The following is a 144,179-nucleotide window of genomic DNA, read 5'->3' as shown; positions in this document are numbered from 1 at the left end:
ATATTGTAAAATGATTTGAGAATATTAAGATATTTTATTTGCTTGTAAGTTATGATAGTATATAAATTTTCATAGAGTGATAAAAAAAAATGGTTTATAATTATAATGAATTTTATGATGAGAAAAAATATTCTGAACAAGATTATGTTTTAGGACAGTGCAGAAAATCTCGAGTCTGTTAATTTAAGTTATCCTCAAGATTTTATTAGATCCTAAAATTTTTTAGATGTAATTTTTTAAGTATGATTATCATTTGGCTTATTTTCTGTGTGCTTTTCTTTTTCGTAGAAACCTATTTATGGCTTATTTTTTCTAGAACATTTTTTAGTTTGATCTAATACTTATTTTTTTTCTGTTTTTTCAGTCATAACTCTTCGGCTCCCAGTTTATTTCGACAAGTGTGGTTCCAACATTGCCGATCGATGTAACCGGGCCCAGCTTGAAGGCGGTGAAGGACCGCCATATTTTTTATGGCCTTGTCCCGCCTATTTTTGACCGCAGGAGGAGTCGCCTGTACACTTCTGGTTTTCTTGGTAAGTGTTCTTTTTGCTTCTATTTTGGTCCTTTTTGGGCCTATGGTGCTTCCATCCCTTTTCATAGGATTGTAAAGCTAATATTTTTGAAGAAAACCCCTTAATACTCCTTTAGTATTATTTTTTCGGGGAATAAGATACATGCATGCTTTTTCTTATTTTAGGTGAAGCAAAAAGATTAGGCTTTGTTTTTGTAAATAGAATATGTGACTGATATATTTATAGTTAAATAGTTATTTGCTTCATAGCAAATTACTTCTCCCCCTCTGCAAAAAAAATTTGCTTTATTGAAGGGGTGAATATAATTTAGGGTTAATGTTTAGATGTCGATTTTTATGAGCTGCTTTATTTTTCAGTTCAACTTGTTAGGGAGTTGGTGGTGTGGGTTATATGTTAAAAACTTAAATTTATTTTGTTAATATTATTTTGTATAAAACATATAAAACATTATTTTCTGTCTATCTATAGAGTAATTGAGACAAGAGACATTGATCATTTGACTTATAGATTTAAGATAAGAGTGAGAGAAAGTGATAAAGAGAAAGGTCGAGAGAAAGAGAGAAAGAATTAATAATGCTTCTTGTTCTATACTGATAGGTTTGTAAAGTTTTAGTTTATTAATGTAGAGTTTGTTTTTATGTTGTATGAACTGCGCATGTGCGATCCGGTGTGTTATATATTTTCTTTATTTTAATGTTTTTTAGAAGTGGTGTGTATTTCAGCTTTCTCTCTGCCTATATAGCTAGGCGAGCGAGTGTAGGGCTGTTATTCTGCTTTCTTTTACTTTTCATCAAGCTAAATTGGCAGGCGTGTGCGTGTTGCTGTTTAGTCCATGGTGTATATTGTCTGCTGTTATATAATGTACTTTAGGGCTATATGGCCTGAGTGTGCCTCCCGCCTAAGTGGCTTGGATACAGTTGAATTGTATTTGCATAGCTTGTTGCTTTGAAACATATGTGCGTATTTTTGTTTTTAAATGACTTTATAATTGTTATATCTTTTTTGTTTTCAGTTTAATTTTTATGGCCTAGCAATTATTATTTATTTTAATATAAAGTGATAAACTTTTTTGTCTGTAGCGAAAAATCTCGCTAACCACTGCACTGATATGGTTTTTCTTTACAGTAAAGTTACCTATAGGTATTGGGATGGTTTTAGGCTATTTTATTTTTTTAAAAGTGTGGGTAGGTATGGTTTTAGGCTATTTTCTGCCCTGCCAGATTCTTTTGAATATAGAGCCCCTAGATGCTAGGGCCACAGTGGCTAGTTTATTTAAAAAGACGATAAATTTGTTTAAGAGAAAATATTTTTTGACAAAGTTAACATTTTTATGCAAAAATTTACAAGAAAAAAGATTTTTAAGTGAAGTAAATATTTTAAATGTAATAAAACAAGGATGACAACATCCATTAGTAGCGAAGCATAAAAAAAAATCATTGGTGGTAATATGTACAAGTAGATTTGAAGTTTATTTATTAATTGATTTATTGGAGAAAATAAACATGGATGGAGTAGAATTATTCCAAACATGAAGAAAAAATATTTTAACAAAGAGCAAAGTGCTTCTATGGTTTATATTCTATTACACAAAATTTTTAGATTGTTTTTATGCGCACGAAAAACGAGTTTATCCTATATTTGTCTACTTATCAAAATTATTTTGCCAAAACTGACAAAACTTATTCGGGGGCAATTATTACTTATTTAAGGAAAAACTGGGATTGTTTAAGGGTAAAAATTATAAAAATCTAATTTTTGAAGGAGGGATTTTTTTGTATCTTCTCATTTTATGTGAAAATTATAATCGTGTTTAGTGGAGAAAAATAGATATATTGATAGTCTAATATTTAAGATGTCTTAACACACATATTGATTTAGCTTATAAAATTATAAAGGGAGGGATAGGTAAAGTGAATAAAATATGATATTTAGATATTATGATATTTGATTGTTTAAAAGGGAATAGATACATAGTTACTTCTCATCTGATCATCAAAACTTTTTAAATAACCTTTCATAATTCTAATCAACTGAGATTGTTTTATTAACTAAAAATTGGTAATTTTATGCCTTTTTTCCTGTTTGATAATTGAGGGGAAATTTGAACATTTCTTTTTATATTATGTTTCTAAGGATACTAGATTTGTTGTGTATACTTGAAATAATTTACTTACTTTTAAGGATTCATTTTATGACTTTAAATTGTGAATTTATATTTAATTAAGGTGGAAATTAAGTAGGAAAAAGTTCTATTTTTAAATTCGTATTATTGACAAAACTACCCTTCTATCTACAAAGGATGAATATCAGAGATAGTTTAGCATGCTAATATCCTATTTATCAAAACAAGGGTGATGTTAAAAATCGGTTTACATTGTGGGAAAAAAATAAATGTTAATCAGTTTACTTTTTGTTTGACAATAGAAACCCATTTTGCATATTTAAATTTGACTCTTTTTTGGACTGTTTTAAAAGAAATATTTCGCCTTTATTATTTAACAATTTTAACTATATATGGGAGAAAAATGGGCCAATTGAAGTTACTTGGATATTTTGTTGAAACCCTGTTTTATTTTGTTATTGTACTGGAAATTGAATAATAATATTGTTTATTTTATAAATTTCTAAATTACTTACATTTGTATAAAAAGACATTTTGTTGCAAAATCTTTACATCTAGAAAAAATTATCATATTTTGGGGTTATTAAAATTAAAACAGAAAATTTCGTTTTTTAGTGAAACAAGAAATCTTTTTTCCCTATATTTGATATTATAGTTGAGATGATTTTAAAGTTTGATAATCCGATGAGAAATCCTTTGTTTTAAGACTATAAAAGTTCTTCATTTTGCCACACATAACAAAAAGGCCTTTATTTAAACATTTTCAATTATATGCTACAAGAAAAATAACTTCCTGGAGGTCCAGGGATAACAGGATATGTAAAAATTGCTTTGAAACCAATTATTATCCGATGGATTAGAACCGGTTCTCAGTTATACTAAAATTCATGTATAGCATCGAATTATACATAATTTTCAACCAATACCAACTAAAAATTCATAATACTAGTTTAGTAATTTTTTTATTTTAGAGTTAGTGGGAAACTGTCTATAATACGATTTTCTACATAGTTTACTATATGAAGTTTGAGAATACATGAAATTATTTGCTTTGTAGCCTTAATCTAAAAATAAAATCTTTAAGCCAATGTGGAACTTAAATCAAGCTTCTATTAAATAGAGAACTTAATCAGTTCAGCCCTAAACTTTATAAAGTTGTATAATTAGTAATTTTAAGTATAAGTACAAGAAAATCAAATTTATTTTTGTGTATAAAAATTAGTAAAAAGTGCATATTGTTAAGCGATTATCAAAACATATGTTTAAAATCAAGTTTTCTCCTCATAAACACTGAATTTCTAAGTTTGTTTTCATAAAAAAATTAGACAACGTTTCACATACATACAGGGGTCTTAAGGGATAAGACAAAGGATGGTAGTATGTTGGAAAATCAAATTTACGACACATAGGCACATAATTAATGAAAATCAGATCTATTTAGACTTACTTACAGGGATCTAAAGGGATAAGACAATGGATGATAATCTGTTGGAAAATCAAATTTAAGACACCTAGACACATAAAAATTTGATCTAGTTAGACATACATACAGGGATCTAAGGGGATAGGACAATGGATGATAATCTGTTGGAAATTTACGTCACATAAGCATATAATTAATAAAAATTGGATTTAATTAACTTTGTCTATTTATTAAAACCCGATGTTTAGCAGAAGTTTTTATTTCTTTTGGGATCAAGTTCATGTTTATTTTCAAGGTCTTGCACTTTTGGATAACACATGTCTGTTCATAAATTTTGTTAACTATTAATTTATTTTTGTGTGGTGTTTTCTTATTACTGCAAAAAAAAAATCTTAATAGCTTTATCTATTTAATTGTTATTAATTCTTGTATTTTATTTTTAGGTATTGTGTCTGTAATTGTATTTGGTGAAACAAAATTTGTTGAGGAAGTTTGTAGAACTGAAAAGAAGATGACATTGGTGACAGCTGATAATTGCGGAATTCCTACCAGTTTTAGTATCCCTTTTGGGGCCTCCTGTAATACGCAGATGTACCGGATTTGTCTGCGGAAGGGCTTGTGGATACTAATGGAGGTATAGGAAGGTTTTTAAGCAAAATTATTCTATAACTAAATTGTATGTTTTATGCAGTTTTGTGGGGAGTTATTTTATAATTTTGATTGTATGTTCTTTTTTGCTACAAAACTAGATATGTCTGTATTTGTTACAGACTAGATAGCGTATCTGCTCTAGAACTAGAATTGTCGTCTGTTGAGCTTTTTAATATTCTATTGAATTTATTTATTTTATTAAGCACACATAATTGCCCTACTTTATAATTATAATGATGTCTATTCTTGTTCAAACTTTTTATTATTTTTTCTTGCCTTTTATAAATAAAGCATTAAAGTAATGTATATAGAGCAACAAATAGTATATGTAACAACCACCCCTTCTCAAGGACCTTTTACACGACTTTTGGTTGGGTCTTTGAAATAGGCTGAATCATTCAAAAATGTAAATACAGCCGGGTGCTGGCAAAAGAACCAAGAGCAAATTGCAAACTAATGCTAACGCAAGGACGCCCAAACTTTTTACTTAGCATGGGGGTAAAATGAGGATTTCTATATGTTCAAGGGGAGTAATAAAAGGTATTTAAAAAAACTTGAAGGGTGTAAGGGATAAATACACCATTACCCCTTTTCTTGGATATCTATGTTTCAGCTATAATGATTTCTGCATTTTGCCTAGTTAATTTCGTTTTTGCATTGTTTAAAATACTGTTCATTTGTTAAAAATTATTTTGAAAATTATCTATTGATCGCTTGAAACTGACAATAAGCCAATAATTGAAATAAGGACATAGTTAATTTGCTACCCCCACAAGGGAGAGCTCAACCATTTATGGAAAAATAATCGAAAACAATGTAAATATAGGCAAAATTTAATTTGGGAACATCTACAATATATTAGTTCTACATTTGTTGCTAGATGTCTCTAAAAACTTGATAATTTTGATTTGCTACAAAGTAATCACACCATTAGGAAAAATGTCTTATTAATCACAGATAACTAGGTTTAAAAATGCAGTATTGTAAATCAGAAAAGATGATTATGAATATAATGGCAGTTTTAGATACTTTACATAAGTTTAGACAGAGATGACAATTTTTTACTAAAATTGTCCCTTTCTTTTTCAAAAAGCAGTAATAAGCATAAAACAGCTAAACTTAGAAAGCAAAATTTATTTTTCGTCTGCAACGCTCTAGGTCTTTGCAATTGGAAATCAAATAATATGCTCTTTATACATTTATACTATTAATTTATTAATGAAACTCTGTGTCTCATTGTATGGTTCTAAGAATGGGATCTGGAGATTCTTAAAACGTTTGGATAATGACTATTTTATACCTTATCTTTTTTGCTAGATAAACCCTAATATAATTTAAGACATTAATTATTTTATTTAGGGTTTTTATTAGACTGTTGCTTACTTTAGAGTAAATCGATTTAATTGGCTTAAACTCCGGCTTTGTTTCAAGCTTATTCATATCAATCCTGTTAGTTCCGCGTTCAGTAAGTGCAATGAGTAATAGTCTCCCATTTGACATACTAATGTAAGCAATGATAAAAAATAATAAGCCAAATAGCGCAAGAGTACTACCAATTACTATACTTGTTAATAGAACTAACATGATTGTCATGAATTTATTTTGAGAAGGAAAGTCTTCAAGATATTGGAGCCATGATAAAGCCTTTGTGTTTCTGGCCCCATTTTTCATGCAGAATGCACTTCTAAAATCTGATTTTTCTTTAATTCTATTGTTTTCAGATATGTCAGTGTTGTAAGAGGACTGTACAGTTTTGCAGTAGTCAATTTTCTGCTCATCTAAATCCTCAGGGTAATTTTCTTTGCTTTTTATTTTACTGATGTTTATCTGTTCGTCTATTTCCTCTTTTTGCCCCAAACTATTTTCTAAATCGACTTTGCCTATTGTTTGATTTAAATGTTCCTCTATAGGTTTATTTCTATTATATTCGAAATTTTCAAAAATTTTCCTAGTCGAATTAACGGAAATTTTATTGGTAGATAATTTTTCAATATTTTGACTTATTTTTTGATTTGACGCGTAATTAGGGGATTTACTAATATTATCCAATTTTGTGTTAGACACATTTTCTTTTATATTGGTAATTATTGGCGGATTAATTTTATCTATTGGATTATTAACAATAGAGTTTTCTATTATTTTAAAATCATTGTTTATAGACGAACAGTTTGATGTTGAAGTATTAGATGTTTGACTTTCCATTAATATATTTTCTATTAGCTTATTAGTATTATTACTATTTACACTATTTTGGGTATTATTATTGACATTATTTTGGGTAGTCGAACATTCTAGTACTTCAACATTCTTAATTTTTATATTTTCATTATGATAATCAATATCCGAATTTTTCAGGTTTATCTGAATGGACAAAGAGATGTTGATTTTGGGACCAGTTTGATTTAATGGTGAGGTTTTCTCTAGAATAGGGGTGCCGGGTATGTCCCAAGAATCCGTAACTTGTGGTATTTTTGCCTGTAATTGTATGTTTTTGATTTCTTGAGAAATACTCGGCTGCCCTACTAGTTTTTTTCCATTGTTGGCGGGAGTTTGCACGCCGACAATGGATGGTATAGTCTTGATACACCATAATTTAAGCAGCGTGGGCATTGTTCTTTGGAGAGAGTGACATTAGGGAAAGTGAAACACTCCCCACTACCATGGGTGTCAGAATTACACAATAAACAAACTATACTGTTAGCTTTTTCTTTATTCTTTTTATACCACCATTCCATATTTGCTTTTTTAACTGCTTCATCTGGATGTTTTAAACAGTATCTAGAATAGTGAGGCTTTTGGCAATGCTCACAAGTTTTTTTCTTTTCTACTTGGTTTACATTTGCATCTTTTTGTCTGTCTAATTTTCTTTTTCTCTCAATTGCTGAGTTATAGAAGCTTCTATTATTACTAAACCAGCTTAAGATTGTCTCTTTAGAGAAGTTAGGAACATTTGTGGATGTCAAAAATGCAGATTGTAATAATGGTGGTACCAAATAGGTACATATTTTCTCCCTAAGTTTAGCCATTTGATTTTCATGACTATTGCCTGTTTTTTGCAACATGGCTGCCAAATATATTATTATTTTATTTGGTCTGTCTTCATCTTCAGCAGTGAATCTATAAGTGTAGAATTGTTTCTCATATTCATGTGGGTTGAGTAATTCTGCACCTATGGTAGTTAGGATCGATTTTACAAAATCCTGAGCACTAAGGGCATTAGGATCTATTTCTAGCATATCTAGTTTATTCCTTGATTCTGTATTAAAGTAGTGAATAAGAATATTGTTGTAGGAACTATGAGTAAAGGGGATCTCATATTCCTCCAAATATTTAAAAGTGCTAAAAAAAGTGTAAGGGTTAGTTTTTTCTCCATATTGGGGTGGGATTTTACCCAATATTTTGACTTGTCTGTGAATACGTTCGTGTTGACAACTGCCCCACACTAAATTATTTGGTATGAGATTAATTATTTTTGCTGTATTTAGGTCAGTGATAGATGTGTTTGCCTGTAACAGCTTCTGGAGGACGTGTATTTGTGACTGGGAGAACATATTTCCAAGTAAGTTATTGTCTTGAGATGTCTCTCTATGTCTATTATCTCTATTTGTCCTTGGAGTTCTTCTATCTGACTCTGTGTCTGAAGAACTTGTACTAGAACTAGGACCACTACTGTCGTCGTGTCTATTCATTCTCCTTGGCATAGAGAAATTCTGTCTGTCTTTATGCCTGTCTTCTCTGTCACTATCATCTCTTCTATGTTGTCTTTCTTTGTTAGACTTAGTTTTGTCTTTATCGTGTTTATAACGATTTTCATGTCTATCATGATGTTGTTCATGGCGTCTCTGGTCCTCATTGCCATGTGGGTTAAGTGGATCATACATTCTGTCAGGCCTTTTTTTAGAATGTTTTTTACTTTTTTGTCTGTCAAAATCCTCACTATAATAGCTAGATTCTGACTCATAACCCGAAAAATCTGAAGTTGGTTTAACTACTTTTTTATTTTGGGGTTTATTTCCATAATTTTCTTGTTTTATTACTTGAATATTTGGCTCATTTTCATGTATGGTAGAAATGTCTTGTACATGTATTTGAGGCCTATGTAATATGCGATTTTGTCGCCTATTGCCTAAGACAAGCATTGCTGTTGTTGAGTGAATCTCAGGCCTAACATGAACACTAGGTATTTCCTCCAGTCTTAGATAATGATTTACTGCATTATTTAATCCAGGTTCATATTCTGGATTATAAGGTGGAGGATTTAATATTTCATCTTCTAATTGATCAATAATAATATCATCCATTTTAGGTTATTGCTGTACTACACATGGAATGAGGCCTAAATCAAAGATAAATGGAGCACCATTGTGCGTGGCCTATGCTCTAGATAGAAGAGATAAATGGCAATAATGCTGGTGACATATGGAATGATTGTTTGTCAATGAAGAGCTGTGCTTTTATGGATGCTTTACTGGTAAGACTTATTTAGTGGCCTTGAGCCAATATCCCACCTAAAAGAAAAAAAGTTAAATCTTACCTGGGTTAATCCGTAGGTAACGGAACCAATTTTATGGGTCACCTCCGGGTTCCAGGGACAAATGTAATCCTTTATCACTACTTCACAGGACTACAATCTCTCACCAATGTCTCCTTTCCAGATCAGCGACGCATTAATCCCTGTTTGACAAGTATATCTAACCTTAGAATGGTGGTATTATTTCACACCGATCCTAAACCCAAATACACTTAAGAGATAGTCTTTTGTCTATAAGCCCTATTCCGAAAATAGTACTAAGACATTACTGATAACTTTATACTGTTATTTAGTCTAAGAATTTTTTATTCCTAGGTAACTAACTTTGCCAACACTTTTGGACTGAGAGTATCTACTGTGACTACGAGAATCATGCGAACATGATTACAATATTCCGTTCTTGCTGCCTGTATCCCTCGTGAGGCGTGAAGTTCTTTGTTAGGTACCTTTGACAGGTAAGAAAATCACTAGACTAGCTTCGAACCGATCTCCCAGAGTATTAGCAAAGTAAAACTACCTTTAAGACGTGAACTTATTCAGAGTTCTTATCCGAAAATGTTAAATTGTCCGAATAGATAACGATCTCCAACTTTCCTGGACTTCAGAAGCATGGGGAGGATCCGGTTGTTAGTATCGGCCGTCAGATAGCAAGCTATAATCAACCGTTGGTAGCAGAGCCACCACCGTATCTCCCTATGTTATCCCTATTTAGCCCCGTAGTGACTTGCGACTTATGGTGATACACGCGCTATAGGAGTTCTCTTCAGAACAAAACTTGGAGATAACTATCCGTCCGGATGCCTAAGCTTTTAGGCCCCAAGAAGGCCTTACCCTTAAATTTATCTCAATTGACCAACATCAAAATGATATTCTATAATTTATTTAACAAGGTATTATGAATTTTATCTAACAAAACTTTTTATTTTTTAGGTATGTTTTAAATGAAAAATCCTAAGTTTGAGCCGCCAGGACCCTCCAGAAAATTCCAAAGCAAGAGAAGGGAGTCTTCCCTTAAGTTTTAGAATTTTTGAAAAGAGTCAGTGTGATATAGTAATTCCGTATAACGACTGACTGTTTCTCTCTTCCAGGTTTACTTTTATAGGCCTGAAGCCTAAGGAGAAAAAGAGAGACAAAAAGGATGATTTTGATTTTTATGTTGATTTTTATGTTTTATCAGGAATTGGCGACCTAATTTTTAAGATTTTGCATTTAATAGTGTGTGTATATCTCAACTAAATTACAATATTCATTTCATAAATTAGTAAGATCACATTTTATTTTATTTTACATCAAGAATACATTAAACTATTGGTTTCAAATTAGTTTTTCTAGAAATGTTTTTTCAATGTCCTCTTTAATTTTTACAAATTTTCATTCTTTTAATTTAGTTTTTTTATCACGAAACCTCTAATTTTATGATTCTTGTGTTGTTTTACTAATGTTAATTTATACTGACAATATTTGCTAATAATTTTTTAGCTGTACTATGACCATTCTATTAAAAGGGTTATTGTCTCTAACATTACATTTTAGGGTCTTCGTTTTATAAGTCTTATTTCCCCATTTTAATAAGTAGGTCTTTATACATGCTTTTTTACTTAAAAATTATATTAAATTGTTTTAAATTTGTCTAATTTTGATAATATTTTTATAGTCTTTTATTTTCATTAGAATAAATACATAATTTAAAGTATGGGTTGGATTTTTCCCCAGTAAAGCTACTCTACAAGTTATTCATAGAATCGGTTTAAGGGAAAAAGACGATCCACTTTCTAAAAGATCATCTAGTAGTAAACCCTTATGTAAAATATAGCTGTTCAAGTCAATTTTAGGTTCCAGGTATGATCTTGAAGGTCATGGTCCTCCAGGTCTCTAGAAATCTTTAAAAGGTTGCTGAATAAAAGAGCGAAGTAAGCGAAAATTGACTTTGACTCACTTATCGTCGGAAATTCATTATCAATAGGGGACCTGCAAAAAGAACCCCCTCCCCCCGACCGATAAATGTGCAACAAGGGGCCAAACTGTTAAGGGTTAATTAACAAACAGGGATCTAAGGGAAAAAACATTGACCGATTAATATATGGATATTGTATATACCTACATAATATTGATACATCAAATTATATTACGAAATTGATTTCTGTAGATGACAATTAGTGATTAAAATATTTCAACACTCAACTTAATGAACCAAGCAATAAAAAATCAATAAAATCTCCTAAAGTTTTCAGGCCAACAAATATAAAAATGTTATTTTAAAACTTTGGGGACTAGTGTAATAAACAGCCCAATGTCCCCTCCCTTCCTAAATAAAACTGGAGATTTTAAAATGAAGACCATGTAACTACATAATTTAAAAAAAAAACATTACCAATAGACAGACACATAACACTTGCTAATTCCAATTTCAATTAATTATAAGAACACCATGTTATTTGGATATTAACTTAACCTTTGGGACATTTGGCTGTTTATAACACTAGTCGCCAAAGTTTTACAGTTGTGTGTTACAACGTTTTGACTACTAACTCTAATCTACACAAGGGATAATTTTGTGTTTTATAATTGGGAATGTACATCCATTTTATTGACCTTTGTCTTATCCCTTTAGATCATTGATAATGGTAATAATCCATAGAAACGATTATTTAGTTACATTAAAACTTCAAACATAAAGAGGTGTTGATTTAGGCTTAGCCCCTCCCCACCATTTAGTGCAATAGAACTTGAAAATATTCATTATTATCATTAATTCAAAGTCTGAATAAATAAAGTCTGTCACAATCAGATATCTATCCATCTATCTAGTGTGGTAAATTGCGAAATCCATCTATCTATCCATCTATCTATTCATTTATATATCCATCTATCTATCCATTTATTTATCCATCTATCAATCCATCTATCTATCTATCCATCTATCCATCATCCAACTATCTATTTATCTCAACCTCTAAGGAAAACAATAAGGGTAATACAATTCATAAGTAACAAAGCACAACAAAATCTAGTGTGGTAAATTGCGAATATGGACAATTAAAGAGCAAATGCTTAAATGTAATAGTAAATTACATACTGAACAGCTTTTATAGTGTTTCCAATTTATCTAAACACTCTAAAATAATAGACATAATATACGTGGATATTATAACTGGGTAAATTTTGTTGTCAATTTAGGTTGCTAATTTAGTCCTCATTTATTGGTCAGTTCTTACGTCCAGTAAGAGGGGAGGGGATATCGTTATATTAGCATGCTGGAAAGACCATTTCATTTTAGTTGGAGAAAATATGGTGCAACATGCAAGTAATTATATATCCCTTATTAAGATTCTAATTTCGGGTTGTTACAATATTGACAGGAAGAATTATCTAATAAATTAGCGCAGCAATATCAAACTTGAAAAAACCCATATATTTTAGAGGTAAAATAAAGCAGGGATTTAATGAAATAAAACAACTATGTTATTAAATTTTGACTTTAAAAGCGCCTTTAAAAGCATTTTCTTACAAGGTTTTTGTGCACCCACCTTCAGAAAACAGGCAAAAAACCCCTACGGGGGCGCGGGGGGGTAAATGAAACCAGTACTGGCGATTATAATATGTCTTTTGGTAATCAAATATCGCTTTTTTAGCCAGTGGCACCCGGTGAAAACATGTTTCCTGATACTGTCTACTTAAATGTTGATTTTAAAACAAACAAAAATAAACTAAAATCTTGACTATAACTAGAATTCTGTAGGACTAATATCTTTAATTTGTGCTTTTTTCTTTTATATTCTCAATATACATGTAATGCATGACTCAACAAAAGTTATTTTGTCTAATTACGTTAATTCTAAGAGATTTTATAATACTTTTAAAATTGTTGGTGAAACACACAAAATATGCCTTTTTCTGTAAGAAATTTTTTGCATTTCTTAACTTCCAGGCATTAGAAAGCTTACTTAAAAAGCGTAATTTTACGATTCCTTTAAATCTGATGTAATATAGATATAATAATACTCATAGAATGATTAAAACTTGATTTGGGGGTGGTGAATAAAATCCCCTGGTTGCCCGTATGTGCAATGTAACAATACACGATTTAAAGTTTTGCTTCATTTTTATAAATTTTTTTAAAGATTAAAATTCTAATATTTTTCATTTAAAATTTTCGTCCTGAAAGGGTTAAAATGATTAGTTTAATATCTGACCGCATTACGGGGAGTGTCGCATGAATCAATTCATTATAAAACTAAGTTTTCTTATTTACTAAGTATATTTGCAATTACTTTTATTTAATGAAATCTTCCAATTTTTAACATTTACAAAACAGCCTGCTTTATTGCATCAAGATCCATGACAGATCTTTATAGGAAATAAATGTCTATATATGAGCTCAAGTCTTCCAAGGGATAAATGTTTAAAACTCATAGTGCTCCAATAATCCATAATAAACTCTCATTGCCCAGAACGATAAGACCCAATATTTTACTTTATTAAGAATAAATTCATCTTTTTTATTTCATGTTGCTATTTACATAATGTTGAAGTATTTAATTACTATTCTTAAAACAGAAAATTTAAATTCATAATATAGTAAATTTAAGAAAACATAGTTTTAAAACAAATTGATTCTAGCGCCACTTTTAATGTGTTCAGATTTACAAACAAAAATTAAAAACATTTTAACCCTTTCGTGACGGTTATATAAAAAAAATATATATTGGAAAATAAATTCCATAATTCAAATTTCATTTTTGAAAGAATGAAAAAAGCATTATTATAAATACGTATCTGAAGATTAAATAAAGAAATCAAAAGAAAAATGGAAGAAAAAACAAGTGTGAGAGAGAGGTTTTAAAAAAAAGAAAACGCTAAGGCAGAATGTTATTACGTTCATAGTATCAAAGGCTTTTATTATAAAATAAATAACTGAAATCAGCCAGACAGAAATTCTAACGTAAGAAGTTGAACTTGAAGTAATCTTTATGTGCAAGTTAATATATTTATATTTATTTTCTAATATTTCCCCTGTAAATATACAGTGAACCCCTTGCCCCCCCCCCCCCAAAAAAAGAAAAACGGGCATAGAATTGTCAGGGAAATTTTAACAAAATCCATATTTCTAATTCTGAATAAAAGAATGCATACCTAGCGGATGCGTACCTAGCATCCAGGGGCTCTGTAATTAAAGGGGCAGAAACAGGCTTAAAACCATCTAAAAATGAAATAACCTAATGCCCCCATGGGACCTATTTGAAGCTTACCTAAAACTGAGAACCCAATTGCTTTAGTAGTTATTAAAATTTTTTTCGATTTTTTTGTCATTTCTCTTGGTGGTACCCTCCCCCAAAATAGTTATAAACCTTCCCAGGACACATGAGAATCTACCCTGTTAAGGAGAACCTGATCGGTTCAGCGGTTAGCAAGATCCTTCGGTACAGACACACAGACAGACAAACATCCTGTTACTTTAGTATTTTGATTGAGATTTTAACCTTCAGACAAAAAACTTTATATATTATTAACGTTTGCCCCATTATCATCTACGGACTAGAAAAAAAGCTTAAACCCATCCCAAGACTTAAATCTAAAAATTAAATAGCCTAAAACCATCACGGGACCGATGTTAAGTTTATATAAAATAGAGAACCCAATCAGTTAAGTAGATTAGATATTAAGAATGAGACATTGAAATCAAATTGACAATGTATTTACAAATAAAAATATTTTTATTAGTTATTTATTGTTGTATGTTGTAAATCATACAAAACTTGAATAGAAGATAAGATAAGATAATAAAGTCTTCCCTGGAAATACTAAAAGCTATACTGACAGACCGACGGCATATAAAGTGGAAAAATACATTTTTAATTTATAATTAAAGCCGTCTATCTTTAATAGCAGATGAAGAATTATGTTTTACCCTCAGACGGACATTTCTAATTATAGAGGTGCTTCGTGTAAAAAATATATTTAATAATAATTAAGCAAGTGATGTTTAGGGTGCTTTCCCATATCAAGTACATATCAAGCATTGAAAATACACTTCCATATTTTATAAACTAGCGGCTTCGCCCCAAGAGGTTTAATCAAACCAATTTTTCGCATTTTTTGTTTTTTTTTTGGGGGGGGGGGGTAGTTGACCCCACTATTTTAATTTTAGTTTTAAAAAGAAAAAAAAATATTTTTTTGGGGGGGGGTTATTTTACATTTGTTGGGGAGTTGGGGGTGTCCCACCCCCCAAGAAAATAGATATAAACCTTCCCGGGACCTATGAGAAGCTACCCTGTAAAGGAGAACCCGATCGGTTCAGCGGTTAGCAAGATCCTTTGCTACAAACAGACAGACATTGTTCTACTTTGTATTATAGACTTTGTATTATAGATAAACTAGCAGCGGCTATGCCCCTAGAGGCATCCAGGGACCCTTGGGTTAGGGGGGAGTCAAACCACCTCTTTCAAGTACAGTTTTTTAAAGAAAAAGTAAAAAAAAATTTTGAGAGGGGTTTATTATTTTCTAGGGGTGATTTCTCCTAGGGCGGTTGTGGTACTCTCCCCCAAAATAGTTATAAACCTTACCAGTTCCTATGAAAAGCTACAATGTAAAGGAGAACCATATCGTTTCAGTGGTCAGTGAGATCCCTTAGTACACACAGACACATGTAGAATGTATAATGTATATCCTGTTAATTTATTATAAAGATTGTAAATTAGAAGGGATAGGTTTTTCCCATAAGCCTAATTCTTGCAAGGGGCCCTAACCCATCGAGGTTTACACTTGATGTGCCTTTACTCTTGATAGGATAAGGATAAGAATTTCTAAGAAATTTTAAAGCTTAACAAGGATAACATTATTTATAAGTCTTTAGTAAAGCTAAAAAACATGGAAAGGTTTAAAATAGATTTATACAAAATCTTTGATAGTAGATGCATATCAAAGCTTTCCAACAGACAGACGGACAAAGTAAGTTATATACTGGATGTTCATCAGTATGGGGATGTTTTTTTAAATTCCAGTCATTTATCTTTAATAACTGAAGAGAAATTCACAATTACTCCTTTACGGTTTCTTACTGACAGACAGACATTTCAATTAGAGTACAAAGAAACATATGATAACATCCATAAACTTAGTGAACTTAATAAAAATCTAATAAGATAGACAATGTGGTTAAAACATTAGATTTCAATAGAAATATATACAGTAAACTTTAAACATACATCTCTAAAACCATAAAATCTAATTACTAAAACTTTAGCATAATGGACGGACTGACTGACAAAGATAATTGAATATATGATGCTTTTTAGTCAGCGAAATCCTCACAGACAAATTTGCTTTCTATTTTTATTTTAAAGTAAATCGTAATTCTGATTGTGTACCAGACAGACATATAAAGTTCATGTAAGATTTTCTGCTAAAATATTTTTTAGTAGAGAAGCTACTCTATAATTTGAAATGTCCCTCTGTTTTTTTCTAATAACTCGGACCCTAAGGCGGCCTAAGGCCGCTTTGTCACTAGTGTTTACTATATTATTAACTTAAGTTTTCTGTTTTATGAATACAAATCAAATACTTCAATGTTATTTAAATAGCAACATGAATATAAAAAATGCATTTATGATGCAAAAAGTAGAATAATGGGTATTATCGTTCTGGGCAATGAGAGTTTAATAGTGATCATTTAAGCACTATGAGTTTTGAACAATATATGCTTGGAAGATTCAAGCTCGTTTATAGACGTTTACTTCCTATATAGATCTGTCATGGATCTTGATGCAATACTGCAGGCCGTTTTGTACATGTTAAAAATTGAAAGATTTCATTAAAGAAAAGTTGTCACAAATATAGGTATTAAATAATGATTTACTACTAGAGGATATTTTAGTATTTTGGTAGGAAAAATGCTTTGTTTAAGTCAAAAATAATTAGCTCTTTACCTGGATGACCCTACCAGGTTTGCTGACATCCTGTGCCTGCCAGGATGGAGATATTCACAAAATTCCAACTCTCAGTTGTGTGTCATACCCATATTTAAAAAGTCACTCAATTATAGCCCTCTTTCTTTCACACACAGAAAATAAGATATAAAACACCGGAGGGAGGGGCCCCTTCCCTCCCCCCCCTCCCCCGATGTTAAGAGTTAGGGTCTGGAAGGGGGCTCGACTGTTAAGAGTTAATCAGTTTTATGTTACTCTTGTATTCTTACTCATGCGAAATATGTACACAATAGAACTCGAATGCTAGAGTTCCCACCAAAATAATGACTAACATAAACCACTCTGAGAGCTGGACACACCTTGAAATTTTGGCATGTACCATTCGAAAGTTAGACACAGTTAGTAAACCAATAACATTTAAAATCTATAATGCTTTGTGTCTATAGATAACGCATTTTAAGCATTAAATATTTTTATAATTTTCTAAAAGTGATAAAAAGTTATTTTAAAACATTATTTTGCATAAAATAAAGATAATACCTAATACAAATAAATTACATTTTATTTCTAAAATTAGAAATTCAAATTTTCCAAATGTGCAACTTTCTCTTTTTAAAAGCGAAGCTTTTCTATAATTAGGGTCGGTCCGTCCGTCCGTCCGTACGTCCGTCCGTCCGTACGTCCGTCCGTCACGGATAGCTTTTTTCGTTAATTTAGACATGTTAGAATTGTCCTATCGATTTCAAATTTTGCATGGTGATTCCTTTAGTAGTTAGGTACGATTTAGAAAGCGTAGTAACTCTATAATCATTACCAAAATGTCCGTACGTCCATTTTAAACATGTTGATTTTTTTACTTTTTTAAATAGCTTTTTTCGTTAATTTAGGCATGTTAGAATTGTCCTATTGATTTCAAATTTTGCATGGTGATTCCTGTAATAGTTAGGTACGAGTTAGAAAGCGTAGCTACTCTATAATCATTACCAGAATGTCCGTACGTCCATTTTAAACATGATGATTTTTTTTTACATTTTAACAACAAATTTGTTTGTGACCTAATTATCCGATTGGTCTGAATTTTGGTATACTGATTCCTGGGACAACAAAGTACAATATTATAAGCGAAGCAACTCTATAATCAAGTCCTAAAAATGTAAGTATGTCCATAATCATTATCCTGTATCAAGCAGTTTTTCAACAACTTTACTTACAATTTTGCTTTGACTCTTATACATTCGCATTCTGATTATTTAGTTCTGACATTATACAAGTGTTAATGTCCGTTTGTCCTACCGTTTCAGAGCTTCGCTTTTATGGATGTTGTCATCCTTGTTTTACTGTAATTTTTAGATGATCAATCATTTATATTTTTGCGAGACTTTACTAAGTATTTTTTCAAAATAAATTTCTAAATTTATACTATAAATTCATTTTTTTAGATAAACAATTTATAATATCAAATGAACATATGTAAAAACATTTACTTCCCATGGCTAACCCAGGGGTGGGTTATTAACCTTGCGGGGATTATATATACGTTGCTCTGAACCTGTGAGACAGCCCAGTCCCCAATATAATCTAACCTAACCCGACCTAAAGTAAAAATAGAACAAGGATGACAACATCCATAAAAGCGAAGCTCTGAAATGGTAAGACAACCGAACATTAATACTTGAAGAGTATCAGAACTGAATAATCAGAATAAAAATGTATGTATAAAAGTAGAAACAAAATTGTAAGTAAATTTATTGTTTAAAGACATACTTACATTTGAGGACTTGATTATATGTGGAGGTGCTTCGCTTATAACATAGTACTTTGTTGTCCTTGGAATCAGTATTCAAAAAATCATAATATTCGGATAATTTAATCTGATAAAAATTTGGTGTTAAAAAGTTAAAAATCAACATGTTTAAATGAACATACGGACATTCTGCTAATGGCTTTAGAGTTGCTACGCTTTCTAAATCGTACCTAACTACTACAGGAAACACCATGCAAAGTTTGGAATCGATAGACGGACGGACGGTCGGACGGACGTACGGACCAAGCTTTGCTTTTAAAAATAAACGGAAAACTAACCCCATTATATTCAATTTATTTTACAAAAGTATTTAATGTGAAAGCAACATAATGTTTTTTCATACAAATATGATTTATTATGTTTTAAAGCGAAGCTTTTCTATAATTAGGGTCGGTCTGTCCGTTAACTCTATTCGTTAATTTAGACATGTTATAATCATCCTAGCGATTTCAAACTTTGCATGCTGATTCCTATAACAATTTGGTACGATTTATGAAGTGTAGGAACTCTAGAATCTTTACCAGAAAGTCCATTTAAAACATGCTAATTTTTAAATTTTTGACAATTTTTTTTGTATGATATAATCATTCTATTCATATGATTTTTGGAATTATGATTCCTAGGACAACATCAAAAGCAAAACAATTCTATAATCATAAAAAATAAAAGCTTGAATTTTACTGTATCCTACGTATTTAAGAATTTTTGCTATAAATTTACTTACAATTTTGTTTAGACTTATGTATTAATATTCTGCTTATTGAGTTCTGACCCTGTACTACAAGAGCTATTGTTCGTTTGACCTACCGCTACAGAGCTTTGCTTTTATAGATGTTGTCATCCTTGTTTCCATACGAAGGGGGAGGTAGGTTGTGCTAAAATTCCGTAAAGGTGTGAGTTTTAAGGCTTAAAACAGTAATAGAACGATAAAATCTATGTTAACTTTAACAAAAAATTATGTCTATATTGCTTTTCAATAAGGAATACATATATTTAGTGAATATTATCGTTCTACTACTGTTTTCAAGCCTTAAAACTCACACCTTTAGAATTTTAGCACAACCTACCTCCCCTTTTTAATTGAATTTTTTAGATTTAAAAATGGAGTGCGCTGTTTGTGCTAGACCCATTGAAAGTTACAGATTACACTATGGAGGTGAGATTTTCTATAATTAGGGTCGGTCCGTACGTCCGTCCGTCCGTACGTAATGGATTGGTACGGTTTAGAAAGCTTAGCAACTCTATAATCGTTACGAGAATGTCCGTATGTCCTTTTTAAACATGTTAATTTTTTACTTTTTTAACAACAATTTTTTATGTGTTATAATCATCCGATTGATCTGATTTTTGGATTACTGATTCCTATTACAATAAGATACAATATAGTAAACGAAGCAACTCTATAATCAAGTCCTAAAAATGTCAGTATGTTCTTAAACAGTGTTCTGTATTTAAGAAGTTTTGCAACATATTTCCGTATGATTTTGTCAAAATTAATTTACATATTTACATTATGTATATTCCGTTCTGACACTCTACGAGAGTTAATGTTCGTTTGTCACACCGTTTTAGAGCTTCACTTTTATGTATGTTGTCATCCTTGTTTCTAATATGCCTTCGAAATCGATTAATATCCGCTGGATCAGAACCATTTATACTGAAAAATCATGTATAACAGCGTTTTACAGACACTATTCCGCGGATGATAAAAGGTTTATACCAGTTTTGTTAGACCCGAGGGGTTAACCTATCTAACTTATTTACTATCTCAGGAATTAATTTTTTTGTGTTACTTACTTTGAAAAGTGATTTTTATTTTTTATACATATAGAAATATTTAAGGAGGAAGGGGTCATTGCACTAGACCCCAAATTTTTATGACAATGTTTTCTTATTCGTTGACTTAATAACTTTGGGGCCTTTTAGTGAATTTCGATTGGTTGGCTTATGAAGTTGAGTGTCCAAACGCTTCACCCACTAATTGTAATCTACAGAAGGGGTAATTTTAGAAAGAAACCACTTATCCAAATTTCAATGAGGTGTGTTACACAAACACACACACACTCACACACACACGCACACACAAACTCATACACACACTCGCTCACAAACTCATACACACACTCACATATACACACACACACACACACACACCTAAACACATTTGTACACAAACACACTTTCAACACTTCCCCCCCCCCCCTAAACACACACACATTTCTGCACAAACACACTTAAAACACCTACCCCCCCCCCCTCCCCGACCCCCTACACACAAAAAGCTACACACATAAACTCGCACATTAACAAACACTAATACACACACAATTCCTAGATTTTTAAGTTTTCATGATTTTCTTTACTTTTATTTGAGATAGATGGCTGATATTTTTTGGATTTAAATAACTTCACAAATAACATATCCCCAAAAAGTTTCATTAAGATCTCTAAAGAATTATAAACCTTTTCTGGACCTATAAGAAGCTTCACTGTGTAAAGGAGAGCCTTGCTGTTTCAGCTGTTAGCGAGATCTTATATAACTATAGAGGATTGAATACCTGTTACAGAGCTTCGCCTCAAGCATTCAGGGAATTTTTAGAGTTTATAAAATAGCATAAAAATATAACAAGAAATTTATTATATGAGTTTTGCCTGCAATCCAACTGCTTTTGAGATCTTTAGTTTCATACATTTTTCCCGTTTCCCCTACGTTTTTTTTTTCTATTAAGGAGTGTGTTGCCAGTCATGCCGGACCTTTTTCCGGCGAGTTGTTATAACCGGAATGTTTCGGGTGTGTATGACCGATAAAACTTGCTACGATACTCCTAATCCTGGGTGAGTTTCTAGTTTAGTCATCAAGGACGTCCAAGATTTTTATTTGGGGGAGATGGGGGGGGGGGGGAGGGGTAAAATATTGAAAATCAAAATTTTTCGGGGGCTAATCATTTTATCATAGAAGCAACGGCGTCCAAGCTTTTTTATTTGGGGGGTAATCACACCTTTACCCCCCCCCCCTCTTTGACGTCCTTGTTAGTGATTCACAAGGATCTTAATGGATATGACAGGGGATGAAAATAAATGCAACTTGGCAAAGTGTCTCAAAAATCAGCCATGTGACGTCATAAAAATGAGGGATTATCCATCTATTTTTTGGGGATTTTCTTTCCCACCTCTACTCTCATCTTCCTCATTTGATGACGTCATATTGCTGATTTTTGAGACACTTTGTCTAGTTACAAATATATAAAATTACCACTTCTGTAGTTTAGAATGTCTGATGTGTCTGATATTTTTTCCAGGGGCGATTCTTTTGAGAGGGTGGAGGTACCCTCCTAAGAAATTATGAATCTTTCCTGGACCTATGAGAAGCCTAAATTTAAAGGAGAACCATATCGGTCCAGCGGTTGGCGAGTTACAAACACACAAATAGACATCCTGTTACTTATAATGTGTTATTGTTAAGAACTACCCAGTGCATCCCGTGTAGATATGAAAAATGCCTCAAAGTCGGAATGGATAAAAAGCTCGTCAAGTTCCAGGTAATAAAATCACGTCTTTTTTTCCGCAGATATTAAAATTTTAAGAATTATAAGAATAAAATCAGTATGTTGTCCTGAGGGACCGAAGGCCCAGGCTAACAAAACGGGCATTATCATTGTGATTTATATTTTAATATTCGTGGAAAATTGTCTTTAACACTATGCTATACATGATTTTTCAGTATGACTGAAAACCGGTTCTAATCCAGCGAATAAAATCGGTCGGTTATGCTTCAAAAGATTTCTATATTTTAAAAAGCGATGCTTTTCTAAAAGTAGATCCTTCCGTCCGTAAAGTTTAGCTCTTTCGTTCATTTAGACATGTTTTAGAATTGTTCTATCGATTTCAAACTTTGCAGGATGATTCCTATAACAGTAAGGTACTATTTAGGACTCGTAGCAACTCTATAATCGTTACCTTATAGTCAGTACGTCCATTAAAAACATGTTTATTTTTAACCTTCTTAACAACAATTTTTTATTTGTTATAATCATCCTATTCATCTGAATTTTGAAATACTGATCCCCATAACATCAAAGTATAATGTTATAAGCGAAGCATCTCCAAAATCATGTTCTAATTATGTAAATATGTCCTTAAACAGTATCCTGTATTTCCGTAGTTTTGCAACAATTTTGTTTAGAAATTTACATTTATATTCTGTTTATTCAGTTCTTACACTCTACAAGAGTTAATGCTCGTTTTTTTTAGTTTGAATTTAATGCTTCGCTTTATGGATGTTGTCATCCTTGTTTTTGTCTCGCTTCTTATGAATGCTGTCTTTTTTGTATTAAATTTGAAACATTATGAAAATGTCAAATCTTTAAGTGCAAAAATTATTTCGTTTGTGTTTTATGATTAAATTGTTTTTCTCTTCTTTCAAGTTTTTTTTATCAGTTTGTGAAAAGTTTTGAAATATTATAATATATAAAACTAGCGGCTTCGCCCCTAGCGTCAAGGGGCTTTGCCCCAAGATGTTAAACAACCTATTTTTGTGTTATTTTTTAAAAAAGAAAAGATTTTTTGGGAGGGGGGGGGGGGTTGGTTAGTCGAATTCCTCTTTTTGGATTTTAGTTTTAAAGATAATTTTTTTTGGAGGGGGTATTTTTCATTTTGGAGGGGTTTGGGATGTCCCACCCCCCAAGAAATTAGCTTAAAACCATCCCAGGACTAGAGTTGGGCCGGATATTTTTTTGGCCGGATACCGGATACCGGATATTCGGCTAATTCTAAATGCCGGATATCCGGCAAATATCCGGTTATCCGGCCAAATTACTGCATATCCGGCCGGATAACCGGCCAATTACTCCATATTAAAGTATCAAAAAAGGATATAGTCCCTTTCGTGGCAACGCACCTTAAGGGGCGATTCGTTTTATTTTTTAAATTGCTTTTAATAGGTTAGGTTAGGTTATATTTGGTAAGGTGATTTCCCCGCAGGGTAAGGCAATTGGCCCCGCAAGGTTAGAGTCCCCCGCGAGGGGCTAGAAATAGGAGATACGCTACTGTGAAAATATGAATAATTGCTCCTTAAGGGGCGTTGCCACGAAAGGGACTATTCCCGCAAAAAAAATTTCTTTATAAACTGGTGTTTTATATTATACTAGCGTCTGCGTCCCTAGTATCTAGGGATATATATTAGAAGGGACATGAAAGTGCAGAAAAATAACTTAAAACCTTACAACGACTTTTTTATAAAAATTAAACAGCCTAAAACCACCCTGGGACTTATAAGAAGCTTCACTCTTAAGGAGAACCATATCAGTTCAGCAGTTAGCAAGATCCTTTGCTACAGACAAAAAAAGCTTAGTAAATAAATCTAATTAACTATTACTACTCTCAATCTGTAATATCAATCTCTGGAGGATTGGCGGGGAGGTGGCGTTGAATGCCTCCCCCCCCCCCCCTCTGATTTTTTTCTATCCCATTTTCTGTGTATAAAAGGTAGAGGGCTATAACTGAGTGACTTTCGAAATATGGGTATGACAATAAAGTTAGAGTATAGAGGGGTCGATGGTATATGGCTACATAGAACTATGGCAAAGACCTACTAACATATTCATATTGGTCAAGAAATTTGACAGCTTGGACCCTAAAATGACCGAGTTTTATACAGGATTTTTCATTATTAGAAACAATGCCCTAACTATAAAATTTAACATATATTTGTGTTTTTCCTTAATAAATAATGGATATATCTTAAAATTAATGAAGGAAACAAATCAATTTTAACATTGTCAAAAAATTATAAAAAACTGTAAAAATTTGGACTTCCAGTAAAATATTTTCACTTCAAGCTGCTAACAATACAATCATTTCGGAAAGTAGATATCAATGCCAATTTTTAAAAATAGCAATATTAAGGTTCAAATTAAAATCAATATAGGTTTAATTTGTTTTTAAAATATTTTCCTTTTGAGGGGGCTTTTAAATGTTTTTCCCAGTAATAGATAGATAACTTTCTTCCTTTCCCCTTTCCGAAATATTAGAACTGTCCGTAGCTCCTACGTAGCTTCTGCGCATGTCTATTTATATGTTATATTTAGTAGAGAAGCTACTCTATAATTCACTTTGTCTATCAATAAGTCCGGATTTTTTTCCAATGAATTTGCAAATAAAAATTTATCTGTATTTGACTTTGATAAAAGGATTTTACATCCTATTAAATATATGTAAATCATTGCAGCTCTTTTATGACTTTATACATGCCCTTCTCTTCTTTTTACATCAGCAACCAAATGAATGTAATTATTTTCAATTCCTGAAAATCATAAAAATCTGTACATTGCTATATTTTCAATATTTTATTCATTAAATCAATTGATTTTAGAAAGACATATTTTTTTAAATGGTGCTACACTTTATATTATCATCCTTGTTATAATGTTCTATAGTATTTAAATAAAAGGATTATTATTTTTTGTCAACACTTTTTTAGCTAGCTTTGTAATAATTACGTTTAAATTCTATTGAATTTACTGATAATTATCATCTAATAATTTATCGCTTATTTTCAAGGTCTTACTATTCTAATTATATATACATTATTATGTTTAATATGAAAATTCCGACATTTATCTCAGTTTATTTTTTTTTTAAATTAGCTATCTTTGAAATATATATTCAAATAAAATAACACAGTACAAATAATAATAAAACAGGGTTTGCTTACAAAACACAAACAAATTAATGGAAACACTTTTGAAAAGATAGCATTGATTTTAAATGATAAATATGCTCAAAATTTTTTACAAAAACTAGGCAAAACATTTTTTTGTCGTTGATAACAATATCTTATTCTTATACTCTTATTTACAAATAGTTTTACACTAAAATCTTTTGATTTAATTGTTTTAACTCTTGTACAATTGGGCAGATGACTTTAATTTATAATAAAGGTCCCCCAAATCCTTATACTAACAAGTTGGTGATTTTGATTATTTCTTCAAACCTTATTCCAATGACAGCATATGAGCTTTCTAGCAGCTAAGTGAGAAAGCAAAATTTCTATCGATAAACAACCTTCTGCAGAGCTTTAGGTCTTTGCTTAAGGAATGTTTGTAGCTATCTGTTTATACATCTATACTCTAAATTTATTGGTATGACACATAACTGAGAGTTGAAATTTTTTTAATACCTCCTTCCTGGCGGGCACAGGATACCAGCAAATCTGGTAAGGTCATTTAGGTAAAAAGTAAAAATATTTTTTTACTTAAACAAAGCATTTCAAGTTATCTAATACTAAAATATCCTATAGTCGTACATCCTCATATGTAATATAGGTGTTCAAGTCGATTTCAGGTTCCAGGTATAATCCTGCAAGTCCTGAACCTCCAGGTCTCCAGATATCTTTAAACGTTTCCTGTGACCGCAAATTTTTACTTGAAGATTTCAAATTTTACATAAACATAAACATATTCAGAAAAAATTGTTCTTCTAGCTTCAATAATAAGAAAATTAAAGCCATTGAAGATTAAAAAAAACAGAGATTTTTGTTGTAAAATATAAAAGATTATATTGCCGGATATCCGGCCGGATAGTTTCAATATCCGGTATCCGGCCGGATATTGAAAATGGCCGGATATCCGGCCACACCGGATATCCGGCCCAACCCTACCCAGGACCAGTAGGCATATTCACTGTGGTTACTGAGATCTTAAGCTTCAGACAGACAGACATCATACTACTATAATAAAAAAAGCAAAAGTCTTTAACCCTTAAAAGTCTCCAACAACAATTGTTTTTAAGTCCATTTGTTGCTTAAAAGTTGCTTAAAACGACTGAAATATTTAATTTTTTAAGGTATAGGAACAATTTCTTAAGAAAATGTTTATTTCTATGTAAATTTTAGAATTCCTAATAAAATTCTTAAGGGCCGATTGAAAACTTGGTTTAAATATTATGATTTTTTAAAATTTTCGTGGAAAATTGTCTGTAATACGATGCTATACACGATTTTTCCGTAAGGCTTAGAACCTGTTAATATCCAGTGGATAATCAAATATGTATAATAATTTTAAATCTTAGAATGGACAAGGACCAAATTGTGCCAAATGATCCATGTGACGTCATAAAAATGGGATTTTCTTTCCCACTTCTCCTCGCATCTCCCTCATTTTTATGACGTCACATGGATCCTTTTTGACACAACTTGGTCTTTGTCTTAGAATGGGAAGCCGATAAATAGTAATGGTTCTACACAAAGACCAACAGAAGAACAAAATAATGAGCTAACTTCACAACAAAATGGTTTAAAACCTGTCAACATATCTAAACTCCAACATGAGAATGTCAGGTATTAACTAAATGGATTTATTATTACTTGGATCTTACACCAGATTATCATTATCACTCCAATAAAGTGAAACTTGTAGCTGGCTAAAATAACGACCCCCTCTATCAACCCCCTTGCCCAATCCACTCTCCTCCCATTGGATGAAGGAACTGACAAATTAATGTCGATGTTAGAATCCTAAATTGACATTTTTCTCCTGTATATCCACTTACATTCTACAAATAATGTAATTTAGAAAAAATTGTGAAAGCGCAAAATGGCATAAAAAAATGACAATAAAGTTGTTCATTGAGAGGCCAGTATATATTGTAATTTACCAATGGTAAAATATTTACTCAAATTTAAAATTGAAAAAAAATTCTAAGAGGATATTACCAGATGATCATTACAGAATTTATAAATTTTAGTTCAGAAGACATGGATGAGGACATACTTGTTATTGCTGTAGACAATGATCCACCAAGAAATCCTCCAACAAACATTATTTTTAATATTGACCCTGTAGCCAATCAAAATTCTTCCTTCAACGTATCCAATCACAACTCAGCTTTCGGAAACTCAGGAGCCAATGAGAAAACTGGATTTATATCTTTTGACCCACAAGGTAAGATTATTGGATATTGAACTTTATTTGTCTACTATTGTTAAATTCTTTAGTCTGTTTGGAGAGTAACTTTTTAACGGCATTCCTAAAGTATTTTAAATTAGTCAAAATAAGAAAAGTTCCCAAAATTTAAGACAGCCAAACAGGGACGTCAAAGGGGGTGGGGGGTTAAAGGATTGATTAACCCCCGCCGCCCAACCCCCCAAAAAATTAATTTTGTCCTACCCAATATTTTAATTTAAAGGGGGAGTTCAAATTCCCATAACACCCCAATAAGCTCTAGCATCTAGGGGCTCTGTATTTGAAGAGGCATGAAGAGACTTGTTGAGACCAAACAAGTGAAGCTCTAAAATTAGACTGTAGAACAAACACACGCAGAGTAATTTATAAGTCTAGTCAAAATTGTATAGAAACAAGGATGACAATAACCATAAAACCGAATCTCTCAAACGGTGGGACAAACCAACTTATTGAACTGAATAAACAGAATGAAAATTTATAATTCTAAACAAAATTGTAAGTAAATTTGTACTGAACTGCTTAAATACAGGTTACTGTTTAAGGACATGTTGAGATTTTTAGGACTTGATCATAGAGATGACTTGCTTATAACATTATACCTTGTTGTAATAGGAATCAATATTCCCAAAATTAAATGATTAGGATAAATATATAACATAAAAAGTTTTTTGTCATATTTAAAATGGACGTACGAACATTCTTATAGCGATTAAAAAGTTGTTACGCTTTATAAATCATACCTAACTTCTACAGAAATCGCCATGCAAAGTTAGATCGTTAGGACAATTCTAAAACGCTCAAATTAACGATAAGACCAATCCATTACGGATGGACGGACGGACGGACGGATCAGCCCTAATTATAGAAAAGCTTCGCTTTTAAACAGTACAAAAACTCAAGGAGTAAGGGAGGGGACAATGGATCGAATATTCAATTTTTAGGAGTCTCAGACTTTGGGTACTGGCTTAAAGGGAATGTGCAAGAATTTAGCAGTTTCTGACTGAGTTTGGGTACTTGCGCATGAAATGCCGCTACCCATATGTATGTTTTGAATATTGCAGACGGGGAGAAGGGATAAGGGAAGTGGGGGCAAGGGAAATAAACACTCGTTGTGTTATATAGTTTGGAATGTAGCAGACGGGGAGAAGGGAGGTGGGGGCAAGGGGCAAGGGAAATAAACAGAATAAAAGGGGCAGTACTCATATTCTTGCTAGCAGCTGTTTCTATTATTCAATTAACAATCCCTTTATAATTTCCTACAAATTTATTGGATTTCATGCCCTTTCTTTGATAACTCTTATATTGAATTAATTGCTCATTGTCCCCTCCCTTACTCCCTGACAAAAACTATACACAAGAATGTCTCTATAGTAATTTAAAAAGAAAAATTGCAAAACTGTCTGAAACAAAAAATGTTGAATCATTGTGCGATTAATGTCTAGTCCATAAAACCAGACAATAAAACCATGCTATGCTATACTATAAGATAGTTTGGAATTTCACGTGGTGCCTCCGCTTTGTTGTCGGGAAGGTGTGAGGTTTGAATCTCGGCCCGACACCGCGTCATGACTAAAGCCGTTAAGATTATATGTCAGGTGTGCAACATACATAGTTAGAGTAGGGGACAAGCCTTGGCCCAAAACAGGTGCAACTCATTACAATGCACAGTTAGGACATCAAGACAAAGGTCATGCAATCAAAGAGTTCGTTTTCTTATGGGTGTTACCTTACTTTACCTGTGTGATTAAGCGCGTTGTATTGCAATTCAAGCGCAGAGTATGTTCAAGGTGGCGTGAGGAGGACTTGTACCCGAAGCGTCAAAAGAGTTCATCCAGGCAGTATGAAAGTTTATGTGTAATCAGAACCTCGGGCTTTCATTCATAGTGACAATCGTGCACTGTAACCCATGCCCAAGGAGACATGAGATTTACTCAGTTGCTAGTAAAGCTAAACCTCTGATTGTTCTTGAAAGCATTCTCATTATTACATAGCATATCATTTCACATCCATAGCAGTCCGACTGCTTTGAACATATCCTTGGATGTTGTCATGCTTGTTGTATATTTTAGGAAGCAGAGTTGTGTGCGAGTTGGAACCAATGACTTTACAAAGTATGGTGTCGGGACGCCCTAGTCCTTTGAATTTACCAAGTATGATTTCGGGCCGTCCTAATGCTATTGTCGGCGGCAGACCATCAGTTATCAAGATCAATCCAACAGTTCAGCATTAAATTCAGGTATCTATCTATCTATCTATCTATTTCTATCTATTTCTATCTATCTCTCTGTCTGTCTGTCTGTCTATCTATCTATCTATCTATCTATCTTTCTATCTATCTATCTATCTAGTATCTATCTATCTATCTATCTATCTATCTATCTATCTATCTATCTATCTATCTATCTATCTATCTATCTATCTATCTATCTATCTATCTATCTATCTATCTATCTATCTATCTATCTATCTATCTATCTATCTATCTATCTATCTATCTATCTATCTATCTATCTATCTATCTATCTATCTATCTATCTATCTATCTATCTATCTATCTATCTATCTATCTATCTATCTATCTATCTATCTATCTATCTATCTATCTATCTATCTATCTATCTATCTATCTATCTATCTATCTATCTATCTATCTATCTATCTATCTATCTATCTATCTATCTGTTATTTGAGGTTATCGTTATAATTTTAATTCTAAATATTGTCTGAAGTTGCGGTACAATAAAAGAAGTAAAAATGCATTTGATATTTAATTTTATTAAAGTAATGTTGTTATGGTATAATTTATAATCAGAGGAGGGTAAAGGGGAACACCATTCTACACCCCTTTAAAACAGCAAATGGGGGTTGTGACGTTAAAAGTTTGATGCTTCGCGTTTTGTTTTTAGCATTGTTGTCTCCCCCCCCCCCCTCATCACCTTCCAATATTTTAAGAATTTTAAAGCTAGTCCTAATGGTAACTATTCAAGCTTTAAAAATATGAAAGCTTTGCTTTAAAGATAATAATTAAATTTGTTTTAGATTTTAAAGTTTAAACAGGCAAAAAGGAGAAAATTACAAACATTAAATGCAATTAAACCTAAAAAAATTTAAATTTAAAGATTTTGTAAATAGATTGAAAAATTGTGATTATATTTAAAAATATGATAAACAGAATTATCCCTCATTTTTATAACGTCACATGGCTGATTTTAATCATTTTGAATATTACCATAAAAAAAAATTAATTTGACATGTAATACTTATAGCATCGTATTATAGACATCTTATCTGCGGATAGTAAAATGAAAATTTGTAAGATTAAAACCTTTTTTGTTGGCCCCGAGGGAACTCAGACCATATGATCATGTCGTTGAACCGGTTCTAATCCAGCGGATATTAATCGGTTTTAAACAAATTTCACCAATGTTACCAATCATTCAACCGTTTACAAATAAGTACCTAATTATGTTTGATAAAATATTAATGTTATATTATGACTTGTATTGATAATTTGTTTAAAGCTTTTGTATTATGAAATATAAATAAATTCAGTTGTATTATAATGGTATTATCTCGAATAAATATATACTTGTAAATTTTTGTTTTATTTAAAATTTTCTTGTTTTAACAAGGAAAATCATGCTCACAGGTCTCAGAGTATATTTTTGATACCCTTTCAAAACTGCTTCAAAAACAGTTCAATCATAATCATATGATTTTTGTTTAGCTCTTGAACAACACCTTGCAAAAGGAAGCGATTTGCATACCAGTGAATGTTACAAAACAGCGAAATCACAAAACGGCGAATGTTACAAAACGGCGAAAAATAATATAATATAAATACGACCTGTTTTTAAAAATCTACAATCAAAAATGTGCAATTTCGCCGTTTTGTAACATTTGCCGTTTTGTAATTTCGCCGCTTTGAAAATCGCCGTTTTGTATCCACTCCCCTTTGCAAAAGTAGGTATATACTAGTTTAAATGTACTAGGAACAAGTCTCTGGGAACAAGGATGGCAATATGCATAAAAATGAAAAATTATGAAACGGTGGGACAAAAGAACTTTAATACTTGTAGAGTGTCAGAACTGAATAATCAGAATACAAATGTATAAAATCTTAACAAAATGTAAGTTTATTTGTTTAAAAACTACTTAAATACAGGATAATGTTTAAGGACATAATTACATTTTTAGGACTTGATTATAGAAAGACTTCGATTATAACATTGTACTTTGTTCCCCTAACAATTGGTTTTCCAAAAATCAGATCAAATGGATTATTATAACACATAAAAAATTGTTGTCAAAAAGGTTAAAAAACAACATGTTTTAATTCTGGTAACGATTATAGAGTTGCTATGCTTTCTAAATCATAGAAATTATCGTGCAAAGTTTAGAATCAATAGGACAATTCTAACGTTTTAAAATTAACGAAAAAAGCTAACTGTCCGTGACGGACGTACGGATAGACCGACCCTAATTATAGAAAAGCTTCACTTCTAAAAATATCTGTATCCACACCCAATTATCAATCATAATCATTCACTTTGCAAAAGTATGTATTCATGGATTTAAAGGGATAAGTCAATGGCCGATAAATTGATGTACATCACTAAGGATGATATACAAAATTATTTCTTCAGTAGATTAAGATTAGTGGTTATAACGTTTGGACACTCAACTAAATGAACCAACCAATCAAATTGAATAAAAGCACTCAAGGTTGTTAAGCAAACAAATAAGAAAACGTTATTATAAGTTTTGGGGACTATTTATTTAAATAAACAACCCAATGTCCACTCCATCCCTGAAGTACTAGCTTGTACAATTTATGCACAAAATCAAAAATTTACAGACTGTCGACCAGATCCCCTACTATAAAAAAAAATCACCTTGAACAAACTCTGCGTATGATTTGCCGTTCTTAATCGCCCATGTTATCAAGTGAGGTAACCCCCCCCCCCCCCCAACAACAGACAATAATAAGTTTAATAATAGTAATAAGTTTGCGCCAGTTTTGGGCCAAGACATTCCCCGTACTTTAACACTTAATATCGTGCAGCTGACAAAGCAACGTTAGGAACCATTTTTGAGATCTTTAGTTTTGACGAGGTTTTGAGCCGAGACTCAATCCCATCACCTTCTCGACGACGATTTGATGCTTTTCCAGCAGGGATAAGACAATGGCCGACTTATTCATGTACATCCCCAATATTAATACACATAAATTACCCCTTCTGTAGATTACAATTAGCGGTTGAAACGTATGTACATTCAATTAAATCAAAATTCATTAAAAGTCCCCAAAGCTGTTGAGGTAACGAATATAAAGCCTTATTATAAAACTTTTGGGACTTGTGTAATAAACAGCCCATTGTCCCCTCTCTCTCTTATACTCTTGTCATATATAAATTAAACCGATTTTTTTGGATGATTTAAAATTAAAATTAAAAACTCACAACCGTGGCTTCAGAACGTATTTTAATTTGTTAAAACACATTATGAGTATTACAAGATTTTCCTTATGAATTATAATCATATAATTTTTACCCATTGTCTTGCTTTTGAACCCCTTGCAAAAGTATGTAGAGACATATTGTCTACATCGGCCAATAGGAGAATCAGAATAGTGATGGTACATCCCGGACCTGAGGTGGATTCTTAAAAAATTCTTGGCTCACTGTTTCACTAAAGTTAGTGAGCCTCGTTAAATAATTGTTGTGAAAAATCCTCCAAAATCGAATTAAAAATCTACAAAAATTAAACAAAATTTTATGTTAAAACCCTTTTTTGATTTTATTTGATTTATGTAGATTTTTTTATGCGATTTTGGAGGATTTTTCACAAGAGATATTTAGCGAGCCTCACTAATTTTAGTGGGGCAGTGAGCCAAAGTGGTTTTTAAGAATCCACCTCTGTTATGGTTTAAACATTTTCAGTATGTAGGGGCTTAATTTTTTCATTTCTTAGGATAAAGCTTTTCTTGGGTAAATTCAGGAAAAAGGTAATGTGATTCTTACATAAAATTCTAAAGGAAAATTTACCCACAACCCCCTTTTTCAAAAAAGCAAATTTTACTCCAACTTTACTTCAACAAAATATTAAATTTTGCGGCATTTTCAATTGGAATTCTTTGGCTGAATAGCAGCCCCTGGGTAAAATACATCATTAAAATACAAATTTCTTCTCTTGTATAAGCACATGACAAACCACATAATAAGTTAGATATAAATAGTTGACTTTCTTAAGACAAAACTAGCTTTCTTAAAATTATATTGTCAAGAAATCACGCCATTTCTTGAATGGATCTCGTATATAACAAAAAATAAACAATGGCTTTTTTTTCTGCAAAATATCCTTTTTTAAGATTGACGAAAAATGGAGTCAGAGTCAGATTGCTTATCTAGATATACTATATCTATTGTACAACTGTACTTGGAGGCTTTGCTCATAACATTATACGGATCTACTGCAGTTCACGGTAAAATATTGCTGGTAACGAATATTGCTAAAAATCTATGAATTTTTAAAGGCTGCTAGCTGCCAAACGGCTTAACTTACAGATCATACCCGCACACCAATTTAAGCGGTATAAGAAGGCCTACAAATAATCTGGAATAGCCAAGATCCAATGATGCACAGGAAAAGCTTCACTAAAGAAAAAACACGTAAAATAGGCCTTATTCGCGCATTTCTCTGCACTGCGAGATAATTATGCATTATTGATTTATGGCTATTCCAGATTAGTTGTAGACCTTATTATACCGCTTAAAATGGTGTGCGGGTATGATCTGTACGTTCAGCCGTTTGGCAGCTAGCAGCATTAAACATTCATATATTTTTGGCAATTTTCGTTACCAGCAATATTTTACCGTGAACTGCAGTAGATCCCATTATACTTTGTTGTCCTAGAAATCAGTATTCCAAAAATCAGATCAATTGGATAATTATATCACATACAAACTTGTTGTTAAAAAAGTTGATTATCAACATGTCTTAAATAGAAGTATGGAAATTCTGGTAATGATTATAGAGTTGTTATGCTTTCTAAATCGTATTTAACTACTACAGGAATCACCATGCAAAGTTTAAAATCGATAGGACAATTATAAACTGTTCAAATTAACGAAAAGAGCTAACTGTCCGTGATGACCCTAATTATAAAAATGCTTCGCTTTAAAAGATATTTAATTGTATCCCCAACCTACCTTATCAATCACAATCATTCAAATTGCAAAAATAAGTACTAGCTTGCAATTTACATGCAAAAACAAAAATACACAGAATGTACGGAGCAATGTTTAGGGACGTGCAACAGGGGGGTTTAGACATCCCGACAAGCTAAATATTCCAGTGGTGAAAGGGGGGGGGGGGTAAAACACTATACAACATTAAATTTTGGTTAAGAATAAATCTACAACCCATTAAAATATCCTTGATAATTTTTCATTTTGGTGCGCTGCTACGTGCACCAATTGGCAATATTTATGCACGTGTCAGTAATTTTTAAAAGCAAAGTCCGTACGTCCGTAACGATTAGCTCTTTTCGTTAATTTAAATTGGTTAGAATTGTCCAATCGATTTTAAACTTTCAATGACGATTCCTAAAACAGTTAGGTAGGACTTAGAACTTTATAATCGTTACCAGAAAGTACGTACGTCCATTTAAAAGATGCTTATTTTTTCACTTTTTTTGACAACAAATTTTTGTATAATTAAGTCCTAAAAATGTAAGTATGTACTTTCATCTCAGAGCTTTGCTTTAATGGAAGTTGTCATCCTTGTTATTTGATAAATAGAAATTGTGCAAAAATTATGCATGCACTCCCTTTATAGGTTTATACGGATTTTATGTTCAGACGTCTTAATGGCCGGCAATATATCATGTGTTCTTACTTTATACATGTTACTAGCGGCTACGCCAGAGGCCTCTAATTTTCTAGGGGCGATTTTTCCTGAGAGAGTGGTGGTAGTACCCTGTAAAGGAGAAGCATATCGGTTCAGCGGTTAACGATATCCTTCGGTACAGACAGATAGACAGACAAACATCCTATTACTTTATTGTAAGGATTCTACGATATCCTTATACTAAAGTAAAAGGATGTTTGTCTGTTTGTGTGTCTGTACCGAAGGATCTCGCTAACCGCTGAACCGATCGGGTTCTCCTTAACAGAGTAGCTTCTCATAGGTCCCGGGAAGGTTTATAACTATTTTCTTAGGGGTTGGGACACCCCCGGGCCCAACCCCCCCAAAAAATTAAAAAATACCCCCTCAAGAAAATTTTTAATTTTTTAACTAAAATTAAAAATGATGGGGTGGGGCAAAAAAAAATTACACCCCCAAAATATTTTTTTTAAAATTTTTCTTTTAAAATCTAAAATAAGAAATTGGGTTATCAAATTCGACTCCCCTATCCTCAAGTGCCCCTAGAGGCCTCTAGGGGCGTAGCCGCTAGTTGTAAATATGTCAACATAATGGATATAGAATATACGTGGATATATTGTCATTTGTTGTCAGTATAGCTTGCTAATATAAACTTCATTTTTCATTCAGGAGGGGAGGGTAGATATACCACACTTTTCTGGGATCTTGCCAGATCAAGTATCAACTGTGGGGAATATCAAAGGATGACTCCATGCAAAATTTGAGCCGGATCCGGCCAAAACCGGCCGGGATTTTAATAAAAAACCGTTTTTTTCCGGTTTTTAGGGGGTATCTGTAAATCAAGCCCCCTCCTGGGTACGCCCCAATGATGATTTTTGCTTTAAGGTCTGATCTTAATTCCTCAACACTGGATATGACCCCTAGAGTTGAAAAAATGGTTAAAATCCGGTCTTTTGACCGGTTTCCGGCCATTTCCGGCCCAAAAAATAATTTTAAAAATCAAAATTTCAACTAAAATTAAAAAAAATATGCTTTAAATTACATTTTTCATTAATAATTTTTCAAAAACCAAAAACCTTAGGTAATGAAGATAATTTTAGCAACTTAAAATGTGAAAAAAGGTTGAAAATTGACAAACTTGTGTCAATTTGAAAAATGTTGGTAAATCCTAAAAATTTGACGGATTTATACATACGTTAGAATTTAGGTTGACTATGGTCTTTAAGACACGCCATATCCAACAAAATTGCAATGAGAGAGTCTAAATGTTTTTCTGAACCAAAATTCTACATACCCTGGTGGTTCCAGGGATATATCATTAAGGCTGTACGGCTGGCCAGAAAGCTTTTAACAGGTGGCTGACTAAAAGCCGGATTTGATAGTTATCAACCGTAAAAAGTAGCGATTTTCGTTTTTTGGCCAAAACTCATGCAGGGAGTTGTTTTTTTGGGATTGACACACAAAAGCAAGTTTGTACAACTTTTTGGGGTGGACTTATCTTTACTCTCGCATTATCTGCCATGGGTGAACCGTTTGGCCGATACGCGCCGCCAAAGGCACGATTTTTGATGATTTTTCAAAAAATCTTGTTTTTTTGCTCCTTTAGGGGATGACGGAGCCGATTTAGCGACTTAGGACACTTCTTCATTAATGTTCAACTTTTCGAGGCGGACATTTCTTTGCTTATGTATCATTCACCTCTGGTGGACCGTTTGGCCGTTATTCATCGCCAAAATCACGATTTTCAGCGATTTTACAATTCGCGAGGTTTTAACGACCATTTTTGAGGGGAAGGAGTCATGGCCAGAAAGCTTTTAATAGGTGGCCGACTAAAAGCCGGATTTGATAGTTATCAACCATAGAAAGTACTGATTTTCGTTTTTTGGCCAAAACTCATGCAGGGAGTTGTTTTTTGGGATTGACATACAAAAGCAAGTTTGTACAACTTTTTGGGACTGACATTTTTTTACTTACGCATTATCCGCCACAGGTGAACCGTTTGGCCGTTATTTGCCGCCAAAAGGAAGGAGTCATCCAATCAATATAACTCTAAAATACTTTTCATTTGCCAATTAAATTGGCTACATTTCATGTGAAGTAAATTTTTTTGTGCGTCCAACTGTTTTTGTTCCAATTGAAATTTAAAAATTATTACTTTTTAATTATAATTATTTTTTTCTTGTAATTTTAAAACTAATTAAACACTAATTGTTAGTACATCATAATTTTGATAATTAATTCCACATTTCAATCACTGATATTTACTACTTGGTAATTTTTAATTTATCTTTTGTTTATCTGATTAATCTCTAATGATTATTACTTTGTAAATCTGAATACTTATTATTCATCTCTAGCAATTATTTATAAACTAAAAAGTAATAAAAATTACTATAAGATATGTATTAGGTTAGGTAGTTCAATTGATAATCAAATAAAGTAATTTAGAAATGGTGATAGTTACTACATTATAAAAAAAAATTATAACAATATGAATAAGTATTGATCAATTAGTAATAGGATATTTTATATGATTAATAATGATAAAATCATAAATAATAAGTAATAAAAAGATAATGATAATTAATATGAGTTATTATTGATAGATTTAAAATAGGTTATGTAATATAATTTATTGATTGATTTGTAATAGGATATATATGATAATTAATACTTATAATACTATAACTGAATAATAATAATAAGATAATCATAATTATTATACATAAATATGGTAAGATAATATAATTCATAATTATAGTGTTATAATCAATAATGTTATAATCATGGGGTTGGTGTAATTAGTAATTGTTTTCCTTTTTTAAAAATTTTAACTGGAACAAAAACGGTTGGACGCACAAAAAAATTTACTTCACATGAAATGTAGCCAATTTAATTTGCAAATGAAAAGTATTTCAGAGCTATCTTGATTGGATGACTCCTTCCCCTCAAAAATGGTAGTTAAAACCTCGCGAACGGTAAAATCGCCGAAAATCGCGATTTCGGCGACGAATAACGGCCAAATGGTCCGCCAGAGGTGAATGATACATTAGTAAAGAAGTGTCCTAAGTCGCTAAATCGGCTCCGTCATCCCCTAAAGTGGCAAAAAAACAAGATTTTTTGAAAAATCGTCAAAAATCGTGCCTTTGGCGGCGCGTATCGGCCAAACGGTTCACCCGTGGCAGATAATGCTAGAGTAAAGAAAAGTCCGCCCCAAAAAGTTGTACAAACTTGCTTTTGTGTGTCAATCCCAAAAAAACAACTCCCTGCATGAGTTTTTGCCAAAAAACCGAAGATCGCTACTTTTTACGGTTGATAACTATCAAATCCGGCTTTTAGTCGGCCACCTGTTAAAAGCTTTCTGGCCAGCCGTACAGCCTTAATGATATATCCCTGGAACCACCAGGGTATGTAGAATTTTGGTTCAGAAAAACATTTAGACTCTCTCATTGCAATTTTGTTGGATATGGCGTGTCTTAAAGACCATAGTCAACCTAAATTCTAACGTATGTATAAATCCGTCAAATTTTTAGGATTTACCAACATTTTTCAAATTGACACAAGTTTGTCAATTTTCAACCTTTTTTCACATTTTAAGTTGCTAAAATTATCTTCATTACCTAAGGTTTTTGGTTTTTGAAAAATTATTAATGAAAAATGTAATTTAAAGCATATTTTTTAAAATTTTAGTTGAAATTTTGATTTTTAAAATTATTTTTTTTGGGCCGGAAATGGCCGGAAACCGGTCAAAAGACCGGATTTTAACCATTTTTTCAACTCTAGGGGTCATATCCAGTGTTGAGGAATTCAGATCAGACCTTAAAGCAAAAATCATCATTGGGGCGTACCCAGGAGGGGGCTTGATTTACAGATACCCCCTAAAAACCGGAAAAAAACAGTTTTTTTAATAAAAATCCCGGCCGGTTTTGGCCGGATCCGGCTCAAATTTTGCATGGAGTCATCCTTTGGTATTCCCCACAGTTGATACTTGATCTGGCAAGATCCCAGAAAAGTGTGGTATATCTAGGGGAGGGGGTGGGGTAAAGGGGCTGTATAGAGTAGAAAAGTGAAGATTATTGATAAAAATCTGCAGATCATCACAATTTTATCATTCATTATCAAAATTTCAAATCATCCGGCACGTTTTGGGTTTGTACGCTAAGCAAAAGGAATGAGACAATTGCCGGTAAATTGATATACATCCCCGATGTTGATATTGATATACATAATTACCCCTTTTGCAGATTAATATTAATGATTGAAACGATTGGACACTCAACATAATGAACCAAACAATCAAAGTTTAATAAAAGTCCCCAAAGTTGTAAAGTCATCAAATAATAAAAGAGTGGGGACTAGTGTAAAAATAGCCCAATGTTCCCTCCAACCCTGCTTTTTAACAGTGCTTGGCAACTTAAGCTATATCAATTCTTATAACAGTGAGTTACGATTTTAAAAGTGTAGCTACTCTATAATCGCTACCATAAAGTCCTTGCGTCCATTTAAAACATTCTGATATTTTTTACTTTTTGAACTACAACTTTTTATGATATAATTATCCTAGTCTTCTTATTTTTTATTAATCCTAGGACAACAAGGTACAATGTTATCTATAATACAAAGTAGCTTGATGTCTGTCCGTCCCTTAAGATCTCGGTAACCACTGAACCGATCGGATTCCACTCTTCATGGTATATACCTATTGGTCCTGTGGTGGTTTTAAGCTATTTTCTTGGGGGGACACCCCCCAAAAAAAAAACAAAAAAATCCCATCAACTTTTTAAAAAAGTTTTTTGATGATGCAGATGATACCAACTATTTGGTGCTCCACCACATTTTTTTAAAATTACATCTTGGGGCAAAGCCCCTAGAGGCTAGAAGCGTAGCCGCTAGTAATTAATATAATATAATTTAATAATTGGGGCATCTCTGTAGTTAAATCCTAATATAAAAGGTATGCTCCTTTACTGTATATTGTTATTACGCAATTTTACAACACATTTATGTACATTTTGTTTAAACTTAAAAGTTGATTTGCTTATTAAGTTCTGACACTCTACAAGTGTTATTGTTCAATTGTCCTTCCTTCTGATTTTAGAGCTTCGCTTTTATGGATTTGTCATCCTTGTTTAAAAATCATTCGATAAGTTTTTAAAATTGATTTAATTACTAAATATTACTTCTTTGATAAGTTACTAGCGGCTTCGCCCCTAGCCTCCAGGGGTTTTAGACCAAGAGGTAATTAGAAAAAAAAATTTAAAAATTTTAAAAAATTGTTGCTGCAACGACTAATTTGAAACTGATTTTTAAAAAATTGAGCGGGATTTTTTGTTTTTTTGAGGGGGTTGGAGGTGTCCCACAGTCCCACCCCCCCAAGAAAATAGCCTAAAACCACCACAGGACCAGTAGGTATATTCCTTGAAGAGTGAAATCCAATCGGTTCAGTGGTTACCGAGATCTCAAGGGACAGACGGACGGAAAGACAGATGAACAGACATCATTCTAGTTTGTATTATAGATATTTACTACCTTAAAAACTAATTTTTATTTTGCAAAATAAATATTTCTATTTTATGAATTCAGGAAAAAAATTTGTAGAAAAACTATTTGGAGTTCAACTTTTCCATTTCCATTGGGAAAAGAATAAATATCATCATAATACTTTGTGACAGAAAATTAGGTTTTATTCAGATAAAAAATCGTTAAAGAAAATAAAATTTTCATAACAAGGATGACAACATCCATAAAAGCGAATCTCTGAAACTGGAGGACAAATGAACATTAATTCTTGAGTATGGTGTCAGATTTGAATAATTAAAATATAAATGTATTAAATTCGTACGAATCAAAATTTTAAGTAGATCAGTTGAAAAACTGCTTAAATATAGGATATTGTTTAAGGACTTTTTAAGACTTGATTACAGAGATGCTTCGTTTATAACAATGTACTTTGTTGTCCTAGGAATCAGTATTCCAATAATCTTATCACATAAAAATTCATTGTTAAAAAAGTTAAAAACAACATCTTTAAAATGGACATACGGACTTTCTGGTAACGATTATAGAGTTACTTCGCTTTCTTACTCGTTTCTAACTCCTATAGGAATCATCATGCAAAGTTTGAAATTCATAGGACAATTCTAAAATTCCTAAATTAACAAAAAGAGCTATCCGTTACGGACGTACGGATGGACGGACGGACCGACCCAACTTATAGAAAAGCCTCGCTTTTAATAAAAATCGCCGCTTATATTCAACTGTTATTATGCAGCCTACTTTCAATTTTTAAGAATTTGAGGGCTATTAAATTAAGCGTAAATACTAAAAAAATTACAAGAAGGTAAACTTGTCATGTTAGGTTTAATTTTAAAGTAAAAGCATAGAGGGGGCATGAGCTATATATACCTTTGTTCCAATTTTTTATTGGGTTTTTGGAATCAGCTAATAGCGTCGGAAATATAAATACATCAGAGAAGATAAAGCAATTTTTTTGCAGACGAAAAGTGACTCCACCACTTGGGAGAGGTAGTTGTGATGATTTATACATCTAAACTTATACATTTATTGGTTCAACATGTTTTCCAAACCGACATTGTCATGTTTCTAAATATTAAGTTTTGGGGTGAAATTCCCTTTACAGCTTGTTTGGGTAAAGGAAAAGTCATATTTGTTAACAACCTCCCGATGCTGCGCAAAATGGTACAAAAAAATGACTTCATACTATAAAATTGTCCAATGAGAGGGCAGTATACATTGTAATTGACAATGGTAAAATATATACTCGCCTCTCATTGGTTATTTTATCATATGACGTCATTTTTTTTGTACCATTTTGCGCAGCATCCAACCTCCCCTGTTAGATATAACAGAGCTGGATCTTTAAATCATTTCAATGGTGCGTTAAATCGGGGCGAGCCAACTTTCCACCAATAAGCGCACAGCATTTTACGAAATGCCGCGCTGTGATTGGCTGAAATTCGGCGCACCATTGAAATAATTTAAAGATCCAGCTCTGATCTATATGTATGAACATACAACTACCTCCATTCCTTTTTCAAAGACCACTTTCGTCTGCTTCTAAATTATTTTCTGCTACTTGCCTGTGTTAATATAAGCGACACCATTGGTTGATTTTCAATGACCCAATAGAAAGGTTGCACAAGGGCCAAGGCGGTTGCGATGGGGAGTTACAGTTATTTAGCCCTTTCTTCCTCTAGTGTTTTACTCTAATTTATATATTTGTAATAGTTATATACCGCATGGTTTTATCAACAGCTTTCTGTGGATATTAAAATTATAATGCCATAACCAGTTTTGTTATAGGGCTGAATGCTTGAACTAGCAAAACTGGTATTAATCTTATGATTTTTATTTTGATATTCATGGAAAATTGTCTGTAATACAATGTTAAACATGATTTTTCAGTTGAGAATCGGTTCTTATCCATCTGATTTTAATCGGTTTCGATGATGTACTGGAAAAGCTTCTTTGCAATTTGGGTTGGCTGTCCATTTAAAACGTATAGCTCTTATTGTTAATTTAAGCCTGTTAGCATTGTCCTATCGAATTCAAACTTGGAATTAAGATTCCGTTACCATTGTAGTTTATTTCTATACTAGCGGCTACACCCCCTAGAGGCCTCTAGTGGCACTTTAAATGTTTGGGTTTTTTTGTTCAAGTCTCTATGATATCTATCTATTTTGCGACAAGTCTCTACGATACCTCTTTGAGTTGCGTAGAAGTCTCTAGGTTAGAAAAAAAATATTTCAATTTTTTTGTGATTTATCTTGGGAGGGTGGTGGTACCCTCCCCCCAAATAGTTATAAACCTTACAAGGACCTATGAGAAGCTAACCTGTGAAGGAGAACCCGATCGGTTCAGCAGTTAGCGAGATCCTTCTGTACACACAGACAGACAAACAAACAGACATCGTTAGACATCCTGTTACTTTATTATAAGGATAATTCCTCGAAAGTCCATAAATCAATTTTATTTCAAAATTAATGGGGGTAATCGTCAGTATTTTCTCCAAATAGTTTGTACTAAAAAACAGCTAATGGATTTTCATTTTCAATTTTATGAAAATCTACCAATCCTTTTATTCTTTGACGATAGCCTAGCCTGTGTGTTATGAAGAATTAACGTAAAACTTTTCAAAAGTTATGGCCATTAAGTATTTATTTATCATATATATGGGAGTGCGTGCACATAAGCCCCCTCCCCCCATCACAAAAAAAACAAGAACCTTTTTTGTGGGGGGGGGGCAGTCACCACATTAAACTCCAATAATAACTTTGGGTCTTGGAACATATTAAAGGGGCGGTGGGGTAGAAAGTAAAACCATCATATGAATATTTTTTTCAGGTTGGGGGGGAGCTTGCACGCGAAGATTCAAGTCCCTCCACAGATTATGACGTCATACGATAAAATAGCCAATGAGGGGCCAGTATAAAGTGTAATTGACCAATGGTAAAATTTATGCTGGCCTCTCATTGGCTATTCTATCGTACGACGTCATAATCTGTGGAGGGACTTTATCTTCCTTGCGCACGCCCCTCATTTTTACTATCTTATCAGCTTTTCATAAAATCCGCTTGCTTTGGGTTTGTGGTGATGATATGCAACTTTTATATTGTTGTAAGATAATGGATATAGAATACGTGGATATTGTGTTAGATTCTCGCATACCCTAATAAAATGTATCTCACAGTTGGCTAATTTAACAACCCCATTCGTGTATGGCTTTACCTCCATCCCCTCCCCTGACTAATACTATGGAGAAGAGTATTGACCAATAACTAAGGACTGTATTAGCAACCTATAACTACGACAAATATTCACAATATCCACGTATACTAAATCCATTTGTAAGATGCAATTGCACAGAAAAGAATTCGGAAAAGCAAATGTTAGAACAATTTTTTTTTTAAATAGTACAAATATCAATTAATCCCCTAGAGACCTTTAGGGGCACTTCAGGTGAAGGTTTTTTTTTTTTTTTGGGGGGGGGCTTTATAAGCCGACCCATCCCCCTACATTTAATATTAGTTTAAAAAGAAAAAGGAAAATAAAATTGGGGAGGGTGTTTATTTTTTTCTCATGGCGATTTCTCTTGGGAGGGTGTTGATAGCCTCCCACAAAAATATAAAACTACACTGCTACACTGTAAAGGAGAACCATATCGGCTCAACGGCTAGCAAGATCCTTCGAAACACGGCAGACATACATACATCATATCACCATACAAGGGGAAAATGATTTTCCCATTATATAAAATATAACGCTTGTTTTTTGTCTAAAGCTTAAGATCCCAGAATTTCTTGTGCAAATCGGTTGCACTCTTCAGGGGTGCTTTGTAAATGTCTTGGTGTGGTTTTAAGCCATTATACTAACCTCTCCTAGAGGCTAGGGGCGAAAAAACAAGACTGAATAATAATTTAATAAAGTTTTTCATAGCTTAAGATTTCAATAACCACTTAACCGATTGAGTTCTCCATTTTAGAAGCTTCACACGTATCGCAGGATAGTTTTAGGCTATTTTATTCTTAGATTCACATAGGTTCCGGTATGGTTTTAGGCTCTTATTTTGCTATACCCTACCCTTAGAGCCACTTGATAATTTTTCATAATGTTTATTACTATCCGAATATGATAATATGGTCAATGGCCCATTCTTCGTTTCTTATAGAAACTTTTTAAATAGAAAACATTTTAGAGAAATTTTGGTATATGTTAAAGTTATCAGAAAAGTGCTTTTACATAATAATCGATATATTATTACTTGGATGTTGCACTAGATTTTAATGTACTCTGATAAGATAATAATCGCAGCTGACAAAACTAACGCATACCCTCTCCCCTTCTACTGGATGAATAAACTATGACCAATAAATGAGGTCTATATTAGCAATTGACAAAAAAATTTCCCCTGACAATATATCAACGGAATAATAAAATCATATATCCATTTTTCCTCTTTCCCCCGACCCTACAATGATAAGAAAAACATTAATCTTTTTGATAGACATATATCACGTAGGGTTTGTGATGCCATACAAAATGGCATAAAACTGCCCTTTTTTCAATGATAATAATAGAACTGTTGTCCAGGCTGTTTTCTAGATCTGTATGATATATGACAAGGCTATCAAGTGGTCCATCGTGTTCTTATCTTTATATAAAAGTAATATGATGTCTGTTTGTTTGTCTGTACCAAAGGATCTCGCTAATCGCTAAACCGATCGGGTTCTCCTTAACAGACTAGTTTCTTGTAGGTCTCGGGAAGGTTTATAACTATTTTGGGGTAGGGTACCACCACCCTACCAAAAGAAATCACAAAAAAATCTAAATGTTTTTTTAGACTTGAACGTTACATAGACTTATTACGTATTATTTTTTTTTTAAACAAAACATTTAAAGTTCTACTACAGGCCTCTAGAGGCATAGCCGCTAGTCTTTATATAAAAGTAACAGGATGTCAATGTGTAAGAGAAATCGTCACTAGAAAAAAATTCTTTTGAAAATTAAAATCATAACTGGAGTGTCAAGTGTCTAAAGATGCCTCTTAGCGCACTAGTAAGGATATAGCCAAATACTAAACTCTTTGTATTGACACAATTTTAAAGTGTACTCTTTACAATCTTAAATTTTAATTTTTTTTCTCTAAAAATATGCAAATCACTACCTTATACACTAAGTATAAATAAACTAAAAACAAATAATTTTAAATAATTTTATTATATAAAAATATTATGATTTTTAAATATTGTCCGGCCAAATAAACAGCTGACGAATTTTGTTTTTTAGTATCAATTGAACAGCTGATTGTTGAACATTATTGCTAAGTTTTTCTGAAAAATGGTTTTAAATTTTGTGAAATATTACATCAAGTTATGAATGTCTGTCGTATTTATAGTTATTTTTTTCTGTTTGTTGCATATTATCTCTGTTACTTTTTCGACCGCTATGTTCATAGACTAACTAACAATGTGATTTATTTCGAATCGTCGTGCATTGGTCAGCAAAAGTCAGACGTTTATCTTTAATAGCAGAAGAGTATAATTATTCGATGTCTAAGAGAGCCATACAGACAGACCGACGGACCAAGAGAGATATCAGCCGGCAGTCTATCCGATATAACATCCTAGAAAATCAAGTTTTCAATGTAAATGATAAGACCGTCACACAGCTTTATCGACAGAAAGATTCTAAATGCATAGTATATAAAGGGAATATTTAGAAACAAGGATGACAACATCCATAAAAGCGAAGCTCTGAAATGGTAGGACAAACGGACATTAACACTTGTGTAATGTCAGAACTGAATAATCAGAATGCGAATGTATAAGAGTCAAAGCAAAATTGTAAGTAAATTTGTTGAAAAACTGCTTGATACAGGATAATGATTATGGACATACTTACATTTTTAGGACTTGATTATAGAGTTGCTTTGTACTATATTGTACTTTGTTGTCCCAGGAATCAGTATACCAAAAATCAGACCAATCGGATAATTAGGTCACATACAAATTTGTTGTTAAAAATGTAAAAAAAATCAACATGTTTAAAATGGACGTACGGACATTCTGGTAATGATTATAGAGTTGCTACGCTTTCTAACTCGTACCTAACTATTACAGGAATCACCATGCAAAATTTGAAATCGATAGGACAATTCTAACATGCCTAAATTAACGAAAAAAACTATTTTAAAAAGTAAAAAAATCAACATGTTTAAAATGGACGTACGGACATTTTGGTAATGATTATAGAGTTGCTACGCTTTCTAAATCGTACCTAACTACTATAGGAATCACCATGCAAACTTTGAAATCGATAGGACAATTCTAACATGTCTAAATTAACGAAGAAAGCTATCCGTTACGGACGGACGTACGGACGGACCGACCCTAATTATAGAAAAGCTTCGCTTTTAAAAATCCTGAAAAGCAGCTGAAAAGTTAACGTTTTCCTCTAAAAGTTACTGACTTACGGATATTACATTACGACTTATAAGAGTAGCTTCGCTACTAAAAAGCTGAGTTATTTATATGTTCAATCATGTTAAAATTTATAAGATTACAATCCCTCTTTTAACTTTTTTAACGTCTGAAACGGATAGCTTTTTTCTTCAATTTAGGCATGTTAGAATTGACCTATCGATTTCAAACTTTGCATGGTGATTCCTTTAGTAGTTAGGTACGATTTAGAAAGCGTAGCAACTCTATAATTATAACAAGATTGTCCGTATGTCCAATTTAAACATGTGGATTTTCAACTTTTTTAACAACAAACTTTTATCAGATAAAATTATCCGATTGATCTGATTTTTTTAATCTGATTCCAAGGACAACAAAGTACAATGTTATAAGCTAAGCATCTCTGTAATAAAGTCCTAAAAACGTAAGTATGTCCTTAACCATTATCCTGTTTTTAAGGAGTTTTTCAACAAATTCACTTACAATTTTGCTTCGACTCTTATACATTTATATTATGAATTTTCTTTTTCTGACACTACAAGTGCTGAAGTTCGTTTGTCCTACCTTGTTTTAGAGCTTCGCTTTTATGGATGTTTTCACCCTTGTTTCTTGATGAAAATGTGCTAATAATTTAATTTTTAGATTTTAGACAAGATGAAAACGCCAGTTTCGTTGGCTGGGGTTTTGTTTGTGCTTGTTCTAGCTCAAATTACGTTGGTAAGAAGCTTATTTGTCTTTTAGTACATAGCTTCGCTACTCTTCAATTATTTCGTGTAGTATGTTTGTCTTTTGTAACTAAATATTAATCTATACTTTCTAAACGTTCATACAATGTTTGAATTCGAATCTAACTTGACTAAGCGGACGCACTGTAACTAGTCGTTTCGTCCTTAGCCTCTAGGGGAGAACGGAGGAGGCCGTGAAAAATAGTGTAAAACCACCCGAAGACATTCATAATGCTTCCCTGAAAAGTACAACCTATTCGGGAAAACAATTTCCGAGATCTTTAGCTTCAGACAAAAATACCTTACTATATATTATAATCTGTATTATAGAGGATAGAAAATCACTGCTTTCATATTTTTAAATCTGAAATTTCAACAGTTTAAACTTAGCTGAAAAATGCCTTATTAGGCCATCAATGATTTTCCAGCATGGTTTCGAAACCAATATACATCCGCTGGATTAGAATCGATTCTCAGCTATACTGAAAAACCATGAATATCATCGTATTACTGACAATTTTTTAGGAATTTTCAAATGTAAATCATTAAAGGGGGGGGGGGGTTAATGCAACCATCTCGTAATCAGTGAGCAAATGGCACTTAGAATTCGAATTTTGATCTCACTTTTTGCATGAGTAATCCTTGGTAAGTATTTTTTCTAAATTGAACAAAAAGTTTGAAAAGTAACGGCTGGCGGCTTAGCCGATTAGCCGTTTTTGCCTATTTTCAGGGTAAATCCATCATCAGTTACGTAGGAATCAACTTTTTAAAACATATTTTTGGTTTTATTCATGTTAAATGATAGCAATAACCATTTTTAACAACAGCTACCGTCTAGAACCGTTTGATAGCGTTTTGGAGTGGCAAAGAGTATTATGTGGAGATAGGTTTCGTGACTAATTTCCACTATAGAAGATATTAAAAAATGGTAAAACGGCTGAGCCGCCAGCCGTTAGCCGATACTTTTTCAACTTTTTGTTCGATTTAGGAAAAATAGACCTACCAAGGATTACTCATGCAAAATTTCAGATGGAAATTCGAATTCTAAGTGCCATTTGCTCACTGATTACGAGATGGTTGCATTAACCCCCCCCCCTTAATAACAGTTTTGTTGACCCAAACATTGGATTTAATCTTAGGTATACTTTTTCATTTAAATATCAGTGGAAAGCTGTCTATACTACGATACGATAAATAACTAACTATTATATAAATGTTGTCATCCTTGTTGAATATTTTCAGGGCACATTCTTGGGGGGTGGCCTGGAGGAGAATCTTATGGGGAAACTAAAGAAGGATGTGGAGTCGAGTGCCAAAAAGTTCAAGGAATATTTCATTACAAGTTTTTAACATCAAGGATTTAATATTGATGGCTATTGAGATGGGAAGGGGGGGGGGGGCTGTGGCAATACCAAAATACTACTTAATTAAGGGGGAGGTGTTTGTGCTAAAATTCTGTAAAGGTGTGAGTTTCAAGGCTTAAAAACAGTAGTAGAACGCAGGGAGTAAGGGAGGGGACAATGGATCGAATATTCAATTTTTAGGAGTCTCAGACTTTGGGTACTGGCTGAAAGGGAACATGCAAGAATTTAGCAGTTTCTGACTGAGTTTGGGTACTTGCGCATGAAATGCTGTACTCGTTATGTATGGTTTGAATATTGCAGACGGGGAGAAGGGATAAGGGAAGTGGGGGCAAGGGAAATAAACACTCGTTGTGTTAGTTTGGAATGTAGCAGACGGGGAGAAGGGAGAAGGGAGGTGGGGGCAAGGGGCATAGGAAATAAACAGAATAAAAAGGTGCAGTCATATTCTTTCTAGCAGCTTGCTGGGTCCAATAATCTTGTAATATAAAAATCACACCAAAAACCTCAATATATTTCATCAAAAACAAGTTGTGATTTCACTTTACATGACGCTATGGAAATCTATTATTCAATTAACAATCCCTTTAAAATTTCCTACAAAGAGGGAGGTCATTTTCTAGTAAATCCCGTAAAGGTGTGTGTTATAAGGCCTAAAAATAGTAGTAGAACGATAAGGTGCTCTATATATTTGTATTCCCTATTGAATAGAACAATAGGGAAGAATTTTTTTATTTTTTTTATGATAACCTTTCCTGGAATATCTTTAAAAAATAAGAAATTTCTATGAAACGCTTTGTTTGGCTCAAACTGACTCAAATAAAAAAAAATATAATTATAATAAATCAACCTGTAAAGAATGACTTCTTCCTTTGTTTAATGGTATAGATTGTTCTTAACCTTTACCTTGTACTTATAGAAAACATTATTATTATAATTATATTTTTTTTTAATTTTTGTCAGTTTGAGCCAAACAAAGCGTTTGATAGAAATTTCGTATTTTTTAAAGATATTCCAGGTACGGTTATAAAAAAAAAAAAAAAAAATTTCTTATTGTTCTATTCAATAGGGAATACAAATATATAGAGCACCTTATCGTTCTACTACTATTTTTAGGCCTTATAACACACACCTTTGCGGGATTTACTAGAAAATGACCTCCCTCTTTATTGGATTAAACTGGATTTCATGCCCTTTCTTTGATAACTCTTATATTGAATTAATTGCCCATTGTCCCCTCCCTTACTCCCTGAGTAGAACGATAATATTTACTAAATAAAAATATATAAAAATTTTTGTCTATGGTTCTATTCAATAAGGAATATTTAGTGAATATTATCGTTGAATTGACCAATCAATCAATCCTTTATAATATAGCTTCCCAATTTTTTCTTTTATGAACCAAATTGGATATGGGGAAGATCAACTGCCCCCCCCCCCCCCCAACCCTCCCTTTTATTTAATTATCCTTGGCTTAAAGGCCTCTAGTGGCGTTGATGTTAGTTTTTAGAAAGTAATGAAAATACAATATGATTTTAGGACAAGTTTGAAGATTTGGGTAAAAGCTTGAAGGATGAGACAGATAAATTAAAGGGAAAACTTCATGATAAAGCCTTGGGGGTAAGTTCTACTTTTTAATTTCTAGATGCGTAGCATCTGTAATTGTGTATGTCCACTTCCCTCATTCTTTTATTCAATATTTTAAGTTGTTTCATGATTTCTATCTTTAAAAAGTTGATACACCATTTGAGATAGGTTATCATTTTAAAGTTTGAAGTCTAACTACTCTAAAAACTATGGTATGTCCGAATGTTTGTCTTTCATGGTTACATAGTTAAAGGGATAGTTGCATGAAGTGCTCTATAATCAATGCTAGAATGTCGGTACTTCCATTATAAACATGTTGTTTTTTTTTGCTTTTTTAACTACTAATTTTTATGTGATCTAATCATCCGATTGATCTGAATTTTGGTATGTTGATTCCTGGGACAACAAAGTATAATGTTATAAGCGAAGCAACTCTATAAGCAAGTCCTAAAAATGTAAGTATGTCTATAAACTTTATCCTGTATCAAGCAGTTTTTCAACAAATTTACTTACAATTTTGCTTCGACTCTTATACATTTATATTTTGATTATTCAGTTCTGACACTCTACAAGTGTTAATGTCCGTTTGTCCAACCGTTTCAGTGCCTCGCTTTTATAAATGTTGTCATCCTTGTTATTATACAGGTTGCCAAGAAGTTGGATAAAGCCATTGAGAAGAAAAACAGGTTTGCACTGGACAAGGCAGAGAAGAAAGCAAGATGGTTCATGGGCCTACCTAGTAAGGTTAGCCTGTGTGGTGTGTGTGTGGGTGTGTGTGTGTGTCTTATAGCCTGGATAAGGCAGAGAAAAAAGCAAGATGGTTCATGGGCCTACCTAGTAAGGTTAGCCTGTGCGTGTAGCCTAGACAAGGCAGAGAAGAAAGCAAGATGGTTCATGGGCCTACCTAGTAAGGTTAGCCTGTTTGTGTGTGTGTAGCCTAGACAAGGCAGAGAAGAAAGCAAGATGGTTCATGGGCCTACCTAGTAAGGTTAGCCTATGTGTGTGTGTGTGTTTGTGTGTGTAGGTGGTCTAGACAAGGCAGAGAAGAAAGCAAGATGGTTCATGGGCCTAACGCCGAGGATAACGTTGAAACTTTTTCTTGCTTTTGAATGACACGAGTTTTTGTGGCAAAAAAAAGGCGTCTAGGTTTTTCCGTTCAACCTTAAAATAAAGTACCAGGATGTCTGTTTGTTTTTAAGTTTTTACCGAAGGATCTCGCTAACCGCTGAACCGATAAGGTTCTCCTTTACATTGTAGCTTTTCATAGGTCCTGGGAAGGTTTATAACTATTTTAAGGGAAGGGTATCACCACCCTCCTAAGAGAAATCGCCTCTTTAAAAAAATCTTCACATATTTTTCTATTTTATTTTTTTTTAACTAAAGTTAAAATTAGTATGAGTAATTCCACCTCCCTGAATCGCCATTCTTGAAAAAATATTCAGCTATAGACATAAACACATACACTTCCTACTACTGAATGAACACATATACTTCCTACTACTACATGACTTGATAAATTCACGAATATCACTTTAAACGCTCCCCCCTAACCTCCACCTCTCTTAAACCCACTCATAATGTGTAATTTACCAAAGAACTTTTACAAATTTTGAAGTAGTTTAGGATCGTGATTTAAGAAAAATATTTGAAATACTAAGTAGCCTGATGTCTGTCCGTCTGTCTGTCTGAAGCTTAAGATCTCGGTAACCGCTTAACCGATCGGGCTCTTCTCTCAAAAAAAATATACCAATACTGGCCCTCTGGTGGTTTTGAGCTATTTTTTTGTGGGTTGGTGGACACCCCCAACTCTCACAGAAAAAGAAAAATCCCCATCATCCTTATACTAAAGTAACAGGATGTTTGTCTGTCTGTACCGAAGGATCTCGCTAACCGCTGAACCGATCGGGTTCTCTTTAACAGGGTAGATTCTCATGTGTCCTGGGAAGGTTTATAACTATTTTGGGGGAGGGTACCACCACCCTCATAAGAGAAATGACAAAAAAATCGAAAAAAATTTTAATATTGTAGGTATCGTAACATAAATTAGGAGACTTCAACGTAACATATGGTAGGTATCGTAACATAAATAATTAACATAGACTTTAACAAACAAAAACATTTAAAGTGCCACTAGATGCCTCTATGGGCGTAGCCGCTAGTAAATAATAAAGTAGGCATATTTCCGAGAAAAAAAAATTTCCCAAAAAGAAAAATTGTACATATTTTTTGGCGGGGCTTGATTTTCAAAACTGAATTAAAAGATTAGAATGAATTAAAATTGTTGAATGCTAGTTCCCTCTCCCTGACGCTCTACAAATATTATTGAATGACAATGCTAAATTTTGTCATGAATCATAACGTACTATCTGTACGTATAGGCGAGTTTAGTGGGGAAGGCGTAGGGGCTCACCCTCCCCCCCTCCCCTTAAAATATTTTTGAAGAGGGTGTATAACAGAGAGGGTTAGGACACTGGGCTGTTTATTAAATATTTTATTATAACCTTTTCATATTCTTTGAATTAACATCTTTGGGGACTTTTATTTCATTGAGTGTCCAGTCCAAACATTTAAACCAGTAATTATAATCTAAAGATGGTATAATTTTGTGTATCAACATTGGGGATGTACATTTATCGGCCATTGTCTTATCCTTATTAAACCCTTGTTGAATCACTTTAACAGAATTTATTGGTTACTGTATTTACTGCAATAATCGTGTGTACGCCCTGGTACGTTTTGTTTATTCTACGCTGTGTGTCCAAAAATTTGGTATCAATAGAGATTATATGAAAAAAATACATATTCCATATCCATATAATCCATATTTTAAAGCTTCTTATAGGTCCTGGAAAGGTTAACAAGCATTTTGGGGGAGGTTACAACAACGCTCCAAAGAGAATTCGCCCCTAAAAACTAAAGGGGCAGTTTCACGAAATGCATTTGAACTTAATTTAGTGAACCGCATGTTTTTTCCTAGTTAATGGGTTAAACTACATTTATAAAGCATATATTTGAAATAAATTAAATTTTCTACCACATAGTTTTTAAAATATCAAGACTTGAAAATTGTCTTTTTGTGATATATGCAATTTTAAAAGACGATTTTCAAGTCTTGATATTTTACAAAACTACGTGGTAAAAAATTGAAATTCTTTCAAATATATGCCATAAAATGTAGTTTAACCAATTAACCAGGAAAAAATATGCGGTTCACTAAATTAAGTTTAAATGCATTTCGTAAAACTACCCCTTTGAATGAGGGGTGGTCGACTTCTTCCACCCCCTTCCCCTCACTTAAACGGCCCCTAGAGGATTCTAATATAAAATAAAATACTAATTTAACTTTGGACACTCTGTAGAGAATATTGTTTATTTAGTGGCTCTCACCAAATAGGGAGAATGACTAGGAACGTTCTTGTATGAATGGTACTTAAATGGATATACTATTACATGGATCTTGCAACAGATTTCTATATTCTCTAAAAAAGTAAAACACGCGGCGGGCTAAATTAATGATTCTTTCCTTTACCCCAATATCTCCTCCTGCCGGATGAACGAACTGGACAATAAATGAATTCCATGTTAGCAAGCTAAATTGACGTGAAATTTTCCCCTGTCGTAGAATCCATGTATATTCTATATCCATTAGTACTTATATTTGATTTCCTTTTTAACCAGTAAAAGCTAATGAGGGGAATTGAGGAGGAATGGGAGGGGGTATTCTCAAGCAACTTTGTCAATTTTGGTAAATATTATTTAGAATTAAAAATTTCACTTTTTTAAATAAATATCTTTTGAACCTCTTTAACTTAGTTTGTCCGTTCGTCTGTCACGATCCGTCCGTAACGCTATGGTTGAACTACACTTCTGTCATTTAAGATAGTATATTTATATTTTTTTAAATATTTTTTCTGTGAATGTATTAAATATATTGTATATTGACCAATCCTGCCCTTAACGAGATCTTACATAATATATATACAGCTAGATAGACTTCCATATTCTTTAGATATAAAATCCTTTTATAAAAGTAACAGGATGTTTGTGTGTGTATGTGAACAGTTAAACCAATATGGTTCTTCTTTACAGTGAAGCTTTTTATAGGTCTAGTGAATTTCTATCATTTAAATAAGGATAATTATATTCTAGAAATGGATGTAGAATTTTATGACAGGGGAAATTTTTTGTCAATTAATCTTGCTAACATGTTTATTGGTCAGTTCGTTCATCCAGTAAAAGGGGATAGGGTAAAGGGAGTGGAGGGAGGGAATCGTTACCTTAGCCTGCAACAAATTTCACTATTGGAGAACATGAAAATCTGGTGCAAGATCCAAGTATAGTTTTTTCTCGTATCGTATTATAAACGGCTTTCCGCGGATATGGAAGGTACAATTATAAGATTAAAACTAGTTTTTTCAGTCCGGAGGTGCCGAAGGCACCGGCTAAAAAAACTGGTTTTTATCTTATAATTGAACATTTCTATATTCGTAGAAAACTGGATATAATACGATGCTAGACATAGTTTTTTCGCATGGATAAGAACCGGTTCCTGTCCACCGGATTCGTATGAATACCAGAAATAATATATCCCTTATTTTAGATGACATCAGATTGTCCCGTGGAATGGGAGGTCATCAAACAACCACATTGTCAACTCAAATATGAACAGGTATTTAGTTCTAGTCAGAGAGGGAGGGGACATTAGCCTATAAATAATACATGTATGTACCCTTTATTAACTTCTGTGTAGTCCCTGTAATCTTAAATCTACTGTAGATAAAGTAAAATATGGTATTGGTCTGTACAGGTGATTGTGTGTGTGCAATTATCAAATCTATAGTATAGATGTATATGCAGACTACTATCTTCCTTCATTTTTCAAAGACCTCTTTTGTTTGCTTCTAAAATATTTTCTAATACTTGGCTAAATTGTTAATATAAGCGATACCATTGGTTGATTTTCAATGACACAATAGAAAGGTTGCGTTGGGGAGAAACAGTTATTTAACCCTTTCTCCCTCTAGTGTTTTACTCTAATGTGCAATTGCGTGACTATATGAATTGTTAACATTGAGCCTTAGTAGTAGACAGATTTTCATATTGACAGATCATATCAATAAAGTACAATAAAAAAAAAATTAGGGGGGGGGGTCTTTTTCTAGAGATGATTTATCTAGGGAGGGTGGCGGGACCCTCCCCCCAAAATAGTTTTAAACCTTCTTGGGTCTATGAGATATATATCGGTTCAGTGGTTAGCGAGATTCTTGGTACAGATATACAGACACATAGACAGACAAACGTCCTGTTACTTTTCTATAAGGATTTATCCCAACGACAATTTTAAAATCATAAGTGGAGCTTCCATGAAAGGTTAAAACATTTTTTTGAAGATAAAAATATAGGGCTGAGAAGTTTTAACTGTTCATTGGTTGGTTCTAGTAATTCTATAGGTATAAAGAAAGCTATTCTATAACTGATTTTGTCAGACCGTCTGATTGTTCTTCTTGCAAGAGAAAGGTTTAAACGGCTGAAAGATCATAAGGCATCTACATTTTATGCCAATAAGCATCTTTTTTATAACCAACTACGGTCTGTCTGTAAAGCTCTGAAAGACATGACATTTGATTTTCTCAGCTGCTTTTAAAGAAATACAGATCATAAAACTATCTACCCAATAACTCTATTTGTCAGTCTATTTGCCCATTTTTTCGTTCTATACTGCTTATGAATGTAGCCATCCTCTTTTTAAAAGCGAAGCTTTTCTATAATTAGGGTCGGTCGGTCTGTCCATATGTCCGTAACGGATAGCTTTTTTCGTTAATTTAGGCATGTTAGAATTGTCCTATCGATTTCAAACTTTGCATGGTAATTCCTTTAGTAGTTAGGTACGATTTAGAAAGATTAGCAACTCTATAATCATTACCAAAATATCCGTACTTCAATTTTAAACATTTGATTTTTTTTTTTACTTTTTTAACAACAAATTTTTTTGTGATCTTATCCGATTGATCTGAAATTTGGCATATGAATTCCTGTGACAACAAAGTATAATGTTATAAGCAAAGCAACTCTATAAGTCCTAAAAATGTAAGTATGTCCATTAACTTTATCCAGTATCAAGCAGTTTTCCAACAAATTTACTTACAATTTTACTTCTACTCTTGTACAATTTTATTCTGATTATTCAGTTCTGACACTATAAAAGTGTTAATGTCGGTTTGTCATACCGTTTCAGTGCTTCGCTCTTATGGAAGTTGTGATCCTTATTAATTAAGGAATGCGCAAATACAATTGAGACCCAGTGTAGTACAGAGTACACCAAGGATTGTAGTACAAAGTACAAGGATGAGTGTACAACCGAGTACACGAAGCAATGCTCTACAGAAAAACAAGAAGTTTGCAGCATGAGAAAGGTTTGTGGCTAACAAGGATATGGTTCCTGAGGAAACTATAATAATGAAAGTAAAAAAATTGGATAAAGTCCCTTTCGTGACAATGCCTATTAAGGGGCGTTTCGTCGTATTTTCACATTAGCTCTTTCCCTATTTCTTGCCCCTGCGGGGCCATTTCCCTAAACCTGCGGGGCCATCACCTAACCCAAAAGTTCTTAATATGTTAAATGATATCATACAGTATTGTAATTATGTTATTATGTACATCCAAAAACAGAAAGGGACAGGAGGGAGGGTAAAGGGTAACCGGTTTATCCCCCCCCCCCCTCAAAAAAAAGCTTAAACGTCGTTGCAGAAGGGTAAACAGTCTTCTTAACAAAAACAAATTATGAATGTGTAAGTCACCATACTTTGTTGTTTTTCATAATATTCATTTGGAGGACTGCCATTTACATATCCAGCAAATTTACAGTGGATGTGTTTTCGCCAGTGCAATGGATGTATTTATGACAAACTGAATTTTTACTGTATATATGGCAGTAAAATCGATTCTCATGCCATAAATACATTCAACACTGGCAAAAATACATCCAATATTTTTATATATGTGTCAAAAATACATCTGACACTGGCATTTACACATCCATACTTTTTCAATTAAATGTCATAAATACATCCAACACTGGTCGACCAAAATCATCAACCAATAAGTCGACATATCCCCACTTCCATATTGATTGTGGGGTCTTAGAGGTCCTGTCCCTTGAATCCCTGTACTGGGTCCTGATATCATATCCATAAAACTTCTTTCTACTTTCCACATTCTTTTCACAACAGGTTTTGTGATTTTTAATTTTTAATTTACCAGGTTGGGGCGGGTTTCTTATTTGATTTTAAGTGATCATCCAGAGCATCACTCGCTTGTAATTGGATGCAATACTTTAATGCCCACTTGAATTTTAAGTTAAGTAACATCCTAATAGACAACCAACCCTTTAATTGTACAACCTTAGTCTAGAAGTCCTAACTGTGTATAGTAATGAGTTGCTTCTGTTTATGGGCAAAGGCATTCTTCCTACTCTAACTTTTAGTGTCACATGCCAGACAGAGCAGTTGTAGGTATGGATGGACTTGATTGAGGCAAATGAATAGTTATTTCTCGCATTGTATTATAAACAGCTTTCCGCAGATATGAAATATACAATTATAAGATTAAAACCTTTTTTTTAACCCCGAGATGCCGAAGGCACGGGCAACAAAAACTGGAATAAATCTTATGATTGTAGATTTTTATATTCGTAGAAAGCTGGATATAATACGTTGCTAGACATAGTTTTTTTTTTGTATGGATGAGAACCGGTTCCTATCCATATTTTACTATTTCAAGGAAAAAGAATGTGGTGTGCATGATGAGAAGCAGTGTGCTCTGACCTACAAAGAGCAGTGTATAACAGAGAATGAGCTGCAGTGTGCCATGGAGTATGAGACCAAGTGTCATCAGGTCAAGGAACAGAAATGTGCTCAAGTCCAGGTAGGATTATTAACATTTTTTATAAAGAGAGGATTCAGAGGCTTGCAGAAGAGGATTTATCCACCCCCCTGATTAAAATAGTGGGGTGGATAACCTCCTTTGTGTTTAACCCTATACGCCCCTCCACCCCCACTATGACAAGGGGCGTGTCGCCCCTAATACAGCCAAGAGGGGCGTCGAGGAAATTTTTAAAAATGTGTGCTTTGTGTGTAAATTTAAGTAAAGGACTCTTTCTGGGAGATCACCTGGGAAAGGGGGTGTATCCACCCCACTGATGCTATAAATATCTACACCACTCTTGTTTTCTATATTACTTCTCCACAGACTAAAGCTGACACCCCCCTCCCCCTTAATATTGTTTTAGGGTGGTTTAATAATTTTGGGTTGCTTTTTTCATGCCACTGGATAATCTGTATTCATATTTCCACAATTTACATAATGTATAAAGGGAAAAGTAGTTTGCGGGTAAAATCCGTAAAAGTGTGTGTTTTAAGGCTTAAAAATAGTAGTAGAACGATGATATTCACTAAATATGGGTATTTCTTATTGAAAAGAACTACCTATAGACAACATTTTTTTTAAAAAGTAACAGAGATTTTTATCGTTCTACTACTGTTTTTAACTTAAAACACACAACCTTTACGGATTATACTCGCAACCTACTTTTCCCTTTTTGGTAGATACTATGATTATTAGGCGATTTCCCTCTATTATACATATGAACCAAATAGCAATTTTTTTTTTATAAAAAACCCAAATGAAAGTAGGCTCTCTAAAGGATCATTATTTACATAATTAGGAGGATCTTTGTTGGGTAGAGAATCATGAAGAGTGCAAGGAGTGGAAGGAAGAGAAGTGCTGGGAGGAACAGGAGGAGCAATGTAGACATGAAAATGTTTGTACCACTGATTACAAGGTAAATAAAAATCTGGCAATTTCACATTAAGTACCTAGGTTCTTGTTTAGTATGGTAATCTCCTCCCCATTGTTTTGAAAATAAGGGGAGGGGTTTAAAATTTTGTTTGTTTGTTTTTGCTGTATGTCAGGTAAGGTAAAAAAAGGTTTTTTATTTAGTTAAAAACAAAGGAGGGAGGAGGGTATAAGTGCTCTGATCAATGGGCACCTTGTGTGTAATAGAACCAAAAATCCTGTTCTTTTTAATCTAGAGTTCATTTGTATATGTGTGTATATTGTGTTTCATTAGACTAAAACATTTCCATGTTCTATTTGGATGGATCATGGATCAATTTTATAGATATGTAGTCTTGATTACCCAAAACTTTTGTAAACACAAAAAATATTTTTGTTAGGAAATGTGCCAGACAATTACGAAGACAGTGTGTCCTAAGCCAGACAACCAACCCAAACCTAAGCCTATGCCAGAACCTGAGCCTGAGCCAGAGCCAGAACCCACATACAGACACAGGAGAAGTTCAGATGAACCAGGTGGTAATAATTTTAGTGTTTCTTGATGTTATTCGTGGGAAGAATAACCAGTAGGTATATTCCTTGAAAAGCAGAGTCCAATTGGTCCAGTGGTTAGCAAGATTTTTAGCTTCATGCAAACATTATTATACCTTATAGCATATAGCTGAATCTATGTACTCGTGAAAGTGAAAGGGGACTATGCATGAATGAAAGCAAGTGATTTTAAGCCCCTCCCAGCATAGAACCTGAGTAGTTTTTTCGGGTATAGTCCTTTCCACGACATCCCTCCATAAGGAGCGATTCTTCGTATTTTTAAAATGGCTTTTTATAGGTTATTTTAGGTTAGGTTAGGTTATATTGTGTTAGGTGATTGCCCCACAGGGTTAGGTAATTGGCCCCGCAGGGTTAGAGCCCCTGGCAGGGGCTAGAAATAGGAGAAAAGCTACTGTGAAAAATACGAAGAATCGTTCCTAATGGAGATATGTCGTGGAAAGGACTATACCCGTTTTTTCATGAATATTCTAAATAGGTTCATGCTAAATATAGTTAAATGAAAAACACTTATAAGTTTTAATAATTTTTTAAAGAAATATCATCAAATGTTTTGTTGAGTTCAAACTGTTGTTTCAAACGTTTTGACACTAATTTAGATAAAAAATATATGTATTATTAGAAAAAGGGGTGGTAGCTTGTAATATCTTAAACATGTTTGGTGTAATGACTTTTACAATTTACAGCATTTAATGATTTTTGCCATTTTATTTTGTCTTTAACTCAACAAAACATTTGATGATATTGTGCCAAAAAATGCTTAGCATTAAATGCTGGAAGGTGCCTAAATTCAATTTCTCTCGTTTATGCATAGTCCCCTTTCATCACAAATTTAATAATGGCACCATAAGTAAGAAGAATACTCCTTACATTAGTATTTGATTAGATTAGGTACTGGGCACCTAGGCATAGGAAAGATATAGCCCCCTCCCCCCTTTATTTTCAATTTATTGTAAAAAATAATGGAGGTTGGGTGAGTTCTGTTTTTGACGGGCACTTTGAGGCAAAACACTGATCTTATATTTCTAGAGCAAGTATCTTTGGTAGCTCAGCTGAAGGCTGGCAGGATGTCTTCTGTGGATGTTAAGGATATGGATTCCCTTCAAGATTATATTCACCAACAGGAACATTAGTGATGCATCAATTATTTGTGTTTAATCAAATATTGACCTGGACTTATTTATCTACGTCTTAAATTATCATTGCGGCTCTTTTTATTGTTATTGTTAATCATGGCATTTTATGATCTAAATACTTCAGGGAGGAGCAATATGTAAGACAAAATAAACCCCACTTTTTTCTACTTTTGATTTGGGTAAGTATTATTTACTTTATTGAAGACTAGCGGCTACGCCCCTTGAGGCCTCTAGTGGCACTTGAAATGCTTTTTAAAATAAATTACTAAACTTTTCTATGTTGCGTTCAAGTCTCAACGTAAAAAAAAATTTCTTCTGGTTTCTCTTGGGAGGGTGGTGGTACCCTCCACCAAAATAGTCTTAAAACTTCCCGGAACCATTGAGTAGCTACCCTGTTAAGGAGAACCCTATCGGTTCAGTGGTTAGCGAGAACCTTCGGTACAAACAAACAGACAGAAAAGCACACATCCTGTTACTTTAAGGTATTTGTCTACAGCTTAAGATTTCAATTACTGCTGAACCAATTAAGTTCCCTTTAAGAGCTTCAATAAGGTCCTGGTATATTTTTAGGCTATTTTTCTGTCCTTCCCTTCAAAAAGCTCATAAAAATGATTGCTAATGTATTTCCAGGAGTCTGAGCAAGAAGCTGAAGAAGGTCTGCTAGCCAGAGCTAAGAGAGGAATTCTTGGCAACTTTGAACTTATCAATAAGATTGTTGAAAAGTTTGTAAGTTTTAATTTCATTGTTAATAGTGGCTACGCCTGGAGAGGCCTCAAAGGGTACTAAACTGGGGGGTGGGGGGAGTCCTGGTGGAGTTGAACCCGAATTTTTAATTTTAGTTTTAAAAAGCAAAAGTAAAAATAAATACATTGGGGATAAAATATTTTTTCCCAAACATAAATAAACCTTTACAGGACCTATAAATATTGTAAAAGATTGTTCTTTGGTACAGTACAGAAAACAGATACATACATATTACATACATCAGTAACTAATATATAAGGGTCATCAGAGCTGGATCTTTAAATCGTTTTTATGGTGCGCTGAATCGGGGCAATTCAAAGGTGAACCGTAGGTGCGCTGATGGTGAGCCACAGCGCACCTATAAAACATTGATTTTTAAAAGATTTTCGGCGCGGTGTTGTTAAATCGCTTGCGCACTCACTAAAATATCGATCCGCGCCAGTACAACTTTATTACTTAAGCAGTGTCAGTAAGGTATTTTATATAAAATGCCGTGTCAGTATGGCATTTTATATAAAACATTAATATATAATTTATTTTAAAAATAACTATAAAAATGTTTTCACGATAGTTTTGCAATAAAATATTAAAGTAATTAAAAAAAATATTTATTTATTAAATAAATCACCCCGATTTGGTACCGCCAACTGGGCGCGCCAAATCGCCCATGCAAATTCGATTTAAAGATAGTATTTAATAATTTGATGGCGCGCTGAATGAATCGCCCCGGTTTAGATCACCTATAAACGATTTAAAGATCAAGCTCAGGGCTAAAATAGAATATTTTACAAGTAGCATAGCATTAAGATAGGACAATATATAAAGAAAAAAATATTTGTTTTCTCAATAGATAGAGCTAAAAGGTTGGGGAAGGATTAATGTTTTGATCTATCAAACTAAGAATATCTAACTTTTAAATATTGTTAAGCTTTGTAATTTAAAACGAGTATCAGTTGAAGAGATTTTTTATGTCAAGATATTACATATCAACTTTTATAATTTTGTTCAGGGTGGAAATTTTGGGTGCCATCAGGTTCCAGATACGGAGTGTATCCAGGTTCCTTTCCAGAATTGCCATGAGGTAAAACATAATAATGAGTTAGCTAAGTGTCACTTCCGCCCCTCCCTTTAGTTTAAAAAATTGCATTGGGGTAACATTTTATTTGCAGACTATTTCTCTTGGGAGGATGATATTTTCTTTCCCCCAAATAAGCTTTCTGTTTCTGTTATAAACCTACCCAGGACTTTACTAAAAAGGAGAACCATACCAATTCCTTTGTTACTCATATACAGACAGACAGACACAGATCCTGTTTCTTCTATAAAGGATTAATTTTGCATGATGTCACTTATCATAACAATGTAATGGTCTATTTCAAGCATTTGTCTAATGTCTAGTAGTTTCAAAAGGAGGCATTGGGGATGGAAACTTTTTGAAACCAGCGCTGCTCCATAAAAGTATTAAACTACTATTGGGATTTAGCCATCAAAGAAATGGCAACAAATGACCTGCAAAGTAACCTTTAACACTTTAAGTTGACTTTCTTATAATGGTTTCTGAATAGATGCCCTTTAGTGTCAGATATTACCATTTACAATAGGTATTTTGTTTCAGCTTACACCAACAATCAAATCAATTCGGAATAAATCACAAAATACGTGTTTTTCAGCTGTCGTAAAATTGACGACCTCTCCATTTGCCCCCCAAATATTATTTTCTCGTATTCATTCGAATCCGGTGGATAGGAACCAGTTCTCATCCAAACGAAAAAACTATGTCTAGCATCGTATTATATCCAGCTTTCTACGAATACAAAAATGTACAATCACAGGTGCCGAAGGCACGGGCTAAAAAAAACTGGTTTTAATCTTATAATTGTACATTCTATATCCGCGGAAAGCGGTTTATAATACGATGAAAGAAATAAATATTCTTCTTAGATAAACAAGTGTTCCTACACGCCGAAGCAGAAATGTGTCCCTGTACCAAGAAAAGAATGCAAGAATATTCCCATGCAGAAATGTGCCCATGTTCCGAGGGAGAAATGCTGGGATGAACCCAGGCAGGAGTGTAAACAGGTTCGTGTTTGTGTGTGTGTAGCTATAGTTTCTTGGTGTTTCGACCTAAGTAGTCATGGAGTAGGACAGGTTCGTAACCACTAATAGGGTCATTTTTTCTTGTAATTCCCCAAAGTTTTGTGTTGGGTTGTAGTCAGGGGTACCTAGCCAGTCTAACAATCAATTCTACAAAAAATCATGAAACCTTTTAAAGTACTGTGGAAGAATATTTTGTTTTTCATATAACTGAAGATGGGTGGGTCAGGAGGGGGGGGGAAAGGGGAAGGGGGTTGAGGGGAAATTTTCCAATAGTATTGTTTGTCAGAATATCATTCCTTTGTCCCTGGGTTGTAGTCAAATGCTTTTATTAAGTCCAACTTTTCTCAATTACGGACCAATTCATATACATTTGGTCACAATTAAAAACACTTTGACCTAATAAGACCATTGGACTACATCCCAACCTCCAACTCCTACAGAATTATGCGATTAAAATGACCCTAGTGTACAAAAAAAGTTTATAAGTCATACACTAGAACATAGTAAATGGGAACCATATAGGTCCAATGGTTACCAAGATCCATCAGTACAGATAGACAGACAGACAAAGATCCTGTTACTTAATGATAAGGTTAAATTTTGCGGATTTTTTGGGTCAAGTTTTAAATCATATGGAAAGTTTTTTTTAGGTTCCTAAGCAGAACTGTTGGGAGGAGCCAGTTGAGAAATGTCACCAGGTATTTTATCTTTTTTGTATGTATAAAATTGTCTGGTTAAAGACTACCTAATTAATTATAAAAAGGCGCTAAATTGTTTAAGAGACCACTGTTTTTGGGGTCCCAAATGTCGAGAAAGCATTTGATTTCTGCCAAGAGCATTCTTATTTACATCCGATTTAACATTTCTTTTATTTATCAACATTTAATATATACTATTTATTATTTTACTAAGATTCCCCATGAAGAATGTTGGAATGTTCCAAAGGAGAATTGCTGGGATGTTCCTAAACAACATTGTATTAATGTACCAACAGAACAGTGTAAAGAAATACCTAACCAGATATGTACCCAGGTATGTAGATAGATAGATAGTTCCTAAGCAACATTGTATTAATGTGCCAACAGAACAGTGTAAAGAAATACCTAAACAGATATGTACACAGGTAGATAGATAGATAGATAGTTCTTAAGCAACATTGTATTAATGTGCCAACAGAACAGTGTAAAGAAATACCTAAACAGATATGTACACAGGTAGATAGATAGATAGATAGTTCCTAAGCAACATTGTATTAATGTACCAACAGAACAGTGTAAAGAAATACCTAACCAGATATGTACCCAGGTATATAGATAGATAGATAGTTCCTAAGCAACATTGTATTAATGTGCCAACAGAACAGTGTAAAGAAATACCTAATCAGATATGTACCCAGGTAGATAGATAGATAGATAGTTCCTATGCAACATTGTATTAATGTGCCAACAGAACAGTGTAAAGAAATACCTAAACAGATATGTACACAGGTAGATAGATAGTTCTTAAGCAACATTGTATTAATGTGCCAACAGAACAGTGTAAAGAAATACCTAAGCAGATATGTACACAGGTATATAGATAGATAGATAGTTCCTAAGCAACATTGTATTAATGTACCAACAGAACAGTGTAAAGAAATACCTAAACAGATATGTACCCAGGTAGATAGATAGATAGATCCTATGCAACATTGTATAAATGTGCCAACAGAACAGTGTAAAGAAATACCTAACCAGATATGTACCCAGGTAGATAGATAGATAGATAGTTCTTAAGCAACATTGTATTAATGTGCCAACAGAACAGTGTAAAGAAATACCTAAACAGATATGTACCCAGGTAGATAGATAGATAGTTCCTAAGCAACATTGTATTAATGTGCCAACAGAACAGTGTAAAGAAATACCTAAACAGATATGTACACAGGTATATAGATAGATAGATAGTTCCTAAGCAACATTGTATTAATGTGCCAACAGAACAGTGTAAAGAAATACCTAAACAGATATGTACCCAGGTAGATAGATAGATAGATAGTTCCTATGCAACATTGTATTAATGTGCCAACAGAACAGTGTAAAGAAATACCTAAACAGATATGTACCCAGGTAGATAGATAGATAGATCCTGTGCAACATTGTATTAATGTACCAACAGAACAGTGTAAAGAAATACCTAAACAGATATGTACCCAGGTAGATAGATAGATAGATCCTGTGCAACATTGTATAAATGTGCCAACAGAACAGTGTAAAGAAATACCTAAACAGATATGTACACAGGTAGATAGATAGATAGATAGTTCCTAAGCAACATTGTATTAATGTACCAACAGAGCAGTGTAAAGAAATACCTAACCAGATATGTACACAGGTATATAGATAGATAGATCCTATGCAACATTGTATTTATGTACCAACAGAACAGTGTAAAGAAATACCTAAACAGATATGTACCCAGGTAGATAGATAGATAGATCCTGTGCAACATTGTATAAATGTGCCAACAGAACAGTGTAAAGAAATACCTAAACAGATATGTACCCAGGTAGATAGATAGATAGATCCTATGCAACATTGTATTAATGTACCAACAGAACAGTGTAAAGAAATACCTAAACAGATATGTACACAGGTAGATAGATAGATAGATAGTTCCTATGCAACATTGTATTAATGTACCAAAAGAACAGTGTAAAGAAATACCTAAACAGATATGTACCCAGGTAGATAGATAGTTCTTAAGCAACATTGTATTAATGTGCCAACAGAACAGTGTAAAGAAATACCTAAACAGATATGTACACAGGTAGATAGATAGTTCCTAAGCAACATTGTATTAATGTACCAACAGAACAGTGTAAAGAAATACCTAAACAGATATGTACCCAGGTAGATAGATAGATAGATAGTTCCTAAGCAACATTGTATTAATGTACCAACAGAGCAGTGTAAAGAAATACCTAACCAGATATGTACACAGGTATATAGATAGATAGATCCTATGCAACATTGTATAAATGTGCCAACAGAACAGTGTAAAGAAATACCTAAACAGATATGTACCCAGGTAGATAGATAGATAGATAGTTCCTATGCAACATTGTATTAATGTACCAAAAGAACAGTGTAAAGAAATACCTAAACAGATATGTACCCAGGTAGATAGATAGTTCTTAAGCAACATTGTATTAATGTGCCAACAGAACAGTGTAAAGAAATACCTAAACAGATATGTACACAGGTAGATAGATAGATAGATAGTTCCTAAGCAACATTGTATTAATGTACCAACAGAACAGTGTAAAGAAATACCTAAACAGATATGTACCCAGGTAGATAGATAGATAGATAGTTCCTAAGCAACATTGTATTAATGTACCAACAGAGCAGTGTAAAGAAATACCTAACCAGATATGTACACAGGTATATAGATAGATAGATCCTATGCAACATTGTATAAATGTGCCAACAGAACAGTGTAAAGAAATACCTAAACAGATATGTACCCAGGTAGATAGATAGATAGATAGTTCCTATGCAACATTGTATTAATGTACCAAAAGAACAGTGTAAAGAAATACCTAAACAGATATGTACACAGGTAGATAGATAGATAGATCCTATGCAACATTGTATTAATGTGCCAACAGAACAGTGTAAAGAAATACCTAAACAGATATGTACACAGGTAGATAGATAGATAGATAGTTCCTAAGCAACATTGTATTAATGTGCCAACAGAACAGTGTAAAGAAATACCTAAACAGATATGTACCCAGGTAGATAGATAGATAGATAGTTCCTATGCAACATTGTATTAATGTGCCAACAGAACAGTGTAAAGAAATACCTAAACAGATATGTACCCAGGTAGATAGATAGATAGATCCTATGCAACATTGTATTAATGTACCAACAGAACAGTGTAAAGAAATACCAAAACAGATATGAACCCAGGTAAATAGATAGATGGACAGATATCTCCTAGATTCTAGGGCATTTTTTATTAAACTCTTTTTGAAATAAAAGTATTATGCCTGATAAATTACTTCGAATTTTTTAAACTGCCCTTATGGAGGTAAACTTTATTGCATCAAAACAATTGCTTCGTGACTAAAGTCCGTTTCAAAACATCTTTCTCATAGCCTTGGAAGTGTCTTAAAAATCGCTAAGTTTAGAGTTTTTGTGGGGAATTGACCAATTTTAGAGTTTTTTTTTGGTTTCCTAAGGCTATAGATTGATATATTTTGAAACTAAATTTAGTTCCTGATTCTACTCAGTAACTACTAAATTTAACATTTAGGATTTAAACTTCTATAAAAAAAAACAAGGATGACAACATTCATAATAAGGGAAGCACCAAAAAAAGGATGTTAATACGGACAATGTGATTTAAAGAACAAATGTTGCCATCAGATTATTATTTTTAACATCACGAAACCTTTACCTACACATATATTTTATATTTTTTAATATTTGTATTTTGAAGTATTTCTGACGGATTAACAGACCAAGAGAAATACATACTGGGTGAAAATCTTCACAAAAAATCAGCTGTCTATTTCAAATAGCATCCGAGAAGATCATATTTTCCCCATAACGTTTTAGACTTTTGGACGGACGCACATACAAAGTGAATTATAGGGTGGCTATTAGGGTTGGGCATATATCCTGATATCAGGCTGGATAACCGGATACCCGGCATTATAAATCAGCCGGATATCCGGTATCCGGACAATTTCAATATCTAGTATCCGGCCGGATATTTAAAATGGCCGGATAACCGGCCCAACCCTAGTAGCTATGCTACTAAAATTAATCTTTTCAAAGGTTCCAGTAGAAGAGTGTAAAGAAATGCCCCATGAGACATGCTGGGAAGAGCCTGCCTACAAATGTGTTGATATTCCAAAGAAGGAATGCGGATACTTGAATGTAAAGGTAGGTGGGATAGGTATAGATAGACTTAGTGAGTTATAGAGTAGCTTCTCATATCAGTAACATAATTCTTTAAGTCCCTTTTAAGTTAAAAAAGTTATATGTTCACAAATTTTGTTTAAACTTTTATATTTATATTTTGCTGCTTCAGGAATCCGTTCCGACACAAGTGTTAATGTTCGTTTGTCCTGCCATTTCAGAGCTTCACTTTTATGGATGTTGTTATCCTTGTTGAATTATAATCGTTATATAATTTTTTTTGGGTATAGTCCCTTTCGTGGCAACGCCTATTAAGGGGCATTTTGTCGTATTTTCACAGTAGCTTTTCCCCTATTTCTAGCCCTTGCTGGGTGCTCTAACCCTGCGGGGCCATAACCTAACCTAACCTAAATGCCTGAAGAGGCGTTGTCACAAAAAGGACTATACCCAATTTTTTTTTGTCTAGGTTGGTAAGAAAGTGTGTCATAAGCCTGGACATTTTGATCTGGACTGGAAATTTGGCAAAAAATAAAAATAATTTTATTTATGTATTATTTTATTACGCTTAACATATTTTTATAAATTATAATAAAGTTTTAAATACTTGAATTTAGTTTTTTGTTAAATGAAGAAAAACGTCTTTTCACTTTTACGTAGCGACGCTACTCTATAATTCACTTTGTCTGTTCGTCAATCGTCCATAACGGATTTTTCTGGCTGATACTTAAGATAGAGGAAAATCTTAGTGATTCCTTGTTAGTAGCAAAGCTACTCTATAATTCCGAATATCAGTCTGTCCGTAAATAATGAATTGGGACAAACGTGATTTTCTCGGCTCTATTCAAGATAGACCGCTGAAATTTTCAGGGATTCTTTGATTTTAGATTCTACATATGCTCACCAAGTTTTATCAAGATTTGTAAATCAATTGGGGTGCTAGATCGATTCCTAGATTTTTAGGTTTTCAAGATTTTCTCGATTCCTATTCAGGATTGATGGCTGAAATTATAAAGAAATGAATATAACCATATATTAATCATATTTCCATCAAGTTTCATTAAGATTTGTCCATTAATTGCGGTGCTAGATCGATTCCAAGAGGACTTGATTATAGAGATGCTTCGCCTTAAACAATGTACTTTGTTGTCAATGCAAGATCAGTATTTCAAAAATCAGATCAATCGGATAATTTATCAAATAAAAATTTGCTTTTAAAAACAAGTAAAAAATCATGTTTAAAATGGACGCACGGACATTCTAGTAACGATTATAAATTTGCTACCCTTTCTAAATCGTACATTACTATACTAGGAATCACAATGAGAAGTTTGGAATCGATTGGATAATTATAACCTATTTAAATTAATGAAAAGAAAAGAGCTAACTGTCCGTGACGTACGGACGGGCAATAATTATAGAAAAGCTTCGCTTTTAAATGCTTGTTTGAAAGATAGAATCATAATATGTGGGTTGATGTGGTATAAAATCCTTCTTCCAACTAAGACGACATTTTTTGTCTGCTAGTAAATAGGAATTTTACAGCGATGCCGGATTATAGACCAAAGTTACGCTTATTTCAATATTTCTTGTTTCAATTTGTTTTTTCCAATAAAAATAACAAAAAGACAAAATAATGATGTTTTTTTCTAATAAAAAGTTACTTTTAACTAAATTCTTGATTGAAAATAATTAAAATTTTGCATTACTGCGGCTTTACTTTGTTGAGTTGAGAATTTAAGAAAATGCGTCAAAATATTTGAAAAATGCGGGAGCCATGTTATGCTGAGGAAAACAAAGTCAGCTGATCAAAAAATAGACAGACAGACAGACAAGCCTTAAAATCACAACAAATATACCTAATAATTAAGCTTGCAATTTTTTAATTTAAATTAAAATTATTCTTATGAAGTTATAAAAAAGTGATAATGTATATTATATCAAAATGTTGCTTTTAAATTGATTTTTGAGTTTTTTGTGACTAATATATCTTCATTTTAACATATGTCATTTTTACTTAAATTAAAAACCGGGTCAATTTCAATAAGAATGGTTTGAATTAAATTAAAGTTTTTAAAAGTAAGGTTATAATAACAAATTTTCTAAAAAGCGCTGCTGATACAATCTAATATTATTGATAAAACTGCTTAAAATTTTAGTTTTAATTTATGTTTAATTAAGCTGAAGGAAAATTACGATCGTTTTTATTTAAAATTAATGGATCTCTAAATTAATGCATTTTAGTTTTTTTAATAAATATAGGAATCGTCGATATGCAAAGTTTGAAAATTATAGAACAATACTTACATATATGGCTTAAGTCAAGATCAGAGCTATAAGTTAAATTGGACGGACGTCCCTGCCCTATATATAAATAGGCTAATAGTTATAAAGAATACTTTTTCATAAATGATGATTATATCTGTAAAAATATGTGTTTTCAGTAAGATTCTTTTTTTGTGTGTAATAGGAAATCTCAATAATCGATCCATCAATTAATTATGAGTTATTAGACATTTATTATAGGAGATTATATTATTGCTATTTCTTTATACATATTACTTTTAAATACAATAAGTATGGTTTATTTGATTAAGGTTCTAGCAATACCAATATTTTTCTAAGTAGCGCAGCTTATCTATGATTAGGGCCTAGACGTTCGTACGTCTGTAAATTAACAAAAATGTGTGTATTGCTTTGAAATTGTTTATGCTTGTTTGGGATAGTTCCATGAAGAAGATAGAAAAAAATGTTTATATTTCTATCATGTACTTTTTAATAGCGAATTTTTTCTATAATTAATGTCGGTCACTCCATCTGTATCGGTTAGCTTTTTCCCTTAATATAGACATGTTAGCATTTTTCCATCGATTTCAAACTTTGCATAATGGTTAATATAACAGTTAAGTACAACTTCGAAAACGCAGCAACTCTATAATAATTACAAGGTCCGTACGTCCATTTAAACCATGCTGAATTTTTACTTTTTTAACAATATTTTTTTTATTTTAAAATTACCTAGGGTGAGGCGGGGTTAAATCGTATTTTTTTCGGTGTTTTGAAAAAAAATGGGGTAAATATTAATATTTTCAAAAGAAACCAAGACCATTAGAAAGCTTACGAAAAAGACTATCAGGTCCTAAAGGACGTTATCCTAGGACTTTTAGAAGTTTGTCACAATTGGACTCAAATAAATTACCGACTTTTACCCCACGGTGGGTCTAATCCGGTAACGTATTTCAACCTTAAAAAAAACGATGAAAAACGGCCAAACAGCCAGTCAAACATAAATGATTATAATAAGTATAGGTTATAGGGAATATCCACAAAAATTTTCATAAGGATCGGACTATTCTTACTATGTCAAAAATCATTTTTTTTTTCAAAGACGAGAAATTTCGATTTTTTTTCTAACAAAAATTTTCTTTAAAAATAGAATTTAAAATTTTTTATAAAAAATACTTGTTCTATTCACTTTTGGCCTTATTCTCAAAAAGCCCATCAAAAGGTCTATATTTACACACCTAGTTGAAAAATTTTTTGAAACAAAATTTTTTTGTCCGGCTTTGAGTCCCAAAAAGTACCCTTAAAATTCATCTCACAAAATTTTCATTTTTTTTCGTTTTTGTAGGCAATTTATTAAGGAACAAATTTGCTTTTATGTTTTTTTTCTGTAATTTGAAAGGAACATGGAGATAAAGGTCATTTTATGAAGGTGGGTAAAAAATTACCGGTTTAGCCCCTTACCGATCTATGCCCCGCTTGACCCTATTCAATTTATCTGATTTTGGTACACTGATTATTGTTACATTAAGGTACAATGTTATAAGCGAAGCATCTCTATAATCAAGTATTAAAAATGTATTTAAGCATGTTTGCAACAAATTTACTTACAATTTTGTTGGGATTCATACATTTATTCAGTTTCTGACACCTTAAAGTGTTAATGTTCGTTTGTCCTTCAATTTCAGAGCTTCGCTTTTATTGATATTGTCATTCTTGTTGAATATGTTCATCACCCATTATCCTTTTAATATTTAATGCTTTTCTTTTCAGAATTTTAAAAATGTCAGACTTATACTTGGATAATCATTTGATACAATCTTCAGCAGTTAGCAGCATTCACATTTAGACTACAACTCACATATTAGACACATTTTAGGTTTGTATTTAGAGATTTTTTGTTTAGTAGCGAACCTAAACTTTACTTTAGGAGTTTCCGACTGTCTTTGAGTACAGTACTAGGAAAATGTGTTCAAATCCGTTAACATTCTCATAAAATGGCCAGTACATGAACATTATTTGCTGTTCAAATAGGTATAAAAGGATTTAAATTTATACGTCATAAGATTTTTACAATTGTTCCAGGCTGAAAAATATTTTACTGAAAACAGGCAAAAAAAATGACATTGTTCTACTTTATACAATTTAATTTAGAAATAAATTACCTAGACAAAATACATTTAAATTTCCAAAGAAACAGTTAGAATCTTTGGCAATCTGTTCTGTACTGATCTACTAAGACAAAATGTTTTTAAAAGCGAAGCTTTTCTATAATTAGGGTCGGTCCGTCCGTACGTCCGTCCGTCCGTAACGGATAGCTTTTTCCACTAATTTAGGTTGTTAGAATTGTCCTATTGATTTCAAACTTTGCATGGTGATTTCTGTAGTAGTTAGGTACGATTTAGAAAGCGTAGCAACTCTATAATCATTACCAGAATGTCCGTACGTCCATTTTAAACATGTTGATTTTTTTTCTTTTTTAACAACTAATTTTTATGTGATCTAATAATCCGATTGATCTGATTTTTGGTATAATGATTTCTGGGACAACAAAGTACAATATTATAAGCGAAGCAACTCTATAATCAAGTGCTAAAAATGTAAGTATGTCCATAAACATTATTCTGTATCAAGCAGTTTTTCAAAAATTTTACTTACAATTTTGCTTCGACATTTATACATTTATATTCTGATTATTCAGTTCTGACACTATACAAGTGTTAGTGTCCGCTTGTCCTACCGTTTCAGTGCTTCGCTTTTATGGATGTTGTCATCCTTGTTTATTTTTTCTAATATTTCTTTTCTAAAAAATTGTAAAATTTTTACCTACCTAAATATATTGAAAGATATTATTTTTTATTTCTTCTACGACTTTTTACTGTTATATTCCATTAATTAGGGTAGAATAAAAAAAATACCTGCTAAACTTATGTCGTTAAAGTAGGTTATAATCAATAAGCTTTAGAACGGGGTTAAAAACATAGAATTTATTCCTCTGATGTTAGGACACATGGTTCTAATACAAAAAAGGGATAGTTTCACGAAATGCATTTGAACTTAATTTAGTGAATCGCATATTTTATCCTGGTTAAATGGTTAAACTACATTTATATAGCATATATTTGAAGGAATTTCTATTTTCTACCACGTAGTTTTTAAAATATGAAGACTTTAAAATCGTCCTTTTAAATTGCATATATCACAAAAAGACAATTTTCAAGTCTTAATATTTTAAAAACTACGTGGTAGAAAATTGAATTTATTTCAAATATATGCTATATAAATGTAGTTTAACCCATTAACTAGGAAAAAGTATGCGATTCACTAAATAAAGTTCAAATGCACTTCGTGAAACTACCCCTTTTATTACGATTGTCTTATAGAACAACAACATGTTTTTGCAGGATGGACGACAGCCCCTGTTCAGATGTGATGGACCAGGGGAAGGAGAGGGAGCTGGAGGCTCTTTACAAGGGAATACAGCAGTTTGACGATATCAGGTATGAAGGCTACAATTTAGAGGAACAGCTTGTAAGACAATCGTTTAGATTTTTATACCTTTCAATGCATCAATATCTTCTGAGAAAAAGGCCTTTGTTTTGTATTAGGATTAAAGTATAACCAACGAGCGAAATATATCTAAAATATTGTTTGGTGGGCAAATGGAGAGGTCGTCAATTTTATGATGTGTTGCCCCACAACGACAGCTGAAAGACACACGGTATAGGTTTCGAGATTTTTTCCCAAAATTAATTTCATTTGGTATGAGTTGGGTTTGTAGGCCTTTGTCGCTCCTCAGGTGTCCACGCAAAACAAATTAAATAAGCATCCTCTTATTCTCATACAAATGTTATTTGATAGGTAATCTAACATCTAAACATAAAGCAACCCTTTGATTAAATAATTCCTGTCAGTCTTGTAAAAAGTTATAAATGCAAGATGCAGAGCGGCGTTTGTTTCACCTACCCTCTTACCATAAACAACACGCGCCTGGCGTGGCAAATAGCTGTAGTCACTTTTTTACGTCTCCTGTATTATGTGTTGGGGTCCAGACTCAAAGCAGAAAGAAAGAATAGTTATTTCTCGCATAGTATTAAAAACAGCTTTCCGCGTATATAAAATGTACAATTATAAGATTAAAACCAGTTTTTTTTAGCCCCGAGATGTCGAAGGCACTAGCTATAAAAACTGAATTCAATCTTATGATTGTACATTTTTATATTTGTAGAAAAATTGATATAATTCGATGCTATACATAGTTTTTTTCGTATGGATGAGAACCGGTACTAATCCACCGGATATTAATCGGTTTCGGATGAATACGTAAATATTGTATCAATAGTTTTAGGCTACTATTGACATCCTGTTTTGTTTAAGGTTTGCCAGCTACCGTACAGCCGCCAAGATACGATACCTCCAGTGTAAAGGCAGTCTCAACCAACTTGATATCTGGAATATCATCGAAGCATTTAGGTATGTAATCTGGGATGTATATTCTGCACAAGATTCTTTTTTTACCTGCTGCAATTTTTTTTATTTTTTCCCCTCCTGGTTAAGGAAGTGAAAAAATGGAAAAATATTTACAGAACTCATAATTGTATTCATATTATCGAATAGGGGAGAAAAAAGGAAAAAAATGTTTTCAGTTCTCTTAATTTTTACATTTTTTTCCCCAACCACATATTTTTTTTTTATACCTCCCCTTTAGCAGGATCAATTTTGCAGAATATACACCCCTGTACGCAATAGAAACCTACAAGATGGGTAGGTAAAATAATAAATGTATAAGTATAGATATTTATATAATCCAGATATCTAACTGGATCCAGTGTTGGGACCTTTTTCGTCTTCTTGCTCCTTTATAGTGTATTGGCTGTGTTTATATATCCGACGCTATTGACTGATATTCAAAGACCTAATTGAAATGAGGCACAGTGCAGTGTCCCCGGGGGGTGGGGACATACAGTTATTTAACCACTTCCCCCTTCATTATTTTTCATTAATGGGAAAATTAATAAAGGGTGCTCACTTGCAAGGACGTCCAAGCTTCTTCATTTAGGGGCGGGGGGGGGGGGTAATAATTCAAATTTGGGAAGAGGGGCGGTAATCACCCCTTTACTACCCCCCATTGGACGTCCTTGCTCACTTTAAAGATCTGTAAGTCTATGGATCGAGTGTACAATCTTTTCAAAAAATTCTCCTATATATGTCCTAAGGTTCTATTTAATACTTAGGTATGATCAAAGTAAGACAGCTGTCATAATCAATACTTAGACCATGAATACAAAATGCTGCTAAAATCAATATCCACCTGATATACCCAAGAACTTTGTCATATCCAAAACATTCCATGTAATGATATATTTGTATTTTATTTATATACATTAGAGTAAAACACAAGAGGGGGAAAGGGCTAAATAGATGTATCTCACCATCGCAGTGTCCTTGTGCCTACTCTTAATTGGGTGATTGAAAATCATCCAATGGTGTTGGTTATATTAATACTGCCAAGTAGCAAAAAACAATTTGATAGCAGACGATAAAGGTCATTGAAAAAGGGAGGGAGGATGGACGGATATGTCTATACTATCTATAGATCTGTTCTTTATACTTCAGATCACTATTAAAAATAAAACAACAACGATAATATATTTATGATTCTAGGGAGACTGGTCTGAACACTGTGGACGGTACGACCCTGGTCAACCAAGGACGAATTCTTGCATTGTTGAACAGCCTTTACTCAAACCTAAACAAAAGACTTCCCCCTGGACAAAATATTAATTCAGACGAGGTGAGAGTTCTATTTTTGGTGCGTAGCTTCTTTATAAGCCGTTAAGATACGTTTTACGTGTGTTAATCTAATCACTTATGGGTGCTTTAAAAAGAAGCTTTTGAGCTACATCGTCTTTAATAATTCCTTTTAGAATCTTCGTTAAAGTAGGGTCATTGCCCACCTGAATTTAAACAAACTTTAAATCATTTCCATAACTCTTAGGAAGAAAATCCACCTACATTTAATTTGCTCTAGACATTTCAGTGGTGTAACATTTTTTTGCAAATTGAAAAATAGATTATTTTTATGTTGTGCTATCACTTCCGCCTATTTCTCATAAGCGTAAACTGTCCCATTTTCTCAAAATGAGATAGTATATTAATCAAATGGATGTATTTTGTAATAATGAAGTTAGCGAACGGGGGGGGGGGGGGTGCAATTCCTTCAACTGTAGATATAGTTTGCGATTTCTAGGTATCTAATAATATATGTAATTGTAAAAATTAATACCTACCTAAGGTTTTATATTTTTCTCTCTCGCTATCCACTGATTCATTTGAGATATTATCTGATCCAAGAAAGCTTTATATAGGTCATGAGATGGTTTAGGATATTTTGCTGTTCCTTCTCCTCCTTCGGGTACTTACAGAGCCACTAGAATTAGCTGCTATTTAAATTTAGAAGTGATAGGTACATTTGTTGGTTGTGAAAACACACCTGAAGATACAAATCTTTGTTGGATTTCAAATTAACAAACAACAGAACTATAGGATTAGTAACCAAAGTGGAAAATATATTACCTACCTAGGTATAATTTTCCTATATTTGGAAATTAAGACTTTTTCTCTTTGTTTTAAAGTTTATCAGCTGATTTGAAAATTAATAGTTCTCTTTCTTTTGATATGTGTAAAGTTATTAGGTATTAACTCCAAATTCTTTCTAAACACAATATACAGCACATTTACTGAATATTTAAAAAGAATTTTGGAACATCTCTAGCTCTAAGGTTTTGGTATTTTTAAGATCTTAATTAAGTTGATATCAGCCTTGAAAAAAAATTGATAGACATTTCTTTTTCCCTGAATTACCACACATTATATTTTTATATTACAGAATGACAACTATACCTGTCTATAACATATTTTCTATTATTGAACCTACAGGATTAAGGATTGATATTAATCTTTGTTTGGTTCAGTAGTTAGGGATTACCAGCTGCAGACCTTTAAGATTTGTTTTATTTAGCAATGTGCAGCCATTTAATACAATAAAGCCGTGTTTTTAGGCCAGACCCTGATGACTGCATGTGAATATTATAATTTCAACTTATCCGCAGATTTTAATTTTCTATCAGCCAAAGTTTTAGTTGATAATTGTCAGCTACGAGCCTTCTGCCCTTTTCCAGACGCAACTCACTTAAAAAATTGGCTGTGATTTTTTAACTTTTTTTCTAACAAAAAATCATTTGTTGCTGCTGTATAAAAATAGTTAAAATCATTCCAGGGGAGTCAAGCTGTCCCTAAAAAATAGAGATTTCATTCGGTGCAGTGCTGAACTAGATCTTAAAGGACAAACAAAAATCTTATGTCTTTGTAACATAGAATTATTTTTCAAAATAAAATTGTTGATTTTTTATTTCAGATTGCTTCCTTAATTTCCATGTGGATCCTCCTTGCTCTCTGCAGTGATAAAACAAATAGAATCAAGGTACCAGAATCCAGGGATCTAAAGGGATAAGACAATGGACGATGATAGATATATTGATGTACATCCCCAATGATGATATACATAATAACTTCTTATGTAGAATAAAATTTGTGGTTGAAACGTTTGGACACTCAATTTAATGAACCAACCAACTAAAATTCAGGAAAAGTGCCCAAACTTGATAAGCTAATGAATAATAAAACTTTGGGGACTAGTAAAATAAACAACCCGATGTCCCCTCCCTGCATATAATCACAAAATAAAGCTCATCTTCCTCCTAACCAAGTTATGAGGGTTATTTTATTACTGCCAGAGAGTTTTATAAACTTTATTCTATCCTTGCTTATAAATGAAACTTAACCTTTAGATCACGTGATACACCATTAGTATTACTTGGCACCTCTATACAAAATTTATTTAATGCTTGATTAAAGGGCCTACACTAGTCTATTGCAACCAACTCTTAGATTTTATGACCTTTGGCTATAAGTCTTAACTGTTCATGGTAATGAGCGGCGCCTGTTTTGGCCAACCTAGGTAATCCTCCTACTTTGTCATAGCATCAGTAGAAACAATTTTTATAATTTGATAAGTTTTAGAGATTCAAACTCATTGCCTTCTCTACAACATCTCTTTTCCTTTAGAGCTCTAAACTAAACATTACAATATTTTAGGTGTTTTCAGTGAAGACTGCCCTTGCCTTGCTATGCTGTGGTAAACTTATGGACAAACTCAGATATATTTTCTCTTTGCTAGCAGACTCTGATGGCCTGCTCATTCATGATAGGTAGGGGTCATCCGTGCTGTATTATTTTCATATTTGGTTGCTGCTTCATGCCAATACAGCAGAACCTGGATGGAGACCTTAGTTCAAAATCTTAAAAACTGGTTCACTGACTTGTCATGAGCTATGTTAAAATAAAGATGCTGTAGTTTTGAAGAAATCCGCGATCGCATATGCATATCTTAATGGAAAATAGGGCAGAATGTGTTTGTGTAACTGTCTTTGTGTACCAAAATATTTGGGTCAATATGGCTCTGCTTTACAGTAAAGTCCCTGATAGGCCATAAACTATTTTTAAACTCCATTCCCCTACCCCCTCCACTCATCTTTTCGATTGTCCCCAAAGACATTTAGGGGGTGTAACCATAGACGTCCAAGCTTTTTTTTTTGGGGGGGGGGTAAAATATTTTTAGGGGGGGGGGTAATTCGTCTTTTGGGGGGGGGGTAAAATGGAAGTTCGCCGCAAATTTTTTTTTACCCCCCCAAAATTTTTACCCCGGGGGTAAAATTTGCTTGGGGGGGTAATTACCGCCCCTAAAATCTGTTGGCAGGGGTAACTTATGTTTACCCCCCCCCCCCCAAAATTTACCCCTGGGGTAAAATGTTTTTGGGGGGGTATTTACCCCCCCAAAATTGTTTGGGGGGGGGGGATAAATACCCCCTCCTAAATGGTTGGGGGTGCCTACGCACCCCCAGGGTAGGGCTAAATTTTAAATGGGGGGGGCAAAATGAAAAAAAATTTTGGGGGGTAATCGCCCCATTACCCTTCCCCCCTTGGACGTCTATAGGTGTAACTGCTTGTAAGAATACGTGAGTTTATTATGTGTCGTCTTTATTTTCTGTATAATGCAATTCAGTAAAAAAATCTCATAACAAACAATAGAGATTATGCTTTACATATATTTATTATATTAAGGTTTTCTGAACTTGTAATAGAGATGAATAAACTGCCCATAGCCGTGGGTGAGGGTAGAGTTTATGGATTCAACGATGCTGCACAACCACACACTATTTTTAATCAAGAAGCCAAGGTGAGACTGAGTATAGATCCAAGAAAAAAGGAATTCATCATGGTCTACATAAGGGGGGGGGAGTTTGTACACTTAAATTTTGGGACTTCCCTTACAGGGGCTAGTGGGGCAAAAGACCCCCCCCCCCCAACACTAAAAATATGAGTTCTGAGATTTTTTTATCAACCTGTTTTTAAAAAAAAACTTTTTTACATGACCGAACTAAGTAATCATTACAGATTTTATTTCAAGCCCAAACGGCCAGGGCAAAATTGGTACCTACTGAATTTCATTTCCTTTAAGTGTAGAACTTTCCCCCTTCCCCTTCCTTGTTCTTCTTGTTAAAGGGGGGGTGGGAAATGCAACCATCTCGTAATCAATGCGCAAATGGCACTCAGAATCCTAATTTCGCTATGAAACTTTGCATGTGTAATCCTTGGTATTAGTTCTATTTTCCCTAAATTGAACAAAAAGTTGGAAAAGTAACGGCTAACGGCTCAGTCGTTTGGCCGTTTTTCAGTTTTTTTCCCATTAAAATTTCACAAGTCCTATCTACACATGAATCTCTTGTTCTCTCCCAGCTGCTTACAACCGGTTCTAGCCGGTAGCGGCTTGTACTAGAAATTGAAAAAATTTTATTGGTAGGTATCATTTAGCATAAAATAAAGCAAAAATATGTAATAAAAAGTTGATTTCTATGTTATAAACGTTGTTTTTGCCCTGAAAATAGCCAAAAAATGGCTAAGCTGTCAGCCATTACTTTTCAATCTTTTTGTTCAATTTAGGGAAAATAGACCTACCAAGGATTACTCATGCCAAGTTTCATAACGGAATTCGGATTCTAAGTGCCATTTGCACTTTGATTACGAGAGGGTCCCATAAAAAAAATCTTTGTAGTTTTGATTGGCACATTGTGCAGAATCATTATCCTTGCAAAAACTTTATTCTAACTTTTTCTTTTGATATAAAAATAATTACAATTTCTTAGTTATTCAAGGTTTTAAAATCTAATAGAGGAAATATATCGTCAGTATTTCTACAAATAAATATGAACATTTTTTTATTAATCTACATTAAGGTACCTTGCCATCTCTTCAGGGATCTAAAGGGATAAGACAATGGCCAATAAATTGATGTACATCTCCCCAATAATGATACACAAAATTACCCCTTCTGTAGAATACAATTAGTTTTTGATACGTTTAAGGACACTCAACTTAATGAACAAACCAATCAAAATTCATTGAAGTACTTACCTAACCAAAGTTGTTAAGACAACTAATAAGAAAAAGTTATTTTAAAACTTTGGGGACCAGCTAGTGTAATTAACAGCCTATTTTTCCCTATCTCTTTGTCATCTCTCACATTCTGTGATTCATTGAATAAGTAATTTTAGTCAAGGATTTGTTTGTTGGATTAAAAACAGAGAGTTGAAATCATGTAAATTGACAAATTTTCTTTATTATTTTTAAACTTATAAAAGCATCCTTGATTTTTTTAGATAAATGTGAATGATTTTCTGGAACGAATGATGTCAGATCCAGGACCTCATTGTGTCTCTTGGCTTCTAGTATTACACAGGTATCTATAATACAAAGTAGAATGATGTCAGATCCAGGGCCTCATTGTGTCTCTTGGCTTCTAGTATTACACAGGTATCTATAATACAAAGTAGAATAATGTCAGATCCAGGACCTCATTGTGTCTCTTGGCTTCTAGTATTACACACTACACAGGTATCTATAATACAAAGTAGAATGATGCTAGATCCAGGACCTCATTGTGTCTCTTGGCTTCTAGTATTACACAGGTATCTATAATACAAAGTAGAATGATGTCAGATCCAGGACCTCATTGTGTCTCTTGGCTTCTAGTATTACACAGGTATCTATAATACAAAGTAGAATGATGCTAGATCCAGGACCTCATTGTGTCTCTTGGCTTCTAGTATTACACAGGTATCTATAATACAAAGTAGAATGATGTCAGATCCAGGGCCTCATTGTGTCTCTTGGCTTCTAGTATTACACAGGTATCTATAATACAAAGTAGAATAATGTCAGATCCAGGACCTCATTGTGTCTCTTGGCTTCTAGTATTACACACTACACAGGTATCTATAATACAAAGTAGAATGATGCTAGATCCAGGACCTCATTGTGTCTCTTGGCTTCTAGTATTACACAGGTATCTATAATACAAAGTAGAATGATGTCAGATCCAGGGCCTCATTGTGTCTCTTGGCTTCTAGTATTACACAGGTATCTATAATACAAAGTAGAATGATGTCAGATCCAGGACCTCATTGTGTCTCTTGGCTTCTAGTATTACACAGGTATCTATAATACAAAGTAGAATGATGCTAGATCCAGGACCTCATTGTGTCTCTTAGCTTCTAGTATTACACAGGTATCTATAATACAAAGTAGAATGATGCTAGATCCAGGACCTCATTGTGTCTCTTGGCTTCTAGTATTACACAGGTATCTATAATACAAAGTAGAATGATGTCAGATCCAGGGCCTCATTGTGTCTCTTGGCTTCTAGTATTACACAGGTATCTATAATACAAAGTAGAATGATGCTAGATCCAGAACCTCATTGTGTCTCTTGGCTTCTAGTATTACACAGGTATCTATAATACAAAGTAGAATAATGCTAGATCCAGGACCTCATTGTGTCTCTTGGCTTCTGGTATTACACAGAGCTGGATCTTTAAATCGTTTTAGGGGTGTGCTGAATCGGGGCGATTCAGAGGTGAACCGGAGGTGCGCTGAACTGGATCGCCCAAATTCAGCATACCTCTAAATGATTCAAAGATCCAGCTCAGGTAAATGTCATATAATCTTCTAGTATAATTTTTTCTTACTTCTAAGACCTTATTGAACATTTTGAGAATTAGTGAATTAGTCGAGACATCAACTTTAATTATAACACCATCTTTTTTTATAAGAGAAACTAATTTGCTAAAGTCAAAACATTGCTTACCCAGTTCTTGTAATGTTTTTATTGATGCTTTGTTGCACCAATAGATATTTTATTCAGATTGAAATCAGTGTAGGCTGTAGATCGCATCTAACTTCACGTTTGTTATTGGTTGTAATCATTCTTTTTTCTACTAGCACAGCAACTACATGTCCTTGTATTTAGGATATCTGGAGCAGAGAATAATTATCATCCTGTGAAATGTTCTGGCTGTCAGAGTGATGGTTTCCAGGGACTCAGATACAAGTCAGACACGTAAGTTTTTTCTTGAGGTTACCGCTATTAAAAATGTATTCTTGTGGTATAGGTATGCAATTGATATAGCTGGCTTATTTTCACAAAAACTGTATAATGACTATTTTGGTGGTGCCTAATTGATTGCCATCTATTGTAATACAAAATTATATATTTTAGATAGAATTCTTGTACCTTATGCTTGCAATCAAACTCTTTAAATGACCTTCATGCAATTATCCCTTTATTTTATTTTTATTCTAGAGCAAACTACCACCTATGTCAGTTGTGTTTTTGGCGGGGAAATTTATCTCAGATGCACAAAGACGACGTTTTTAAAGAGTACAGCGCTTGGAAGACACCAGGACGCCATTCAGGTTTGTTTCTGGGAGGGAGGGGACATTGGGCCATTACACTAGTCCCCAAAAGTTCTATAACAACCTTTTCTTACTCGTTGGCTTAACAACTTTGGGGACTTATATTGAATTTTTATTGGTTGGTTCATTAAGTTTAGCGTCCAAACGTTTCAACCACTAATTGTAATCTATAAAAAAGGTAAATATGTATATCATCATTGAGGATGTACATCAATTTATCGGCCATTGCCCTATTCCTTATGACCCCTAGGTTTGTTTTGCATGGTATTGAAGCTGTACTTTAATTCGGGTCTGTGAGTCCGTTGGACCGGCGGCTAATCCGTCACAAAAAGAATAGGATACGCTGCTATTCACTACTCAGAGGACTTTCAAGATAATATAACACATAACAACAACGTCTAAAGCAAACACTTGCAATAACTATTTTACCAATTTGTGTCATGAAAAACAGAATTACTTAATTCATTTTTAAACTATGTTTAGCTCTTTGTTACTGCGCTACTTATGGGCATAATTTGTTTTAGGACTGCGGCGTAGTATCCGCTGTGTGCCGCAGCCACCCGCACAAGAATTAGCACAATCCAGAAATATTCCTAGGTAAGAAATTCTTTTATTTTTGACCAGGGCTTTCAAATCCAGGGATGCATTATAATTTGGGTTGGGGGGGGGGGGGGTCATTCTCCACTTTTTATTTTTAGTTTTAGAAGTAAAAAGAAAATTAATTTTTATGAGGGAGTAAGAGAAGGTTTTTTTTCTATCTGGGTTTTCCTAGAAGCTATTTGATCCAAAACAGATAAATACTTGATAAAAAATTTATTCTTTGAAGGTTTGGCCGTTTTAAAGGTTTTAAAGGACACATAGTCATTAGACACCAACATCAGATTGTGAAATTACTTATTAGAATTTCGTTGTCTTCTAAAAGTTAAGGTTTAAGATCAATGAAAAATCCGAAAACACAATAATTATTAGGATTAAACTTAGCTTAATAAAATTTCTACTCATTAATTCTACAATTTATATAATTTTGATTATATCTACCTATTCTGTTAATTGCATGTATTGATATCTTTATTAAACTTAAAGTTATTTGCTATATTTTGCATTTTGTTTGTTGATATTTCATGTTTACCTTAGTTAACTAAATAAAAGCCAGGGAGGAATAATTCAAAAAAAAAACTATTTTGCCATCAAAGTATATGGAATCTAATACAAGAAATAAATAAATATCGCTTATTTTAATTTGATAAAAAGTTAATGACAAATTGGAGTAAAACACTAGACGGAGAAAGGGTTTAATTTAATAACTGTATCTCCTCATCGCAACCACCTTGTGCAGTGCAACCTTTCTATTGGGTCAATGAAAATCAACCAATGGTGTTGCTTATATTAACACAACCAAGTAGCAGAAAATAAGTTAGAAGCAGACGAATGAGGTCTTTAAAAAAGGAAGGGAGGTAGTTGTTTGTGTATACATCTATGCTATAGATCTGTTGTGGACAAAATGGTTTTATTTCAGATTAACTATCCTTCTACACCAGACGTACTGTGCATTGGCTCTTGAAAAGTTAAAGCATTCAAACTTCTCTAAACTTTGAGCTATAGTTTTATTATAAAGAGGAGAATACACAGGGAGTAAGGGAGTGGACAATGGGCAATAAATTCAATTTAGGAGTTTTCGCTGAAATGCCATGTAATCTAGATTTATCCAGAAAATTTGAAGAAAATTTAAATGGTGTGTTAATCAAATTTAGAAAACTAAAAAATAAGAAAAAGTTCTAAGAAAAAAAACATTTATTTGAAAATTTGATTACCAGAACATCAGACTGACGTAACCATTCTGTTATTAATTACTAGAAAAATCTCCCTGGAACTCGTTCACTCCATATCCATAATTTTCATAAATATTCATGTCACCTTATACAAGAATTAAATGTAAGAGTTCTTAGATTACTTATTACACAAATATCACAATAAAGTTTTTTTTTATGAAATGATAATTTTTTGAGAAAAAAATTGTTAAAACCAGCCATCAATAACAAATTTTTCTGTCTGCTATATTCAAAACTAACTCAACGATGCGCTAGTACTTAAAGTCAGTCAGAACCTGCTAAATTCTTGCACATTCCCTTTAAGCCAGTACCCAAAGTCTAAGACTCCTAAAAATTGAATATTTGATCCATTATCCCCTCCCTTACTCCCTGAGAATACAATAAGGAAAATTTAAGGTTTTGACAATTTTAAACAATGCAATTATTTTTAGTAGGTAAATAATTTGAAATGTGAGTTTGTCAGTTTTTGAAAAGGGATAGTTGCACGAAGTGTATTTAAACTTGAATTTAGTGAACTGCAATTTTTTTCTGTTAAATAGTTTATACTACAAAGGTATATAGGACATTTATTTGAACGAATTTCAATTTTCTGCCAGGTAGTTTTAAAAATAACAAGACTTGAAAATCATATTTTGAGGTGCCTTATTGATTGCTATTTGTTGTAATACAAAATTATATATTTGTAACTTATGCTTGCAATTAAACTTGTTAAATATGCTTTTTGCAACTATCCATTTTGTTTAAAGCTGATTTTCTCGGCTACTATTTAAGATAGAAGACTGATTTTTTACATAGATTCAAAAAAACAAATTAATCGAGAATCCAGCATGTTATTTACTTAATGCATTTGTCTTGTCAGTAATGCCTTCATGATTTAATAAAAACCTTAAACATAGATTCCCCGACAAGCCTGAGCCACCGCTGGACCTTTCTAACATAGTACCCGCCTCCCCCTTGCCATCCCACAATGGATTTAACACAGCGCCCCCGGGATCCGGGGGACCCAGGAGGATGTCACCAGCAACCATGTCGGGCATGGATAGGTTGACATTGACTAGGTAACAGTATTTCATTCATAGAGTATTTTTCAGGATACCCTAAAAGTCGACCCTCTAATAACAATTTTAGTTTTTAAAAAAAAGTTAAAAAATTCTCTCAGGAGGGTGGTGTTACCCTGCCCAATAGTAGTTAAATAAAACGTTCACTGAAAAGGAGATCTATATTAGTTCAGCGGTTAGCGATATCATTTGTTACAAACAGACAGAGATGTCGTTACTTTTATACAAGTATTTATATTAATGAAAAAACAATGCTCATATTTTATTGACATTCAGGTTGCAAGGAACAAGTGGATCTTCCCCCCTGCCCACCCGCCGTCTTGGAGGGCCCCCCGGCAGTATGGGGGGAGGACCAGGACACCCCCAACTTAATATGGGAGCTCAACCTCAGTTTAACACACTTCCTCAGGCAATTTTTACTAATGAATTTTAAAAAATGATGGAAAGATAAACTCATATTTTGGTTTTGATTATTCATTGATAACATAGCTGTTATCCATTTTTATAACAGATTGTTGTAATTTTTATACAAAATGTAAAAAAATTGGCGGTTGCTGCTTGCTAAAATATATAAATATTGATTCATTGATGAAGTGTTTCCATTGAAGCCTTTTTCTTTACCTGCATTTCCTTAAAGTTCTTAAGTAAAAAATATTCGCATTCAGTCAACGCGAGTTGGCGGAAACGCCGCTGCACATCACCTCTACATGGAGAAACAAAATGAGAGGTAAGTTTCCCCCTTCATTTTTATTATCTTTCTTGTTTTTTAACAACCAAAAATATACAACTTTTATCGACTTTTTAAGTTTGCTTTTTGGTATTTTGTTACATTTAACACACAAACTAATTTATTTGTAACATATCTAAGCTAATATTACTTATAGAAATAATTGTATGATCACTTGGTAAATACCTATGGAATTTTTTTAATGTTTTTAAAGGAACCAACTTCACTTGCTATAAAATATTTTTAACGACACCAGTTCTCGTCTGGTCACAACTCCAACATATTTAGATATGGAAAGGGAGACGAACACGAGTTGATAGCAAGCTATGCTAACCATCTTGCCTCACATAATAATCTGGAATACCTTGGCCTAGCAACAGGTAATTATTAGGGTTGGGCCGAATATCCGGCCATGATACCGGATATCAGGCTGATTTCTAATTCCGGGTATCCGGTAATTTGCCAGATAGAGGCCAATTTCAATATCCGGCCCATCCCTAGTGTTGTGTAATCTAATTCAAAGAAAATAAACATCACAGAAATCAGATTTTTATTTCGTACCTTTTGGTTTTTAAACATAACAGAAATTTAAATAAACCTTTTTTGCTCCCTTTAGATAGATATTGTAAGGCTTACATATCTACTACTGAGTCTACTATTGGCTACTATTGGGGGGGGGGGGGGGGGGGGGGAGTCGACCCCATTATTTTCAATTTTAGTTTTAATAAGAACAAAATAAAAAAAATTTGGTTGGGGATTACTTTTACCTATGGGCTATTTCACTTGTGAGGGTGGTGGTAACTTCCGCCAAAATAGTTATAAACCTTCCCAGGACCTATGACAAGCAACATTGTAAAGGAGAGGTTCAGCAGTTAGCGAGATCCTTTGTTACAGACGTACAACCTGTTATTTTTATATAAGGATTGTCCGCGTGTACCTCAGGAATGCGGTTCTAGCATCTAGGGGCTCTATATACACGAATGTATATATAGAAAAGCAGAAATAATAGCCTAAAACCATACCGAGACTTATTTATAAAAATATAATAGCTTAAAACCATATCTGGACCTATTAGAACACTCACTGTAAAGGCGAACCATATCGGTTCAGCGGTTAGCGAGGTCTTTCGATACAGGCAAATAAGCTTACTACTTTATATAATAGGATAATATTTCCTTAGGTCCTAGAGGAACAATGGAAGACGACATACATTATGTACCACCAGCTAGAGACAAGGGAGTGGAGAAGGTAACTAAGATTATGTTGTACTTTTGTATTACTTATTACCTAATTGGGGAAGGATTCTTCTTTGATTTCAAGCCATCATCTAGAGAACCCAAGGGCACCATCTGCTTGTAATGGGATGCATGACTCTGTTGCCCGCTAGATGATATTCAGGCTGGCCACAAACATACTATTTCCACTATTTCCACTATTTCCACTATTTTTGCATACTATGCAAACTATTCCAAAAAAATATGCTATTTCCACTATTGTCCAAAATTGCATACTATTTCCACTATTTCTTTGGATTTCAGATAAATCTTCAATTTTTAGGTAACTAAAACAAACTGATTTTTTTGATCATGAAAAGAAAGCCAAGTAGCAGGTTTCATCGCATTTTCACAGTATCTTTTCTCCTATTTCTAGTCCCTGCGGGGGGCTCTAACCCTGCGGGGCAATCATTAACACTTACCTAACCTAAATGCCTATCTATGCTACTGTGAAAATGCGGCAAACTCGCTACTTTGTTTTCAATTTTTTTTTAGAAATGTTTCCAGAAGAAAGTAGTCTTTCAGTTCAGATTGTTGTACCTTTATTGAAAGTTATTGGTATTTCTACATTCAATGTAAAGATTTCTCCTTTTAAATTTTAATATCATTGAGGAGTACTTTTATTATTAAATGATCCTACAGGTTACTGAGGTTTATGATTAACTCCTAACAAACTAATATAAATATAATGTGTTTCTCTATGTCATTAGAAAGATCCTCTCATTTTGTTGTAAAATATTTATTATTTGAACTTTTATTATTATTATTTATTAAACCATTTAGGAGGGGATATTTACCCCCCCCCCAAAATAAAAAATCTCTAATAAAAAAAATTTTTGCGCGAAATTTTTAATACTATATATTTAACAAAATTTAAATTACCCCCCCCAAAAAATTTTACCCCGGGGGTAAATTTTGGGAGGGGTAAACTAAATTTACCCCTGCCAACAGATTTCAGAGGGGGTAATTACCCCCCCCCCCCCCAAGCAAATTTTACCCCGGGGTAAAAATTTTGGGGGGGGTAAAAAAAATTTGCGGCGCGCTTCGCGCGCCATTTTACCCCCCCCAAAAACGAATTACCCCCCCCTTAAAAAATTTGTAACCCCCCCAAAATAAAAAGCTTGGACGCCCCTGTCAGAAACTTTACCTTTATTTATTATTATTTATTATTATATTTGAACTTTCAATTTTTTTATATAATATTTCTTTTTAAAATCACGATATGAATTATGACACTGTGCACTAAGATATATAAGTTTTCCGGAATTTCAATGTTAGGGGGAGATTTGAAATCTGCATCAAATTTTAAGGATTTTTTATAAAATTCGTTTTTTGTATAATTCTTTATCTAAAAGCGGAAATGCATTTTAAGTTAATTAATTTTGACCAATAGGATAGGTGGATTTTAAACTACCTGCGCTCTAATTGGTTGAATGATGTACGCCATCCAATCAGAGCGCAGATTTTTTAAATCCACCAATCACGGATGCCAAAATTAATTAACCTAAATTGCATTTCCGCTTTTAGATAAAGAATTATAGAAAAAACGAATTTTATAAAAAATCCTCAAAATTTGATGCAGATTTCAAATCTCCCCCTAACTTTAAAATTCCGGAAAACTTATATATCTTACTGTGCACAACAAAATTATTTTACTAGTCCAAAATTTTTTATAGTCAATAAACAACTTATTTTTTTACTAATTCTTAGCTCATTTTTTTAAATTTTTTTTCAGAATAGAATGTTGGTGTTTGTTACTATGTTTTTCAATCTAATAAGACAAGAAAGTAATGATTTCCTGATAGCTAACCAACATTTTAAGGCCCTATAGTGTTTTAAATGCTTGCTATTTCATACTATTTTGTTTAAAATGCATACTATTTCATACTATTTTTAAAAAATTTACATACTATTGCATACTATTTTTTAAAATTTTACATACTATTGCATACTATTTACTTTTTTTTTGCATACTATTTTATACTATTTTGAAAAAAAGTCTGTGGCCACCCTGGATATTAGATCAAGTAACATTCAACAGACAACCAACCCTTTGATTGCATGACCTTTGTCTGAGAAGACCTAACAGTGCATGGCCGAGGCATTCCCTCTGCTCTAACTATTTAAGTCGCTCACCTAACATATCAACAAGGAACCATTTTTAACGTCTTTAGTTATGACGCGGTGTCGGGCCGAGATTCGAACCCATCACCTCCCCGACAACGAGCGGATTCGCTACGTGTTAAGCCACGGTCTGGTTGTGTACTCTTTGATAAATGACAGCAAAGATTGATACCTAAGAGCAATGCATAGCGGGAATTTACAGTAAAAAAAAATATGAGAACTAGCTTAATGATTTATCGTGCATTGGATATGAGCAATGAGCATGTATTAGTACTTACCCAACCCAACTACAGTTAATGTACAATCTGTACTCATATTATTAGGATTCGCGACGGTTAGTGTATGAATTGGAGAAGAAAAATGCTGAAATAATGCGGGAAATTGCCAGACTGCGTCAGAACAGGGCTACTGTTCAGGTATTGTAATTCATTCATCATATCATCTTACAGCCAGGTCTAAGTACTGAATGAAATTGCCAGACTACAACAGAACAGAGAGGCCTCTAGGAGCACTTAAAGTAAGAGTAAGGAAAGTGGACCCTGCCTCCCATTTTCAATTTTAAAAAGGAAATTTTAAAGTAAAAATTTTTTTTTGTGTGGGTAAATTTTTTTCTAGGGGTGATTTCACTTTGGAGAGTAGAGGTTTCCTCCCTAGAAATAGTTGAAAACCTTCCCTGAAACTATAAGTAGCTTCAATATAAAGGAGACTCATATCAGTTCAGTAGTTAGCGAGATCCTTTGCTACAGACAAAAAAAGCTTACTACTTTTTATTATAGGAATACTGTATGTTTACATTTTTATGATGTCAATTTCTTTTTAAATGCTGACTCTTTGATTAGTAAGCAAGTTATAAATATCTCTCAACAATACGAAAGTTTAGTGGCGTAGCTGTTTATTATGATTGGATGATGTCTGTACGTCGTTTGTCTGTCCGAATAATAACTGGAGTTATAGATTAAGATTGACTATAATTGCCTTTTTTACTTGAACTGCATATACTGTCGCTTTAACTTGACCAAAAACTAAGTACCTTCCCCGATGTGTTAAAGTGGACTTAACTATTTTTGTTATATTTCTAAAAATATAATTAAATTTTCTCTCAGACAAGTTAAAAGGTGGCATAGAAAAAAAATATTTAATGTATCAGAACATGTTAAGATATATTCATAAGGCTCGGGTTTTTTTCTGTCAGCTCAGCCTAGAAATGTTTACTTTCTAGGCGGCTGCCACCTTCAGCTTATTTTAGCGGTCAAGGCGGTATTTTTGTCTATAGGCATTTTCTCTTTTATCTCATACGGACTCTTTGAGATGAAAACACTTATTTTAGGTTAGGTTAATTAACGGTTAATTAGAAGAACCCCGCAGGAATAGTACCACATGGAGATAGTTGCAGGGTTTCTCCCCCCCCCCCCTGCCCTCAGAAATGGGTTTTTGAAAGATGAATGCCGCGTTTTTTCAATTCGCGAAACTTAAACAGAGTATACAACTATTTATTTAATCATTTTAAAATTTTGAATTCTTAAGTTGTTTAGTAGTTTACTCTGTTGAAAACCTATCGTCTTCGTTCAATCAATCAATGCCTAAAAAATGTCGAAAAAACGCGGCTTTCATCTTTCAAAAACCCATCTCAGGTGCTAGAAAAATTCTTCAAACATTTAGGGTGGGAAGTGGTTTTCTTTGGTTTAAATCTTTTTTAGAAACGTGAATAACTTTGGTATTAGATAGAATTACAATACGCATTGTATGTATACCTAGGATATGGAGAAAGACCCAAGTGTAGCTACAGAACTGGTTCTACTCCTACAGAGAAATATCTATCTATCTATCTAATACCTAGGATATGGAGAAAGACCCAAGTGTAGCTACAGAACTGGTTCTACTCCTACAGAGAAATATCTATCTATCTATCTAATACCTAGGATATGGAGAAAGACCCAAGTGTAGCTACAGAACTGGTTCTACTCCTACAGAGAAATATCTATCTATCTATCTAATACCTAGGATATGGAGAAAGACCCAAGTGTAGCTACAGAACTGGTTCTACTCCGACAGAGAAATATCTATCTATCTATCTAATACCTAGGATATGGAGAAAGACCCAAGTGTAGCTACAGAACTGGTTCTACTCCGACAGAGAAGGTCGGAACTTGAGGGAAGGTTATCCGAATTGCAGGTCAGTAATCTAATTTTGAACTAGGTATTCTCGTTACAATTCACTTTATTAGAGAACATGAAAATCTGGTAAAAGATCCAAGTAATAATAAATTCATTACCATAACTTTACTGAATGAAAGCAATAGGTAAAGTGTCTTGTTCTTTTTATGAAAATACTTGATGTATTCTTTGCATCTTAGTACCAATATTTCAATTGCCAGCTTTTATGTTTCATTTTTTATATAGTTACAATACTAATTTTTTTTATTAGAGCTAGAGGCAAAATAGTTTTTCTTCCTTGCATTTGTTTGTATTCATTAATGATTGTTTTTCTGTTCTGTGTGTGTGTGTGTGTGTGCGTGTTCTGAAATTACTGTCTAATTATAATCTATAAAAACAAGGGGGGGGGGGGGTTAATGCAACCATCTTGTAATCAGTGAGCAAATGACACTCAGAATTCGAATTTTGATCTGGAATTTTGCATGAGTAATCCTTAGTAGGTCTAATTTCCCTAAATTGAACAAAAAGTTGGAAAAGTAACAGCTAACGGCTGGCGGCTCAGCAGTTTAGCCATTTTTAAAACTATTTTCAAGGGAAATCATCACGAAACCTATCTCCACACAATACTCTATGTTGCTCCAAAACGTTTTCAAACGGATCTAGCCGCTAGATGCTGGTACTAGAAATCTAAATATGTTTTTTTGTATCATTTCACTTGATTAAAAGCAAAAATATGTTTCAAAAAGTTGATTCCTACATAATTTATGGCAGATTTGCCCTACAAATAGCCAAAAAACGGCGAAACGGCTGAGCCGTTAGCCGTTACTTTTTCAACTTTTTGTTCGATTTAGGGAAAATAGACCTACCAAGGATTAATCATGCAAAATTTTAGATCGAAATTCGAATTGTAAGTGCCATTTGCTCACTGATTACGAGATGGTTGCTTTAAACCCCCCCCTAGATATACCACACTTTTCTGGGATCTTGCTGAGTCAAGTATCAACTGTTGGGAATATCAAAGGATGACTCCATGCAAAATTTGAGCCGGATCCGGCCAAAACCGGCCGTGAATTTTATGAAAAACCGGTTTTTTCCGGTTTTTAGGGGGTATCTGTAAATCGATTCAGCTGGAGCAAAACCGGTTAGAGGTACAAAAAATTTTACTTCACATGAAATTTAGCCAATGCAATTGCCTACAAAAATGTACTTCATCATCAACTTGATTGGACAACTCTTTCCCCTCCTAAATGTCCATTAAAACCTCGGAAACGGCAAAAATCGCCAAAAATCACGCCTTCGGCGGCAAATAACGGCTAAACGGTAAGCCGGAGGCGAATGAAACATAAATAAAGAAATGTCTGCCTCAAAAAGTTGTTCAACATCAAAGAGATGCTTGAAGTCTCTAAAATGACTCCTTCCCCTCCTTTAAGGGGAAAAACTGAAAAAACGTGATTTTCAAAAGTATGCCCACTTCGTGGGTGTGGGGGGCACTGAACCCGTCACCCCAGGGTCACCAAATATAAAGTTTAGGCGGCCCACAATGCTGAATTTTCACCAAGTGAAAGTCTTGTGTCATTATCTCTAATAAGAAAAAAGTTATTAATTAATTAAAATTTCAAATTGTGATTTTTTGATGGATTTCTTTGATGAAATGACAGGCCGGTCAATTTTTAGGCCATTTTTTGCGGTTTTTGGGCCGTCACGCCCAAACGGTTTGAGATAATCTCACGGGACCTTTTGCCCAACCTAAGTCTGGTTATTTGTAAGGTCTAAGAAAAAAAAAATCCCGGATTGGATGAAGCACGACGTCGCTGCGTGCCGTCAAAAATCGCTGGTCGGCTCATTTTGCCCCCTCAAACCCTCAGCTCGTGCCATTTTTCTGTGTAAAGATTATAATTATAATCTTTTGCATAAGTCTGTTTTTTTTCCCTAGACCTCACAAATAACCAGACTTAGGTTGGGCAAAAGGTCCCGTGAGATTATCTCAAACTGTTTGGGCGTGACGGCCCAAAAACCGCAAAAAATGGCCTAAAAATTGACCGGCCTGTCATTTCATCAAAGAAATCCATCAAAATATCACAATTTGAAATTTTAATTAATTAATAACTTTTTTCTTATTAGAGATAATGACACAAGACTTTCACTTGGTGAAAATTCAGCATTGTGGGCCGCCTAAACTTTATATTTGGTGACCCTGGGGTGACGGGTTCAGTGCCCCCCACACCCACGAAGTGGGCATACTTTTGAAAATCACGTTTTTTCAGTTTTTCCCCTTAAAGGAGGGGAAGGAGTCATTTTAGAGACTTCAAGCATCTCTTTGATGTTGAACAACTTTTTGAGGCAGACATTTCTTTATTTATGTTTCATTCGCCTCCGGCTTACCGTTTAGCCGTTATTTGCCGCCGAAGGCGTGATTTTTGGCGATTTTTGCCGTTTCCGAGGTTTTAATGGACATTTAGGAGGGGAAAGAGTTGTCCAATCAAGTTGACGATGAAGTACATTTTTGTAGGCAATTGCATTGGCTAAATTTCATGTGAAGTAAAATTTTTTGTACCTCTAACCGGTTTTGCTCCAGCTGAATCGATTTACAGATACCCCCTAAAAACCGGAAAAAACCGGTTTTTCATAAAATTCACGGCCGGTTTTGGCCGGATCCGGCTCAAATTTTGCATGGAGTCATCCTTTGATATTCCCAACAGTTGATACTTGACTCAGCAAGATCCCAGAAAAGTGTGGTATATCTACCCCCCCCCCCCTTTAATAAACAAAAAAACCTCCTCTCTATATTTGCCAGTTGTAGAAACGGCATTGTCTCTTTTTTTAGCCAATAGGATAACGTGGTTCAGTGTAATTTAAAATCTAAATGTCTGATCTTTCCTTGTCCTTTCCTAAATAGGACAATAGACTATCTCGGGCCTTCACTCATACAACACTCCCCCCCCCCTTCCCCCTCAAAATTGACTACTTTTGGTATCTTTTTTGTACAATCCATTATATTTTTCCTTGTTTAGGAGACACGCAAAGACTTGATGACAGAACTGGAAGAATTAATGAAGCTACTGCGAGTTCAGGGTGGCGGCAACCTACCCGCCGGCGGCATTCACCGATATCCAGGCGCTGAACCGCCTGGCCGGCCGCCAAACCGACCCGCCTCACGTGGACGCGACTATAGCGGCTCACGATTGACGGGAAATGGAGGTGGAATGCAGCAGGGGTATGATTACGGTGGCGGCGGGGCGTACAACGCTCCGCCTCCTCTAGTCAGGGGCGGGGGCGGGTTAGGTCCCCCCGGCAGGGTTATGGTCCCTGGCATGCCGGGGCCGGGAACTCAAGGGGGTAGCCAGCAACATCACAGACAAGAATTTAAGGTAAATGATTATATTTTTTAATTTTTCTTTTCAAAAAGTTCATATTAAAGTTGATTAAAATTTGTATTTTTGTCCTTAAAATCTATAAAGCAACTGTTCTGACCAGGGAAGCTTTGTATTATTCTTGTGCTAGGTTTTAGTAGTAAGCTTTTGTCTGTAGCGAGAGATCTCGCTAATCACTGAACCGATACGGTTTTTTCTTTTCTGTGAAGTTTCTTCAAGGTCCTTAGATAGCTTTAGTCGATTCTTTCTTTTGTTGTTGATAAGGTTTTAGGCTGTTTTATGCTAATCCGTATCTCTTCTAATATATAGCCCCCAGATGATAGGGGTGCAGCTGCTATCCTATTACATTTTATTGTCTCTAGCTTAAGATATCGATAACCACTGAACCACTTAGTTCTCCATTTCATGGAAGCTTCATTGATTGATTAGCCATAGTCTCTTAGGGTTTGGACCTAAGTAGTCATGGAGTAGGCTGAGACACTTTTTGTATAGCCACTAGGGCAATCAAGCTCCACGTTCAAGTACATTATGTCTTGACCCGCTATTTCATGAGAGCTACTCATTATTACCTCACCCTTGCCGAATATTGCAGGTGTCCCAAATTAAGTCACCGTAATGAATGACGCTCTCCGCAGAGGAGCTTGGGATAAGGGTAGTACTGATATTATGTACTTGACTATTGAGTATCCAAACTTACTCAATAATCCCCTTCTTACACAACCAGGGGAAGTTGCGTGAATGTATTCAACTGAGAAATTCAAGTTGCCACATGGAGACTAGAACTCGAACTCTTATCACCGTAACTCAGTGCGTTACCACTGAGCTACGAAGCTTCATAAAGGTCCCTGGGTGGTTTTAAGCAATTTAATTTTTATATCTAAGTTTGGTTTAAGGCTATTTTCCTACTTTCCTTACTCCTTACAGATATCCTAGATGCTAGGGGCGCAGCCGCTAGTTTATACATCCAAATACCAAGGTTTTTTGCCTGAAGCTTAAGATTTCAAAAACACTACTGAACCGATTAAGTGCTCCTTTTAATGGAAGCTTCACATTTATGACCCATAATGGTTTTAGGCTATTATATTTATATAAATTCTTGTAGGAGGAGATAATGCGAGGGAAATCATTCCAGGCGTGTCAGTTCAGTCAAGCAACCAAACATCAAAATGTTGGGTAAGTGCTTTATTAGTCCTTGCGCAGGGGTGTATATTAAGATATATAAGTTTTCCGGAATTTTAAAGTTAGGGGGAGATTTGAAATCTGCATCAAATTTTGAGGATTTTTTATAAAATTCGATTTTTCTATAATTCTTTATCTAAAAGCGGCAATGCAATTTAAGTTAATTAATTTTGGCATCTGTGATTGGTGGATTTAAAAAATCTGTGCTCTGATTGGATAAGGTACACCATTTAACCAATTAGAGCGCAGGTAGTTTAAAATCCACCTATCCTATTGGTCAAAATTAATTAACTTAATGCATTTCCGCTTTTAGATAAAGAATTATACAAAAAACGAATTTTACAAAAAAAAATCCTTAAAATTTGATGCAGATTTCAAATCTCCCCCTAACATTAAAATTCCGGAAAACTTATATATCTTAGTGTATATTCTGCACAATATTCGTTTTTTTCACCTGCAGCAAAATTCTTCACCCCTTCCCCCTCCCTAGTTTTTCCCCCACAAGTGAAAAAATGTTTTCAGTACCTACTCTTTAATATTTATTCATTTTAAACCTCTCCCACATATTTTTCTATTTTTTTTCTCCCCCCTTAAGCAGGGTATCCCATGCAGAATATATACCCCTGTCCGTGTGGCACATAGTGCTGCTATGTCAGGCGCAACACATCATCAAAAGTCAGATCCTACAGTCAAAGGTAGTACAATCATTAGAGTTAAACACTAGAGGAAGAAAGGGTTAAATAACTGAATCTCCCTATCGAAACCACCTTGTTCAACCTTTCTATTGGGTCATTGGAAAACAACCAATGGTGTCGCTTATATTAACACAGTCAAGTAGCAGAAAATAATTTAAAAGCAGACGAAAGGGGTCTTTGAAAAAGGAAGGGAGGTAGTTGTCTGTATATACATCTATACTATAGATCTGTTGTGCAGCCATAAAATGCATTAATTAACCAGTTGTTATTTTGTACCATTAAAAACAAATGTATGTAATAAAAACGGTCAATAGTTATAAAAAAAGAAAAAAACCTCTAAACCTTTCCTTTAGTAAGTTATATAAAAGTCATTTAAAAGAAATTCTTATACTAAACTTTAGATAATCTACACAATAGGTGAATTTGTCATTTTTAGTAACGAAGCTACTCTTTATTTCGAAATGTCCGTCCGTCTGTTAGAGACAAAGTGGGGATAATGTGATTTTCTCGGCTCCTATTAAAGATAGACAGCTGAAATTCCTATGACATATGTGCATCTAATCTATACATTGTTTTGTCCATCTGTTTGTTAATTTGGGTGCTAGATCGATTCCAAGCTTTATTGGTTTTCGTAATTTTAAAAGGTTTAGTGATTTATTCCATTTATGTCTTTTTCACATACTCAAAAGATTATTTTTTCCCCAGTTGTCGTATCAATAAATTTTTAGCTTCGCTACTTATGGATGTTGTCGTCCTTGTTTTCTGCTCTAGAATTTAAAGAACAGCTTTATTAACCAATTATTTTTTTGCCCTGGATTTTTAGGCTTGTTTTTATAGTTATCAGACTAATTCTTTTTGTAAACTCTCACGATTGGATCTACCTGTAAAACTTTGAAAATTGAATTTTGGGACCTCTAGGGGCTAGTGGGGCAAAAGACCCCCCCAAACACTAAAAAAGCCGCTAATCATCATCATCATCATTGCCTTTTAGTTCTCGGCAGAACGTAGGCCATGCACAATGGTTCTCCAATCTTCCTTTGTTTCGGCACGTTTTGAGGCATTGCTGAAAGATGGAATTTCCTTAGCTTTCAGCTTATGGTAATATGTAACAGTAACACAATAAAATAGTATGAAATTAAGTTGTTTTGCAGACTTGATTAAAACCACCAAAAACAATATGTCATTAATTATAGATCATTAGTTCAAAAGACAGTCATATACACAATTTTTATTAGAAATCAAAATAGAAATCCTTATATATCTCACAAGTCCTGGGAAGGTTTGTAACTATTTTGAGGATGGTACCTCATCCCTCCCAAGGGAATTGCAAAAAAACATAACTAACCCCACCTAGCGGACGAGATTTTTTTGGTAAACAGCGGTTCTTAATGTAAAAAAAATACATTCCGCTAAATGCCTCTATGGGCGTATTCGTTAGTTTTTAATTATGTAGATAGAAGATACTATTACCCCTTTTTAATATTTACTAGCTATGTAACAGGAACATATTTAAAGGCGAAGCTTTTCTATAATTAGGGTCGGTCCGTCCGTCCGAGATAGATAGCTTTTATTCGTTAATTTAGGCATGTTAGAATTGTCCTATCGATTTCAAACTTTGCATGATGATTCCTGTAGTAGTTAAGTACGATTTAGAAAGCGTAGCAACTCTATAATCATTACCAGAATGTCCGTACGTCCATTTTAAACATGTTGATTTTTCTACTTTTTTAACAACAAATTTTTATGTGATCTAATTATCCGTTTGATCTGATTTTTGGTATATAGATTCCTGGGACAACAAAGAACAATATTATAAGCGAAGCAACTCTATAATCAAGTCCTAAAATGTAAGTATGTCCATAAACATTATCCTGTATCAAACAGTTTTTCAATAAATTTACTTACAATTTTGCGTCGACTATTATACTTTTATATTCTGATAATTCAGTTCAGACACTATACAAGTGTTAATGTCCATTTGTACTACCGTTTCAGTGCTTCGCTTTTATGGATGTTGTCATCCTTGTTTGTGTTTTTTCCTCAAAATTTGAACTTTAACCTCTGCTATTCGAAAATTATGCTTAAAATACTCTATTCTCTTTTTATAACTTGTTCTGTAAAATATCCCCAACTTAAATTTATATGTACATTATCAAACAACTTAGAGACAACCAACCATTGAATAATTGCTGGAGTTTTAAAAACTGTCAACTTTATTGTGGTTTTATAATTACTAGCGGCTACGCCCCTAGAGTCCTCTAGGGACGCGTAAAATTGTTTCTTTTCAATCTATTTTAAATTCAGCTAATTACCAAAAATATTTTTCCGCCGATAGATGGTGTTAGTCATGTTTTTAGCTAATTGCAAAAAATGCCCGCAGGTCGGCGTTTTTTTATTTTTGTCGATTTCTCTGGGGAGGGTGGTGGTACTCTCCCCAAAAATAGTTATTAACCTTCCCGGGGCCTATGAGAAGCTACCCTGTTTATGGAGAACCGGATCTATTCAGCAGTTAACGAGATCCTTCGTTACATACAAACAAACAAACAAACAGACAGACAGACAGACAGACATCGTTCCATTTGTATTATTGATTGTGTAGAGATAATTTCTAAGTGCAGGAATGTCCTTTTCAAAATATAAGACGCACATTCTAATTGCAGATGTTACTGCAAATATAAAAGAAGGTTCACTGGGCTTTTGTGAGCAAAGCTGCTCTACAATGCATTGTCTTAGTAATGTTCGCAATATCTTCTTCGGGTTAATTTGTCGGGTAAACTAGTTTATGGATGTAACTAAATTGAAGTAGAAAGGAAGTTGGTTGAAATATGATTTACATATAATTGTTTGTCAGAATTTTGGTCCTTTAAATTAGTGTAGTAGATTACCATATACCCTGAAACCATACCCAGACTTTTCATAAAAACAAAATAGTCTTAGACTATCCCCCTGGATATATAAGATCACTGTGAAGAAGGACCATATAGATTTTTAAAAGCTTAATCCTTATACTAAAGTAACAGGATGTTTGTCTGTGTGTCTGTACCGAAGGATCTCGCTAACCGCTGAATCAATCAGGTTCTTCTTAACAGGGTATATTCTCATAGGTCCCGCGAAGGTTTTTAACTATTTAAGGGGAGGGTACCACCACCCTCCAAAGAGAAATCACAAAAAATCGAAATTTTTTACGTTTCTTGATTTTAGAAAGAGAGTTCAACGCAAACATAAACGTCAAACGCAACATAGACATATCTTAAATATAAAAAAAACATTTAAAGTTCCACTGGAGGCCTCTAATATTATTTAATATATAAGCATAAAGCTTCATATCTTTATATTTTTAGGCATTTGTTAGTTACTGTTGCATTGATTTTATCATCCTTGTTAAATGTTGATTTATTTTCATTTAATTGGCACTATTAATCCAAACTATTTTAGAACATAACTGCTTCGTACTTAACTAGCGTCTTCGCCCCTAGCCTCTAGGGGCTTTGCCCCAAGAGGTTTCAGCAAACCAATTTTTCATATTTTAGATTAAGAAAAAATTTTGAAAAAAATTTGGGGGGGGGGGGAGGTAGTCGACACCACTATTTTAATTTTATTTTTAAAAAGAAATTTTTTTTAGGGGGGGGGTGTTGGGGGTGTTCCACACCCCAAGAAAATAGTTATAAACCTTCCCGGGACCTATGAGAAGCTACCCTGTAAAGGAGAACCCGATCGGTTCAGCAGTTAGCGAGATCCTTCGCTACAAACAAACAGACAGACAGACAGAGATCCTTCGCTACAAACAAACAGACAGACAGACAGACAGACAAACAGACAGACACCGTTCTACTTTGTATTATAGATAGTAGCGTGGCCACTCTATAGCCACAATCATCAGTGCGTCGGTACTTACCTTCGTATTACTAGCGGCTGCAACCCTAGCTTATAGGGGCTCTGTATTTGAAGGGGAAGCAATGTAAAGAAAAATTATATAGCTTAAAATCAACTCAAAACTTAAATCTGAATAATGAAATAGCCTAAAACAATCCAAGGACCTATCATAAGTTCCCGAAAAGTGAAAACTAAATCGGTAGGTATTGAAATCTTATGCTTCAGACAAAAAACCTTACTACTTCTTATAATAGGATGAACTTGCTGTTTCATGCACTCGTAGTACTCTGGCGAATAAAATCACAAACCTAAGGTCAACAAAATATTACGAAAAATAAGATTTTAGGCTTGAATAATTGAAGTTACTTTCTTTTCTAATATTGGTATCTTGTTTTGGCTTCCCTAATTATGGGCACAATGTCCTTGTTCTCAGTAGTAAGTAAAGTCAGGGATATTTAGTATATTAGTCCCCAAAGTTTTATAATAACCATTTCTTATTCGTTGGCTTAACAGCTTTGGGGACTTTTATTGAATTTTAATTGGTTAGTTCATCAAGTTGAGTGTCCAAATTATTCAACCACTTATTGTAATCCACAGAAGGGGTAATTTTGTGTGTAATCATTAGGTATGTAGATAAATTTATCGACCATTATCTTATCCCTTTTGGTCCTTGAAGTTAAGTAACTTAATTCCAAAAATAATATCTTTAATTTTTTCAAAATTTTCTTCATTGTTCTTGATTTTCTTTGTTGTTTAATTATAGGAAAAGATGTTATGGATTAATGAACAAATGTTTCAATCTTCTCTCTAACTCTGCTTGTCCACTTAATGTCCCTTGTTTTTAAGGGGACTATCCACAAACAAGAGCAAGTGATTCTAAGCACCTTCCAGCAGTGCATCTAAATGTTTTTTGTGTGAATATACTAGAGGTTATGTTTAATATTGTTATATCGATTTAAAAATTTTAGTTTCACCATGGTTTCATATAAATAAACTTTGAAATATTAGACATTTTGTGACTAAATATCATCAAATGTTTTGTTGAGTTAAAACTACTATGGCACAAAAGTAAACTTTTTTTGATGAAAACTGTTAATTTAGAAAAAAGGGATTGTAACAGTTTTATTAGTGTACTTTCATAATTTATTGCATTTGATTATGTTTTGGCATATTATTTTTTTTGAACTTTTGAACTCAACAAAAATTTGATGATATTTTGTGAACAAATGCTTAACATGTCAAAGTTTTGTTTGTAGGAAACCATGATGAAACTAAATTTTTTTAGTCGATATAACGATATTAAACATAACCCTAGTATATTCACAAAAAAAAACATTTAGAATCACTGCTGAAAGGTGCTTAGAATCACTTGCTCTTGTTCGTGGATAGTCCCCATTAGAAGCATAATGATATAATATGAGATATTCAATGAATTGAGTGATTTGTTACAGAAAGGGAGGGGACAATGGGCTGTTTGTTACGCTGGTCCCCAAAGTTTTGTGCTAAAGTTTTCTTATTCGCTAGCTCACAACTTTGGGGACCTTTGTTTCATTAATTTGAGTGTCGAAACGTTTCAACCACTAATTTTAATCTACAGAAGGAGTAATTTTGTGCTTTATTATTTAGGATGTATACCAATTTATCGGCCATTGTCTTATCCCTTTAGATCCCTGGATTTGTTAAGATTTGTTTATTTTCTCTAGAATATTGGAACAAGGTTGTTATTGCTGCGCTTCTTATGGATTTAATTGTCTTTGTTAATATAAAAAATAATAATATTTAATTTGTACTGCTTTTGTAAGCTATCATTTCTAAATATAAATTTAGCAAGAACAAATAAGCCCTACAATAGCGTAACAACAATAAATGAAACAATTATGACAACATCCATTAAAGCGAAGCTCTGATCGGTATGACAAACGAGCATTAAAACTTTTAGTGTCAGAACTGAATAATACTTACATTTTTAGGATTTGATTATAGAGATGTTTCGCTTATAATATTGTACCTTATTGTAATAGGAATAAGTACTCCAAAAATCAAATCAATCGGATGATTAAAAATCAATATGTTTAAAATGGACGTATGGACATTCTAGTAACGATTATAGAGTTGCTAGGCTTTTTAAATCCTACTTAACTACTACAGGAATCAACATGCAAAGTTTAAAATACTCAGGACAATTCGAAAATGCCTAAATTAACGAAAAAAGCTATCCGTTACGGAAGAACGGACTTACGGACGGACCGACTCTAATTTTAGAAAAGCTTCGCTTTTAAGAATTAATCGCAATAGTAAGATAAATTGATGTTTATTATGATTTGAGATAACACAAGGACGATTCAATACAAAAATGTTAGTTTCAGTGAAACTAAATTTTCCAGGGATCTAAAGGGATAGGCCGATAAATTTATGTACATCCCCCATGATTACACACATAAGGGGGGGGGGGGGAAGTTTGTACAGTTATAGGAAATGAAATTCAGTACCAAATTTTGCCCTGGCCGTTTGGGCTCGTTTTTATAGTTATCAACCTAATTCTTTTTGTAAGCGCTCTTATATGATTGGATCTACCTGTAAAACTTTAAAAATTGAAATTTGGGACTTTCCCTTAAAGGGGCTAGTGGAGCAAAAGACCCCCAAACACTAAAATTTTAAGTTCTGAGTCTATTTTCTGAGATATTGAGACGATTTTTTTAATGAAAACACTTTTTAACAAAACCGAACTAAGTAGCTACTACAAATTTCATTTTGGGACTTTCCTTCTAGGGGCTAGTGGAGCAAAAGGCCCCCAAACACTAAAATTTTAAGTTCTGAGCCTATTTTCAGAGATATTGAGATGATTTTTTTTATGAAAATTTTTTTACAAAACCGAACTAAGTAGCCATTACAAATTTCATTTTGGGACTTTCCCTTAAAGAAGCTAGTGGAGCAAAAGATCCCCAAACACTAAAATTTTAAGTTCTGAGTCTATTTTCAGAGATATTGTGACGATTTTTTTATTGAAAACATTTTTAACAAAACCGAACTAAGTAGCCATTACAAATTTCATTTTAGGACTTTCCTTCTATGGGCTAGTGGAGCAAAAGGCCCCAAAACACTAAAATTTTAAGTTCTGAGCCTATTTTCAGAGATATTGAGATGATTTTTTTTATGAAAATTTTTTTACAAAACCGAACTAAGTAGCCATTACAAATTTCATTTTGGGACTTTCCCTTAAAGAAGCTAGTGGAGCAAAAGATCCCCAAACACTAAAATTTTAAGTTCTGAGCCTACTTTCAGAGATATTGAGATGATTTTTTTAATGAAAACATTTTTAACAAAACCGAACTAAGTAGCCAATACAAATTTCATTTTGGGTACAAAATTGAAAAAAATTGAAAAATATTTCGAAGAGGATAACGCCCGATTTTTTTAATAAAAATTTTTTTTAACAAAACCGAACTAAGTAGCCATTACAAATTTCATTTTGGGACTTTCCTTCTAGGGAATAGTGGAGCAAAAGACCCCAAAACACTAAAATTTTAAGTTCTGAGCCTACTTTCAGAGATATTGAGATGATTTTTTTAATGAAAACATTTTTAACAAAACCGAACTAAGTAGCCAATACAAATTTCATTTTGGAACTTTCCTTCCAGGGGCTAGTGGAGCAAAAGACCCCCAAACACTAAAATTTTATCTTCTGATTATTTATTTCAGTTATTTGAAAAAAAATTTCATTAAAAAAATCAGCCAAAATATCTTTAAAAATAAGCTCAGAACTTAAAATTCTAGTGTTTGGGGGTCTTTTGCTCCACTAGTCCCTAGAAGGAAAGTCCCAAAATGAAATTTGGTTTTGTTAAAAATATTTTCATTAAAAAAAATCATCTCAATATCTCTAAAAATAGGCTCAGAACTTAAAATTTTATTGTTTGGGGGTCTTTTGCTCCACTAGCCCCTAGAAGGAAAGTCCCAAAATGAAATTTGTAGTGGCTACTTAGTTTGGATTTGTTAAAAATATTTTCATTAACAAAATCGTCTCAATATCTCTAAAAATAGGCTAAGAACTTAAAATTTCAGTGTTTGGGGGCCTTTAGCTCCACTATTCCCTAGAAGGAAAGTCCCAAAATAAAATCTGTAATGGTTCCTTAATTCGGTTTTGTTAAAATGTTTTCCTTAAAAAAATCATCTCATATCTCAAAAAATAGGCTCAGAACTTAAAATTTTAGTGTTTGGGCGGTCTTTTGCTTAACTATCCCCTAGAAGGAAAGACCCAAAATGAAATTTGTATTGGCTACTTAGTTCGGTTTTGTTAAAAAGTGTTTTCATTAAAAAAATCGTCTCAATATCTCTGAAAATAGGCTCAGAATTTAAAATTTTAGTGTTTGGGGGTCTTTTGCTCCACTAGACCCTTTAAGGGAAAGTCCCAAAATGAAATTTGTAATGGCTACTTAGTTCGGTTTCGTGAAAAAAGTTTTCATAAAAAAAATCATCTCAATATCTCTGAAAATAGGCTCAGAACTTAAAATTTTAGTGTTTGGGGGGTCTTTTGCTCCACTAGCCCCTAGAAGGAAAGTCCCAAAATGAAATTTGTATTGGCTACTTAGTTCGGTTTTGTTAAAAAGTGTTTTCATTAAAAAAATCGTCTCAATATCTCTGAAAATAGGCTCAGAACTTAAAATTTTAGTGTTTGGGGGTCTTTTGCTCCACTAGCCCCTTTAAGGGAAAGTCCCAAATTTCAATTTTTAAAGTTTTACAGGTAGATCCAATCATATAAGAGCGCTTACAAAAAGAATTAGGTTGATAACTATAAAAACAAGCCCAAACGGCCAGGGCAAAATTTGGTACTGAATTTCATTTCCTATAACTGTACAAACTTCCCCCCCCCTTATCCCATCTGTAGATTACAATTAGTTGTTGAAACGTTTGGACATTCAACTTATTAGGTTTTCTATTTTAGGTCGGCTTCTCATAGGACCTATGATGGTTTTAGGCTATTTTATTTCCAGATTTTATTCTTAGGATGGTTTTAAGCTAATTTACTAGCCCTTCTCTGTCCCTTTGTGTACAGAGCCCCTAAATGCTACTAGGGGTATACCTATGCTAGTAATATTTGATAAACAATCAGTCTCGAAGTTAAGAAGCAGCTTTGCTGTTGTATTTTTATGATTATCAAGATTGAATGTTTTCTTAATTGTCCTGTAATGGCCATATTTATCATAAAAACAAGGATGACAACATCCATAAAAGCGAATCACTGAAACGGTAGGACAACACTTATATAGTGTCAGAACTGAATAATCAGAATATAAATGTATAAGAGTCAAAGCAAAACTGTGCGTAAATTTGTTGAAAAACTGCTTTAGACAGGATAATGTTTATGGACATACTTACATTTTTAGGACTTGATAATAGAGTTGCTTCGCTTATAACAATATACATTGTTGTCCAAGGAATCAACATATCAAAAATCAGATTAATATGATGATTAGATCACATAAAAATTTGTTGTTAAAAAAGTAAAAAAAATCAACATTTAGAATGGACGTACGGACATTCTTGTAATGATTATAGAGTTGCTACGCTTTCTAAATTGTACCTAATTACTAAAGGAATCACCATGCAAAGTTTGAAATCGATAGGACAATTCTAACTTTCCTAAATTAACGAAAAAAGCCATCCGTGTTGGACGGGTCATGACGTACGGACCGACCCTAATTATAGAAAAGCTTCGCTTTTAAAAATATTCTATACATTGCATGTCAGCTAAAGAACAATAGAAAATTAAGCCAAAGGAAATGAAGGACATTTTGCTGTAGTTTCAGGTTCTTGTGGCTTTTAGATTTTGTCAAGTGATATATTTTTTCAATGTAGCTCATAGAATAATCGGGTATGGTCCCCTTTGTGGCAACCTCTCTTAAGGGGCGTTTCGTCGTATTTTCACAGTAGCTTTTGATAGGTTATTTTAGGTTAGGTGATTACCCCGCAGGGTTATGCCACTTCACAGAATTATCTCTTTTTAGCGACGGAGACATGAAAAATTATTTGATTACCCTTTTAATTCTTGATACAGCTAAAAATATCACAGAAAACATACAGTCATTAATCATGTAATGGTTCATTAATTGCAGCGAAGCTATTCTATAATGATGACTTGTCAGTACGTCCACTATAATCAACATATAGAATAGTATCTTGTTAAGAAAGCGTGAATTAAAAAACTTATTAATATTTTTTGCCTTAATCATAAATACTTAACAATTATTGGGTATAGTCCCTTTCGTGGCAACGCACCTTAAGGCGCGATTCTTTGTATTTTTCACAGTAGGTTTTCTCCTATTTCTAGCCCCTGCGGGGCCAATTGCCTAACCCTGTGGGGTAATCACCTAACCCAATATAACCTAACCTAACCTAACATAAATAACCTATAAAAAGCTATTTTAAAAATAAAACGAATCGCCCCTTAAGGTGCGTTGCCACGAAAGGGACTATTCCCCAATTATTTTATATAAATTAACAAATATTAATCATTAATTCCTGTGATACTTATAGTTATTGTTTAATTAAAAGTACAACAACTTGGTTTGAAGGCGCGGCTGAAGAGTAAAGCTTCTCAATAATGATTTATAAAATGCTTGAATGTGAGAATTATAATAATCATTTGCTATATTTCTTATAAAGATAGTTATATCTGACTATAAAAAGCTTTTCTGAAAATCTAGTAACGAAGGTTACATTTATTGGGTACATTTTTTATGGACATGGTTTAAGCTTCATATTGATATTTTTCAAGGAAGCTTGTTGTTTTTTTAGAAATTTTTCTAGAAATCAAAAACTTTGATGTATTTTAATCATAGTTGGAATTCTGAGCATTTTTTTCGGATGAGTTTTTTTGTGCTAGTTTTAAAAAATGGCACATCCGGGTATTATCCTCTTAGAAGTGTTTTTTTCAATTTTGAAAATTTGAGTACCACCCCCCCCCCCCCTCCCTAGTCTCCCTAGTCTAAAACCTAACCTAAAATAGTTGTTCGTTTCTGTCGGGGGGCTGGGGGGGGGGGGGGGGGCGGGGGTGTGTGGTACTCAAATTTTCAAAATTGAAAAAAAAATTCTAAGAGGATAACGCCCACATCCGTCTCCTACCTTTTTAATTGAATTCAAATATTAGCCCCCCCCCCCAAAAAAAAAAAAATGATAATTGATTGTTCTGATTCTGATTGTCATTCCTAGTGTGCATTTATTTCCTCGTATCATCACATCTGCATATTGTTTCTGATTGCTGATGAGCGCAGATGTATACACACCGTTTAAACTACAATAATTGGTTTTAAAATATTTAGCTCTCATCGCCTTATTATTTTGAAATGAATTGAACATAAGTTGAGGTAGGTTGTAGTTTTTAGGCCAGGTTAGGTTACATTCCGCGTTGGTTACGTTAGCCCTGCAGGTATAGTCTCCGCAGGTATAGGCTCTGCAGGGGCTTTACATAGAAAATAAGATATATTTTCAAGGGAGGGAGGGAGGGGGGGGGGGGGTGCTCAATCGGCACAATGTTTCAAAGCACCAAATATTTTATGTGTAAGTTTAAATAATATTTGTACAATATTTATAATATGTGTCTGTTTTTTTTTCAGGCCCAGCTTTACGCGGCCAATACCTGGCCTGGACGCAGTTGCCCGCTTCCAGCGGGTCCACAGCGGGGATGGAGGGGTGAATGGTGATGGCCCACCCGATATTACTCGCAATGGTAGCTCAGGAACGTTTATTTGTTTTGTTCAAGAAGAAATTCAAAAAAAAAGATACCAAAATCATCTATAATACAAAGTATCTTGATATCTGTCCGTCCGTCTGTCTGCCTGTCACATAAGATCTCGTTAACCACTGATCCGATTGGATTCTACTCTTCAGGGAATATAACTACTGGTCCTGTGGTGGTTTTAGGCTATTTTCTTGGGGGGTGGGACACCCACACGGCCCCCCCTTTTTTTAGGCAGTTAATTTAAAATGTAGTGGTTGCAGCATCAGAGGTACTTTTTTTTAAAAATTACTTCTAGAGGCAAGGGGCGAATCCGCTAGTATGTTTTAAAGTAATAAGTTATGTGCGTATTAAAGATTTTTGACAGTCAAGATATTGTTAACCACTGAATCGATCTTATTTACCACTTTAGAGGATCTTAGTTTAAATTTTCAACGAATATCTTTTAAATCTTAGGTAATTTTGTATAGGACTGAATTTACCCTCTAGTGATGATTTTGGGGGAAATCTAGTTTTGTAATAATGAAAGCCATAAAAGATTATTATAGAGAAATTTATATATTTTTTCTGTGCAATTTCTATTTTAAGTGAACAAAAGAAAAATAAGGAAATGCAGGTCTAACCATACTTATAATAAGATTAATATTAACATTAAAGAAAACTAAGTAGCGGCTTGCTTCAGATTTTCACAATAGCTTTCCTCCTATTTCTATGCCCTGCGGGGGGCTCTAACTTTGCGGCGCGTAACAATCATTACATTTGCCTAAAATAACCTATCAAAAGCTACTGTGAAAATACGAAGTAAATATCGTGTTTGGGTTGTGTAAGCTACAAAGCGGATGTACTGATACACCTTATTTATTAAAAAGATGCGATTCAAAAAAACAATGATAACACAGCTTCTAGTAATAAGATTAATATTTCTTTTGTGACAGCTAGCTTTAGAAAAAAAAGGCTAATTAGGTTTTGAAATAGCGAGATTTTTAATATTTATTTAAGGTAAGTCTGTACGGCATCTCTTCAATATTAAATACCTTTTGTTTTATACGTTTGCTTTATCAATTCAATAGCGACTACTCCCTCGCCTCCTGAAAAAGGGGTGGGGGATTCCTGGTTATAAACCCCCACTTTCAATTTAATTTAAGTTGAAAAGAAAAAGTAAAAAAAAGTTGTGGGGACAATATCTTTTTTTTTTCGGGGGGGGGGGGGGGATGTTACCCTCCTCTAAAATCGTTCTAAACCTTCCCAGGACCTATGATAAGCTTCACTGTAATAGAGAACCATATCGGTTCAGCGATTAGCGAGATACAGACAGACACAGATCCTGTTACTTTAAAATTAGGATTAAGCTTTGCTCTGTGAATGTATATATTCTCCAGAGAGAAAGGAGATAATTTATTACATTAGTCCCTAAAGTTCCATATTAACGTTTTCTTATTTGTTGGCTTAATAACTTTGGGGACTTTAAAGGGGGGGGGGGGGCGAAAGTGACAATTTTTGAAACCAAAACTAAAAGTCAACAAAGGAACTCAACTAAAAAAAGAGTTACAGGTCTGAGATTTTGCATGGCAGTTGCTTTATAGGGGTACAATATGGAACTGTGAAGAAACGGCGGCGCAACCGCCGAAAACCGCCGTTTCCCGCCGAATTTTTTTTGCCTTTTCTGGGCGGTTTTCGGCGGTTGCGCCGCCGTTTCTTCACAGTTTCTTCACTATAAAGCAACTGCCATGCAAAATCTCAGACATGTAACTCTTTTTTTAGTTGAGTTCCTTTGACTTTTAGTATTGGTTTCAAAAAGTGTCACTTTCGCCCCCCCCCCCCCCTTTTAATTGGTTGGTTAATTAAGTTAAGTGTTCAAACGTTTCAACCACTAATTTTAATCTACAGAAGGGGTAATTTTGTGCATCCTCATTGGGGACGTACATCAATTTAACAGCCATTGTCTTATCCCTTTAGATTCCTGCCATGCTTATAAACAGTGCGTCAAAAGCGTAAATCTTTCATTTCATAAATAATAAATCTACGTCATTTTTTTTTAATTTGATAAGTCTTTTTTACAAGTTTCAATACTCTACACTACAGTCTTCTCGCAGTCTACTTAAATGCGAAAAATTTACCTACTTTGCTAGTATTCTCTCTAGCAACATAAACAACCGTTCTGTTTGGACGCTAGAAGCCTATCCTATTATTTAAGTAGTAAGGTTTTTTTGTCTAAAGCATGGGACCTTCATATATAGCGAATAAGTCGAGTTTTCCTTTTAAAGGAAGCTTCACATAGGTCCTCGGATGGTTTTAGGCTAATTTGATTTTTTATTTAGAACTCGAGATGGTTCTAGTCTATATTTACCTTGTTTCTTATCCATTTTTTATACAGAGTCTCCAGATGCTAGGAGCGTAGCCACTGTAAAGTTCTTAAATTATCATGAAATGTTGGATTTAAAAAACTAAACGTGCCGGCTGATCCAGGTATGATGATGATGCGCGGTAATCCTGGAGGTCTTGGAGGCACCAGCGGTCAGGATCAAAACAATGGCCGGGAGGCTGATCAGGAAAGAATAATTGAAAATAATTTTTTTGTCCTAGCCTATATAGCGTTGGCAAATGGCGTGCACAAGCTTTTGCAAGGGAGTGTGCGAAAAGCACCCAGTAATTTTGACTTTTCAACCAAATTAAAGCCGGGGAGGAGGGAACGGGAGTTTATACTGTCAACTAGAGAGTTGTTATTTTATCGCCAGGCAGGTGCAAGGGGTTGTGAGCCTTAATGTGTAATACAAAATTATAATACATTCAGTGTGGTGTAAAACAAATGGTCAATTTGCGACCATAATAAAAATCTCTTTTTTGGGGGATGGTTGGAGGGGGGGGGGGGGGGGTTAGTTTAGTAAAGCTATTTATTTAGACGGACTTACAGAACTGTAAAATTATCAAGATGAAAGTACCTAAAAGATTTTTAAAAATATATTTGATGGGTTGGCGCGTAAATTTTTTCAACTTATAGAACCCTCTCAACCCCCTTCCCCTACGCCTTCCACTGAAATAATTTTAATCTTGACTTAGCTGTTTTAATAGTTGTAACAAGGAGCGTAGATCCCTTTGTATCAAATTATTTTCAAGTATTAATTTCACAGGAAACTACGACTACAGTTTCGTCACCCGAGGACACAAGTTCAGTCCCTGCATCTGCCAACTCCTTGTCAGAGTAAAGTATACATTATCAGCTGCGGTTATTTTATAGATATCTTCCCCATATATACACATTACTTCAGTGTTATCAACCTTACCTACACAGAGTTTCTTTCAAGAATCTATGTTATGAAACATATACATATTATTAAACTAGAGCGAGACCAAATCACAAGAAAATAAAACACATAAACACTCAGTATTTAGTATATTATACGTAAAAGTATGATAACATCCTCAAAAGGAATAAAAAATCTACCAAAATTAAATGTCAAGTTCTTGATAGCACAAATGAAACTGGTTGGCTCTTGGATATTTAGGGCTTTTATCAGGGAGGTCAGGGAGGTGGCAATGGACTGTAAATTACACTGGTACCCAAAATTTTGAAACCACCCTATCGTAATTATTGTCCATTGTCTCAGCCCTTTAGATCCCTGGAATTTAGAAGTTTTATGATTATAAAAGATACCTATCATAAGATGATGATAATGATTGCCTAAAAAATCAATGATCTATTTGAATCAGGCTTCATATTTGCGCAGATAACTCAAATATGTTAAATGTGAGGTGGATTCTTTAAAAAAAAATAGGGTCGCTGCTCGCTGGCGAGGAAAAATTATTTTTTTTAAATATTCCAAAATCACATAAAATCTTATGTTGATAACACTTTTATGATTTCATTTAATTTTTGTAGATTTTTATGCGATTTTGGAGGATTTTTCACAAAAATAATTATGCCTTACCAGCGAGCAGCGACCCTATTTTTTTTTTTAAGAATCCACCTCTATTTTTTTTTTACAGTAACCAGTTATTTTAAAATTGTATTAGATCTTCGAAACTTAATTTTTTACACCTAATAAAGTACGTATGGATGTAAGAATGCCTTATAAAAGATCTAGTCTCTATTTATAACTCTTATAAATACTTAAAGATGCCATTAATTTAAATGCTGTTAAAACTGTTCAATATAATATAAAATTTTGTTTTAGTTTAGAATATAAAAAAGCGTACATTTTGTATAGTTATAAAAAAATTTAAGTTAAAGTGATTATGAATTTTATTTTCAAAATTGGATTAGCTTGTTAAATACTGCACTATGGAGATAATAGTTATTTCTCGCATCTTATTATAAACAGCTTTATGCAGATATGAAATGTACAAGATTAAAACCAGTTTTTTTTAGTCCCGAGAAACCGAATTCATGGGCTAAAAACATGTTTTTATCTGAATTATCAGAATATAAATGTACAAAATTAGAAACAAAATTTAGACAAATTTGTTGAAAAACTGCGCTAATACTGGATAAGAGATGCTTTGCTTATAACATTGTTCTTTGTTTTTCTAGGAATCAGTATTCCAAAAATCAGATCAATCGAATGATTCTATCATATAAAAATTTGTTGTTAAAAAAGTTAAAAATCAACATGATTAAAATGGACGTACGGACATTCTGGTAACGATTATAGAGTTGCTACGCTTTCTAAATTGTACCTAACTACTACAGGAATCACCATGCAAAGTTTGAGATCGATAGGACAACTCTAAAAGGCCTAAATTAACTTAAAGAGCTAACCGTTACGGATTGACGGACTTACCTACCCTAATTATAGAAAAGCTTCGCTTTTAAAATTCACAAGAATAAAACACGAAATCACCATGCTCAAATATTATAATTTGCTTAAATATTTACTGAAACATCTTTACATTTATCTTGGTAAATTTTACTGAAACATCTATACCTACCTATATTTTGAAATTTTTATAAGAATTTTTGTTAAATAAGAACTTCCTAGAACAAATTTCAGACATTTTTAACATTCTCGTCTCATGTAACAAATCGTCCAAAAAATAAATTTTCTTGCGCATTTACATAATAGTTATTTCTTTCATCGTATTATAAACGGCTTTCCGCGGATATAGAATGTACAATTATAAGATTAAAACCAGTTTTTTTCAACCCCGAGGTGCCGAAGGCACGGGCTAAAAAACTGGTTTTATTCTTATGATTGTACATTTTTATATTCGTAAAAAGCTGGATATAATACGATGCTAGACATAGTTTTTCGTATGGATGAGAACCGGGTCCTATCCACCGAATTCGAATGAATACGAGAAAATACTTTAATTTTAGATTGTTAGGATTAGATCAAAAAAAATACACCTGATCGTTACAGGAATTTTTTATCGCACCGCGTGTTCTATTTTGTTGAAATATACAATTATGTTATACCGTTCTGTCAGACAAACGGACGAACAACTTAAATCCCTTCTTGCTTCGCTTTTATAAAACCTGCAGAAATCTAAAATATTATTACACGGTTGGATCTTTAATTATTTCTTTGATAATTGAAAATTGCAAATGATTTTATTATTTTTCTCTGATTCATTCGAAACTGATTAATATCTGTTGGATTAGAACCGGTTCTCATCCATACGAACTAGCATCGTATTATATGCAGTTTTCTACGAATATAAAATGTACAATTATAAGATTAAAACCAGTTAGTTAATTTAGCCCGTGCCTTCGGCATCTCGGGGCTAAAAAATAAATCTGGTTTTAATCTTATCTTCATACATTTTTTATCCGCGGAAAGCTGTTTATAATACGCTGATGCGAGAAATAACTATTCTGTCCTTTAGTTTCCTTTAGCAGGGAGGGGACATTAGACTGAAAATTGTTCCTAAACTCAAAGTTTTATAAAAACCGCCTTTTTACTGGTATTTTAACCAACAAAAGGGGTAACATTTGTTTATCATAATTGGGGGTGTAATCTCCATTTTTTTAAAATTTTGATAAGTATATGCGATAAAAAAATCAACAATGGATTCGTCCTATTTATTTTAAACATAGTTTTTCTCCATTTCTGTCTCATCTTATAACACCATATCATACTGAAAGATGTAAGTTTCATTTCTGATATCAGATTGTAATTTATTTTAGTATCGTAGCTTCTCTATTGTTTGGTATATCCGTTGCAGCAGAGAATTGCATTAACTTATTTCTATTGTGGCTGAGAAATTTATTTCCATGAGTTCCTAACTGTGGACAAGTCATCAAAAATTAAGTTTGGTTTGCCATGACTGTTATGTCTTTGAACCAATAAAAAAGGAAACCTTTTGTATCCGCAGTCAATAATCTCTAAAACCATGAAAAATATATATAGAATGCAGTCAAAATAGATACTTTTTTTCAATTATAGCGGGTTCGCCCCTAATGGCATCGAAGGGCACTTGAAGAGGGTGAATTTGACTTCGATATCCCAAGTTTTTCTTTCAGACTTAAATAGAAAAAGTGAAAACAATTTTTTTGGGAGGGGGGTCTAGGGGCGATTTCTCTTTGGAGGGTGGTTGTACCATCCCCCAAAATAGTTATAAACCTACCCAGAACCTATGACCCTGTAAAGGTGAACGAGATCTTTCGGTACAGACAGACATACAATGATCCTGTTACTTTATTTATTCTTGTTATCATTGCGCTAACCATGGAAAGAATTATCCCAGTTATAGCTGCAAATTAGATATTACCTCTTATATAGAGATTTTTCTAGGAAATAATGATTAAACCCATTTTCTTTTTCATCTTTTGTTGCTGACACTTTTTATATAAGTTTCATTTTAACCAGAGCAACTTCTCATATAGTTCGTCTGTCTGTCTATCATTGTAGATTTCTGTTTAATCTTTTTTTTAATTGATGGATTTTTATATTTGAATTAAAGTTGCTAAGAATAAAATATAGTTGGGAGAAAATTTCATATCAATAAGTGATAAAAAGTACCTTTATAAACTAAAGCAACTTTAATCAGACTTTCCTTCGTCCACATTCCTCATTCATATTTGAGTGCCATTAATAAGGGTGGCTTAATATGGTACATCTTCCAAAATTCTAGGTCATGATGATGTAATGATTGAGTAGCTTCCATGATAATTGCGGGTCAGCTTGTAATGTAACATAGTTGTGCGCGAAAATTTACCAATCTATGATTCTACAAATGATTCTCACTTCCATCGTCGTCTGCATCTAAATCCGAGCTTTAGAGAATCAGGGCTACATACATGCATACAAAATTGTCCTTGTACATCAAAGTTTAAGACAAGTTTGATTGAACAACACAGAATAGTATAGATTAAAGGTTAGGTAGCTAATTCAGTCAAGTGTACCAGTACAAATACATCATTAGAACTAGTGGTGAAGCAAAGGCCAAAAAATCCAATTTAAAATTTATGCCTTTGTTTAGAAAAAAACATTTAAAAAATTTAAGCCTTAAAACTGACGTTTGTTTTCTATCTGCAGTTTTTGATGGTTTAATATGGAAAATGAACATTCTTTAGGAAGTATAGGTAATCAAAGAAGTTTTGAAAGATTTTTATACTTTATGATGATGATTAATTACATGGAGCATTAGAGGGGAATTTCCAGTACCGCTGCAAAACCGCTGAATACCCGGTGGATAAGAACCGGTTCGTAGGCATACTGAAAAATTATGTATAGCATCGTATTGTGTCCAGTTACCTAGAAATATAAAAATGTACAATCATAAGATTAAAGCCAGTTTGGTTTGGCCGTGCCTTTGGTATCTCGGGGCTAACAAAACTGGTTTTAATCTTAAATTGTACATTTTTATATCACAGGAAAGCTGTTTATAATACGGTGCGATAAATAAGCATTTCATTTTATAACTATACAAAATGTACGCTCTATGTAAGGTCTTTAACAATTAATTTTAATCTTTATTTCGTTGGAAGGAGGCGGTGGGCATCTCTGATAAAGTCTGCCAAATTACCCATAAGTTAATACTTGTGATTCATTTGGTATTTAGGCTAGGGTTGGGCCGGATATCCGGCCGGATACTAGATTTTGAAACTATCTGACTACCGGATATCCGGCTGATTTATAATGCCTTATATCCGGTTATCCGGTCGGATATCAATTTGCAGGATATCCGGCGTTGGCCATTTATCTGGTTGGATACTGGATATCCGGCGTTAGAAATCAGCCGGGTATCCTGTATTTGCCAAAAAAAAAGTATCCGGCTCAACCCTAAAAAATATCTAAATAAAAGAGTCGGTATTACAGTAAAACAATGGTGACTTTGGCATGCTTGTTCAGATTTAGCCCACTTCCCCTCCACTCATTTGAGAATAACTATGAAAAATAATGTGATCACAAAAATGGACATGCGTGTTATAACCATTAGGTAGCATAATTGTTAGTAGAAGCGTAGCTGCTTAAAATTAGGGTATGACAGTACGTATAGTCTCACCTCATGTTTGTTTGCAATGCTGTCTCTACAGAGCTTACGCAGTTTTGGCTCGTTAGTATGTATGCAGTGTAAATTTTACATTATTGATGCACTTTTTACGCAGTCAATAATATACATATACCAAAAAAAAGTTTGGCTTTTGAAATACTGTATTAAAGCTTCCTGTTCTTTTATTTGGAACTAGCGGATACGCGCCTAGAGTCTTCTAGGGGCACTTGCGGAGGGGGGAGTTGAATTCCATAAACACTCCCCCATTTTTAATTTCAGTTTTAAAAAATAGTTAGGGGGGTTTCTAGGGGCGATTTCTGTTGTGGTACCCTCCCCAAAAATAGTTTTAAACCTTCCCATAGCATATGAGAGGCTACCCTGTAAAGGAGAACCACAGCGGTTAGCGAGATCTTTCGGTACAAACAAACAAACAGATAGATAGACATCCTCTTACTTTTTGTTAGCACTTATTATGGACAAAGTTGTCTTTTCAATTATTTGTGATTATTAATCTTTTTTTAATAAAACTTATTTAGATTAAAATAATACTAATTTGATGTGCTTCTCCGGACCCTAACCTTTAAATGTTCCTGTACCCGCTTCCATATCAACCTTCCATTTTATTTTCATCTAAATATCTTTTATTAAAAATATTTTAAAATATGTTTCATAATATTTTAATTTTTTAGTACAAAAAAAAACTATTACTAATTTAATTCAAAATCTCTGATCGAAAATTTGAAAATTGATAATTTGATTTTCTTAGAAAGAGTCTTTTATCTTCAAAAAAGCACTTATTTGCATTTAATATTGGAAATCTCACACTTTTAGTCAAATTGTATAAATAATGCATTTTATTTATTATTTTTTTGTATCTTTCATTTTTTTTATTGTGCCATTTTATTATACTTAATTTTTGTTAATTTGTTTGACATTTATAACATTTCGACTATTGTATTATTTACACGAGACTTGAAATCATTCCTTTATATAACACGTGCATTTGTTTGAGATTTTGATAATTTTTTTTAAGGGTTCGTCAGTCGCTCAATTTTGACTGCGGGCTGTAGCTGTGGATTTATTAAAGGACCTTTAAGAGAAAATGTTGTGTTTGTCAATCGTTTTCTTTTTGACGGCTAAAAATATGCAGCCGTGGCTGAATTTGCTTCATAAGCTAATTTTAGTGGCTGCAGCAAATACTTGGCAGCAAATTATAAGGTACATAAGTTGCAGCTGCCGAACCCTCATTTTTCATATAAATTTACATATTTTTTCTTTATGACCTCTAATTATTCTTAACTCTGTTGCATTTTAACTAATTTTTGTATTTTTTATAAATCTGATCTATTACGACAATCTGTTAAAATTATATTAGGGCTATTTTACAGGGAAGGAAAGGACAATAGCTAATAAATAAACGCTTTAATCCAATATTTATAAGCTACAAATACAAGATTTTATGCATTACAATTTTGGGGTAAGGTTAATTTATCTTCTATTGTTCTCTAATTCATCCCTGCTATTTTAATTGTTTTAATTATCCAATTTTCTAAAATGTCAACAAATAAGGAAAACACCACAATAATTAGATAAGGACAGGGACAAATGTTTTAAATAAAGTAGAACAGAGCATACAAAGTATTAACCCTTGATTGGGCGAAAAAGGCCTGACATGTTTTAATTTGATCGACACCCCTTACACCACCACCCCTCCGACACCCAAGCTGCAATAACCACTTATGATACATTTAGAGTAAAACACTAGAGGGGGAAGGGAGTTAAATGACTGTATGCCCCCATCCCAAGGGCCTTGTGCCGACTTTCAATTAGGTGTTTGAAAATCAACCAATAATGTCTGGAATATTAACACAGCCCAGAAGGAGAAAACAATTTGCTAGCAGACGAAAAAGGTCCTTAGAAAGATGGGGCATGTAGTTATCTGCATGTATATAATATCTATACTACCTATAGATCTGTAAAAATACATGATTTTAAAAAAATTAGGACAATTTTAATGGCACAAACTAGAAGTTCACCAAAGATCAGTCAACTAACAGCTGCTGTAAGAAAATATAAACCATATGTGTGGATATTATGACAGGAAAAAAATTGTCGTCAATTTAGGTTGCAATTTTCCCTCGCATTTGTTGGTCGAAAATTTTATCTAGTAGATGGGGAGAGGATGGGGTAAAGGATTGGAATGGGGGGGACATCGTTATTTTAGCCCGCTACAGAGTTCACTTTATTATAGAACATGAAAATCTGGTGTAAGATCCAAATAATACTATATCCATTCATAAAGAGTTGTATTTCATTCAATTTCTTTTCAGAATATACTTCTTTTCCTTGTAAATACATCATTTTTAGATTTAATGTAGTTTTAAAGTTCAAAAATAATTACTTTACATTTTATACAATTTATAAGAAAACAAGGGTGACAACATCCATAAAAGCGAAGCTCTGAAACGGTAGGACAAACTAACATTAACTCTGGTGGAGTGTCATTAGAACTGATTAATCAGAATATAAATGTATAATTATATCACAATCAGATCAATCGGATAATTAGATCACATAAAAATTGTTGTTAAAAAACTTAAATATCAAGTTCAAAATGGACGTACGGACATTCTTTTAACGATAATAGAGGTGCTACGCTTTCTGAATCATACCTAACTACTAGAGGAATCACCATGCAAAGTTTGAAATCGATAGGACAATTACAACATGCCTAAATTAACAAAAAAAGGCTATCCGTTCCGGACGTACGTACGGACGGACCGACCCTAATTGTAAAAAAGTCTCGCTTTTAATAAAAATAGATAATTCCTATGTTGAGGGAGCACCGCAACTATTTCTTGATTTGTATGATATTCCTTTCATCTTGTGCGTGATTTTCAATATTTCTGATCAAATACATCCCAATAGTGTTTGAGTTGACTACAGTTTTCTTAGGCGTATTATGCAGCGCATACGATTGTTTTAGGGGGGTGATGGCACCCGCCCATCCCACCCCCAGAAATAGTTGTCAAACATATTCTGGACCTATGAGAAGCTTCAATTTAAAGGAGAGGGGTCATTTTTTTTCTTAATGTAATTTCTCTTTGGAGAGTTATAGTTATAAACCTTATGTCAATACCCAATAAAAGAGAACTATATCGGTTATGTGGTTAGTGAGATCCTTCAGTGCGGAGAGACATCCTGTTACTTTTATAACAGGATACCATCAGAGCTGGATCTTTAAATCATTTTAGTGGTGAGCCAGATCGGGGTGAGCCGAATTTCACAGCCAATCACAGCGCAGCATTTCATAAAATGCTGTGCTCTCATTGGTGGAAAGTTGGCTCACCCCGATCTGGCTCACCACTAAAATGATTTAAAGATCCAGCTCTGCTGTTATGACAAAAAGGAATTTCTTTGCTAAAGTTGATCATGTTTAGTTAGAACTTACAGACAAAGGTCTTGCAATCAAAGGGTTGATGTCTCCGATTGTTCGGGCATTACAAGAAAACTGACACTACTTTTCTTGTTCAGTGACCTACAAATCTTTTAAGTACATAAAAAACTCTTTTAACGCCATTGGTATATTTTAAATTCTATTCTGTAAAAAACTCACGTTTATTGGATTCTTATACAATTGATATGAGTATTTGCAAGTACTTAAATATAAGAGGGTACAAAGTATTTTACAGATTATTGTTCTTTTATGTATAAAGTAGTAAGGTTTTTTTTCTCTGAAGATTAAGATCTCAATAATATCTTAACCGATTAGGTTTTCTTTGTTAGGTAAGCTTCACAAAGATCCTGTAATAATGGGTTTAGGCTATTTTTTCAGATTTACGTCTTTGTTTGGATTTAAGCAGTTTGTTTGGACCTTGTTTATTTCTGTATATAGGTGTGTCATCACTACCGTCTAATTAGGACAGTTGGACCTTGTTTATTTCTATATATGGGTGTGTCATCACTACCGTCTAATTAAAACAGTTGGACCGTGTTTAATTCTGTATATGGGTGTGTCATCACTACCGTCTAATTAGGACAGTTGGGCCTTGTTTATTCTGTATATGGGTGTGTCATCACTACCGTCTAATTAGGACAGTTGGGCCTTGTTTATTTCTGTATATGGGTGTGTCATCACTACCGTCTAAATTGCGCAAAATAAAATTACCATAAAAATCAGTAAAGCTTATGAATCTATTGAAGAAAAAAAATATTTAATATCATTGCATTTGTGATTACGATCAGTGCATATTCTACAATTTTTAACTGTTTAATGCATCTAATATTTTTTTACATATAGTTGTTTTTCTTTCTGATTTTGTTGACAGAAATTATGGCACATCTATATTTGCTGTGAGTTTAAGCTTTATCATATCCTTATTGAATTAGATTAAGATAGAAAATCTGGGTAAAGTCCATTTCGTGGCAACGCCTCCTTTGGGGCGTTCCTTCGTATTTTCACAGTAGCTTTTCTCCTAATTTTAGCCCATGCTAACCCTGCGGGGCAATCACTTAACCTTATATAACCTTACCTAACCTAAAATTACCTATTAAAAGTTATTTTGAAAATACGACGAAACGCCTCTTAGGAGGCGTTGTCACGAAAGGGACTACACCCGAAAATCCTTCCCAAGAAATGTCATTTTAAAAAATATATTATATTCTTTTGACTAAACCTTGTTAAAAATCTTTTTATATATATCAAAATTGAATGAAAAAAAGGACCTATGCCTATATGTATAAATATTAAATGTTGTAAGACAATTTTTTTCTATTGTAAACCCAAAATTGTAAATATTTCTTATGTCAAAAAAAAACTTTTTATATCATCAAAAATGTGATCCAATAATTTTTTGGTTCACCAACTTTTTTTTAACAAAATGAGGTACGGGGTAGTTTTAAAGATCTTTGAAAGCCTGTTTTTGATTATTTTTCAAACTACTCGTTCCTTCATACATTTTTAACACTTGTTTTTATGGAGGGGACTGGTTGAAGAATACACCACTATAAATAATCTAGATTTATCATGCATGTTGGCGTAGATTAAAGGGAATAGTAAATCCAGTTAAATGTGCTTATTAAGTCTAACTGTTCTTAATGTTGACCAAACTCATAGTATAATTAAACGCATATTTAAAAACAGTTTTACCTAATAATCGCATTTGACTGGAATCTTACTCATAACTTCACACAGTATTGTGAAAGCTACTAGTCCCTATTTGATCATAATTACCTATTACTCCTTCTTGAAAGATATTTTAAGCAATTTTGTTCTCTCTAGCATCGAAAAATGAAAATTTAAATAGGTTCTTTTAATTTTTTAGTTTCCGAGGCAATTTTTGCATAAATTACAAAAATATGTATTTGTTATATTGTATTTCTCATTTTAAATGCTTTGTTAATGTTATAAAAAAAAATATTTTCTGTAAAGCAAATTTTTAGTAGGAAATAATTAAAAATGATAAAACAAATACATTTAATTACATAATTTCTTGCAAGAAGGAACACATAGGATTTTGATATATTTAATTTTGGGTGTAACCATCAGCCTTTTTCATTCATAAGAACATGGTGTATAACTTTTTAATAGGGTTGGGTCGGATACTTTTTTGGCCGGTTATCCGGCTGATTTATAATGCCGGATATCCGGCTGTTTCCTAATGCTAGATATCCGGTGTTCGGCCAGATATCAGGAAAATTTCCGGATATCCGGTATCCGGCCGGATATTGAAAATGACCGGATATCCGGCCCAACCCAAGTATAAACTTTTAAATTAAACTGCTTATTGTTGACGTGTTGTTGAAATGCTCTATTATCAAAATTATTATTATTATTCTATTCCACTCGCAAATATAATTTATCAAATAAATTTGCAATGAAACCTGATTATTTGGGTTTTTTTATGTGCAGCGTAGCTATTGTTACAAATCTTACTTGTTGGTTGGTCTGTCTATTATGCTTTTTTTCGGGAATAGTACCTTTCGTGGCAACGCCCATTAAGGGGCATATCGTCGTATTTTTAAAATGGCTTTCGATAGGTTAAATTAGGTTAGGTTAGATTATATTGGGTTAGGTAATTGCCCCACAGGGTTAGGCAATTGGCCCCGCAGGGTTAGAGCCCCTTGCAGGGTCTAGAAATAGGAAAAAAGCTACTGTGAAAAAAACGAAGAATCGCCCCTTAAGGAGCGTTGCCACGAAAGGGACTATACCCCTTTTTTCATATGTGTAATCTGTTCCTTTTGTGGCTTGAAAACTTGTTCGTTACAGACAACGTTAAATTTATTCACCTTAATTTATTTGTTATATTTATATGCTACGCCAAATCCTTCCATTTTACTTTCTTTATCAACCAGTTATAGACCCACTAAGGATTACTCATTAGGATATATAAGTTGGAAGGAATTTTAATGTTAGAGGGAGATTTGAAATCTGCATCAAATTTTAAGGATTTTTTGTATAATTATTTATCTAAAAGCGGAAATACAATTTAAGTTAATAAATTTTAACCAATAGGATAGATGGATTGGAAACTACCTTCGCTCTAATTGGTTGAATGATGTGCGACACTTAAGCTTCTCCTATCAGAAGATAATTTTCTATCCACCAATCACAGATGTCAAAATTAATTAACTTAAATTGTATTTCCGCTTTTAGATAAAGAATTATACAAAAAACGAATTTTGTAAAAAAATCCTTAAAATTTGATGCAGGTTTCAAATCTCCCTCTAACATTAAAATTCTTTCCAACTTATATATCTTATTACTCATGCCAAGTTTCATAATGAAATTCTGATTCTAAGAGCTATTTCTCCACTGATTACGAGATGGTTGCATTAAAACTCCCCCCTCCCCTTATAGATTAACCCTCCTCCATATTAAATATTTTTATCGACCAAAATAAAAAGCTTAGACGTCCTCACAATAGAATCTAAGGCCATACCATAATTATATTTTAGCAGCACTACCATTATAAATTGATCAGTTGAATTTGAGTTGCCGATTGTGCACACAGTTTCCTCGAATCCTCATCCTATCTTAATATTTACTACTAGCTAAACAAGCTTCAAACTTCCAAATAAAAAAAATTCAAATTTTATATTTTTTTAAAGCTTTTTTATCTAGTAGTAAATATTGAGATAGGATGAGGAAACTGTGTACACAATCGGCAACTCAAATTAAGCTGACCTTGTACTGTGCATCATCGAAAGACAAATTTTTTCACTAGGTTTCTTCTGTATAAGATTTTAATAGAAATAAATTGTGTTTTGTGTTCCACGTCAATATCATACAATACTGGGATCTAAAAGGATAAGACATTGGCCGATAAAAAAAAAATGTACATCCCCAATGATGATACACAAAATCACGCATGCGTTGATTCAAAAGTAGTGAATGAAACGTTTGGACAAGCATCTTAATAAATTGACAAATTAGAATTTCAAAAAGTTTTTAAGCCACCGAATAAAAAACCGTTATCATAAAACTTTGGGGACTTGAGTAATAAATAGCCCAATGTCCCCTCCCTCCCTGCAGACAATATTATTTCTTTACAAAAATGTGGGACATGTTGTGTTGTGTCTAGAAATAGAGACAAACATGCTCAAAAAAGTAAATTATTGAATAATAGCGGCTACGCCCCTAGAGGCCACTAGTGGCACTTTAAATGTTTGGGTTTTTTTAGTTCAACTCTCCATGATACCTATCTATGTTGCGTTCAAGTCTCTATGATACCTATCGGTTGCGTTGTAATCTCTGGGGGAAAAAATAGATTTTTTGTGATTTCTCTTGGGATGGTGGTGGTACCCTCCCCCAAAATAGTTATAAACCTTCCCGGTACCTATAAGAAGCTACCAGCCCGATCGGTTCAGCGGTTAGCGAGATCCTTCGGTACACACAAACAGACATCCTGGAACTTTATTATAAGGATAACAGTTTTCTGTATTTGAGAAGTTTTGCAACAAATATACGTATAATTTATTCAAAACTTTTATATTTATATTTTGCATATTTAGTTCTAACACTCTACAAGAGTTAATGTTCGTCTTTCCTACCGTTTCAGAGCTTTGTTTTTATGGATGTTGTTATCCTTGTTGATATATGTACAGTCATATATTGGTGATTGTCATAGAGTTGGTGATCTGCTTGGAAAGGATTTTTTTTATCAGTATATGTTTTAAAGTTTCATGTAATAAAATATTTTGTAGGCTACATAACTAGTCCATATCTGTATTTATGTATATAACATCATTTCCCAAGAATTCTTTTCGATAATTACAGGGATAGGATAGGGCGTGCAATCGATAAAGGCAATTGCCCCCTAAAACCTTTGAAATATTTCTCCAAAAAAAATATTGCGCTTTGCTTCATGGTTGAAAGTCCTTAGTTTTAAGTAATTAGGATTTTTTTGACATTTCACATTACAAACCAGGGTTAAACCGTTAAACCCAACCATAAAATTAAAGGTTTAGGCTTACTCTTTCTATGTAAATTTTACCTCCGGGGGGGGGGGGGGTGTTGTAATTGACTGCAGTTTTGAATAAAAAACGTTGAATATGTCAAAATTTGACATGATTACATATTTCTAGTCAACTTAATTGTCCCCTTTTGCCCTGAAGTACAGAACATTCTTTAGAAATTTTCTGTTTAACAAGGATGACAACATCCATAAAAGTTGCTTCGCTTTGTTGTCCCAGGAATCAATATACCAAAAATCAGACCAATCGAATGATTAGATCACATAAAAAAATTGTTGTTAAAAAAGTAAAAAAATCAACATGTTAAAATGGACGTACGGACATTCTGGTAATGATTATAGAGTTGCTACGCTTTCTTAATTGTACCTAACTTCTAAAGGAATCACCATGCAAAGTTTGAAATCGATAGGACAATTCTAACATGCCTAAATTAACAAAAAGAGCTATCTCTCTGTGACGGACGGACCGACCCTAATTATAGAAAAGCTTCGCTTTAAAAAGATAATCTTATTATCTCGAGAATTAGTGTCAACAATTCTACTAAGATGAAATAATTCTAATTAATTTCTAAACACATAAAATACATCCAAGAATTCGCAATACCAACAACGAAATTTATTCAAAATAAATTTTTAAACCTATACGTGATATTTAGCTGTCGATGAGGGGTAACGCTTCAAAGATTTTGTGACCTTTTGAACTGCCCCCCAATTATTATTTTAGATTTATTTCGCTTGTTGGCTAATATCTTATTCCTGCATATATATTACAGTGTCCCGTCCTAGAAAAATGTTGTTAAAATTTTTGCCCCCAGCCGAAATATGGTTTATCTATACAAAAAATGACCCATGGAAATTTTTTTTTCTATAATGCAAAAATTGCGACGGTACAAGCACTGAGCAAGGGGGCCTTTGAATTGAAAACTGAAACATTATTATTAGATATCTTACTACTTGGTGATTTGACACATAACATACAAATAACATATTTTTTACTGCTCTTAGTAAAAAAAACAAGGATGACAACATACATAAGTAGCAAAGCACAAAAATTACAGATGGAAATACGGACAACGAGATTTAAAGAGCATTCTTCAAAATCAAGAATGGAAATTATTGGAGAAAACATTCACAAACCTTTATATTGTAAGGTGACTGGCAGACCTACGCATAAAGTAGATTAAACTGTGAACCAAAAAATAGGCAAATCTGAATTTTCAGAATAGCAGCTTTATTATTCATTTAAGATGATTTAATGTAAATATGAAATGTAGATGCATTTTTTGGTTACTTGTTTCCACCCTTAATTTTTTATTAATCAGGACCAATGATGCACAAGATCTCAAAAAAAGCAGTTGGGGGAAAAACTGGTGAACCAAAAAGATATGCAAATCCAAAACAAATCACCGGAAAAGTGATTTTTTTCACTTTTATTCTCTTTTTAAGATTGATTCTGATAAATTAATAATTTTAAAAGGGATTTATGCATTAGTTATTATGAAAAATAGTATAAGTTAGAAATTAATGATTTTTCTAAATCCTTATAATAAAGTAACAGGATGTTTGTCTGTGTGTTTGTGTGTTTGTACCGAAGGATCTCGCTAACCGCTGAGCCGATCGGGTTCTCCTTAACAGGGTAGATTCTCATATGTCCCGGGAAGGTTTATAACTATTTGGGGGGAGGGTACTACCACCCTCCCTAGAGAAATTAATTTTTTTTAAATTTCTCAATTTTAGAAAGAGAGTTCAACGAAAACAAACATCAAACGTAATTTTTTTTTTACTTTTTCTTTTAAAATATAAAATAAGAAATTAAATTATTAAATTCGACTCTCTCCTCCTCAAGTGCCCCTAAAGGCCTCTAGGGGCGTAGCCGCTAGTAAGAAATATTAGAAAAAAAGAAATTTGACTCCTATCACTTTAGAGGACAAATGCTGACCTCCAGTCTTTTGGATGAAGCTAAATACATGTTAAAGATCAAAATTACCCTTAAAAGTATACAATCATGTTTTGTGATGTGTTAAAAAAATCCATTTTAAAATCTTGATTTTAAGGGTGCTCCTATGGGTAGTGATGGTGAGCCAAATGTTATCAAAGTGCATGCCCATGATGACAACTTATATATTGAACTATGGTCTAATTTTTATATTCATAGCAGCCTCCAGCCAAGCAGTATTAAAAAAGAAAAACATTTCAATTTTAATTACTCTAATTCATAAGGTAATTACTGTAGTTTTTAGAAGATGTTTATATTTCTTGTCAGGAGGCTCCATTGGAGTGACAAGCACAAAGTTTCATACAAACAGACATCCATTTTGGAGAACACCGTATTAGAGAACCATAAAACAGGGAGTAAGGGAGGGGACAATGGATCAAATATTTAATTTTTAGGAGTCTCAGACTTTGGGTACTGGCTTAAAAGGAATGTGCAAGAATTTAGCAGTTTCTGACTGAGTTTGGGCACAGTGGGATCTTTTGAAAAAAATCGGGACATCCAAAAATTCTAAAATCGACTTTTATCTATCCTAGGACCTAATAATGCCTGTAAGTAGACAGCTAGAAAAGAAATTTTTAAAAAATATTCACTTTTGGCGGGTTTATGCCATTTTTAAAAAAGGTAGTGAAAAATTTCTTTTCAGTTTTGATGATTTTCCAGATTTTATTACACAATTTTTTCAAAGCAACAAAAAATACATTTATGTTCATCTTATGAAAAAAAAAATTTATTGAGGTACTTTTCAGATACCTGTACCAATGTCTAATTAAAGAAAAAATTTAAAAAAATATTTTTTTGGTGGTGTAAATTGACATTTTGTGAGAAAATTTCACCAAAAATATTAAGATTTTTAACCCCAAAAAATCAGTTTTCTCCATTTTACACAAAAACGGACAGGAGGCCCCGGGTTTTGCAATAATAATATCAATATACAACATGTATTGTGTATAAAACAGTTTTCACAACCTGGGGCCTCTTGTCCGTTTTTGAGTAATTGAGCATTTTACATTGCATGGTTTGAACAATTTCGTTCTTGTTAATTTCAAATTTTCCCCCGTTAGAGGGGGAAGGAGTCATTTTAGAGCCCAAAGTCATCTCTGCAATGTTTTCAAACTTTTTGAGGCGGATCTTTCTTTACTTCTGCATTATTTGCCTCCGGCCAACCGTTACGCCATTATTTGCCGCCGTTGGCGTGATTTTTAACGATTTTTGCCGTTCTCGCGGTTTTAATGGACATTTAAGGGTTAAAGGAGTCGTTAAATAAAAATGACTTATAAATACTTTTATTTTAGCAATTAAATTTGCTAAATTTCATGTGGTCTAAAAAAATTTGTATTTCTAACTGGTTTTGGTCCAGCAGAAATTCAAATTTGCGAATTAATTATAATATTGCAAAAACATTATATACGCATCAGAGAGAGAGAGAGAAATATACGTTTGAGAGAGAATATAATATTAGTAATTATGTTTATATTCTTATACAAACTTTAAATGAAGATAGCTAGACTTAGAATAAAGGTATTAACACAAAATCAAAAGTGTTTTGAAAATTATGTTATTGTTGTTTATATCTGTAAAAAAAACATTTGAAAACATGCCTTATAAGTGTCCTATTTTACTTATACTGGACCTACCTAAAAATGCCGGGACTCGAACTGGGTGCACCTGACGCTATATTCATGTTCACAAACATTGTTTGGATTGAAGAAATATTTACATAGACGTTGATTTTGTTAAAATATTCCAATCCTAACTAAAGTTATGAAGTTTTATAGATTTTTTAAAAATAGGGTAGCTTCGCTCCTCCAAAACAGCAAGACGTACATACCAAATGCACAATAGAAGTTAACAGAGGCAAAATTTAGGTTATTTCCGAGTTAAAGCAAAAGAAATTACATCATTTCTTCAAATACAAGCTTATTTATTGAAGTTTACTTTTGTCTACTCTAAATGTCCCGTTTTTTGGCAAAAGATCCCACTGTGTTGGGGACTTGCGCATGAAATGCCGCTACTCGTTATGTATGTTTTAAATATTGCAGACGGGGAGAAGGGATAAGGGAAGTGGGGGTAAGGGAAATAAACACCGCATAATCATAACAAGAAAAGCAAAGATTATTTATTTAAAATTTTGAACAACTTTGCTTTTCTAAAGTCAGTCATAAAACCTCTCTATATATGATTTATTTAAGGCTGAATTTCCGTGACATTATCAAAGCAATTGATAAAAATGGCCATTAATTAACTCACTCCAGGAGGGGTTTTATGAAGAACTTTATAAAAGCAAAGTTGTTAAAAATTTTAAATAAATAATCTTTGCTTTTCTTGTCATGATTATGCGGTAACTCCTAGTGGGTGAAAATTGAACTTGAAATTTTCAAATCTAATTTTCTCAAAAACCGCTGCATTTTAGATTTTATTGAAAAGTGAAATGAAGTTACCTAACCAAGGGTAATGAAATGTCCCAATTTAGATTCTGACACAAAAGTCAAAGCACCTTCATTTGCACTGTTGCTATGGAAATCTATTATTCAATTAACAATCCCTTTATAATTTTCTACAAATTTATTGGATTAAACTGGATTTCATGCCCTTTCTTTGATAACTCTTATACTGAATTAATTGCCCATTGTCCCCTCCCTTACTCCCTGACCATAGAAAGTAGAAACTACATTTGTGATTACTTACTGTTGGATTAGGTGAAAACAATACATCTTTTTACAAAGGCTTAACTATATTATACATGTCAAATATTGTGGATAAAATATATTTAAATGAACCCAATAAATTTCAACCAAGAAAATATATTTTTACTAGACTTCAAAATTTTATAATAATAATTTCTTATTAGTAACAACTTTGCGGACATTAATGTCATTTTTATTGGTTTTTTTTTAATTTAAGTGTCCAAACATTTCAATCACTTATTGTATTTACAAAAAGGGTAATTTTGTGTACATAAATTTGTTGGCCATTGTCTTATCCCTTTAGCTCCCTGCCTATACCCACACCCCAAATCAAAGTATAATAACTTAAACTTCTCACAGCGTGTTTTCTAGATTTCAGGATGTTCTGAGTAAAATTGAACATAAAACTTTCTTTCTTTTTAGAATAATTTAATTTCGTCTGTAAAGGGCAAAATTGAAACATTTATTTAAAACTTTTCTTTTTAGCTCAAAATGCATAAAATTAGTATAGAAATTACGTTGCTATTTATTTAAATTTAACAATAAATAGATAATTTTATGTGCTGTACACATTTGTTTACAAATGGAACCAGTTCTAATCTTAAATATTTACTATAAAAGCATAGAGCATTCGGATTAGAATTGTAGTCTGACAAGTAAAGTCCTAGTAGTAACATTAGGCACAAACCCTCAGCTACCAAGTTCAAAAGCTTGGTTAGGTAAGTCATTTCATAATAAAGGCGTGGAAGCCAGCTTTATTTATTGTACAATTATTATTTATACTCTTGTTCATAGAGTGTTTAAGTGATAGATAATACTTTTACTTGTATCTTATATCTCTAATTCATACAGTATTTGGGTGATTTTGTTAAAGCTTAAATTCCTTATGTTTTAGTAACTTAAAAAATCAACCCCTTTTATGTTTTATGGTTGGGTATATCAAATGTAGTAGTTGATATACCTAATCTATGTTTTTAATGTTAGATGTTTAGATTTTTACAGCATTAGAAGATTCAACTGATGTTTTGTTAATTTCTAAGATATTCTACCTTTCAGCCTGGATAGCTCAATGTTTGGTAAGATATTATAACTATTTTTTATTTTCATTCTTTTATTTCTTCTTTTTTGACCTTCAATACTTTTAAGGCATATTATCATTCTTATCTAATTCAAAGTCTTCAGCTCAGAATGGATAAGATTGATCATATTGTAGTGTAAATTTTAGTCAAATAGTAGTTAAATCAAGTTAGTTTATTGCAATTTAGGTTTATATTATATTTTATTTCAGTAAAACCACGTGTTAAGCTAATGAGATACCAGCTGATATTAATTTTATTATTTTATGTTTAATATATGTACTTGAAATACAAGTTTTAAATGTAAAACCCCTCTTATTTGATGTAAGAATTAATAACTAGAAATTTAAATTGTTGACTGAAAATCTAAGGGTTACCAGGTCTCAAAATTCACAAAACACAGCGGGAGATTTTGGTATTTAACCAGAGAAGAGAAACCATAGTCCGAAAGCCAAATGTGTTTATACTTTTCAATCAATCATAAAATAATTTTTAATTGTTTGGCTAGAATAAGACTAAAACAAAATTAGTAATAGGATGTCTGTGTGCCTATCTGTAGCTATGGTTTTGCTAACCACTGAATCGATACAGTTATCCCTTTTTATTTTTATCTAAAAATGTAAAATAAATGTAAAAACATACTGTATACGGATTTTGGACATTTTTTTTCTGAGGCCAAAGCGAGGATCTGCAAATGATTTGTATGAGTATAATACACCTCTGGATGATTTAAAATTTATCCTAAGTCTTAAAACCGCTGACGACCAGACATTCAATTGTATAGCTATTTGTAAATGGGAGTCAATTTTTTTTAAAATCAGAACTATGGCCTCGTGGTGCTCCCAGGAAAGGCATTGAGGAGTAGAATCAAAATCTTTTGACCGTTTCAAAAAATCTCGTTCCTAGCCTGAGAAAATCTAAAAAAACTCTACAAATTAGACAATTCTCAATAAACCTTAAAAGATTGTGGGTTTTTAGTGATTTCTAAGGCTAGGAACGAGATATTTTGAAACGGACAAAAGTTCCTGATTCAGCTCCTCAAGGCCTTTCCAGGGAGCACCAGGAAGCCATAGTTCTGATTCAAAAAAAATTGAATTATGTCTTTGCATATTAATAAGTAATGAAATATATTTTTTAGTGGTCGCGTTCTAAAACTCAATTTTTTAAAATTCTTTTTCGGTCAGAAATTGTTTTAAGGTTAATTTTATCTGTTGCATATCCCTCTTTGTCTAATTCCGATATGAACCCGCCCTAATACTTATACAGGTATTTAAAGGGATAAGACAATGCCCGATAAATAAATGTACATCCCCATTAATATACACAAAATTATCTCTTCTGTAGATTACAATTAGTGGTTGGAACGTTTTGACACTCAATTTAATGAACCAACCAATCAAAATTCAACATAGTCCCCAAAGTTGTTAAGACAAAGAATAAAAAAAACTTTTGGGACTAGTTTAATAAACAACACAATGTCCCTTCCCTCCCTGCTAGCACTATGAAATATATGTATTATATTATACCTTTTTACGTCGTTGAAAGTATATATTTTATCTTTTATCATTTCGTACTTTTAGCTAAAATAATTTGTAATTTTTTAGACGAAATATCAAATCAAAATGTATACAAGCATAAATATTAAATAGTTTTATTTATGTTAAGGGAGGTGGAATCTGCCACCCCATAATTAATTTTAGTTTCAAAATGAAAAGAGAAAGAAATTACTCTACCCATGAACTGCGAGAGGCTACAATGTAAAGGAGAACCATATCGGTTCAGCGATTAGCAGGTTTCTTCAGTATACATAGACATAAATTGTCAAATGTAAGCTCTTAGATGATCGTGGCGGAGGCAAATTTGTTATACTAGAAAAATTTTAGCCAGAAAAGTAAAAAAATAGTTTCTGGTAACGATTATAGATTTGCAACTCTTTCTAAATCATATCTTATTGTTACAGGAATCATCGCGCAAAGTTTAAAATCAATAGGACAATTATAACATGACTAAAGTAACAATTACTGTAAAGTAACTGTTACGTACAAACCCTAATTATAGAAAATCTTAGATTTAATTGACCCAATTTAAGCACGTCTCTAATGGCATTGTTCTATTATAATCATATTCTCAGACATGTCTGGTTTTTTTTATCATTTTATAACTGTATTATTGTTTTTTGAATAGATATACATTTTTTTATTTTCTCAATTGTTCAGCTTTAATCAATAAAACAAAATTTTCATTGTAACTCAGACAGGGAGGGGACATTGAACTGTTTATTTAACAAGTTCCCAAAGTTTTAAAATTACGTTTTCTTATTCGTTGGCTAATCAACTTTGGGTACTCTTATTGATTTTGGTTGATTGTTTCATTATGTTAAGTGATTCAACTGCTAATTGTAATCAACACAAGGGCTTATTTTGTGTATCATCATTAGGGATGTACATTGTACATCAATTCATCGGCGATTGTCTTATCTCTCTAGATCCCTGTTTGTAGCTATGTGATTTTGTTCTAAGGGCACTTGAGTAGGAGAGAGTCGAATTTAATAATTGAATTTCTTATTTTAGATTTTTAAAGAAAAAATAAAAAAAAAATTTTTTTGGGGGGGGGATTTTTCATTTTTTTGGGAGGTTGGGGGTGTCCCACCCCCCCAAGAAAATAGTTATAAACCTTCCCGGGACCTATGAGAAGCTACGCTGTTAAGGATAACCCGATCGGTTTAGCGGTTAGCGAGATCCTTCGGTACAAACATACAAACACACAAACTCACAAACACACAAACATCCTGTTACTTTATTATAAGGATATCAAATTAAATCATATAAATTTATTACAAAGCATGTTTCAATTGTCATTATATTAAATTACTAGAGTTGGCTCGATATAACTCTCTCGCTATTGGCTAGTGTTCTATAAGTACATATCTATTTATCTATTTCTCAATAAATCAATTTTCCGCCCCCGCCATTACTATCTAAAAGAAAGTAGTAAATATTTAATAATTTAAATGATTTTAAGATTTCTTCAGTTATATTTTTTTTTAGATTACCATCACCAAAGGGTTAATGTGATTAAAATTCTAGTTTCAATATTTGAACACACGGGAAGTGTTGCCACAATCGAATTCTTTTAAAACAGAGTTTTCTTAAATTTACTATATTAAAAATTTAAATTTTCTTTTTTATGATCATAAATTAAATACTTCAATATAATGTAAATAGCAACATGAAATTAAAAAAATGAATTTATTTTTAATAAAGTAAATAATGGGTCTTATCATTCTGGGCAATGAGAGTTTATTATGGATTATGGGAGCACTATGAGTTTTAAACGATTATTCCTTGGAAAATTTGAGCTCATTTATAGACATTTATTTCCTATATAGATCTGTCATGGATCTTGAATCAATAAAGCAGGCCCTTTTGTAAATGTTAAAAATGATAAATAAAAGTTATCGCAAATATACTTAGTAAATAAAACATTCGGCGTTATCCTCTTTTTTTAATTTTGAAAATTTGAGTACACCCCCCCCCCCTGACAATGACGAACAACTATTTTAGGTTAGGTTAGGTTTTAGGCTAGGGAGCCGAGCGCTGCGACTAGGCAGGCAAGGGGGCCGAGCGCTGCGGCTAGGCAGGCAAGGGGCACAGTGGGATCTTTTGAAAAAAATCGGGACATCCAAAAAATCTAAAATCGACTTTTATCTATCCTAGGACCTAATAATAGCTGTAAGTAGACAGCTAGAAAAGAAATTTTTAAAAAATATTCATTTTTGGCGGATTTATGCCATTTTTAAAAAAGGTAGTGAAAAATTTCTTTTCAGTTTTGATGATTTTCCAGATTTTTTTACACAATTTTTTCAAGGCAACAAAAAATACATTTATGTTCATCTTATGAAAAAAAAAATTTATTGAGGTACTTTTCAGATACCTGTACCAATGTCTAATTAAAGAAAAAATTTAAAAAAATATTTTTTTGGTGGTGTAAATTGACATTGACCCAAAAACGGACAGGAGGCCCCGGGTTTTGCAATAATAATATTAATATACAACATGTATTGTGTATAAAACAGTTTTCACAACCTGGGGCCTCTTGTCCGTTTTTGAGTAATTGAGCATTTTACATTGCATGGTTTGAACAATTTCGTTCTTGTTAATTTTAAATTTTCCTTCGTTAGAGGGGGAAGGAGTCATTTTAGAGCCCAAAGTCATCTCTGCAATATTTTCAAACTTATTAAGACGGATCTTTCTTGACTTATGCATCATTTGCCTCTGGCGAACCTTTTCGCCGTTATTTGCCGCCGTTGGCGTGATTTTTAACGATTTTTGTCGTTCTCGCGGTTTTAATGGACAATTAAGGGATAAAGGAGTCGTTAAATAAAGATGACTTATAAATACTTTTATTTTAGCAATTAAATTTGCTAAATTTCATGTGTTATAAAAAAATTTGTAATTCTAACTGGTTTTGGTCCAGCAGAAATTCAAATTTTGGGATTAATTATAATATTGCAAAAACATTATATACGCATCAGAGAGAGAGAGAGAAATATACGTTTGAGAGAGAATATAATATAGGTAATTATGTTTATATTCTTATACCAACTTTAAATGAAGATAGCTTGACTTAGAATAAAGGTATTAACACAAAATCAAAAGTGTTTTGAAAATTATGTTATTGTTGTTTATATCTGTAAAAAAAACATTTGAAAACATGCCTTATAAGTGTCCTATTTTACTTATACTGGACCTACCTAAAAATGCCGGGACTCGAACTGGGTGCACCTGACGCTATATTCTTGTTCACAAACATTGTTTGCATTGAAAAAATATTTACATAGACGTTGATTTTGTTAAAATATTCCTATCCTAACTAAAGTTATGAAGTTTTATAGATTTTTTAAAAATAGGGTAGCTTCGCTTCTCCAATACTGACAGACGTACTTACCAAATGCACATTAGAAGTCAACAGGAGCAAAATTTAAGTTATTTCCTAGCTAAAGCAAAAAAAATTACATCATTTCCTTAAACTGTTTTTAACCTATTTTTAAAACGTATATAAAAAATATACTATGACACCAGTAAAATCAGACTGTAGAGCCTAAATTTGAATTAAGTCCCCAATAAACTTTTTTGGGGGGATTTAAATATTAATTTTTACTGTTGCCGTAGTCATTTTGATCAAAGCAAAAGGTCTTTCTTTTATTTGGGTAAAATTCGTAGCTTTTAGAGTGTTTTGCTTCATAAATATTGTATTCTGGTATAGAGTAAAATTAGGCCTTATGATTTTACTATAAAAATTCACTAAAAAGTTAAATCTTTACAATATATCAATGAATTAACATTAACATGTTTGTGTTCGTGCACCTATTTTAAACACATAAAAATTGGCTGTAAAGGGTTAAATTTGATGTCAACATGACAAGATGTCAACAAATGTTTATGCAATACAACAAAATTATTTTTGACACATATACAAATATGATATAAAATAAGATTATTCAAACTTATTTTTTTAAAATATTTTTAAAAATTATGTATCTTTTACGTGTATAGTTTTCATTCTTTTCATTTTAATTAAATAAAAATTATTTAACTACATTGTAAATAAGTCACTTTGTGAAAACACTCTTTCGGAAATCATAAAAGATTGAAATGAAACAAGAAATCTTATTGGTTTAACTTTAGCAAATGTGTTTTATTGTATTATGTTAAATTTTTTACTGAAATTGATTGTTTAGAAAAAAAATTATTTCCATCGAACAGAGTAGAGTTTTTTTATTATTGTATTGATATAAACTGAATCATATAAAATTGTTCTGTAAGAAACAATTTAACCCTAAACTAAAAGTTGCTTTTGCTTCCGTCAAAATGATCACAGCAACATATAAAATTAATTTTTAAATCCCCCCAAAAAAGTTTATTGGGGACTTAATTCAAATTTAAGCTCTGCAGTCTGTTTCTACTGGTGTCATAGTATATTTTTGATATATGATTAAGAAATAGGTTAAAAACAGTTTAAATACAAGCCTATTTATTGAAGTTTACTTTTGTCTACTCTTAATGTCCCGTTTTTAGGCAAAAGATCCCACTGTGAGGGGGCCAAGCGCTGCGGCTAGGCAGGCTAGGGAGCCGAGCGCTGCGGCCAGAGTCCATAGTTCGCTGTCGAGGGGAAGGGGGGTGGGTACTTAAATTTTCAAAGTAGAAAAAAAATTTCTAAGAGGATAATACCAAACATTTATATATACAAGCATAGCATTTCTAACAAAAATCGACATGGAACCACACTATTAGCAGAGCTGGATCTTTAAATCAATTGAATGGTGCGCGGGGAGATATAGCGCACCATTGAAATGATTTAAAGATCCATCTCAGATTTACTTTTTAATCATGACCCGCGACCGTGGCTCAACACGTCGCGCCTCTGCTCGTCGTCGGGGAGTTGATAGGTTCAAATATCGGCCTGACACTAAAGACATTTTAAAAGTTTCCCACTGCTGTTATGTCAGGTGCACGACATAAGTATTTAGAGCGAATGCCTTGACCATTAAACAGGCGCTACTCATAAACATGCAATCAAAAGTTTGGTTGTCTGCTGGATGTTAAATAACCTAATATCCTTGGGTGTCAGATTATCGCCTCCATTACAAGCGGCTATTGATACGGCCATTTGACGTGATGCGTTTTTGTTATTATGAATAATGATGTAATTAATCATTGACTTTTTAAAAAAATATTGTTATAATATTTTGATCATTATATTAAGAACGCCGTTGCTCTACAACTAATACTAAAATGTGTCCAATACTTTCGTGCGCCCCTTAAATCTAAAGGCTTTGGTTTCGATGGACGAAAATCTGAATTGAAAAAGCATAAAACCATCCAATTACGTATTTCAATCGGTTTTAGTAATAAGAAAGATCTCAAAGAACAAAAAACAACATTACTTTTTTAAAAAATAGTATGACTATTCTCATACATCTTTATGTCCATAATATATGTATAACTAGCGGTTAAACCCCCCTAGAGGCCTCTAGGGGCACTAAAGGGTGGGGATGGCAAGTCGCCACGTCCCACCACTTTAAATTTTAGTTTTAAAAAGAAAAAGTGAAAAAAATTAGGAAGGAGGTAATTTTTTCCTTGGGAGGGTTTTGGTATTCTCCCCAAAAATAGTAATTAACCCTCCCATGACCTACGAGAAGCTATCCTGTAAAGGAGAATTAAATAGGTTGACCGGTCAGCGAGATCCTTCGGTACACACAAACAGATAAACTATAAGGATATTGTTTATGAGCTTTGATTGTTTGGACTTGACTTTAACAATGTCCATATTACATTCAATTTCTCATTTTAAAAAATCTTTGAAAACAGTAAAAGTGTCTGACTATGAAGTCAGAAAAAATTAACAATTAACCAATGAGAGGCCGCTATATATTTTACCATTGTGAATACTGGCTTCTCATTGGTTAATTGTTATTTTTTCTGACGTCATAGTCAGACACTTTTACTGTTTTCAAAGATTTTAGCATTACGGATTGACAGACAAAGTGAATTATAGAGTAGCTTCGTTACTAAGAATAATACAGTTTACATTTTTATAAATTTTATTTCAATTTGAAACATGAATGAATGAATTTGGTATAATGCAAAAAGAGTTGTATGAGTTCTCAACTCTCAAATCTAATATTCTATACAAATAAATTTGTATTAAGATGAAATATTCAACCCCAGTAGTATCCACGGCCGTATCCGTAGCCGCCATATCCGTATCCGTGGCCATAACCGTATCCACGGCCGTAGTATCCACCATATCCGTAGTAGGCATCGGCATCAGCCTCAGCGGTGGGGGTGGCGTCAGCGGATCTCTTTCCTCTGTAGTAGCCATAGCCGCCATATCCGTATCCACGGCCGTATCCGTATCCGCCATATCCGTAGCCACCATATCCACGGCCATAACCATATCCGTAGTAGGCATCGGCATCAGCCTCGGCAGTGGCGACAGCATCGGCTTCAGCAGACCTCTTTCCTCTGTAGTAGCCGTAGCCGCCATATCCGTATCCACGGCCGTATCCGTATCCGTAGCCTCCATATCCGCGGCCATAACCGTATCCGTAGTAGGCATCGGCGTCAGCTTCGGCGGTGGCAACGGCATCAGCATCGGCATCGGCAGATCTCTTGCCTCTGTAGTAGCCGCCATATCCACCATAACCACCACGGTATCCACCATATCCACGGTATCCACCATATCCGTATCCACGGCCATATCCGTAGTAAGCATCGGCGTCAGCCTCGGCGCTAGCCTTGGCGTCAGCTTCAGCAAGGGCTGCGGCAGCTCCGAAGATAACCAAAAGTGCCTAAACAAAAAAATAAGATCAGATTTTAAGAAAAAAATGCCTTAGATTTGGAAATAGTTAAATGGTAGATATAGGGTTTTAGAAGTAATTGATATCAAAGTTTTTTTAGATGCCAAAAATATGAGAAGAAAAAAAACAATTGCTTGATAATCTTAATAACTGTCATTAAATTGGTGAGAAAAATAAAATTTGATCATTAATCTTTAAATGAACAAGTACTTAATCTAAAAATCTATTTCTTTGGTGTTCAATCACTTTCGCGAACACTAAAAAGTAAAATATGTAAAATCTGAATGATTACTAAAAGCTAAATATCAATTAATCATAAACTGATGTAATAGCAAAAGCAATCATGATATAAAAAAACGATTCATTATAAGGGTTTATAAAAGCCAAGATAATTAAAAAAATTTTAGCAGTAAAATATGGTTATTTTATTATGCATTGAAATCTTTCATGTCTTATAATTTGAAATTAAGCACCATTCCTAATATAATTGGGGTTTTTGTAAAAAGCTTTTTGACAATTTTGTCATTTTATCTGATTTTGGCGGGCTTTTTCAAATTGTGCTGTTAACATTTATAAGGAAAGCATGGCACATATTTCTTTTTTGCTTTGTCTTAATATCTTATATTACTTTGATTTGCTTTATCTAAGAAATAAAATAATTAATGTCATTTAAGCTAAACTTAGATATAAAATGAAGAGTCTAGAGAAAATTGATATTTTTTAAGAGTTGAATTTAGAATTAAAAAATATATTTTTCCAGCATCTATAAAATTTACTTAAAGAATGTCATCTAACTTAGTATTTGAAAAGAAAACTTTTTAAGATTAAACTTCTACACAGTTACTAAAAAGTTCTAAATTGTAAAATTTGAAAGAACTAAAATTGTTGTGTAATTATGAAAATAATGTATTACCAAATATTTCATCTTGTGAGGACTAGATGAGCTAGTGAACTGAGGATTGAATTCCATTCAACCATTTTTATACTAAAAATTTCAGACCATTTTTTCGCGCGGCGTCGTCCCCTGGCTTGTTGTAGTAGCCAGTGGCGTCTCGTGCACAATTTCCATATTTGGTGCGGGGAGCACCTGATTTTCTTTCCCCCCCCCCCCCTATCCATACAAATAATGGTCCCGGGGCCACAATAACCCTGTCAGTCAGTCCCGCCCTACCCCCCGTCGAGTGGGGCTCTTTTTTTAGCTGAGACATTTTCCGTGTTTTTTTTTGGTTGTATTAGCCGGTAACAGTGGGAAAAAACAGAGTTTTAAACGTAATATTTTTTTCTAAATAAATTTTGAACTTTAAAATGTACTCTTGCTACTTTTCTTTTTGAAATGTATTTGTTTTAAAATAAAATATATAGAAACCTACATATACAATTTATAGCCTATAACGAGTGATAAACTCTAAAAAAATTACCCAAACGACCATTACACAATTGGTAAAGCAATTTAGATTTTCCAATTATTCTAACACTGAAAATGAAATTATCATCATCCTTATTGTGTATCATCATTCCCATATAAACAACCCCTTAAATAGTGGATGTAAATATTCATTTATTTCCCTGGTATCTCATTTATATCCCTGGTATGATTTTAGAAGATTTTTAATTTTTTTGGAAGATTTTATAATTTTTATTAATTGCTAAAAGAAAGAAAATAATAATATAAATGATCATAGCCGGGAAATAAATGAAAATTAAAAACCAAAATTAAACCACATTTTAGCATAAAAAAATGAGTTTTATGTTTAAATGAGAATGATATTCCTGTCCAGTTTTTTGTTTAGGAATGAATATTTCTTACCCTCGTGAATAAATGATGACCTATCGGTCCATCATTTATTCCCTCGGGTAAGAAATATTCATTCCTAAACAAAAAACTGGACAGGAATACCCCATTTACAACTCAAGTTTAAGGAGTTATTTTTTCCTAAAGTTTCATAAATTAATATAAAGTACTTTGAAACTAATGTAGAAAAACACCATTTAATGAATTAAAATTAAATTAAAGATTATAGCAATCTTGTTTTAAAATTTGATTACGTTTCTTTATAACAATATATTAATAAATTTCGCCAAATTAAAAAAAATACCATATGTTGAAATAAAAAGCATTTCGATTTTTTAAGGATCCAGAAAATTTGCACTGTGAAGCTGCGCGACTGTGCGCGTTGTTAATTGTGATTGAGAAGGGATATGC

At 33.3% G+C, this 144,179-nt stretch overlaps 4 protein-coding genes and 1 long non-coding RNA gene across 9 annotated transcripts; 4 read left to right on the top strand and 1 right to left on the bottom strand.

Moving 5' to 3' along the window:
• Positions 1-20,069: 20,069 nt before the first annotated feature.
• On the top strand, positions 20,070-30,184 carry LOC145330507 (uncharacterized). The gene is made up of 6 exons (XM_080175137.1): positions 20,070-20,145; positions 21,719-21,824; positions 22,453-22,528; positions 27,197-27,324; positions 27,732-27,928; positions 30,019-30,184. Exons 1-6 carry the CDS (start codon positions 20,091-20,093, stop codon positions 30,177-30,179), a joined length of 723 nt encoding a protein of 240 aa, XP_080031263.1. The 5' UTR covers positions 20,070-20,090; the 3' UTR covers positions 30,180-30,184.
• Positions 30,185-48,413: 18,229 nt separating this feature from the next.
• Positions 48,414-70,391, top strand: LOC145329301 (uncharacterized). 3 transcript variants are annotated; one of them, XM_080173363.1, is made up of 17 exons: positions 48,414-48,531; positions 49,782-49,867; positions 51,442-51,520; positions 52,133-52,231; positions 56,088-56,156; positions 57,763-57,900; positions 59,267-59,410; positions 60,210-60,326; positions 60,721-60,856; positions 61,919-62,015; positions 62,658-62,751; positions 63,779-63,850; positions 64,711-64,848; positions 65,517-65,564; positions 65,779-65,898; positions 69,699-69,806; positions 70,249-70,391. In XM_080173363.1, the coding sequence occupies exons 1-17, from the start codon at positions 48,469-48,471 to the stop codon at positions 70,312-70,314; spliced, it is 1,674 nt and encodes a 557-aa protein (XP_080029489.1). In that variant the 5' UTR covers positions 48,414-48,468; the 3' UTR covers positions 70,315-70,391. The 3 variants fall into 3 exon arrangements, with proteins under 3 accessions (XP_080029489.1, XP_080029488.1, XP_080029490.1); XM_080173362.1 differs by having other exon boundaries at positions 60,721-60,859; XM_080173364.1 differs by lacking the exons at positions 48,414-48,531; positions 49,782-49,867; positions 51,442-51,520; positions 52,133-52,231 and adding an exon at positions 52,396-52,475 and having other exon boundaries at positions 60,721-60,859.
• Positions 70,392-73,821: 3,430 nt separating this feature from the next.
• On the top strand, positions 73,822-125,271 carry Dyb (Dystrobrevin). The gene is made up of 26 exons (XM_080173361.1): positions 73,822-73,941; positions 75,467-75,562; positions 76,440-76,535; positions 77,727-77,856; positions 79,480-79,545; positions 80,220-80,332; positions 81,246-81,360; positions 82,841-82,920; positions 84,490-84,579; positions 84,823-84,935; positions 85,460-85,532; positions 87,661-87,822; positions 88,099-88,231; positions 88,488-88,549; positions 88,838-88,929; positions 89,730-89,797; positions 92,271-92,363; positions 94,031-94,120; positions 97,113-97,469; positions 98,575-98,645; positions 110,830-110,952; positions 113,419-113,504; positions 114,084-114,701; positions 114,936-115,150; positions 118,840-118,902; positions 119,243-125,271. Exons 2-23 carry the CDS (start codon positions 75,468-75,470, stop codon positions 114,152-114,154), a joined length of 2,379 nt encoding a protein of 792 aa, XP_080029487.1. The 5' UTR covers positions 73,822-73,941; position 75,467; the 3' UTR covers positions 114,155-114,701; positions 114,936-115,150; positions 118,840-118,902; positions 119,243-125,271.
• A 7,910-nt stretch (positions 125,272-133,181) lies between these two features.
• LOC145329299 (uncharacterized) lies at positions 133,182-133,924 on the top strand. Of its 2 annotated transcripts, none has more exons than XR_013882857.1 (3): positions 133,182-133,257; positions 133,531-133,614; positions 133,827-133,924. It is a non-coding gene; the product is annotated as an uncharacterized LOC145329299 (long non-coding RNA). The 2 variants fall into 2 exon arrangements; XR_013882856.1 differs by having other exon boundaries at positions 133,523-133,614.
• A 7,275-nt stretch (positions 133,925-141,199) lies between these two features.
• Positions 141,200-143,026, bottom strand: LOC145329298 (uncharacterized). 2 transcript variants are annotated; one of them, XM_080173359.1, is made up of 3 exons: positions 142,890-143,001; positions 141,881-141,967; positions 141,200-141,844 (listed from the first exon to the last, which is right to left on the bottom strand). In XM_080173359.1, exons 1-3 carry the CDS (start codon positions 142,944-142,946, stop codon positions 141,335-141,337), a joined length of 654 nt encoding a protein of 217 aa, XP_080029485.1. In that variant the 5' UTR covers positions 142,947-143,001; the 3' UTR covers positions 141,200-141,334. The 2 variants fall into 2 exon arrangements, with proteins under 2 accessions (XP_080029485.1, XP_080029484.1); XM_080173358.1 differs by having other exon boundaries at positions 141,200-141,967; positions 142,890-143,026.
• Between the last annotated feature and the right edge of the window lie 1,153 nt (positions 143,027-144,179).

This window comes from Acartia tonsa, chromosome 10 (assembly GCF_053477335.1).
Source record: "Acartia tonsa isolate MP-2025a chromosome 10, ASM5347733v1, whole genome shotgun sequence".
In the NCBI taxonomy this organism is placed as follows: Eukaryota; Metazoa; Arthropoda; class Copepoda; order Calanoida; family Acartiidae; genus Acartia; species Acartia tonsa.
The sequence above is the reverse complement of the archived record's forward strand: the minus strand, read 5'-3'. Positions and strand labels throughout refer to the sequence as shown.

Excerpts from the sequence above, each read along its gene's own strand:
- LOC145330507 (XM_080175137.1), top strand. The coding sequence starts at position 20,091 with ATGGAGTGCGCTGTTTGTGCTAGACCCATTGAAAGTTACAGATTACAC. Across the intron at positions 20,146-21,718 it reads TTACAGATTACACTATGGAG|GAGTGTGTTGCCAGTCATGC; the intron begins GTGAGATTTTCT and ends TTTTCTATTAAG. Across the intron at positions 22,529-27,196 it reads AAAAGCTCGTCAAGTTCCAG|AATGGGAAGCCGATAAATAG; the intron begins GTAATAAAATCA and ends TCTTTGTCTTAG.
- LOC145329301 (XM_080173362.1), top strand. The coding sequence starts at position 48,469 with ATGAAAACGCCAGTTTCGTTGGCTGGGGTTTTGTTTGTGCTTGTTCTA. Across the intron at positions 52,232-56,087 it reads TCATGGGCCTACCTAGTAAG|ATGACATCAGATTGTCCCGT; the intron begins GTTAGCCTGTGT and ends CCCTTATTTTAG. Across the intron at positions 69,807-70,248 it reads GCGGATACTTGAATGTAAAG|GTTGGTAAGAAAGTGTGTCA; the intron begins GTAGGTGGGATA and ends TTTTTTGTCTAG.
- Dyb (XM_080173361.1), top strand. The coding sequence starts at position 75,468 with ATGGACGACAGCCCCTGTTCAGATGTGATGGACCAGGGGAAGGAGAGG. Across the intron at positions 81,361-82,840 it reads TTTTTAATCAAGAAGCCAAG|ATAAATGTGAATGATTTTCT; the intron begins GTGAGACTGAGT and ends TGATTTTTTTAG. Across the intron at positions 84,580-84,822 it reads CTCAGATACAAGTCAGACAC|AGCAAACTACCACCTATGTC; the intron begins GTAAGTTTTTTC and ends TTTTTATTCTAG.
- LOC145329298 (XM_080173358.1), bottom strand. The coding sequence starts at position 142,946 with ATGGAATTCAATCCTCAGTTCACTAGCTCATCTAGTCCTCACAAGATG. Across the intron at positions 141,968-142,889 it reads CTCACAAGATGAAATATTTG|GCACTTTTGGTTATCTTCGG; the intron begins GTAATACATTAT and ends TTTTTTGTTTAG.